Source organism: Aureobasidium namibiae (assembly GCF_000721765.1).
Source record: "Aureobasidium namibiae CBS 147.97 unplaced genomic scaffold scaffold_20, whole genome shotgun sequence".
In the NCBI taxonomy this organism is placed as follows: domain Eukaryota; kingdom Fungi; phylum Ascomycota; class Dothideomycetes; order Dothideales; family Saccotheciaceae; genus Aureobasidium; species Aureobasidium namibiae.
Genome location: NW_013581189.1, coordinates 5,230 through 137,340, shown reverse-complemented (window position 1 = coordinate 137,340; position 132,111 = coordinate 5,230). Strand labels below are relative to the sequence as shown.

Here is a 132,111-nt window from a genome sequence, read left to right as displayed (position 1 = left end):
TGTGTCTCGAAGGAGCAGCTCAGTAAATAGTGCGTTGTCGAGGTGCAGTGCGATGAAAGCTTCCCAGGTATATCGCCAATCAAGTCGAAATGATCGCAGTCTCTGGAAGCTCATGTATATACAATCAAGGGTTTGACTGTTCAAGATACTGCTTCCTCGCAGCGATGATGTTCTAACCAGGCGAGGCGCATAACATCGTAGAGGAAGAGGAACTGAGCTTCACTCTGGACCATCATCATGCGCTGCTTCCTCATGGCGTTTACGGTGTCAAGGATGGGATCAACATCATCAGGGACAGAGTCGAGATTGCCACGTTCCAGGTGGGCGAGTAGGAAGTCCAAGGCAATGAAAGTGCCTGATCTACCAACACCGGCGGAGCAGTGAACGATGCGCGGACTTGGTGTGTTTGTCGTAGGTGATGCTGAGGACGAGTCCAGGGGGAAGGATGAGGCAGCGGATATGGCGGATGGTGAGTTCAAAGTGGCAGACTTTTTGATGAGGTTGAGCATGGCATTGCGATTTTCGCCCTCGGGAACCGAGAAGTCTGGCCAGCCGACAAACAGCAAGTGCTTGATTTCCTTTTCGTGCCACTGGCCATCTTCTTCTTGTTGGGCTGATGAGTGTCTGTAGCGCAGACGCAAGTGGCGGACAGTACAGCGGCATGTGGGGTCTTCTTCGGACGATATAAGTTCAACTGTGCCCTCGAATCCTGGGACCGGAAGTTAGCAAAGTTCAAGCAAGAAAGATATGCATCAGGCTTACCATCGTCAAGATCAGGGTCCGGGAGGAGTCCCAGAGGAGTATCTTGGCTGTCAGGAAAGTACTTGAAGCACTTTTCGCGACCGGCCTCATGGGTCTGAGTGAGCATGACGACGACGGTAGCAGAGTCATTGGTAGACTCTTGAGCCAGCATACGATAGAACTGAGAAGTCGAAGTATTCTTGGGGCCCTGTGTAGCAATGTAGCGGCGAGGGCCTAGTGCGATAGGGGAAGCATTGATGTAGTCGTTGAAATGCTCGGCGACATTCAGTTTGATGCGGTTGTTCGCAAAGGGCTCGACATTAACGTAGCGGTTGCGATATGCGATGTGGTCGCCTGTCAAACGCGCCCATTCCGACTCTGTTTCAGGATTCTCGTACTGCTCGGTCAGGCGTTGGCGCTGCAGATTCTCGAGGTAATTGAAGCTGTGGACGAGGGTCGGACGATCTTGTCGCAGGAATCGAGGCAGGTCGGAAGGAAGATCAGACAGTGACTGGTGGGAGGCAGAGCGATTGGCCATGGCTCGTCTGATTCCAGCGGATCGTCGTTCGAGAAACTTTTGTTGCTTGTCGAGTAGGCGAATGCGCCGGGGCGATGTGTGGTGAGCCAACGTGGCTAGGGATGGCGTGATGTATATGGTTGTGTTCGCGGGTGCAAGCTGAACGGAAGCAGCTAGAAGCGAGGTTGGATGTGAAAGTGTAGGCGTTAGTATGAGTGAAAGTGTAACGAGATTGTTCAGGTCTTGTGGCAGGAGAGATTCGAGGCTGTTCGGCCGAAACATGACATGGCCATGACAAAGTCCGACTGCCCCTCGATCGGCTCTTCCTTCCGACGAGACAGTGTTCGATTTTGAGATTCCATTGGTCGGAGGTTGAGAAGCTGTTTGGATACAACGAGGTCTACCTAAGGCTGAAGAGGAGAGAAGGACGTCGCAGTCACGGTTTTGCAACTTCCCAAGACAGCTCGTGTTGCTACAGTCGGCAGTGGGCAGCTGCATGCTACGAAACACGCGCTTGTTCTTTCCCTGGAAAGTCTTTCTTAAACTCCGGCATACCTCCGTAGTCGTTCGTCATTCACCATCGCACCTTCTTCCTTTAACGACAATCCTCCATACAACCACTTCTGCTTATTCTCAACGAGTGCTCGCTGTGTATTTGATGACATCACCAAGATGAAGCCATGGTTAGCAGTCCTCGAGGCAAGTCCGTCCGTTGTATACCCTTGTGTATCGCCACTCGTCGCTAACTGCAATGCAGGCAATGATGGTCAAGAAAGTATGTGCATCACCATACTCAACGACGACACCACACTGACGCTACTCTACTCAGCTACTCGAAAGCCACACCTTCCATCAAGGCGTCCGGAAAGCCCACAAGAGCTGGTATCGCCTACGAAATGGTCCTCTGCAAGGAGATGAAGGCGGAACCAACCTTGAAAGTGCGTCGCCTTTGATACCACGCCCATACTATTCGCTACATGCTAAGAAAGACCAGGACAAGGCCCGGGCTTTGGATCGCATCTCTGGGACGAGATCCAGACACAACTCGGTCGCAACAAGAAGGAAGACAATCCGCTGCAAAAGTCGGATCCGACACATACAACACAATCACACAAGCCCACCTCGACTCAACCCGACCAGGACAGAACCACTCGTTCCAACACCAACCCTGAACCCCAGCCAGCAAACGAAAGCTTTTTGTCACATTTTATGGACGAATTACGCTCGCAATCCCGTGGCCGCGACAAGCGCCCTTGAGACAGCTTTATTCTATTCATCTCCACCTTGATCCCCTGCAAGATCTTGGTACATATTTTCCGAGTCACCGCTCCATCGGCTCGACTCGATCCAGGCCTGTTGATGCAATCAGCACTCGTTACAGCACGCTGCACCAAAGCACTCACTCAATACCTGGGATACAATTGTTCGAGCACTCACGCCATCACGACGCCACGCCTCTCTCCTCTCATATCGATTCCTGATCATCTGCACCTGATTTCCAGTCACTAATTAGACACACCAACAATACACCAGTAGCAAGTCGGCTGAGCTTGCCGCAGTTTGTCAACATCCAAAACTTCTCGAATGCCTCGACTGAACATTCATCCGACGACTCTTGTTCAAATACCCGTCCTGACGAAGACGAGAACGACTCTTGTGGTACTTGACAGGGGTATATAAGCAATCTGAAGCATTCGTATCTTTCACCCCACTCTAAACTTGCGTCATGCTTACAACATGCTCGTCATGCTATGTGATATAACTCTCCCATATTCACACATCAATCTTCACATTCAGGATCCCACACCATATCACGAACCGCAAAAAGTCAACACTCATTATGCCAAACGCCATTGTTACTGGAGCTACTGGTGAGCCCTGGTCACCCATGTGCATACCGTGTAGGCCCAAGGATTGACTTTGGTATAGGTATTCTCGGCCGCGAGATCGTCTCTGAGCTGGGCAAGGATCCAAAAACATGGCCAAATGTTTATGCTCTTTCCCGCAGCAAGAAAGAAGACTACCCCTTCAACGTCAAACACACCCACCTCGACCTCCAAGGAGACCCCAAGCAAATGGCAAAGGAACTCGAACATGTCGACGCCGAATATGTCTTCTTCACGGCATACCTCGCTCAAGACGACGAAGACGACGCGACAAAAGTCAACGGCGACATGCTACAAAACTTCATCACAGCACTCAAACTCACTGGTGCAGCAAAGAAGATCAAACGCTTCATTCTGACCACTGGTGGCAAACAATACGGTGTCCACTTTGGGCGTCCCAAGAACCCTATGCACGAATCCGACCACTGGCTCACAAATCCCTCTTACCCATCAAACTTCTACTATCGCCAACAGGAGATTCTGAAGAAAGAAGCAGAAGAAGTCGGATTCGAATGGGCAGTGACTTACCCCAACGATGTCATCGGTGTCGCCAAAGGAAACTTTATGAACCTCGTTTCTGCAATTGGAATCTATGCCACCGTCTGCAAAGAGCTAAATCAACCTTTGATCTGGCCAGGCTCCCCCCATTTCTACACAATGTTCGACTCCTTTACTGACTCTACTTTGCACGCGCAATTCAACACTTGGGCTGCATTCGAACCTAAAGCGGCAAACAATGCATTCAATGTCGTCAACGGCGACATCGAGTCCTGGCAAAACCTTTGGCCCAAAGTAGCTGCGAAATTCGGCTTGAACGTCCCTGACAAAATGTTCAATGACAAGGATCTCGCCAACGAGTTCGGAGACGACGGCCTCATTATGCCTCTCCAAGAAATCCCGCCTATTTCTGAATTCGCCAAAGAAGCCGGCCTAGTAGGCTCACCTGTAAATCGACAATCTTATGTTCACGGCAAACTTGATCTCAGCAAATGGGCTCAACGCAACGAAGTCAAGGTAGCCTGGAAGAAGATCGCCGAACGTGAAGGCTTGGACAGAGAAGCGCTGGAACATGCGACATGGGGATTCTTGAACTTTGTGCTGGGCAGAGATTTCGATTTGGTCATTTCCATGAGTAAAGCTAGGAAAGCTGGATGGACTGGGTATAGGGATAGTTGGGAGAGTATCGAGGGGGCTTTGGAGAGGTTGGTTGGGGAGAAGGTTGTTCCTGCGTTCAAGTAGATAGACGCTTCGTCTGATATCCATACTTTTAATTCTTGTAGCAATGGTCTCAGTATGCTTATTCACAAACATAAGATGTCCAATCATCCACGTCGCCCTGCACATACATCGCCATCATCGGCCAAGCACACAACTTCCTACTCCTCACCTGTCCATCGCTCGGGTCCGTCGTCAATACCTCCTCTGGCTTTTCTCCCCTCTCCACCCATTGCATCAACGCAGGCACAGTATGATACGTCGCCGGCACCTGCGGATAAAAACTCGCAGCACCGCAATGACCACCCCCTGGAATCATAAACACATTGTAGAAATCCGAAATGTCTGATCCGTCGAAGAAGGAAGTGACGTCCTCATAGTGTTGCAAAGGCCAAGTTTGCGCATTGAAAGGATCGGCCCAGCCTTGGTAGACCAGTAGTTTCCCACCGCGGTCGCGGAACGCGGTCAGATTTGTGCTGATGGCGTCGATTTTTGCGCCGGCGTTTGCGTCGAGGGTGGAGATTTCGGAGGATGTGAAGGTGAAGGAAGAAGTGTTGTAGGAGAGATTGTTGTAGACCAAGTTCTGCAGGATAGGGATGGAGAAGGCGTCGGCGAGGACTCCTTCTTGCAGTATCCATTGGATTTCTGAGCCGTGGGCAAAGCCGGGGTATAGTTGTTTCCACGTGTCAGGGGTTTTGGGACCCGAGTAGATTGCTTTTGCAGCTGTGATTTGGGCAGGAGTGAGGCAGGATATGCTGCCGTTGCTACTGGAAGCGGCGGCGTTCTTGTTGCAAGCTAGAGAATCGATGGAGAAATTGCATGCCAAAGGGTTTCCGATGACTCCATCTTTGACGCCATCATTTGCATCACAGGTTTCCATCACTGCATTAGCCGTGAAGTTTAGCACTGCCTGTGAAAGGTAGGAAGATGTGTTTGGCGTAGCATGTTGCGCGTTCCACAGGAATGAGAGAGCGAGATGAGAGTACCAGTTTCCAGGACACCCGGCGATGATGCCATCGAAAAGATCTGGATGGTATTGCGCCAATGCGAAGCCTTGGGCTCCTCCTGTCGAACAACCAGAGTAATAGCTATATGTTGCTGGCTTGTTGTAATACGCTTTTATGATGTCCTTTGCGGATGGCATAAATAGAGCAATGGCATCGTGTATCCAAGCTTGCACCTCGTCTGCGTTGTGCAAATAAGGCAGATAAGTGTCAGGAGCACCTGAACCTGCGTTGTTGAGACTGGCAAGGTGCCCGGCGTCGCCAGCTGCAGAGGCAAAGCCAGAGTTTAGTTGTTGCATCAGTGCTACCGTGTCTAGTGTCCCTGCCATGCCCCCGTTTCCCACGGCCATGAAACGGCCATTGTAGGATAGGGCGTCTGGGAGGTAGATGGAAAAGTGCAGGGATGAGTTTTTGCCGTAGGAGATAGTGCCGTCGACTTCGCAGAAGGCGTGTTTGTTGTAGATGTTCTGCGTTCCACTGGTCACATTGACGGTGTGAGGTGCGTGATGGGTTGCATTGGTGATTGTAGTGTTTTCTGGTAGCGAGAGGTTTGAAACAAAAGTCTTGCAGTCATTGTTCTTGATCGTGAGTAGGGCGTTGGATATAGAGAGGGACCCAAGGATCAAGTCGATAGGACTGAGCCTCATGTTGGATGTTAAGATTGCAAAGACTTAGCTGCTCTTCGAAGGGGTATATCTTTGTTCTTATACGACAGACGATCGCTGAGGGCGTTGCTGGACGACCGGCATCGCACAGTCCCCACTTGCGCACCTTCTTGCTCTGGAAGACTGCTTGCCGAGACTACTGGAGGGCATGATCGGCAACAAGCCCACGACGTGGTCTAGCTTGTGGTGGAAGAATGTCACCTCGTTCACTCCGCGCTCAAGTCCCCGCCATGCGTCGTCAGCGGCTGAATTGCTGAAGGCTTTCGGCGCCGACGCCCGACGCCCAACGCCCGACTACCACCTACAACCTCCACTCCTTCGGCCCTCTACCGATGATCCCTCAACCATGTGTGTGACTATGGTGTTATCGTGCACGGTAGGTAGGCGGTCGGATTCAATCGTATTCGGATCAGGATGCCGTTGATCCAGGAGCTGGCCTTGTAAATATGCGAACTCATCTCTTCCGGTCATCAACATCAAGCAAAACAGTTCAAGCCAGAAGGAAATCATGCCCGCAGAGAGAAATTTACGCATTGGCAATTGCAGTGGTGCAACAGGAGATGCCCCTCATGCGATGGCTCGCATGGTGCGAGAAGCAGACGTCGACGTTATCACTGGTGACTGGTCAGTCCATAACCTAAAATGCATCTTCCCTGGCTAACACGCTCGAAAGGCTGTCTGAGATGAACATAGCCTGGGAATCAATCAGGAAAGCCGAAGACCCAGAACTTGGCTACGACGTGGGATTTCTCAGACAACTCACCGAATGCATCGATGACATTGCGGAGAAGAAGATCAAAATTGTCACTAATGCCGGAGCGATGAATGCTCCAGTACTAGCCCGCAAAGTTGACGAGCTGTGTAAAACTCGTGGTCATGATTTAGTTGTTGCTACCATACTCGGAGACGACGTCAGTCATCTTCTGAAGAAAAGAAAACATGGTCATCGAGTGCTTGGATTCCCCCATCTGGATCATGAAGAACAGCTCTTGGAGGACTGGGACTCAGACCTTGAGCCTACGTGTGCTGCTGCATATATAGGTGCTTGGGGTATCGTTGCAGCACTCAAAGAGGGCGCCGATATCGTCATCTGCGGTCGTGTCACAGATGCGTCTCCAGTCATTGGCGCTGCTGCTTGGTGGTACGGCTGGTCCGAGCAAGCCTATGACCAACTTGCCGGGGCTCTGATAGCAGGTCATCTCATCGAATGCGGACCATATGCGACAGGAGCGAATTTTTCTGGCTTCAAGGAATTTCTGCCAGAGCTTGTAGATCTGGCATTCCCAGTCGCTGAGATCATGCCCTCTGGAGCTTGCTATATCACCAAACCAGAATCCATGAATGGAGTGATCAACAAATTCAACATAACCTCTCAACTGCTGTATGAGCTCCAAGGACAGAATTATCTCAACCCCGATGTCGTTGCAGACATCGCCAGCATTCACATCGAGGACGCCAATCGTGAAAATTGTGTCTTGGTATCAGGTTGCAAAGGCTCTCCCCCACCTCCGACCACAAAAGTGATGATTGCAGCACCCGGAGGCTGGCAAGCAGAAACAACATACTACATCAACGGTCTCGACGTCTACGCAAAAGCACAAATGATGCAACAGCAACTCGAAAATATCTTCAGCGGCAGCAAGTTCTCAAAGTTTTCTGCAGAATTGTACGGTACTCAAGTCGACAATCCATCTTCGCAACAAGCTGGTACAGTCATGTTGCGAGTGTTTGCTCAGGCGCGAAACAAGGAAGATATTGCAGCGGAGAAGTTCAAGATACCGCTGTATTCGCTACGCATGCAGAGTTATCCCGGCTATCACATGAATCTGGACTTCCGCACCATGGACCCAAAACAGTTCTATGAGATTTTCCCAGCAACGATCCCACAAGCAGCTATCAATCACGAAGCTGTGGTAGATAAGAAGAGAATCTCCATCGCCCCACCGAGAAAGACACAGCACTATCCCGTGCAGAGGCCTTCTGCGGAAACGTCACATCCCGTCGATCTAGCCACCTTTGGACCCACTGAGCGTAGACCACTGGGCAGTATCGTACACGCGCGCTCCGGCGACAAGGCAAACAATTCCAATGTCGGCTTCTTCGTCCGTCATGCCGATGAGTACCCTTGGCTACAATCCTTGCTCACTGCAGAGAAGTTGAAGGAACTGCTACAGGATGATTATGCTGGACACGAGATTGAGCGGTGCGAGTTTCCGAATATTCTTGCAGTACACTTGTGAGTTCATTAAATTTGAAGATATGATGAAGTGATTGCTAACGATTTTGATAGCCGCATCATGGACTTCCTCGATGGAGGTATTGCGTCGAGTGCTCGTATAGATGGGTTGGGTAAAGGAGTGGGTGAGTATTTGCGTTGCAAGCATGTGGATGTTCCAACTATGTTCTTGCAGAGAGGTACGATATGAGTTCGATAAATATCTTTTGGAGAGTTATCAGGCTTTCTGGCCACTTTTTCTATATGAAAAGGTATTTCAATAGCCTGACATGTGATAAGATGGCTCAGGAAACTCGCTGCCATTCCCCAAGTAACCGAGCCAGTCTTGACTCAATTCCATAATCGGATCTTCAATCTGCTGCATGTTGTACAGCTGCTGCAAATCATCGAAACAATGTAAGAATTCGGTGTCCACGGCCAAGGGCGAGAAAGTGGTCGCGTCCCGCGGTGTCATCAGACTACCGCTGCCAAAGTTGGCATTGTTGATACTGACAGGTTGCTGTATCATAGTTTGAGCCATGTGTTGTGCTTGAGCTGTCTGTAGCTTAATCGCATCACTCAACACCGCATCTGACAGTCTGTCAAACACTTCATGACAGTTTCTGAGTGCGTTCCAGCGTTCGGAAACGGCTACCAATACGTTCGAGCAAGCTCTGGTGTCGTTGACTACTTCGATGGTCGTTGGATCTTTCTGTAATGATGGTTCGGTAGGGTTTCGCCAGCGCGAGCGGAAGTGACGGCCACATGCATACACATATGACAGGCCAGCGAGAAACACGGATTGCAGAGTGATCCAGCTGTAGTTTATCTTTCGAGACTTGTGAAGGCTGGCATAAATTGTGATGCTTTGTTTTGCAGAGTCAAAGATGTGCTGTAGAGAGTTCGCGTCGTGAGAGATGTCGGGTAAGAGTGGTGAAGGCCGCCAGAGTATGAGCATAGCATTGGAATACAACAGATTGTACCATTCTGTGGACAAGTGACAGGATGAGGAGATCTGCGAACTGTGCTCCAGATGGAGCTGTTCTACATCGTGCTTCCAGCTCTCAAGATCTGCACAGAGTTCTTGCCTGATTCGAAGGACGTGCTGTTCTGTGGTGTCCGGAGCTTTCTTCCGATGCAGAGCAGACACGATGCGTCCGCAGAGTAATCGATAAGACACAATATGTCTGAACACAAAATGCGCGGCTGGCGTATCGGTACTCGAGGTTGGACAAACAGTGGGATCTTCAGTCGGACAGACGTGGTCAAAATCGTCGTCTCGTATAGCGCAAGGTCTTCCGAGTATGAGCGAAGTTATTCTGTCCATACACAACACACTCCAGAAAGATCTTCTTTTCGACTCTTGTAGCAGATAGGGTTTCGCTGTAGTGTCGTCGTCTCCAGGTCCACTCAGCTGGTAGGCTGACTCTTTGTGCAATCCCATCTCGAAGCACATCCGAGCAGCTATACCGACTAGTAGCCACATCGATCCTGAGTTGTCCTGTATAGAACTACCAGTCCTGTACTGGCAAAGCAAGAGGATGGCATGTAAGGATTGCAAACCACCTAGTCGCAGCACGTCACCAATGGTAGACATGGCTCGAGCATGATGGCTCTCGGCACTAGGTAGCTGTCTCCAGTCGTATTTAGAGACCTGTGCTGTACTGATAGCAAAAAGCATATCAACTACGAACAGCTCGTAGCATGATAAGCTGGCCAGACCAGAACTATATAGACAGTCCAGAATCCTAAAGATCTCTGATGGTATGAGGAAAGGGTAGCAAAGGAAGTCATGATCAAGATAGGCTTGAACCAATTTCCGTGCTAGATTCTTCGAAGGTAGCTCCCGTGGTATCTCTGGTCGGATATATTCGGGAGCGTCTGGAGAGTCTTCGGTATGTGTTGTAGTCGGTGGTGATGGATGCCTCGAATGAGGAACGTCGACACTGGCTCTCACGAGATCCGCGAAAAGCACACCGCTGGTAGAGCCCAAGTATTGCCGTTCGCCGGCAGCACTAGTCGACAGTATAGAGATCTGAGCCGCAACATCACTTCTTCTACTCGTGTTGCTGACTGGCTCTGCTTGTTGGGACATGCTACCTGAGGTCTCATCGTTAACGTTCTGTGACCTGGCCAATCTGATCCTGGATAGCTCGGCGGCCAGAGATCTGTTTCGGTTCTCCGCTTGAGCGAGACGCTTCTCGAGTTGGTCCACGACATCCGGTCGGACCGTCCTTTCTTTGCTCCGGTCCGTATAGTGGCACTGTGCCCCGCCTTTGCTACAGGAGGTGCAGGGCTGGAGTCGGTCACACTTGCTCTTTCGGCGATAACACCGATCGCAGTTGGTGGTCTGCATGATGAATGGAGGAAGTAGCGGTGGACGGGGCCGACGAGAGAGATATGGGGAAGGCCAAATATCGGCTGTGGAGGCCGAAGGATTGGTTATGTGGAGACTGCGGGGGTTGCAGCAGCGCTTAATCTGGTCTGATCTGCATCTCGCAGGAGCGGTAGTTGGGGCCGGCGACCGAATACACGTCTCGCTGTTTTTCTCTGCATCCCTCAACATCTTCTCTGGATCACACGGCATTGATACTCGCCGGGTCCGAGCCTTGACAATATATATCTGAGTGTGTTCCCCAGATATACCCCAGATGATCAATCTCATCCCCAGCAAGATGACCAATATGACCGAAAAGGATATCGGGCCAGAGTTCGTCAACGATGTCGAGTCCGACAACTCACGACGAGCCTATACTCGAGGAGGCACCGCCGAGGACAAAACCCTTGTCCGGAAACAAGACTTGAGGATCCTACCCATCTCATGCGGCATATACCTTCTTTGCTATCTTGACCGGTCCAACATTGGCAATGCCAAGGTCTTGAATGCTTCGACCCATAACGACTTGCTCTCAGAGACCCATATGACGGCTTATCAATACACGATCGCCCTAATGGTCTTCCTTATCGCATACATGGTCTTCGAGGTGCCATCGAACTACTTCTTGAAACGCCTCAGTCCATCAAAGTGGATTGCATTCCTGATGCTGTCATGGTCAGTCATGACCATGGGCCTAGGCGGCGTCCACAACTTTGCAGGAGTGACAGCTCTACGCTTCATGCTGGGCGTGTTCGAAGCTGGCCTGTTTCCTGGACTTGTATACTACCTTAGTAAGTGTCTTGCAAACTCTTCAAGAGATACAAAGATTGACCATCATCATCAGCATTCTGGTACCGTACAGACGAGCGCAGCATTAGAGTCGCATTTATTCTTGCTAGTGCAACATTAGCCGGAGCTTTTGGCGGAGCAATAGCCTATGGCGTGGGCCACATGAACGGTACCGGTGGTCTGTCAGCATTCCGCTGGCTCTTCATCCTCGAAGGGTTACCGTCTCTACTCTCTGCACCTCTGGTGTGGTTCTTCTTGCCCGACTATCCCGAGACGGTAAAATGGCTCTCGCCCGAGGAGAAAGCTCTTGCAGCAGAGAGACTCAAGTTCGAAGGCTCGCACGGAAACAGCAAGAGTATGACATGGCAAGATGCCAAAGTCACTCTGATAGACTGGAGACTATACGCCCACTATGCCATTTACTTTGGTATCTCGACACCATTCTCGAGTTTGTCTTTGTTCACTCCCACCATCACTGCTGGCTTGGGCTTCAAGGACCTTACTGCACAACTCATGACCGTGCCACCGTATGCAGTTGCGTATGTTGTTACGCTTTTGGTTTCGTGGTCTGCTGACCACTTCGACGCGTAAGTTCGACGTGTATCTCCCAGTGAAGGGTGCCCAAGAGATGCTAACACCAAGCAGACGAGCCTTGCATTCGGCCATCTTCGCCACAGTCGGAGCTATTGGTTTCCTGGCCTCAGCTGTACTTCCTCCTGACGCATACAACGCCCGCTATGGCTGTTTGATTGTCGCTGCTGCCGGTTCCTTCTCGTGCATTCCTCCTCTGTTGGGATGGCTGTCTTCCAATCTGCATAGCACCGCAGCGGCTGGATTGGCCATCGCATTGAACATCTCCTTTGGCGCCCCTGGCCAGATCACCGGAGTTTGGATCTACAAGGCGGAGGAGAAGAAAAAGGGATATCCGACAGGTCATTGGGTAAATGCTGGGCTGTTGTTTTTTGTGGCTGTTGGTTGCATTTCGTTATTGTTCTTCTATAAGTTTAAGAACAGACAGTTGAGAAGAGAAGGAGCAGAAAGGTTGTTCAGGTATTGAGCAACTATCGAGGCTATGAACGACTTGTTTAGCAGGACATAACCAAGTCTGACAGATTCCCATAATTTACCTTGTTTGTTTGATGCATCTCGCCCACCACATATCCCAGCATCAGCAGCTTAAGCGCTCGCACCAGTACGCATGAACAAATTCGGCGGCAACTTGCGATCCTGGAACTCGGGATCCACATGGTAGACCACTTCCTCCACCGGCTTGAAGCCCAGCTTCTGATAAACAAATCTACCCATAGCAGACCCCTCAGTCGTCGACTCCAACCCTCCCCTCTTTCTAGCTTCTTCCAACCCCCACTCCACCAACTTATTCGCAATACCTCTTCTCTGGAACTCAGGATCCACAACACAGAGATCCAAACTAAATGTTGCGGGTGATGAAGTCGTTGCTTTTTCTTCTAGCGTTTTGACGCGTTGACTGACGAACGATGCAAAGCATTGGCGAAGAAATCTTTGCTCTGCTTCATTGCCTGGGTATAGTTCTTCCAGATCTGCTGCAGTGTTGATGTCAGTAGATGGTTTGTCGCCCATGCCATCGATCATGGAGTGTTGTGCCCAGATGGCTATGCCCGCTATAATGCGTTGGCCTGGATTCTGCGGATCAGGTACAGTGGCTTTGAGATGCACTGTATTCGGTTCTCCAGATTTGTTGCTGGAGACTGATTGCCATCGCTTGACCATGCGAGAGGTTCCTGCGGCTGCTCCTTTAGAAGTGTTCCAGCCTGGGTTCATGGCTTGCCAGAAGGCATCGTTGGTTTGGTGGCCGAAGCATTTTGAGATTATGGCAAAGGCTGTTGTGAAATCTTGTTCGTTGTCGATGATTTCGACGAGCACATCTGGAGCTTTTCGTGAGGTTTTAGTTGCCATTTCTCAAGGATATGTTGAGTGTTGTGATGTGTAGGGAAGGGTGTGAGTGTTGGCAGAGGCGGGGCTGTGCTGTGCGTGGGATGTTGCCAGATTTCACGCCAGTCTTGGAACTTGGCATCTCTCATCACAATCACAACGACTGTAGATATGGCATTACCTGTATACCCAAGAAGCGCTGATGGGCCTACCAAGTTCCTAGGATGAGTACGAGGTAAGTAGTTCACAACGTGTCGCGATAAGCGAAGGACATGCAGTTCGATCCGTCGTTCGCAAATTCTTCATCTTCACGCACGCCTTGAAGGTCGACTTGGCACGATGGCTCATAAACAATGACTTGAAAGATCTTTTTCCATGGGATTTAGTTTATATCCTGCCTTTCCTTGGCTTGTTCTCAGTTCCCTACCCTAATCCTCAAAACACCAGTACTCCGTCCCTCACACAAAACAAGGCTCAGAAGTAGTCTTCGTCGCCATCACAAGAAACACTATCTTCTCCAAAAGGTAAATCTAAGAAGTACCACGGAGCTTGCCAACAACAAACTGGGTACCCAGGTTCTGCACGCTGGAGTCCCTTGGGTAAGACAGGTGAGCCGCGTTGATGCCCTGGCCGTGGGTGGTGTCGCAAACGCCATCGCCGTAAGCGCAAACATCAAGAGTTCTCGAGATCCAACCAGAGGGGATGCTGTTGGCGCCATAGTATTGTGAAATACCGTTGACATTTCTGGTGGTAGTTCCGCCGTTGCTGTCAACGTTGCAGGTCAAGCCGCTCTTGTGCAGAGGGTCGCCGATGAGGAAAACACCCTTGACAGCAGTGTTGGCGGTGCCAGTCAACTTGGGCAGAGCATTGACAGTGGCAGCAGCACCTTGGGAGTATCCCTCGAGGATGAAACATTCGTTGGGGCTTGTGCGGAGGGTGGTGGTGATCTTGTTGACAATGTCTGAGGTGCCTGCTGCAGAGTTTTGGCTGTAGTCGGCTGCGTAGACGGTGTTGTAGATCTTGCCGCCCGAGACTTGAGAGCGGATGTTGCTGTTCATGGTGGTGAAGCCGGAGGATTGGCCTTGGGGCTCGCCGGTGCCGCGGGTGTTGATGATGGTGTATGAAGAGCAGGCTGACTGGCGACCCTCGAGGTCGACAGGGCTGGCAGTGGCCAGACCGAGGACGGAAGCTCCGGCGATGATGCTGTTGGTGAAGTGCATGTTTGTGATAGGATTGATGAGTTGGGTATGAACGAAAGTGTTGCAGATATGAGATGAGTTGATGACGGTTCATCCTTCCTGGAGACACCAAGGTGTTTATATATTCTTCAGGCCGAGTGTCCATCAATGCCTATAAGTCATTGGTGCTTCCTATTGGCACTAAATCTCTTGGTAAACAAGCCATTCAAGCATAACCTGCATCATGGAGAACAAGGTTATTGTTTCACCTTTCCACGCCACCAACCCATGTCGCATCACACTGGTCTCGAATGCTGTTCTATGCTCAAAGAAGCATACAGCGGCAGCGATATCGCCATCACCTTCCATGCCGTGCAGATCCCCCATGGAAGATGCCTCATCTTGGCGAGAACGTGCTTGGATGTCAAGCATCGGGAACCAATCAATCGCAGCGGATGATGTTTAACCTTGTTTCAACCTACGCTTGTTGATGGGGCACGCCACATGTACGCACGTATTGGTCGCAAAAGCGTTCTGTCAGTGTTCACCTACTCGCTAACGATTTCTGGTAGACAGATGTCCACGACTCAGTAAACTTGCCGTTTTGCTGTCTGGTGCATTTTGCTGCAAGGGCAAGGGAAAGCTTATAGGCGAATCGAACTCGAGTTGGACGATCAGCAGTCACTGGCTGGATCAGGCAAACCTCCTCACGTCCTTGGTATATCGCCGAGTCAGCGACACAATGATCTGAACTGCCGAGACCCCTCTGGCCGAGGTTTGTCAAGACTTCTGACAGAATCTCATCCTGTGACTGTGGCGAGTCGATCACTCAACTCCATACCAGACGACGTTCATCGCTGGAAAGGCCTGCATGCGACAGAAGCCCTAGGTGAAATATTTGGGAGGACCTGAAACATACTTCCAACGGCCACGCAGAAGTACCGAGGCTGGGTCCTTCTCCATCTGGCCTTGGCAGGGATCTAGTCCTCTTCAAATCATCCACCCATCGTTCTCGCTTCCGCGACTCAGCGAAGAGTGTATCCTCGCACAGTAGCATTGATACCGACGCCGATGCACATAACTCCAATAAAAGTTTGGTTAAACTCATATGACGATACAGGCATCTCGGAGCATGCAGATTTGCCAGCCCGGCAATCCGTCAGGTAATTGAATACATGGCTCTTCTCTACAGTCAAGCCATCACTATCCATGTAACACGAGGCTGGAAAAGAGAAACAATGCTTCTTGTACCGAGGATCTTGTGACCTGCAGACACCATGATGAGTAGATCATGCAACTACCCCTCTACCCAACAAGATGCCTAAAGTACTTGAACAGTCTTCGCGACCTTGGCGATGCATGTCGCCTACATGTCGGCTAAATCCATGTAACTCTAAGTCCCAGGCATTCATTGATCTAGATGGAATGATTACTAGACTAAGGTATCGCGATGCTAAATAAGGCATGTGCATGAGTTCAGCAATCATTCAACTCGGCCAGGCAAAGTCCTGCGCCATCTGTCTCAACTACATCTCCCATCGTAAACAGACTAGAGATCCTGTGGCTTTCGTGTGAAGGCAGAATATGCGGGTGAAGCAGTGGGACTGAGACTCTGCTGGTTGTTTTCACTGAGCTCGATGAGATGTCCAATCCCTCTACTACGAACACACATGACCAAGACAAACATCAAGCATACACCTCTTCCTTCAACCACGCACAAGCCCTCTCATAAGCCAAAGCCGTAACCCTCTTTCTCTCCTTCTCAGCCTCTGGCTCCTTCTTCGTCACATAGTTGAACCCATGCTGCGCATCCAATACCTCCTCCCACCAGACATTTCCCCTCCTCCAACTCTGCACTCCCTGCTTTTTATCTTCCGAGACATCTCCGTGCTCTTGCTCTCCCTTCTCATGCTCAGAGTACAGTTTCGCCGTCTCATGCGCTTCATTGCATAAGACATCGTATTCGGCACCCACGAAACGCAGCTTTTCAGGCAGCAGAGTGCGGTCGGCGTAGATGGGAGAGAGACGCGGATCGCAGAGATCAACGCCATGAGGGAGATAACCATAGGTAAACAGTTCTCCGCTCTTGGCAAGCACATCAGGAGTTCCATCCGGCGCATCTCTCATCTCGCCTCTATACTTTGCCGAAAAGTCCGTCGAAGGGTACCAAAGCAACAATGCCTTGATTCTACCCTGTAAACTTTTTTCTTGCGCAACCGACAGAGATAGATTGCCTCCTGCGGAAAAGCCTCCCATGGCGATCTTGGTCTTGTCCACAGGTAATGAAGAGTCGGACATAATGGCAGTGACCACTTCAGTCAGATCTTCAGTTTGCGTGGGAAAAGCATAGGAGGGAGATTTTCTGTAGTCGCAGCTAATCACCACAATACCCCTCTGTCTCAAAAACTCGCACCAAGTCTCGTCGTGGAAGGGGTCACCGATTGCAAATCCTCCGCCGTGGATATCGATGTACAAAGGCAATTTGTCGCTTGACGCAACATTGTCAGGCATCCAGATATCGTGGGTTAGACCAGCAGATCCAATGGCTTTGCGATAGGTGGGTTGAAGAGAACCCATGCCTTTGTAGCGGAAGAAGCGTAGGGTGCCCAGTAAGCTGCGGATGGTGAGTTTGAACATCCAGAGACGCAGCCAGAGGCGTATGCGTGCGGAAAGCGGTTTTGGGGTCATGGGTGCTGGAGCATTGGCTTCTGCTTTGGCGGCCACAGTGGTTGGATCCATGGTTGTTGACATTGGTGTCGATCGTGGGCAGAGCCTGAAATGGTCTTCGTCAGGGATATGTCGATATGATTGACTAGGTATTTGTGAGGATCCTCCGGTTTCCAATTAGAGCCAGCACCGAGATTGAAGCTTTAGAGGACTATGAGGAGAGCAAAAGACCGAGGATCGATACGAAGAAGGAGAGGAAGAGAAAGACTGAATATGTTTCACTATGGATTAAACCGCGTGCTCTGCCTTGTTCTAAAGTGGACGAAAGGGTGTAAACTATCGATGTGGGGGAGATTAGGTTTCAATTCTTCAACGCCGAGATCCTCGGCAGTTGCATTCTCTCATGGTTTCTTGAGAGACCCTGAGCACAAATTCCTCCAGATATATACATGACAGTTGGTGGATCTGGCGAGTATTGCATTTGTGTATTTACCTCTACCTGTAAGTCTACTCTATTTCTATACCTGAGTCTCACCACCAATCTCCTCGATAGCCTTGACCAATCCCTCCAGCGTACCCTTCCTCGTAGCAGGATTGACCACAACGCGGAAGAACTTGCCAACTTCGCCCGGCGCATAATCCACCATGAAGCCTCTCGGGATTAACTTCTTCGCAATCGTCTCTGTAGTCTTCGAATTCTTCTCCTTGTCTGCCTGCTTGTTGTAGTAAAAGCACACCTGCCAACACGGCGGCGGGTTCTCTGATACCAGCGTAAACGCAGCGTTCGAAGAGACCAAGTCTGCGAGCGTAGCAGCAGCGGAAAATGCAGAGTCGATGGAGGCCTCGAAGCCAGAGGAACCATGATAGATCCATGAGAGGGCGAGTTTGAGCGCATCACCGCGACGACCGCATTGAGGCGTTAGGTCCGCCAGATCCCAGATTTCTGCTTCGGGGCGCTCGACATCGGGAGGAGAGGTTGCGTTGGTGTTTGCAGAGGAAGCGTCTTCGTCTTCGTTGCTGTGGAAGAGATAACCAGCGGGTAATGTCATTGCTCTCTGGAACTGTCTCATATCTTTTCCGAGCAAGAACGAGCAAGTCATGGGTACCGAAAGCATTTTATGCGGTGTGACGCCAATCGAGTCTGCTCTTTCGATGCCCTGCAATTTGTGCTTGTGAGCAGCAGAGAAGATCACAGGACCACCCCAGGAGCCATCGATGTGAAGCCAGACTTTGTGTTTCTCGCAGACGTCGGCGATGGCAGCGATGGGGTCGTAGGAGCCCAGTACAGTGGTTCCAGCAGTGGCGTTGACGTAGAAAGGGACTTCGCCTTTATCTTTTGAAGCTTGAATTGCCTCGTCGAGAGCAGAAGGGAGCATGCGGCCTTGCTCGTCGACAGCGACGCCAATGACAGCAGAAGAGCCAAATCCAAACATCTGTGCTGCTTTCTCTAAAGAATAATGGCCGTGCGCAGAGGTGAACAGAGTGAACCGTCTTCCGTTGATACCATCGGTTTTGGTTTCCGGATGCAGCGTGTTTCTTGCAATAGCAATACTTGTCGCATTGCTCGCCGAGCCACCAGGTTGAGAGATACCACCGCCATGTGCGCCGCCAAAGCCATAGAGTTTTGCCAATGCCTTACTCGTCGTCTTTTCCACAATCGTCAAAGCAGGAGAAACCTGATAGACATGCAGATTCGTGTTCAACACCGCAAGCAGCAATTCAGACACCACACCCACCGCGTTGGTGGAGGCATACAGTTTATCCATGAAGCCCTGATCCCAAGTATTGACACTGTACTTGAGCAGCTTTTCCACGACGTCGAGTAATCCACTCTTGCCAGCAGCAGCCTCGGGAAGCTGCACATCGAAGAGCGACTTTAGCTTGTTCGGGGGATGGTATTCGACGAGGGCGGTTCGGGGTCCTTGGCCTTGGATGGCGAGGCCGTGGCCCGTGTGCTTTGTTGCTGCATCTTCGTCTGCGGAGCGGATGAATGGGATGATCAGGTCTTGGATCGAGTTGAGAAGCTGTGTTCGTTGGTCAATTGCGATCTCTCTACTGCGTTCGGGGCTACTCTCACATCATTGACTTCGTCTGCTCTCTGCAAAGGCTTCTCCTCGGCCGGTCTGGTGGGCAAAGATGTCATAGCGAGTGATAAGAATGCTCAATGGATATACAAGCAAGAGGGTAAGGGGCACACTGGAAGTATTTTATATTCTGTATCCCTTCGAGAATGACACCACAAAAAATGTAGCTGACGACATTAGCCTTAACACCGAATATCGCCGAGTGCTCATCGGCGTTCGACGCGCTTGAAGATCGGCGACATTCATACCACAGTCGTTCTCTTCTAACGATATTCACTAAGCTTAGACTTGACCTGTAGGATGCGGTTAGTTGTGCACAATCTTGAGATAGAAATGGAGAGATGGCGAAGCAAAGCGCTGGGAGTGCTGCAAGTTGGGCTAAGGCTACGTTGTAGTATCTTAAGCGTACTAGGAACCTATTGGCCGATTACGGTGTAGATGGCTATTTCCCGCAGAGTATTGCGAAGCTCGAGACGATGATCTAGATGGGGATGTGCCCTGTTGGGCAGTTCGGTAATTCACTTCGCTGCTCGTAGATAGTAGGTAGAACACTTCCGAACATAGTTGTCTTTATCGTCACAAAATCACACCATCATTTGGAACCAAGAGCCCGTGAGCGATCTTGCACATCAGAACGAACCAGCTTGAAAGGGTCTCCATGATCCTCATCTCGACAGCTAATCTTCTAAACAATGGAACTCCTTTTTACCCTTAACTCCTTTCAAGATCCCAGATCGACAAAGACTCTACAACTCTTGCTCAAGCTTTTGTGCTGCTAATGGCATTCGCACCCGAAGCATGTTTACTCGAGTTCGAGCTGCCGCCACTAGGTCTACTTCCACCAGCAACATGTTTTTCCCTCGCTTGCTGCGTCTTTGCTTTATTAGCCGCATGTCTTTCTCTAGCCAATTGAATAGCACTTTTCTTTTCTCCTCCTTGAGCGGCACCATTCGTGGCAGCTTGTTGTTGCTGTTGAGCATGATACGTTTTCTTGTCCGCATGATTGTTGCCACCATTCGCAGCCTTCAGATTCGCATCCACCTCTGAGAAACTCTGGAATCCGTCGTTGGATGCCTTGTTCTTGGACTGCTTGACCCACTCGCCTCGTCTGCGCTTGTACAAGTCCATTTTCCAGTTCTTCCATACGGCGCGTCCGCAGGGGTTGTCTCTGAGCTGGGCTTCATTTTCATTGAGTTCTTCAGCGATGCGTTCACGGATGAAGGCCAGACCATGCGTGCCTTCCCAGATGGCGTCAACCACGCGGGAGGCTTTGGAATCCAAGGCCATTTCACCAATGTGCCCGAAGAATTGCTGGATTAGTTTTCGGCGGGAGATGATAGAGGCGTTGTGGGATGTCATTGCTGCTTGAAGGGTACGGCAGATGATGGTATCGGAGGCCATTTTCTTCAATGTGGTGGGTGGGAGGGAAGCCAGGCTTTCGAGAACTAGGGCGCTGAGGGCGCCAGGGACAAGAATCATGCATTGGGCTAGCAGCGAGCCTTGAAGTTTGATGGTGTGTGGGTTTGCGCGCTCTTCGGCGATGTGAGCGGGCATGCCTTCTGGCGGTGGTGCGGTGTTGCCGTTGGTAGCTGTGTTGTCAGTGTCGGACTTGAGCATTTTTTCAATGTCGAAGCCTTCGGGGCCGTTATAGGCTTCGTTGAGTTGGAGGGCGATGGCCTGGCAGTCAATGTCTCTGACTGCACATCTAGCGATCAGAGTCTTGATGACTGCGAAGCGGTTGCGCTCCAGCAGACTGGGGATCTGCGGGCAGATTTGCTCGTGTGCTTCCAGGAGATCGTCCTTGCTCAATCTCTCGAGGACTTTGCAGGCAACGTAGCAAGCAATCTCGTTGCGAGCTAGTGATGCCATACGGTCCTTCAACAGACCTCTGTACAGACTCTTGAACATCTTTCCGGGGGCGTGTTCGACAATGCACTCGATAAGATGAGAACCGATGGGATCGAAGAGGAGGCCATTGATGAAAGAAGCGCTATCGCACTCTGGCGTGATTGGGTCGTCGGGGAGGAGAGTGCGGAAGATGGAGTTCTCGTCCTTTGCTTTGGACTTGCCGAATTGGGTGAGCTCGAGTCTGATGAGAAGTTGCAGAGCAGGGTTTCCAAGTTGATGTGTGGCGAGTGCGCGAAGGCTGGTTGTGTCGAGTCCAGAAACACTGGCCGTCATGAGTTTCTCGAGGGCTTCTGTGAAGGACTTGGGGACGGGACGTTTGTCTTCTTTGTCTTTGGAAGTAGCATCCTCCTTGTCGTTGGTACTGCCGTTGACGGTGACGTGCTCCTTCTTCTTGCTTTGCATCAAGGACTTGTTGGTTGAGTCCGAGAGAGGTTCGCCGGCCAATACAAGGAGCAGGACGCGGAGGGTGTGCGAGGCGAAGCGATCGGTCATGAGGAAGCCGACGTTGCCTTCCATCTCTCCGAGGGTGAAGAGGAAGAGGTTCTCCATGCTGACGTAGACATCGCCGTCGTCGGTTGTCTGATCTTGGTGCTTGGAAGGGTGGAGGAGTTCGTCAGTGACGGCGGGGGCGGCTTGAATGAAGAGCTTCTCGCAACAGTGCGAGGCGAAGCGATGTTGGAACAGGTGCATGAAGCTGCGGTATGGTCAGTCCCGTGATGCATTTAGTATATGATGGAAGTTACTCACTTGCCGCTGAACTTTTGAAACAGCGTCTTGAGTTGGGCCGGTGTCGACAATTGGATCAGCCTCTCCATCAGTCTCGAGCACGACTGGCTATTGGCAATCTTGAGCTCCTTGCCATTGGCTTCGCGGTAGACGTTGGCCAGGAACAGCGATCTCTCTTCAGCATCGGCAAAGTTGTTCATCTCGAGCATCTCGTCGGCACGCTTGAAGTATTCCTGCTCTTCCTCGTCCAGCATACCAAAGAAGACCTGCTCAACAGGCGGGCCCTGACCCTCGCCGTTCTGGTAGTCGCCATTGGGGTATGCGCCGTCTTGGGCAAGGGCAACAAAGTCCTGCTGGTCGGCTGCTTCGTCGCCACCGTCTTCGGTCCTCTGTCGCTTCGGTTGCGCAAATTCTTGGTCGACTGCCTCCTCTTCCTCTTCCAGCTTTCTCTTCTTCTCCTCGCCTCTGCGGCCTCTCTTTTTCATTTCGCGAGGCATCTTGGCAGCACGGTGATGGTCGACGGTGATGCAAGATGATCGTGTGCGTTATTCGTCCAGATCAACTGAGAGAGTCGAAGGTGGATGGACGGACGGGGCAAACAGAGAGTGACGGTGATGTTCGGTATACGATGACGCCCACAGAGAACTACCAAGACAAAACTCAAGTCTGGTACAATTTTTGGAATCTTTCTTTTCCCGAGAGAAAATTCCCCGATCGATTGCTCGTTTTTGCGGGGACCGATCCAGACGAAGTGCACTGGCCACAACAAACTGCCGGATTTAAAAATGACGAGTATAAGAAATGCTAATTATTTCCAATTGTGTTTGGACGTCAGTTGCTGCCATGTAAAAAGACGACCCTGCAGCATTTATAGCCCAAGCGAAACGACAGAGGCTGTTCTGTTGAACGTCCAAAACAGATGCTGTCGTCGGAATCCTGCAAGCCCTGCCATCGCCCATCTCACTGATCCGCCCTGCCATCATGCAAGATCCAGAGATCGAGCACCTGCCAGATCTCGCTTGATTCCCGGCTGGCCACGACCTTCGTATCTGCGCAGATCCTATCAGATGTCTGCACCAAACCATCAACTTCAGTACTGCCATCACTCCACCTTCTGACGCTTATCCAAATGACATCTCAAGTCTAATGTCGTTGAGGTGAAAGCCTTTGGGCACGCCGTTGGCGGCAAGCGTGCTTGTCGCATGTCCCACTCATCGGCTCTGCAATGCACAAAGCTACCGCAGGACGTGTCAACTGCAGCACTCCAATCAAATCTCCCTGCATACCATGCATGCAACACACACGAAACGTCACTGATGATCTGATCTCGCTTTCAACATTTCCGACTGCTGTGCTCACCACCGCAACCATGGCTGCTTGCATGTCACGCTATTGTCTCGCGCCACGTCTGTATCTTGTCGCGTGTACCTCTGTCGTACCTATCTCGGTTGATCTGTCCACCACATCTGACATCTGATCGTGCTTTGTGCAACCACTGATCTTTACATCTTCCGGTCAACTTGTCTCGGTTGGCGAGATCGAAGCTATTGTCCCAGAGCTTTGGGTATCACATGTGAAGCCGCTCTGTCGACAGACTCTTCATCTCCCTCCGGAGAGCATAGACTGCCGCCCTGACAAATGCCGAAACTTCATGTATCTTGTCGTGTCAACGTTAACGCTTTTGCTCGCTACATATGTACAATATATCCAATTATATGCCATGCTGATAATTCATTTCGTAAAAGGCGTTCATGCTTTGTCTCCGTTTCCATTCGGCTCGCTTTGAGGTATGGCGTCAAGCGCTGTCTGGAAGACCTTTCTGAGGGTCTCCGTGTCCTCGAGCCCGACACTGAAACGAATCAGGTTTGCTTCGACACCAAAGGTCGCGGCCCAAGGCAGCTCCGTGTAGTGTGCCAATAACGCATAGGGTGAACTGTTGATGGGTCAGTAACATGGAAGGCAATACATGGGGGAGCACAACTTACGTCAAGGTGAAGTTCGTTCCCAATGAGGGACCTTTCGCTGTGTCAATATTGTCATAGAAGACAATTGCGTCGTCCATAGAGTAGAAAGTTGCAGAGAGCAGACCACCGTAGCCGCCGTTGGGCAACCTGCAGGCATCGTAATACTTCCTGGTCGGTGAATGTTTTGGGTAATTTACTTGCTTGATACGAGGGTGCTCAATCAACATGTCACAGATGAATTCGGCGTTGGTGTTGATTCGAGCAATACGGGAGACAAAGTCTCTGCTGTTGCGCTCCAGGAACATGGCGTCTTCTTCGAAGAAGTTGTCTTCGTAATCTTGAGCCATAAACTTCTTCAGAGTATCGTAGTAGCGGCTTGCGGGGTTGAGAATGGCCGATCCTCCCATGACATTGCTGTCACCGGAAAAGACCTTGGTCAAACTGCTCACCACCACGTCGGCGTAAGGCAACACGTGAACATTCAAGAAGTTTCCGATTGTCTCGTCGACCACAACGGCAAAGTCGTACTTGTCGGCCAATTGACGGACGCGTTGCAGATTGGGACACTTCAGCAAAGGGTTGCCAGGAAATTCGCAGAAGAAGCCGACAAAGCGCTCTCCAGCCTCGAGACGTTTCTCCAAGTCATCCAGATCTTCTTGGTCGCCGTTTCCGTAGAATAGAGCTCCAGGGCCCCACTTTTCCAGGATCTTCAAGGTGTCGACATAGGGGAAACCGTAGCTGATGCTCTTGTTCTTGCGGCGGATTGCCAGCATAGTGCGGTGGGTGTTGAAGATAGCACTCATACCGGTAGGATAGAGGAAGACGTCGTCTACCGAGAAACCTTCGGCACTTCTCGTACGTTCGACATCTTCAGGGTGCTTCAGGGCTTCCTTTAGGTCAGCGTCTGAAGTCAAGGAACCGGCAATGCGACGACGAATGGCGAGCTTTGCTTGCTGGGCGAATTGGACGTTCAAGTTGCGACCGAAACGCTCTTCGACGAAGGCGAAGGGATCTGTGCTGTCCTTATCATCCTTTTCCGAGGTGGGAGATTGGTGAGGAGTGTCGATTGACATCTGTCGCTGGTATCTGCGAGGGCCCTTGCGTGGTTTATCGTAGATGGAGGCCTTGTCGACCATGGTACCGTCGAGAAGGTGCTTCTCGGCAAACTCGGCTCTTCTGCTGGAGACACCGTCTCCACTGTGTTGCCAGACTTGTTTTGCGACAGGCCAAAGCTCGGCGGGGTATAAGACAGCGGACAAGCGGGGCAGGACGTGTTGTGATTCGTCGTGTGACTCGGTCTTGGGGTTCGGTACGAAGTCGATGATGCGAGCGGTGCCTTGGGATTCGGGGGCCATGCGGTGCATGAACTCGAGCAAGCGGTTCGCGGCTTTGTGAGTAGGGAATAGCATGGCCTTTTGGCAAGGGTTGCCATGGCGGTTGACGACTTCAGTGGCAAGGCGTTCGATGCTCTTGTGAATAAAGAAGCGTGGGTAGCCACACTTCATCTTGTCCATGACCCACTTCTGGCCCTCTTCGTAGCCTACATTGGCGGCCCATGTTGGTAGCGACACACTGACGGCCTGTGTGGAGAGTTAGCCTATGCCAGGAAGCTCAGAGTCGGTGATTGGTTACGTGAGGCGTGTCTGCGGGAATTGTCTCGCCGACATTGTCGTTGAATGCCAGAGGGACGGGCATGATTGGTAAATGATGTTGCGAGGGAAAGTTGTTGGAGAAAGGTCAGCAAACACATGGCGAGAGTGGCATTGTGCTGGTGGACAAATGACTCGATCTTGACGCCCCACGCCGCTGTCGGCATGTCGAATGCACTTGCCCTTTGAACGTCTCACCTTATCGCCGCGCCTGCTTTATCTAAACTCCGCCAAGCATGAGCTCTCTCGAAAAAAAGTCCAACGCCAAGCGAGACTTTGCGCCGCCGAAGGAAGTTGCGACGGTCAAAGCAGTACCTTCTTTCCAACCACCAACACACAACATGGCAGTTCCGTCAAGCAAGAGGAGAAAGCTCAGCCACTCGCCATCTCTTGTCGAGGACGACGACGTCTCGATCGCCTCCGGTGGCCCGGTCGAGAACATCGACCAGGACGACGATATAAACGACGCAAACCTTAGCGCCGACGACATGGACGATGGTGAGGAAGAGAGCGAAGAAGGAGACGAGATACAAGAGAAAGTCACCAAGACCAAGGACAACAAGACAAAGGCCAAGAGCAACAAGTCGCAGGCTTCTTCGCTCGAGGCAAGCAGCGCCGCATACACCGGAGGCACATTCAAGAGCAACATGTTCAAGCTGCAGGTCGACCAGATGCTGTCCAACCTTCGCCCGAGACAAGGAAAGAGAGAGGCTACGGCCGCCGACGCCCTGCACAAGATCAAGAAGCAAATCGACGCCATCCCCAACAGAGAAGCTCTTCCTCTGCTCCAAGCCGAACGCGACATGATCAAGAAGTCAAAGGTCGCCATTCCCTTCCCCGAGCCTCGCCCCGCCCATGACGCCAAGTACAAGCTGGCCTACGAGAAGCCTCAGAACGTGAACGTTGTCGGCAGCTTCCCCCTCAAGCTGTCTCTTCGCGACCGTCAGGCCCCTCTGTCCATCGATATGCTCGTCACAATGCCCAAGTCGCTGTTCCAGGAGAAGGACTACCTCAACCACCGCTACTTCTACAAGCGTGCTTTCTATCTCGCCTGCATTGCTGCTGGTCTTCAGTCATCGCTCAAGGCCTTCACCTTCCACTTCGTCAACTTCCGCAACAACCCTCTCCACCCCGTTCTGCTGGTTCAGTCCAGAGAGGCGACCTCCGAAAACAACTGGCGCATCAACATCATCCCCGGCCTTCCTGAGGGCACATTTGCCGACAACAAATTGCTGCCAACCAAGAACTGCGTGCGACCTGCACAGTCTGCTGACGATGAGCAAACCCAGGACTTGGCCGCTACACCCTTCTACAACGCTGCTATCCAGGCCGATACCCATATCACCTCCTACTTAAAGTTGCTGCACGCCTCTTCGACCGCCTGTGAAGGATACACGGATGCGTGCATGTTGGGTCGTGTTTGGCTGAGACAGCGTGGCCTTGGTTCCGACACCAACAAGGGCGGATTCGGTAACTTTGAGTGGGCTGCGACCATGGCAAATCTGCTCAGAACCGGTGCCGGTTCAGGCAAGCCTGTCCTGTCGAGCGGCTACAGCAGCTACCAACTGTTCAAGGCCACGCTCCAATACATTGCTGTCAAGGATCTCGCAAAGGAACCTGCTCTGCTCGATGCTGCTGGTCTCATCCTCGGTTCGGAAGACGGTCAGCCCGTTTTCTACGACGGTCCTCGTGGACAGAACATTCTCTACAAGATGACTTCCTGGTCCTACCAGCACCTCCGTGCCGAGGCACGTACCACTCTCAAGATGCTCGGTGACAACCTCTTTGACCAGTTCGACGCTGCCTTCATTCTCCGCTCCGACAACGTCCTCAAGAGATACGATTTGGCTGTCCGTGTTCCTTGCTCTGCCCTCACTTCCGACGTCGCCGAGGACCGCCAGATCACACAGAGATACGCCAAGATCCACAACGTCTTCAGTCAAGGTCTGGGTGATCGTGCCACTCAAGTCATCATTCAATCTCCTGATCACGAGCCTTGGGGACTCGGATCTGCTAGACCCAACACGGAGCGCAAGGGTGAGCTGCTGGTAGCTGTCAACCTTGACTCTGCCAACGCTTCTCGTGCTGTTGACCATGGCCCGGCTGCCGAACAGAAGAAGGAGGCCGCTGCCTTCCGCAAGTTCTGGGGTGAGAAGGCCGAATTGCGTAGATTCAGAGATGGAAGCATCTTGGAGAGTTTGGTATGGGCTACCAACAGCGGAATGTCCATCATTCAGCAGATTTTGACATTCTTGCTATACCGTCACTTTGGACAAGATGCAGCCGCAAGTGCTGTCTTCTCTGGCGATGAGTGTGCTAAACTTATCAAGCAGAGCAATGGTCTCTCCGCTTTCCAACCTTTGATGGAGGCCTTCAAGACCTTGGAGAGTGATATTCGTGGCATGGACGACTTGCCTCTTACTATCCGTTCCATTCTGGCTGCCGACTCTCAACTCCGCTACTCTTCAGTGGAGCCTCCCATGTCATCTCACCAACAGATGAAGCGTCCTGCCGATGTTGTTCTCCAATTCGAAGGTTCTGGTCGTTGGCCAGATGATCTTGTCGCAATTCAACGCACCAAGATTGCCTTCTTGCTCAAGATCGGTGAACTGTTCGAGTCGACACAGGAAGGCGTCACTTCCCGCATTGGTCTCGAGAACGAGGGTGAGGATATCCTGAACCAAGCTTTCCTCGACATCATCTACCCCACTGGCTTCTCTTTCCGTGTCCGCATTCACCATGACAGAGAGCAAACATTGGTAGAGCGTATACTCAAATCACGGTCGGCAGCACCCAGCGAGAAGGAGAGCGCAGCTATCGCTCTCGCCACATACAAGCGTGTGTTCATCAAGTCGCCGTCACACACCCAGGCTTTGCAGAAACTCTGCACCAGATACCCTGTTCTGTCGCCGACTGTACGCTTGTTGAAGAAATGGTTCTCGGAGCATCTTTTGAGCAATCACTTCTCTGAAGAAGTCATCGAACTGTTCGCTATTCACACCTTCACTCGCCCATGGCCGTACAATACTCCCTCATCAACACAAGCTGCATTCTTCCGCACTCTTTCTTTCCTCTCACGCTTCGACTGGCGTGCCGACCCCTTGATCGTGGATCTCGGCGGTGATCTCAACACCGACAACGTAGCAACAGCAACAACACGCTTCGAAGCCTGGCGCAAGTTGGACCCAGCACTCAACCGTGTCGTCCTCTTCGCCGCCAGCAGCGACGATCTTGAAGGTACGACGTGGACAGACGGCAATCCCGCAAAAGTCGTATGTGGTCGCATGACCGCACTAGCCAAGGCCGCAACCGCAGAGATCGAGTCCAAGTCACTTTCATTGGATGTTGAGACTCTCTTCGCCTCGCCCCTTGGCGACTACGACTTTGTCGTTCACCTCAACCCTGCTTATACCACCAACAAGTCGAAGGCCGCGAGCGGCAAGTACAAGAACCTTGCCATCGCAGAGGAGACCAATGCAGAGCTTGTCGACTATGCACCCACTGACGCCTTCTTCCACGAACTACAAAACGTCTACGGTCAATCACTAGCGCTGTTCTATGGCGGGGCTGGTAGCACTACTATTGCTGGTCTTTGGAGTCCTGTCACTGCTGCCAGAGCTTGGAAGGTCAATCTCGCCTACTCGACTGTGCCGGTCAAGAAGGGCGAGGAGGTTATCGCTGAGATCAACAAAACTGCTGTTCTTGCTGAGATGGCAAGGTTGGGTGGAGAGTTGGTCAAGAAGGTCGAGGCAAACAGGTAGATGATAATCTGTTTGAAGGTATTGCATCTTCTGCAAAAGATCTTTTGTTAAGCGTTTCGTATATACTCAAGCGAATCATGATTTCTTCATAATCTGTCCGAATCACACTGTCCATACCCAACCCCACTTCGGTTCGCCCTGATGAGCTTGCCAAAAGGTTCTTGTTTGAGCCTTTGAAGCCAAGTCACAAACTACTACCTAATCACCTCCTACGAGCCTAAATGAAAGTTCGTAATCAAATATGGCAAACTAACAAGACAGCACTGGGGTCTTTTGGACATTATTCCTTGATTACACTCCTTTCTGATTAATAAGACATTGACTACATTCCTGCATCCTTCATACTCGCTAACCACCAGCATGTTACAGCATCAACATGGCTCCAGCGACAACAGCGAGCAAGCCCTCACTAACAACAACAGCATTTGCAGCACCAGTCTGCGCAGCCGAAGACGAAGCAGCAACAGACGACGAACCAGTCTGGCTCGCACTGCTAGACTTTGCCGAGCTGCTTGACTGTCTGGCAGAGCTGCTGGAGCCAGAAGAAGAAGCTCTGCTGCTGCTGGCACCGGAAGTTGCAGCGCTGGCCGCCAAAGAACCACTGCTCGATGCACTTCCACTGGACGAGACTGCAGCGGTAGCTTGTGCTGCGCTGCCAGTGATGGCACCAGGACCTTGGTTGCCAGTGGCGGTGTAGTACAGACTCACAGCGCTCTGGCTAGGATACTGATCACTGAGTGTCGTAGCAGCACCAGTGGCAGTCTGCGGGCTTGAATCGCTGACAGCAGAAAAGTAACTCGCGAACTTTGCCGTGGGCGTGGCAGTCGAGCAGAATTGCGAAGATGCAGAAGAAAGGATTGCGTAGTTGGCTTCGGCGACGGCTTCACTGCGTGTACCGTGGACGTATTGGCAGTTCAGACAGCCGCGCCAGTTGCTAAAGTAGCTGCCGCCGTTGCACATGCATTGTTGGTGGGCTGAGTAGTCGAGAGGTTCGGTGCCGTTGGGTTGACACGCGGACTCGATGTTGATGATTTCTTGACAGGGAGGCACTGGCGATGTGGTGTTTGGGAAACAGACTTCGCGGATGTATTGGTCGGTGTTGTCGGTCTGGCGAGCGACGAGGAGAGGGCTGTCAGAGGCAGTAGCGGCGGCGCCCAAGGCAGCGAGAGCGAGTGCGTATTTCATGATTATGGTGTTTTCTTGTATTGTTTTGTGGAACAATCGGTGTAGACGGGAGTGATTGCAGCGAAGGGAAAATGGCAGAAACGAAATAGCAAGACACACGCGACTCACCGTCGTACTTGTACTCTTCCACCAACTCGCCACATTTAATTTCCCGAGACCAGGTGGAAGCCTCTTCATCCTTCAAGGCACCATCCAAACGATATCAGGCACGCGCACCAATGACAATTGCATACCACAATATAGAGATTGCTTAAAGAGGACAAGCATGTGGAGAAGTTGAGATTGGCATGCGCCGTTGGAAAGGAACCCTGGCGTCGCTGCATATAGCAAAGTCTTTTTTCCAGATTCGGAAGGACAGGAAATGAAGACGGTGAGTATAGCCGTGGCTGATGTCAGGCACGCCTGCCTCTGCTTCCAAAGGTAGAACTTGATCTTCGGATGGAAAACGCCGATGACGGATTTGTCTCTGATGATCAGGACCGACCTTGATGGCGAAGGGAAAAAGTTGCTGGCAGGAGAATGAGGAAGGGAAGATGGAGGCGTTCTGCTGGGTCGAGGCTGCGCTATCAAGCGGAGAGGCGCCGGGCCAGAATCAACAACCACATAACGCATTTGCTCTCCACTTACGTGCGTACGAACTGCCATCGTGCTATCATGCGAAATGTCTGAGCGGCGATCTTTGTAGGGGTAATGCGGCCGATGGGTCGTCTCTCTGGTTCTCGACACAGCGCTTGTGCAAGAGTATCGATGGATGGGAGCTTGTTGAACAGAGCGATAGCGAAAGCCCCGCGTATCGACGCCATTACTGTATAGTATATGCTACGACGAAAAGCACCAGCGCGTGTCGAAAGTGGGAGGAAAATACTTGCTTCTTCTGTAATCATGACGCTTATGGTATCCGTGATACGTCATTTTTCATTGATCCAGGTTCGAGCAGAAAAGTCGTGGTATAGATGTATACATGGAGTCGTCCTTTGGACAAAGCTTGAAACAATATCGCGAATCGAGGATAACTTCACGTGTTATAGGAGTAAGCACTTGATACTTCGAAGGTAGATGATTTGCTACTCTAAGAATAGTCAAGAAGTATATGAGCCCACACAGTCGAGATATTGACCTCGTCGTTGCGGCCTGAAGTTTTAGAGTCTCGAAAATTGTTGTGTCAGGTACCACCCTGTCAGACATGTGGCCTCGGCTGACGGCCAAGCCCTGATGTCATGCCCGAGCACCGCGTGCTTTCGACACGTCTTCCGTCTTTCACCTCCTTATCTTGCGACGTCAACTGACACTGTTCAATTTTGGCACCAGTAACGATCCCGATGACCACCGGTCACCTAGATTCACTCGCGAGAGAACCAGCTTGCGCGGACTGTTCTCAAGATTGTGCTCTCGTGAACTCAGCTGGGGCTGAGCAAGACGCTCAACAGCGAAAGCAATCAAACATGCACGCAAGATCCCAGCAAAGATCCGCGCATCGAAGACGATAATGTTGGACAGGAGAAACCGAACATTGAGGCATAATCTACGTACGAACACCGTGTTTCTTACGTGTGATTGTATACTCTAACCAAACTTCTCCAAATCATTAGACTCCATCAATCTAGCCTCTAGCACATAACTCCCAGAAGAAAAGCCACAGTCCCCTCTAACTGTAGAAAGAAACACGACTCAAGCCTACGGATCAACGACGCGTATTCAAGGGCGATTCGAGCTCATATACCCTCATGCTAGTCGGCAATTCTTTGCTTTCTGCATGGTTCGGCAACTCTTCCACTTCATGATCAGTTGGCATTTCGAGAAATGTGTAGCCCTCACTTGTCGATTGTTGTTTTCGAAAGCCTCTTTCCGGACCGATTTCGGTGTCTTCCAATCCTTCATCTGATGATTGTTGGAGTGTGCTTTGTTTTGATTTCTTCCTGACCAGACAGAAGATGATTGCGGCGATAATTGCAATGCCCGCGACAACACCAACCACCGCTCCTCCAATTGCACCGCCAGAAATGCCGGGTTGGTGTTCGTTTGTTGTGGTCGTCGATGTTGGGTCTGCAGGGGCTGAAGAGGTTGAGTTGGAGGCCTCGGTAGCTTTTGTTGCCGTCCAATGGCCCGCCCAGGAGTCCGCGAACAGAGTCTTGTCACTATAGACCTCAAGCGTTGTCGCGCTGTTGGCGATGTCCTGAGGTTCCAGTCCAAGTCCTTCATTCGCGACTCCCGGTCCGGGAGCTTGAGCGAGCCACATTGTGTTTGTGTGGGTGTTGTATCCTAAGAAAGCAGCTTGCAGGAAAGCGCGACCGAGACGCCATTGATCCGCAGGCGTGCGATCGAATGGAATACACGGGAAATATTGCACTGGACGAGTCACGACCGGAGACGTGAGGGTGAGATTGAGAAGCTTGAACGGGACCTTTATCGTGACGTTGGCCTCATCGCCAGGAGCCGGAGTGAATTGGAAACCTAGGTATGCCGGAGAATTGATGATCTGCTCATAAGACGGATCAGAAGTATTCCAAAGGTAATAGTTGGTCGTTGAATCATAGTAGACTGGCAGCTTCTGAGCTAAATTTGAACATGTTTGAGCAGGGAGATGGAGACCTGGCGGCATCGGATCCGGTTTCACGCTCAGCGAACTTGGCTGTCCGAGGACATTGGTGAGAAGCTTCGATGCGTTGCCAAAGGAGAAGGGGCTCGGGCCGGTCTCGACATCCATTGTGATATCCAGCAATGTGGTCATATACCCGGCACAACTCGTGTAAGGTCCGATGATCCGTCCTTTGTCATAGCCGCCGAGAACGAGCGAGCCGCTATAATTCAAAGCTGCGGATCCGATCTGCAAGCCATAGGAGTACGAGGGTATGATGAACTGGTTGTAGAGAGAGCCAGCGACGATCCATGGATCTTCAGACCCTTTAGCATCGCTCAGAGCTCGGATCTCCTTGTCCATGCCGCTGTTGAGTGCAAAGAAACCAAGCTCGGGAGCAGCTGTGACTTCGTTCGGATACTTGACAGAGAAGGTATCGATACTAGCAAGATCGACATCGTAGACGGTCTGTTGCTTTCCTGCAGTGCCAATGGTAACGGCACCTGGGTAGACTGTACCGGTGATGTTGATGAAAGAAGGTGCATCCCAGATATTTGGCGGAGGTTGTTTGATGGGGATTGTGTCTGGATCCCACACTCCTCCGTTACCGCATTGGGGACCGTAGGCTCGACAAGCCGAACTCGATGGTATGTATGATGCGTAATAGCTGCCCACCAGAAGGTCTATTGAGACCTGTTCCGATTCGATATCAGTGCTGTTTTGATTTCCGCCCACATTGATGGTTATCGCATTCCATGGTCCATCCGGTCCATAAGTGTTCGAGCTCCAATTGACCGCAAGATTTTGTTGTGCCGTGGTGACGCGTATCGCACACAGTATCGCGGTGGCCATGGCTGTACGAGGGCGTGAATGGACGAGCGCAGACATCTCAATGGATTCAAAATGTACAGAGATGGAAAAGAGGAAAAGATAGAATAGACAGGAAAAATCCAGACCTACATGGTCAAGCAAAAATAGCTAGATGCGGCCTTATGCCCGGTTTTCCATAGAATTCAAGTCGGCGACCTCGAGAGTGTAGTAGCTAGCCTATCGCGAACTGATATTAATAGTATAGTGCACTGCATATTGAGGCTGGGGGGCCTTGCTCCGCCATGGCAATATGGCTATACAGCGGCATTAATCTCAGCCTTCCGAATCCCACATCGAGTTTGGCTCGGATTTCATGCCGCAATCACCAACAGAGCTTCTCTGCGCGGGATTGCTCCTCTTTGGAAGAAGGGTGATCTGTTATTAGATATACGACTGAGCTTGTGCCAAAGAGGGGATACAGGTGGGGTCGTCAATGGCGTAGTTGACCGAAAGGTAGATTGACGAGAAGAGAAGACGCTAAATAACTCTGAGGGGCGTGCTTCGATCCTTCGCAGTCGCGAGCTTCGACTGTGCCTTAGAAATCCATGTTACAGAGATTATGACCGGCAGGCATGACCAGGGAGATAATGGCGAGTGCTCTGAATGTTTGCGTCGACGGAGCGTGGGTTGTCGACAGGCTGGGGAAGAAGCATACCTAACGAACAGGGAGGGGATCCACAATGTGTGGGGGCCTGTGTGACCAGACTCCGACGCGCCGGTATCGAGACCCCCACCTCCATGACGCCTTTGCGCGCGAAAGCGGCGCGTCTTTGCCAGCCAAACCAAAAGATAAGAACACAAATACCACGTGCGATGGACTACAGAGAAAGCAACCAGCATACTCCTTGGAAGACGAAAAGTATGGCATGGAGATGATGAAGGAAACGCTCGCTCTCAAGGTTTGACGAGACGCTCGTGGTGCTGCAGTGTACGCCAAAGTCACGGAATGAGCACAAGCGACAGCTCACATTTGCATTGGTGTTACACGCGCATTGGAACAACATTGTGTGATTATTGTTATGCTACGCTAAACCTTCAAATCTACTCTCCTGGTCTCAATGAACTCATCGAGGAGTCTGGAAATTGAAAATGCATCCAGAACCGAATCCGACGCCAGCGCCACCAACAAGATTCACTTTACTGTGTATATCTTGCCTCGAGATAGCTCACAATCTTCTGCATAATGTCGATATCGATGACACCAGCGCTCGTGAGGGAAGGAGAATGACGTTGAGCAGAGTCTGTTGCGAACTTCAATGATTCGCGAGGCTTGTCGTTATCGTACTTGTTTGCAAAGAAGTCGACAAGCTTTACCGAAGGATTCTGAGATGGGTCGGGATTGGATGACCGAAGACGTCGGATCCACTCACGCTGGCTGACTGCTTCGAAAGGAAGACCGGCCTGGGAGAGAAGAGGTAGCAAGTCCCTTGTCCAGTGGAAAGAGTTGTGGTTGACAATGTTCATGACACCACTGTCTGCGTTGCTGAGTGCGATTTCAGTGCAAGCATTCGCGACAATGTCAACAGGAAGCCATGCTGGGTTCTCGTCGAGTGCAGGCAATGCACCGGTCGACTTTGCAGACTGGAAGATTAGCGGAATCGCCTCTGTCTCGTTCCAGACACCATGACAAGTGTCGCCAATGATTTGACCAACGCGCAGGACGCGGCACTTCATGGTGGTCTGCTTGGCAGCACGATCACACAAGTTCTCGGCGACCAGTTTTGACTGCGCATAGCCCATCTCTTGTGCATACTCAAAGGACTTAGGAAGGGCCTCGGGAACGATTCCGCCGGGTGTACGGGCCGTTGCACTGACCGAAGAGCAAAAGTTGAAAGCCGCAGGCTGAGGTCTTTTGGCTCGCAAACACAGTGTCGTGAGATTGCGAACACCCCGGATGCAGTCTGCCTCGAAGCTCTCAATGCTCTTGTTGAAGTTGACAGACCATGCCAAATGGATTAGGTGCGTGATATCTTGCGAGATTGCTTCATATCGCTCGGAACCAAGGCCGAGGTGTTCGTCAGCAAAGTCGGAAGGATAGGCGACGATCTTGGACAAAGCAGCTTCAGAAAGATTGTCGAGGACACAGCGCTCGCGCAAAGAATGGCGAATTCTTGCATCAGCGTCTTCGGTATCCTTGGCCCTGACAAGACAGTAAACCTTCTTCGTGGTTGGCTGTGCTGCCAAGATGGCGACAGCATGTGCGCCCAGGGAGCCTGTAGCACCCGTAATAGCCTTCGAGGTGTTAGCTGGAGCTGGTCACGAGAGTATGAGATGTACCTACGATATATGCGCCATCAGCTGGCTTGTCGACTGGCTTATGCTGCTCAAATACGGCATACTTCTCGACCATAGCGGCCATGCGCGCTTCAACGCTGAGCTTCACTCGTTTGGGTGCACCATGTTGAAGTCGCAGGATCTCATTAGCCATCTCGTCCAGCGTGGGAAAGTCGAAGACGAAGTTTCTGCCGATGTCCTTCGCCTGGACTTTGAGCGTCTTGATGATGTTACTCCTTGCTTGAATAGCTTGAAGAGAATCGACACCAAGGCTGAAAAGATCTGTGTTATTGTCGAAGCTCTCGCCTTGCTTGAGCTGGACTCTCTGAGAGAACTCCTTGCGAAGGAACTCGAGCAGATCGTCTTTGGGAAGTACAAGAGTTCCTGACTGCTCATCGGCGTATGCGGCTTCGATCTGGCTTGAGAAGTCCCGGTAGAAAGCGGCGCGAATGACAGTACCCTTGTCAGTCTTACGGAACTCAACGTCGCGAGGCAAGACTTTAATCATCTCCCGCGATAGATAGGCGAATGAAGGTGCAACTTGGTTGGCTTCGTTGACATAAGACATGACTGCATCCAACAAAGCCCCGTCCGAGAGTCGTGTTGTAGCAGAGGGGACTACGAATGCACCAAGTCGAGGTTTGTTGGCACCAAAGACTATGGCCTCAGCTACATGCTCGCTTTGTCGGATGACCCCTTCAGCGATTAGAGGGTTTGCCTTCTCGCCGTTCTCAAGTACCAATGTATCGTCCAGACGAGCATAGTAGCGCCATGCATTTGGGATAGTAGGGTGAGGCTCGAAGAGATCCTTGGTTGCGTATGAACCGTCGTCGCAATTGGTCGCCACTTTGGAAGGCCAGCCTTCCATGACGCACAGCTCGAAGAGATTGGGACCCCGGGCCTCCATCTTGAGATATGGCTCCAAGTTGGGACCCACACGCAGCCAATCCCAACCTTTGTCTTCCTTGTGATTACGGAACGAAGTCATGAGCTGACCGAGCTCCGTGGCACCATAGTGTCCCACAAGATTGACACCAGAGTCAACAAGTCTGTCACCGATAGGCTTAGGGCATGCAGATCCGCCGAACATGACGATGTCGAGGTCGCTGAGCAGTTTCAGACCTTCCTCGGTCTCGCTGAGAAGCTTCAGGGCGTATGGAACAGCGTACAGGATCTTGATATCCGGATGCTCTTTTAGCGTCGCAAGCAAGTGCTGAGATGTGAGAGGCAGCTTAGCATTGTAGATGTAGATCTTCTTGCCAGCCCAGATCGCTCGGAAAAGACAACAGATGCCGTGGTTGTGGTAGAGCGGCAGAGTGATATGGCCAACGCGGTTGAAGTGTTGTGAATAGGCATACAGCGAAGCCTTGTGTGTTTGGAAAATTGGCTTTGGAAGACCTGTCGAACCACTCGAATGAATTATGAAGGAGATATTCTGAGATTCTCTCGATGCGTCCAGGTTCGCAGGCTTGAGGTTGTTGCTCGTGGTAGGCAAAGATGTGGTGTCACAAATCTGCATGATCTTCAAACCGGGCTTTTGGCTCATCAATGCAGAAGCGGTGGCCTCGAAAGCCTCATTATAGATGAGTGCAGTGGCTTTTGTTGTCGACAGGAGAGACTCATGAGCTTCATCGGTTATCCTGGTTGAAAGCAGCAGAACTGAGTGTCCTAGTCGCGAGATTGCTAGGAAAGCTACCAGATAGCTAAAGTCTGAGGGACCCAAGAGTCCAATGACCTGCACTGGATCATCTGATGTCCATCTTTGCGCAATGGCGGTTGCGTAGAACGATGCTGCCCTTTCAACAAATCTGTCCAGCTGGCTAGGTGTGTAATCGTTGTAGGATGTGCCTTGCTCAGGATAAGCGATGATAGGGGCGTCTTTGCCTTCTTGCGAAGCTCTCAACCTAACAAGTTCGTCGACGGTGGAAGGTGTCTGTGTATTCGCAGGGAGAACTTTCTGCTTTCTTGTTTCCAGTACTTTTATGCTTGAATACTTGCTGTCAAGCATGCCGGATCTGCTTGAAAGGGAGAGTACGTCGGCCATTGTGAGGTAAGTGATTGAGTGGTTGAGAGTATGAATGTGCAAGATTTCAGTCCTGACAGTGTTCAAGGCATATATACAAACGCATCTTTGCGACGTGGAACCGGCACGACCAGACTCCGGCTACGTACCGATCAACGTTACTTCCGGGGGGTACAAGCGGAGAGCGGAAGTTGAAAACAGTGGCGTTGTCAGCTGAGCAGTCTGCTTCCGCAAACGTTTTACTTGCGGAAGTTGTGCGGAAGATACAAGACAACGCCGACCTTGAGTCGAGTGCAACGTCAATTTTGACTCTGGTGCTTCCTATTGGTGCGGATGTGAGCTCAGCCCCCAAGCCCTATCTTCGACATCCCACACAGAGTGGCTCCAGATTTTCTCATCCCCAGTGGGGACCCCATGCGGGGTTGCTGGGCACGGCAGGTATCCGGTATTGACCGAGTAGTGTCTGAAAGTGGACAATCGAGTCCAGGGCGCCTCCATCTGCCAGATATATCTCTGCTGCCCCAGACACCAATATCGCTATTATCATCTCACAGGAGTTCGCTTCTTCCTTATCAATTCATTGAAACCTCATCGAGGCATTGTTTTTTCCTTCAGCAAACATGTCCAAACATCTAAGCACCCAGCATGACGGAGGATCGTCAACCTCGATCTCCAAGGATCTCGAGAAAGTTAACGTCTATGAACACAACAAGTATGCTGGCATGGGCCTCACCCATGAAGAGACCGACTTCTACGAGAATTTCCCCGAGGATCAGAGAAAGGCCATGATCAGGAAAGTCGACTTGAGACTTGTCCCTGTTCTTGCTGTACTCTACCTGTTCTCTCACATTGACAGAGCCAACATCGGCAATGCCAAGATTGAGGGCATGATGGAGGATCTTGGCATGTCTGGCATTCAGTACAACATCGTGTATGTTCATCGAATCGACCTGATGATCGTAAGCTGATCTTCAACACAGTCTGTCCATCTTCTTCATTCCATACATTCTGCTGGAGGTACCCTCCAATGTCCTGCTCAAGAAGTTCAAGCGCCCTTCTCACTACATCGGCATGCTCGTCGTCAGTTGGGGTACCATCATGACCCTCACTGGTCTTGTCAAGAACTTTGCCGGTCTTATGGTCTGCAGAGTGCTTTTAGGCATTGCGGAAGCAGGCTTCTTCCCAGGCGCCGTGTACCTGATCACTCATTGGTATGCACAGAGACAAGTCCAAACTCGTCTTGCGCTTTTCTACTGTGCTTCCGCTCTTTCTGGTGCCTGTTCAGGTCTTTTGGCTTTCGCTATCTCAAAGATGGACGGTCTCGGTGGCAGACCTGGTGTTCAAATACAAGCTGTAGATGATGGGCCACGCCGAACTTTGTACATATGATTAGGGGTGAAAGGCCCCAATCTCACGCGAAGGGATATGATGTTTTACGAGTATTTTGTTCTATAGTACAACCTATTATTTCTATCAAGCTGTTTTGTCACTCTATCGTGTATCACATTACCTGTGAACGAACAATCCGCCTCATAATGCTCTGATTCTACAGTCTGCATTTGACTGTGAGTGCAAAGTGATGTCGGATCCCCATTGTAGTATCGACTCTCGAACTTTCCAGTACTGTGCTGTAAGTATGATGTTTAACTTTACAGAAGCTATAGTAATAACTATTCTAGTTGTTAAGTCGATAAACTTAGCTTTTACGTCCAGGTCAAGACCTCCATGGAGCACATCTGAATCTGGACAACGTGTTCCAACATATCTCCTTCGGCTAGCTCCTACTCAACCCAATCTACCAGCCAGCACTACTGTCGTTGCAACGAAGAACTACTCAACCATAACAAAGGCCATACCAGTCAATCATACTGCAGTGCTATCGTTATCGACTCGAAATTGCTTGTACAGGGTATCCTACTGCTCGCCAACCGCCATGGAACGATTCAATCCGCCGCTGCCAGAAGGCGCTAAGGGTCCAAGACATCTCGACTGTTAAAGAAGGTCATAGAATTTGGAAGAGATGTGTTTTTTTTTGAGATTGGGTCTATTGGAGATTTCATGCATTTTTTATGTGTTCTCAGGTATTGTTCTACACCACAAACTTTGTCTTGTTCTCCTCCCCAGCTTCTTGTGCGATCTTCTTCACTGCCTCATCGCCCTTCTCACCGAAGATATCGTATCCCCATCGGGCTGGGAAGTTGAAACGCTTGTGTCTCTCCAGCGCGTTGAGCTTGTCGAAAGCTCCGGTGGGCAGCTCCTTGACCTTTAGGTTTGAAGCAATTCTGTGAGGGGTGACACTCTTTGGCAGAACAACTGTGCCTCTTTGTACGCCCCAGCTTCCAAGCACAACTCCAGGGTCCATATCAAGCTCTTTTCCGACCTCATGTACTTTGGCGTCGTCGACTGTGCGTGGCTCCCCGGTCTGGTTGTTTCCGAGAGGCGAGTAGGCTTCGACGAGAATGCCTTTGTCTTGGCAGAACTTGAGAAGGTCGGGTTGCTGAAGGTAGGGGTGTGCTTCGATCTGGTTGGTAGCAGGGACCACCGATGTCTTGCTCAAGAGGTCTTGGAGTTTCTCGATGGTGAAATTTGACACTCCAATGGCCTTGACCTTGCCGGTCTTGAGAAGCTTCTCCATGCCTTTGTAGGTATCTGCTGGGTCGATGTTGTCAAGCTTGAAAACGCCTTGATCGTCTAGAGGGAAGAACTTGTCGCCGGGAGCAAATGCACACGGCCAATGCATAAGGTAGAGGTCAAGGTAACCGGTGTCGAGATCCTTGAGGGACTTGTCGAGGGCAGCCTCGATGTCTCCGGGTCTGTGCTTTGTGTTCCATAGTTTTCCAGTGATGAAGATGTCTTCACGCTTGACTCCCGACTTCTTGATACCAGCTCCGACTTCGTTCTCGTTTCGGTAGATTGCAGCACAGTCGATGTGGCGGTATCCTTGCTTCAAAGCCTCCTCGACAGCGCGTTCGACCTCGTTGGGAGCGGCTTGCCAGGTGCCAAAGCCCACGGCGGGAATCTTTGCACCGGTGTTGAGCGTGAAGTGTTCTTGAAGCATATTTGTAGGTAGGTAGATAGGTAGTGAGATGGTGCGGCAGATCGTCTGGAGAGAGGCTCTCGACTACTTATGTACTGGATTACTTTCCAGAGATCCTAACTACATCTTCTCTTCGGTACCTTGATGGCCTACGGAAGGAGTTCCACCTCCACCTCCACCTCCGCCAGATGTCCGGAAGATGCGGACGCTGCGGGACATGCGGACACAGATGTTCCGTCGAGTGTGCTGCCCCACTCTCGCCTAGTCCCGCACGTGCAAGCTTCAACCGATCACTACCCCACTTGAGATTTGCATCTTCCGCAACATCTTTCCACCATGGCTCTCACTCCGTCAACGCATCCCGACTCACGCGTCACTGCTGCAAGGCGACGTCGCGAGAGTCATGATGCAGCTTCAGATGCCGGCGATGGAAAGAGACGCAAGGTTCAGCGCGCATGTGATAGTTGCAAGTCACGCAAGCGGAAGTGCTCGGGCGAGCAGCCATGTCCGTTATGCGTCTCGCAAGGCTTGATTTGTACTTACATCACCCCTCATGGAAGGCACCAAACGGCTCAACCTACCAATCATCTTGCCATTGGTGCATCAAGTTATAGTCTTGGCTCAGATACCCAATCTCAATGGCCAGGACGAACTGTATCTGTGACGAGGCCGGGAGACGCGTTCAACACTAACGACACTTCTCGAGCTGCCTCGCCAGATGGGGAAGGCATCACGCCTGCAGGCTATCAGGGACCAACCAGCACTTTTTCAGTGAGTCCCCATGCCTCAGACATCCACCAAAAGGTCACTGACATTGCTTGACAAGTTTCTCCGGAGGGCCTGGCGGAGGTTTGGTATGGCAGAGCTGTCTGACCCGAACCAGGAGTCGAGAGAGGAAGTCTCGATATTTGCATACGGTGACAGGAGGGCTCCAGCTCTATCCAACACCAACGAACTTCAGCTTCCAAATCGAGATGTCACGAGTGCTATGACCAGCCGATACTTCGATTTCGCGGCTCCAACATACCGCTACCTACATCGACCGACTTTCGAGTCATGGCTACTCCGCTACCACGAGCAACAGGATTCGCATCAGGAGGGTCCACAGCCTATACGCCAAGCTATCGTACTCATGGTACTTGCCACTGCATGTCTGTATAACGTTGAGATCAGTGAGATAGACACACCCCCTTCGACTCCAGCCGAGTCACGTAAAGCCGAGAGAAACGACAGTCACCTGCGTATGGGCGAGACGTTATATCAAGCGGCTCAACAAAAGATAACAAGCGAGGCTGGCAGACCATGTCTAGAATCTGTTCAGGCGCGGCTGGCCACTTCTCTTTACCAACTCAATACCTCGCGGTTGAACCAAGCATGGTACACCCTAGGCAGCACATACCAGCTCGCTCTGTCCATAGGCATCCATCGAGCAAGAGCTCCGACCTCCGGGGAGCCCAGTAAGATTGTCCGAGAATGCCAAAGACGCAGTTTCTGGGCTGTCCACATGCTCGACACATACCTCAGCGTCATGCTTGGAAGACCTCCTTACATCAATGATACATATGTCGACCAACGCTATCCCGAGATCGTCGATGACAGCGACCTTCTCTCAGCTGGCACGATAACTCGCTCGATTCCAAAGGACTGCATACAAGCCGCTCCGGTCATGCATGCGAAGCTCACACGCATAGTCAAGGAAGCCTTGAAAGAGCAGGCTTTGGCTCACCCTGCTCGCGATCAACACATGATCGCAACAGCCCAACGATTGGGCCTCGAAGTCGAGCAATGGCAGAAGCAGCTACCACTTTTCCTCTCGGGCGGGATTCATCCCTCGAGTCTGGTCCCGATCTTTCGTAGACAACTCACGGTATTACAGATAGGCTGCGCGCACGCCATCATGATCATTACCAGGCCGCTACTTTCGGGCCAACAAACAGAGCCAGCTCTGATGCAGCCGCATATCGAGAAATGCTTGTCTGCCGCCAAATTCGTCCTCGATCTAGTACTTGATCTCGCAGTAGACAATAACCTCATCCCGGCATTCTGGAACACGCAGTACGTCACCTTCAACGCCTTGACCGTCGTCTATGTCTGGATCATGCAGCGCAAACAAGGTCGCCTTTCCATTGTCTCCACCCAGTACGATGAGACGAGCATGTTCGAGTTGGCCAAATCAGTACAAGCTCATCTGGCCAGAGCTACCCATACGAATGCACCCAACTTACGCTATAGTATCATTCTTGAAGAGCTGCAGCAAGAACTACAATGCATACTGAACAGACCAGAGGTCGACTATACACGAGCTGCAGTCGAGGGATTTGCAGATGATCATTGCCAACCGGAAGGCGCAGGCTTGGCGCTTGAGGCAAGGCAATGGGACGGGTTGGAAATGGACTTCCCTCTGGACCCTGAATTGTGGTTGCAACTCGACACTTTACTCTTCAGTACCGTCGAATCGGAAGTACTCCGAGATTGATCTTGAGCATAGAACAATCCGCCAAAGACAATCGGGCTTTGTCTTTGTTCCAAGCGGGGGTCAGCGACATGGAACAAAGTCTCCGTTACGATCTGCTTGCTTGTGTGTGGTTCTGCAAGAACGCTAAGCCTTTTGGTCCGGGAAGCTTATTTGAGCTTGATGCTGGTGTTGTGAAAATTTGATTGACACATGAGGTCTGCGGCAATGATGTGCTGAAAATACTCGTCTATCCAAGCAACCAACACCTCCAACGTACGATTGAACAATAACTCTCCGATATGTCGTTATTCTCAATCAAAAATCCTCAGGTTCCACCGGGCAGACACCTTCTTGATCCGGTTAGCAGCAGGCTTGACTTAGGCAAACCGACCGACCGTGCTTTGGAAATGTTTAATTACCCGAGGTTAAAGCACGCCATCTATCGAATCACGCCCTACCAGCAAAGTTGCAAGCTCTGAATTGTCGATCAAGGTCCTTTGTCCGGACCCTCTTTCTTATCACGTCCATCAACGCCCTATCACGAAGCACAAATCCTCGCTTCCAATGTCTGGTCACCCTATACGTTATCCTGAGGCACAATGGCGAATACGGCAAGCAAGTTCCGCGATCATGAGATGTTGAGAGACACACCGTAGGGAGAGGGATAAAGGCTTCTCATAGCCTTCGGTCTCCTCGTAACTCTTATCTCTTCAAGCCCGGCAATTTGAGTTCACGAGTTGCACCATGACGAAAAGTGTCAACCAGGTCTCGATAGAGCCTATTGATGGTCCTCAAGCGTCGGGAGCTGACTATGAACTCGCACCTTATCAAGATGCGACCCCGACCTACAGTGAGGCGACTGGGAAGAAAGGGGCACTGGAACCAGAGATCACCGCTGTGCCAACTACTCCAGACAGCGCCAGCGACAACTTCGACAAGGCCGACGATCCAGATCATACCATCGTCACCGGAGCCGATGCAGCAGTCCACCTTCTACCACTGCGCGACGACGGTGACCCTTCTGTGACCTTTCGTGGTATCTTCCTGGCGTCATGTCTCTCAGCTTTTCAAGCTGTCATGAACCAAATCTACACAGTCAGTAACTACTTCGAATGCTCGACGTGAGCGAATGCTGATGAACCTCAGTTCAAACCTACACTAGTCACTATCCAAGGCACCTTCATCGTCCTCATAGCTTATTTCGTCGGCAATGCTTGGGCTCGATTCCTCCCACGCGGCGATCGCCACTTGGCTAAATGGAGAGCAAACAATGGCGACAGTAAGCCACCGTTCTGGATATCGGCACTCGTCTTCCTCAACCCAGGACCTTGGGGTCTGAAAGAGCATGCTATCTGCTCCATCACCGCTACCTCCGCGTCGAACGCTGCCGCCGTCTCGATGGTCTTTGCGGCACAAAATCTGTTCTACGATCTGCCCATCAGTGCCACAACAGTCGTTTTAACCATGATCTCGATTGGATTGTTTGGCTATGGCCTCTGCGGTCTGTTGCGCCCTGTCGCCGTTTGGCACGTCGACGCCGTGTACTGGAGTAGTTTGCCCACAGTCAAAACTCTGCAAGGCTTGCATTGGCAAGAAGTAAAAAACTCGAAACCGCTGCGATACTTCTGGTATGCTTTCATCAGCATGTTCATCTACGAATTCTTCCCCGCATACATTTTCCCATGGCTAAACTCGGTCTCTGTACCTTGTCTGGCTTCAATGAAGGCCACTGGTGAGAAGGCCGCCGTACTAACCAACCTCTTCGGTGGTGCTACCAATAACGAAGGTCTGGGATTGTTCAACCTGTCATTTGACTGGCAATACGTAAGACTTACTTCACCGCTCAGGAAGAGTATCACTAACCTCCAGACTTACAGATCACTTCCTTCAACACTTCTCTTCCATTGGTTCTCCAAACGCATGTTGCGATCGGCGTCTTCGTGTGTATGATGGCCATGTTGGGCATCTACTACACGGACACCTGGGGATCAAAGTCACAGCCTTTCATGTCTACACAGCTTAGATCTCAGGAGGGAAAGAAGTATCCTATCTCGAAAGTCTTCGTGGGCGGTGTTCTGGATGAAGCTGCCTTGCAAAAGTATGGCATTCCACAATTGACTGGAAGTTTCGCTTACGCCTTGTTCATGGCAAACGCTGCAGTGAGTTACCAGCACGCCGAATTCTTCTGCTCCAGTGCTTGAATTAATCCTGTTGTCAGATCGGAGCCCTCATTGCTCACACTGTCTTGTTCTGGGGCGGTGACATCAAGCGTACATACAAGAGCGCCAAAGCTGGCAGGTACGATGACAGACATCATGTTCACATGGCAAAGAACTATAAGGAAGTTCCCTGGTGGTGGTACATGGGTGTTCTTGTCTTCGCTTTCGTCCTTGGCCTTGTTGTTGCGATCACACAGAACATCACAATGCCGGTATGGGCTTATATTGTCTCTCTGATCGTCGGTATCATTGTTGCACCATTTGTAAGTGCATTCGATCAGGTCGTGCTTTCTAGTAATGTTTAGCTAACGATGTCCACGCAGAGTGTCTTGATCTACTCACGCTTCGGTAATGGTATTGCCACCAACAACCTATCCAAGATGATCGCAGGTCTGGTACTACCCGGCCGTCCCGTTGGCAACATGTATTTCGCTGCCTGGTCCCACAACGTCATCACCAACACTGTCAACCTTTCCAACGACCTGAAGATGGGAGAGTATCGTAAGTACTGTCCACTTAAGCCGTCCTAAGCATGATCTGACCCAGTGTACAGTCAAGATCCCTCCTCGTGTCATGTTCATCACCCAGATCTACGGTACAATCCTGGGCGGCTTCCTCAATTACGCTGTCATGATCTCAATTGTCAGCGATAATGTCGAGCTTCTAGCAAACGGCAATGGTAACTCTTCATGGAGTGGTGCAACCATCCAGTCTTACAACACCAACGCAAGTTCATGGGCTCTTGCCAAGTATCTCTACAAGGCCGGCAAGACCTATGCAGTTGTACCCTACGGTGTTGCCATTGGTGCCGCGTTTGTCGTCGTCCATCGCATCTTCGCTCACGTACGTATCAACTACTTCGATCTGTCTAGTATGCTCTCTGGCTTACATGTTTATCACTGCAGTTCGTTCCCAGAATTCGCAGGTTCTCCACCTACGACCTCAACATGCCTCAATTGCTTGCATACGCCGGTTATATCCCTTACAACCAATCGCAGACTTGTGTTCTTCTGAGTCAGATAATCGCTGGCTTTTTCACCCAGTTCTACCTGCGCAACTACCGCCCTCGAATCTTCAAGGATTACTCGTATCTCATCACTGGTGCCTGGGATGGTGCTAGTCTTTTGGCTCTGTTCATCTTGTCGTTTGCAGTATTTGGCGCTGCTGGAAGTGCTAAGCCTTTCCCGTGAGTAATCCTGCCTCTGGTGTATTCTATCTTAGCTGATTCACGATACAGATCTTGGTGGGGCAACAATGTCAATGGAAACTATGATCTTTGTCCAGTACCTGAGTGATCAACGACAGAGACTTACGCGGGATGGAAGATTGGGGACAAACAAGAAGATTGTTAACATATTTGAAGATCCAATTCACTAGGAGAAGTTGATGGAGTAACTGCTATTCATCTGTCCCAAGCACTGTGTCTTTATGATGTCATCTCGCTGCTGCTGCCTGGCGCTTGTGACTCTTGACCCTTTGCACATATATTACGACATCATTCCGCGCAACTGTGCAGAAGAAAACCTCATATCTGCGAGAATGTCTGAGTCTCGATCGTCCCCGTATCTCCTGCTGACTTCAAAACCTCCGAATCGCCAGGAGACAACCTCAAACCCGGCTGCGACCTTGGCGTGGATTCAAACTCGTTTGACTAGCATCTATGAAATCGCGAGAGCAGACCAACAAGAGGACAAGCTTTCAACTCTCGACCGTGCTAGTTACTTGGACATTTATACAGCGATCCACGATTTCTGCATTGCTACCATGTCCGGGCAAAAAGGCCTCAACCCGGGAGACTTCTATCGCATATTGGATCGTATAATCAGGGAGCACTGTATTGAGATCCGAACACGCATTTTGGAATCGAAAGACGGTGGTGCAACTCTGGAGCAATTGACTACAACGTATCTGACTCGGCGAAACGGATTTACGCGACTGGTTGGTTTTGTTACCCATCTGACACAGCCGCTGGAGCGAGTTTGGATTCGACGACAGATTGACGAAGGTCGAAAAGATGTTCGTCTCAATCGTGATCTTCACGAGATGATCTGGCAGCAGGAAGTTCTTGGGACTGATGCGAAGGCGACAGGATTGGAGGAGATGGCGAATGCTGCCGAAGCACTTCATATCCAGGACGGGAGCGAATCAAACAGCGACGAAGAGCCCACCAAAACCTTCTTAAATCCATAAGACACGGTGTAGTGACTCGAAACGTGTTCTTCCGATTGAGATCTGCATAGCTTTTGAATACTCTATTCGAACTCGATAGAGTAACTGCCGTTTCTCAACACCACATACTGCCCATCCTTCTCTGGTGTCATAGTCTCGCCACTCCGCGACAACTTGATCGAGGTGCTGGAGCTATGGGGAATTCTGACTGAAGCCCGCGTTCCGACCGGAACAGTCACTCCCAAAGCCACCTTCTCAGCAGTCTGACTGAACTTGACCTCGATCCTGCCGTAGGGACAATCAACATGCCCCTCCACATTCTTGAACTCGGAACCATACGGCGGCTCAATGCTAAAAGTCTTATATGCGTTCCCCTTTGGTTTTATACCAAGCACTCCAGCATAGAACCACTCATGAATCGTACAGAATAAATCATGACTTTTAGATCTACACTCGTCCTGCCAGAACTCAAGGAATGTGGTTTCGCCCTGACGCAGGAAACGCATGTAACTGGGATGTTCTTCCTGTCTGGCCATCGCTAACACGATGTCTGGGCGTTGTAGGTCGATGAGGGTTTCGAAGATGCATTTGAGGCCGAGTTCGCCGGAGCGGATGCGGTTGTCGCTGACGCTGGCGAGGAAGGCGTTTTGGACTGAGGATATGTGTTCGGTGGGCACCATGTCGAATTGTAGCGCATAGGCTTGAGCGACGGCTTGACAATCTCTTTGCCCGATGTTGTCGCGAGAGGTGTAGTAGGCGTAAGGTGAAGACTCGTCGTCTGTGATGAGAAGTTCCTTGTTGTAGACGCCGAGTACACGGGCTGCCCAGCTCTCGTATTTGGCAGTTTCTTCGGACAGTCCCAGATGTCTGGCCATCATTGCAGTGTTCTGGAGACATTTGTAGTAGTACGCAGTTTCAATGTTGGCTTGCAGGTTACCCCAAGCGATATCTCGACCCCAGTCACCTAGACCGTGTTCGATAAGACCTCCGAGACGTTCCTTCGTTTTGATGTAATCCATGTATCGCACAGCGGCAGGGTAGACTTGCGGTATCACCCATGTAGAGCCATAGTACTTGAAAAGCAGTTCAGGCAGCAAGCACAATGCTCCACCCCAACTGATTGTGTCGTGGAGAGGGCCGCACATGTATCTGATCTCGGGCGCCATGGTAGGAACCAAACCGCTTGGCTCTTGAGCATCGATCATATCGTAGATGATCTTTGTGTAGAGTGCTTCCATGTCGAACACGTATTGTGAGGCAGGAGCAAGGAGATGTGTTACTTCGAGCCATCCGAATTTCTCGATCTGAGGACAGTCGGTGTGGTAACTGTAGATGTTGCTCGATAACGACCAATGTGAAGCTTTGATCAAGGCGTTGACGTCGTCTTTGTCTGTCTTCATCGAGCCCACACGCTGAGAGGCGGATGAAATGTGTCTACCAAAGAGAGAACGAACGACGGGTAGTCCATTCCCTTCTTCTGTTGCAACACCTTCGATCTGGATGTATCGAGCAGCGGTGAACGAGAAGTCGGGCCGCCAATCTTCAGGCGCACCTGTGCCAGCCAAGTAGATCTTCGAGAACACCTTTGTTTCGAAGTCCTTGAACAAAGGGTCAGGCATCAGCACAGTACCATCTGCATTTGCTGTTTCGGAATAGCGAATCATGATCTTTGAGCCGGCTGGTCCTTCGACGGAGAGATGGAGCATAATCGAAGCATTTTGTCCAAGGTCAAAGCAGACAACGCCCGGACGTGGGCTCGTGGTGGAAACTGGCTCAAGCTTGTCATGCAGTACAACAGGCGGCTGACTCTGGTAACGAAGCAACCCTCGAGGTCCAGTCAAAGGCTTCGCAGGACTCCAGTCGGCCTCATTGAACCCTGGAGAAGTCCAGCCACAAGGTAACAGGCGCTTGTCGTGAGTCTCGGAAGCATAGATGTTTGCAAGTGTAGTTGCACTCTTGCGGACTTTCCACGAAGGATCGGTGTGGATGATATCATGAGTGCCATCTTCGTAGAACAAGTGGAGTTCGGCGAAGAAGCAGAGCTCATTGCCATACCGTACATATGTATTGTCTTCATACATTGGCCAGAAGAAGCGATCTTCCTCAGTACCGCTACCAGCGTAGAATCCGTTACCTAGATGTGCTGCGAGGACGTTCTTCCCGGCATCAAGGTGTGTTGTCAGATCGTAGCCGACATATTGGACGGTGCGGTGGTAGTTAGACCCTGTAAGCATGGTGAGCACAACGTAGTGAATTGGAGCGGCTTCTTACTTACAACCAGGATCGATTACATGGTCAGATGCAGGTTCGCCGTTCACATGAAGGTCGAAGTGACCCAGACCAGACGCAAGAGCTATGGCCTTGAATGGCTTGCGGGCCAAATTGAAGCCTTTACGGATGTACAATGGCTTGTCACCACCATCTCCGATCCAGACAGCCTTCCACTTGTTTTCAATGTCTTCAAACCACGTGCGAAAGATGAGACTGGAGTGTGGCATATACTTCTGGTTCATGGAGTACGGTGGCAGCAGCTGAGACCGTGGGTAGGCAGTAAAGAAGGTCTGAACTTCAGAATGAGTAGCGACACCATCTCCATCCCACACTGTCACCCGCCAGTAGTAGTTGCATGTTGATCGAAACCCGCCGCCTGGCTTACAGAGAATGTTCCGCTGTTCGTCCGTTGAGATCCTGCCAGTATCGAAGGCAAAATCGATGTTGGAAGCCGGTTCAGCAGCTACATCTTCTTCGGATGTTGAGACAACAACACGATATGCGGCTTGCACAGCATACTTGTCAGCCTCTAGTGTCCAGAAGACTCGAACCTCATCGACATCAAGACCGAGAGTTTCGTGGAAACCGTGAATGCCGCAGTTCAAGACTCGCATTGTGGCCGACATTGATTGCCGAACTTCAAGAAAACTGCCGTGGAAGGATAACAAAAATGTGGCGAATGGGAAGGTGTCTTTCTTTACTGTACTCCATGCTCCAGATGTTAAGGTCTAGCGAGGAAGTCTGGAGTCGGCTGATCCGGGCCAAAGACATACCGACAGTGGCACTTGCGGGCCTCATCTCGCTCGAGATATAGCGAATTGAAGGTTAGTCTCAAACTTCGCATGAGATGGACCGACGCCATTACCATTTTCGGATGTGCTTTTAGGGCACCCCGCCTCTCTCAAAACTTTGAATTCAACAACGCGTCCAGACTTGTCTCGTTTTAGCTATGTACGACTAGGGCAAAGACTTCGAGCCGCGAGTTACAATTCATCAGCGCGTAAATCGTCCGAAAATCTGGGTGCCCCATGATCAACATCTGCCCTGGAAGTCTTGGTGGTCTCTCAACGCTCTCCCCGCCTAGTCGCAAAGATCCCCACGGCACATACTCCAGATTATCGTGTGGGGAACAGGGAGCGATAGGCCATGCAGGGTGTATATAAGACCGTGTAGATCCTTCCTCAGGTCTAGAAGATCAGTCAGTTCCCTCGCATTTGCCTAGCCCTACCAGCAACCATGGGAAAAGCAACAGTCATCTTGTCGAGTGCCTTCCTCGCTATCGGAGGCTTCTTGTTTGGTTATGATTCTGGTATCATCGGAGGAGTAATCTCCTTCCCTCAGTTTATCGAGTACTTCGACAACCCCAACAGCACAGTCACCGGTGGTATCGTCTCGACCTTCCAAGGTGGAGCTGTTTTGGGTACGATCATCAACATGGTCATCGCCGACCGCCTCGGTCGCAAGAGGACTATCGCTGCAGGTTCGATCGTGTCCTTGATTGGCTGTGTTCTGCAGGCTGCGGCCGTTAATATGGCTATGCTGATGGTTGGAAGGTGAATTACTCCATAACAGCAAGGCTGGCTTGATACTGATCAATGACAGATTCATCGCAGGCGCTGCTGTTGGTATGCTCACCTCGACTATCCCCATGTATGCCGCCGAGATTTCCGAGTCTAGGTACAGAGGTGCTCTCTCGGGTGCCCTCCAGTGGTTCTTGTCTTGGGGCTTCTTCGCTGCTCAATGGATTGGCTATGGATGCCAGCATGTCAAAGGACCCTTCTCTTGTAAGCGACAGTCGATGATGAGTCTACAAACCAGTCTGACATTCAAAACAGGGCGCTTTCCTCTAGCATTCCAGTGCATTCCCGCTGTCATCTTGGTCTGCGGTATCTGGTTCCTGCAAGAAAGTCCCCGATGGCTTTGCGAGAAAGATCGCTGGGACGAAGCCAGAACTGTTCTTCAGAAGCTACACCACGATGGAACTGCTGAGACCGACCAACGCATCGAGCTTGAGTTCCGCGAGATCAGGGATGTCATCGAAGCCGACCGCCTCAACAACTCGACCTCCATCAGCAAGATCTTTACCAAACCCAGCTGGCGTAAGCGTCTCCTGCTTGGATGTGGTGTACAAGCCTTCGGTCCTCTCAGTGGAATCAACGTCATCAACTACTATGGTATGTTCATCTGAGGTTCTGCACTTAAGATAGTTCACTGATGCTTCTCAGGTCCTGAGATTTATAAGATCCTCGGAATCGATAACTCAACCTCGCTCATGATCATTGGTATCAGCGGATCGCTCTCCATCGTCTACTGCACCATCGGCCTTTGGGCACTCGAACGCTTCGGCCGTGTCAAGCCCCTCATTATCTCGGCCGCCGGCCTTGGAGCCGCTCTCGTCTGCAACGCCGCTATGTCCCAGACCCTCGACCCCAGCAACGGAAACATGCTTCGCGCCATGGTCGCCATGAACTTTGTCTTCTCACTGTTCTACACTCCCCTTGGCATCATCTCTTGGGTATATCCTGCTGAAATCTTCCCCGTTGAGGTTCGCGCTTTCGGCAATGCGACTACGACGTTCACGAACTGGGTACTCAACCTCATCTTCGCTCAGTTCAGTCCCCAGGCACTGAAGTCGATTGGATTTCGCTACTTCTATGTCTTCTTTGTGTTTAACATGATTGCTATGCTTTGCTACATCTTCTTCTACCCTGGTACGTTGTATGGCCATCCAGGAAGTGAGAGACACTTGCTAACTGAGCTTCTGCAGAAACCAAGGGCAAGACCCTGGAGCAGATGGACGAGCTGTTTGGTGATCAATTGGTACCTCATGCTCTCGAGGATCCTAAGGGAGCTGCCATCGCTATGGAGAAGAACAACATCTCGATGCATGAGGAAGTTTTCAGGGTGTAGGCTTCCAGCTGTCAGACGTACAACACCAGCTTTTCTTGTGATCTGCTATACTTGACTCTCGATTCAGTTTCGCAAGGATAGATAGTCAATGTACCCACAAGCCAATCTAACATTGTTTGCTATCATCTCTGTGGATGTCTTTTGGATTATCTAACTCAATTGTACAACTTTCAAACAACAAGCCCCTTGACCCTCTCCACCAAGCTTTCCTTTTGTTGATACAAAGCTGGATGATCCGCTTTGATCATATCTGCTCCCTTCTCAGCAACCATATAGACGGGATTTTGGATGCGTGCATCAGGTATGATCGGGAAGACACTGGCGTCGATTACCCTCAAGTTGCGTACACCGTGGACTTGCAAGCGACCATTGACAACACCTTCGTCGATGGTTGAACCCATTCTGCAGGAACCGCAGGGATCTGTGAGATGGTTAGTGAAGAGCCATCGAGGAGTAGAGGTTGGGCAAAAAGGTAAGGAGTAGTGAATTAGATGAAGGAAAGAGGGAAAACTTACGATATCCACTGGTCACGCGTCCCTTCAACCACTCAGCCATGCCCTCGTCGCTTTCGCGTACTTTATCCAAACCCAACATATGCTTGGGGTCACCCTCGACGCTCTTGTCTTCATCTCTTTGACCTTTCTTTGCGCCATAGACGCCATCACTGGTTCCCTCTGCTTTGGACTCGCCTTTGACAACTCCACCGTGGCCTTCGGGATACTCACCAGTTATGATGTCCTTCAAGCCATCACCCCTAAGCACAATTTCGTCCACGAAACGGACGCCTTCGCGTAGAGCAACTGCATCTAGAGGATGATCGAGGTAATTCATGTTGATCATTGGGAAGTCGAGAGCATCTGCTGATCTGAGCGTTAACCAGCCGCGAGAAAGAGGGCGAAGCAGAGACACGACAATAGTCATGTAACTTCCCTCAATTGGTTCAGGAACATGAGGGAAAAAAGGCGAAGCAAAGCACGGCTGTCTCGAAGATTAGCTCTTGCGACAGTACAACAGGTCATGTGAAAAACAAACCAAAAAGTCAAACTCGAAATGCGGTTGTCCTTGAGGACCTAGGGGATCATGACCTCTCTGTTCCTCTTCTTCTCTCCACTCTTTGCATTTCTTGAATTTGTCGTCGACTCTGGCGAACCCGCTCATTTCTAACAGACTCGATGCCAAAGGACCTTTTTTGGCGACTTTGTACTCAGCTTTTGCTTCGAGGTTCTTGACACCTGGTCGGAGCACCTCATCAAGACTATGGCCATCCTTAAGCTTGAAGGCGTGAGGTGCGACGGGGTGATCCTGGATGTTTTGCCCAACATGCGGAGAGTTAATACTGTGACCGATGCCAGAAGAAATCGCGGTCAAGTCTGTCATGGAGTCGGCACCAGATGGACCAATACCGCTCAGCATAAGCAGTTTAGGACTCTCAAAGACACCGCCGCAGACGATGACTTCGTGGCGTGCATAGTAGGATTGCTTTTTGTTCGTTGCGTGGGTTTGAACGCCCACGCAGGTTTCGCCGCTGAACAATAGACGGTGCACCATTGTGCGAGGCTTGACGGTGATGTTCTTGTGGCCGTCGAGGAAGACCGTCGAGGGCACGCGATGCCCGGAGTCGATAGTGTGGCACACGTGGGCGAGACCATCGACAGTACCGTTGTATATGTCGTCGTTGAGCCGATGGCCTTGAGACTTCCACGCTTCTTGCAGTTTCTCGGCAAGCGGAATGGGAACGGCAGGGTTTATCGTAAGGGGTCCATCCGCAGCGACATGAGCAGGGTCATGATCCAAGATTTGATTCTTGTCGTGCATAGTGCCAGGCTATTCATGTCAGCACGATCGTGCGTACAACAAGTCCCAAAACACACCTTTTGGAAGTAGGGAAAGCACTTATCCCAGCTCCACTCGTTACCTCCATACTTGACCCACTCATCATAAGTTGGGCGACTACCACGTAACCAGGTATAGTAATTCAAACAACTGCTCCCACCCAAGACTTTGCCTCTTGTATTCTTGGCTTCATGTCTCTTTTCTCCACCTCTGTCCCAGAAAGTGATGGGGTACTGCCAGTCGTATTCGCTTTCGACAAGTTGGAATGCAAGAGCTGGAGTCGAGATCTTCTCTTCCTTGAGAGGATTGCTACAGCACTTAGTAATTGAGGGTGTAGTGTGCGGGATGAAGAACAAACTCGGTGCCAGCCTCAACGACGAGGATAGAGAGATTAGGGTTTTCTGCCAGACGACCTGCGACACAGTTTCCTGCCGTTCCACCTGTGTGTTTCTCAGCGTATGCCTTTCCACTAGGTATTGCATTGTACGAACCTCCGACGACAATAAAGTCATACACTTTTTCTTCTTCAAAATAACCAAGAACCATATTTGCAAGGCGTGAAAATGGATAGGAACCAAGGAACGTGAAAAGCTTGACACAAGAAGGAAAGTGTTGCTCTTGTACTCAGCCTTGACACTCGGGTGTGATTTACCGACACCGTCCATCATTGTTGTCATGGTTGCAGATCTTCAATGTAGAAATGTCATGACGTTCAGAGCTCGTCAGCCTGTATAGTGTTGCAAGGATGAAGTGTGGAGAAGGCTTGTCATCAAGGTGGTGTATAAAGCCGTGAGAATTCGGTATATCGACTACAAAGGTGACAAAGTGCTCAATTCACAGACCCACATGTTATTAGAAGTTCGATACGATAGCACAGCGCCCAGAGATATACATGGCACGAAGTCTCTCTTGTGAGCGTAAAAAGAAGACGAGGACCTCTAGCGCCGGAAAATCGACCGCGGCTCAGCCTTGGCACGCCGAAGCGTTATCGTTACTTCTCAAGGAAGGTCAATACATCTATTGAATGCCTCTATCTCTATCACTTCAATGAGCGCGTGACTTGGGATACATTTTGCTATTTAATGCACTGATCGAAAGTCCCTTTTCCATACCCTTCGGAGTTCTTATCAACGATGGTCATCCTGATGACCTCTCAGATGACTTGGGACTTCAGAGAGCACACGTGCCCAAACCTGGCGAAGATCTTCAACTTTTCGAGCAAAGGCAAGACATCCGACAAGAGTGTTGGCACGTTATTGATGCTGCCGCAGTTGGAGACCGGCAAAATGGCGTGGTTGAGTTGAGTGGTGGCTTTCACGATGTGTTCGAACTAAGGCCGAGTGTCACCGGGGAAACTTCGTTTTATAGATCGCCAAGGGGTCCCACGGAGCAAGTCTCAGTAGTTGATGGTGTCCCCTGCAAGACAATCTCGGCGGTAGCTGGGATTCAAAAGTCGTCAAGTCTCGCACTTGAGCACATCAAGAGCAATGTAGTGAACGCTTCGATGTGACCAGCTTCGAGGATGCCATCCAAATAAACATACTCACAGCCTTGATGAAGGCAGGTGAGATCTCCCTTCTTCCACAGTCTTCTATCGGATAACATGACGTCAGATCGGCCGACGGCTGTCGTGTATTTGTCGGCCGAAAGCATATCACAGTCAGGTCAACGACCACTATGACTCAACCAAGGCCAAATCTTGCAAACGTGATTGAATTGTTATACTCGGTCCAAATGCCTCTTTACAAGTATAACGGGCCGATCTCCTGCGACGTCGATTTCGACAGGTCCGGATTGCAAGGCAAGACTGCAATCGTCACTGGTGGTATGTTGAGCAACCATGAGACATTCACACTACTCTGACAGAGAGCTTCTCAAGGTGCAAACGGTATCGGGGAGCGGTATGTGCGCGCGCTTGTCAGATCGAGGTATGCGTATCGTCTTTAAATCCATCTTGGCTCGACAGAACTTAACACATACTATAGAGTCAGTGCGTGCATCGCCAATCTAGACACTAAAGGGGGTTGCAAACTAGAGAAAGAATTGACAAGGCGAGCGATCTGCCTATATGCGAATTGATCTATATAGGAACTAATAACTAACCCTTGTCGTAGAGTAAAATTCGTCGAATGCGATACCACTTCCTAGAAAGACTAGGTCAAGCTCTTTGAAACAGCTAAAGACTTCTCACCTACGGGTAAGATACATTATATGGTTACAAATACGGGAATGATAAGTCAAGACTAGGTCTTCTCCTACGACGCTTCCGGACCTCGGGAGCCAGATCTCAAAGTAGTGGACGTAAATCTCAAGGGCGTGCTGTACACGTCGAAGCTCGCCACGCACTATTTTATCAGTCAGAATGGTAAGACTGAGACAAAGCAGCAAGAAGACACTTGTCTGATCCTCATCGGCAGTGGTGCTGCGTTCTTGGACTGTCCACGCTCGCCGCAGTATCAGGCGACAAAGTATGGAATGAGAGGGATCTTGCACTCGTTGCGAAGGACTACTCACCATTATGGCCGTCGTGTCAATGTCATAGCGCCTTAGTAAGTGTGTCTCGTTCGGTCTGCAAACCCTTTGCATCACAGTGTACTAAGATCAAAATAGGTATGTGGGGACCAAGATTCTTTCCAAGGAAGCATTTGATCACGTCAAGAGCTTTGGGAGTTGAATTTGCGACGTTGGAGGATACTGGAGAGTGTCTGCTGAGGGTTGTTGCAGATAAGAGTGTCAATGGACATACCCTTTTCTTGTCGTCCAGAAAATGGGCGGCGAGAGGATTTATCGATCTGGGCTTGGAGGATTACAAAGACAATCTTTTGCAGGAGATCACGAATGAACAGTTGAAGGGCTCTAAATTCGAGGACAAGCTGTTCTTGCATTAATAATGTATCAGAAAACCATTTATCGAGTCTGTCACCGTTCTTGTTGAGAAGCCGGCTAAATCTGGTCAGGAGCGGTCCATATGCCTGACAAAGTGCTCGAGACATAGAATCCATCACACATTCATGTTTTGAGCATCACAGCCTGTCAGCAGCTATCCTGCATGTCCTGTTTCTGCGATGACAGCAAGACAAACCGTAGTCTAAGGATAGATAGAAAGGCGCAAGACAACCTGCCACAAGCACTCGATTTGTTGTCTTGATCTCGGAAGTGATATGCCATCATTGTTTTCCTCCGACGAAGACGCCTGAGATAAGGGAATCCTGGCGATAACTCATAGTCTGGTGAGCAACAAGTTGTCTCGATCTGTTAGGCTTTACGTGCAACTTCAGTCCATATGCGTCATGTCTGACGATGCGATCCCGACGCCTAAGTGTTCTAACCATCTCGCATACCAATACCAGCCCTAAGTTCAAGTCTTGATCATTAGTTACCACGGACATGACTATTGCATACTCATCATTGTCATTGCGCAGAACCCTCCAGACCTTCCTCTAGAGCTTGATCCCGAGAGCTTGCTTCTGATTTTTCCTGGGCCTCACTTTCATCGCTGTTCTGGATGCCCCAAGCACCCTCACCAATAGATTTGCCTCTGAACTTGATTAGTAAGCCAACGACCATCGGGCCGATGACTGTATTGAGTAAGATGGCCCAAACAGCAGTGTAAAAGCCGGCATCGCTCACATAGGGAGTAGAGTTGTACCCAATCTCGACGATGAGCAGACCAATCTCGCCACGAGCAACCATTGCGAAGCCGAGCAGACCGGCGGATGGAAGTGACTGCGACAGCGATGGCTTCGATGGGTGACCCTTGGAGGGCCCGGTAGCAATATCCCACACAGGGACCCATATGCCGACTACCACCTACAAGTCAACTCAGCAATTGCAAACACACAGCGACTTTGAACGGAATTACCTTTGCAAGAAGCATCAAGAGTGTATACACGACTCCATGCCAGATGGCTGAGCCAGTCCAAAGGTCGACGAAGGGGATAGCAAAGCCAATACTGGCAAAGAACAGAGGCTCCATGAGATACTTTTGCACATCCGAAAAGTACTTTTCAAATGTGTGAACAAAAGTAGGGCTCTTGTCTTCGTTCTGCTCGCCGTGTTCTCGCGAGTAAACCACGAAAGGACCTTCGGGGTGTTTTGAAGGCAGATACGTGAGAAAAGAGCCAGCTAGAAAAGCCCCGAACAGCACGCTTGTGCCCGCGAAAGCGGCTATCGAGATGAAAGCGCAGAGAACCAACACCATGAGGACGACATTGGACAAGTGATCGAATCGTGCGAAATGATGTTCGATGTATCGCCGGAACAAGGGCGCAAAGCAGTACTTGCAGAGTAGAGGCGTCAATGCAGCCATCAAGACAGACGCGAGTATCGGTCTGCCGATGAGCCACCCCAAGTTGACGTCTGCGCCCCCAGATATAGATCCGAGATCATGTATGACGCTTGACATGACCAGACCGGATACATCATCGATGACTGCTGCACTGACCAGAACAGTACCTACTCTGGTCTGCGACAGATCGATGTCTTTGCTTGCGCCACCTATGACTGCGAAAGTGGTTCCGAGGCTAGTAGTCGACAGGGCAGCACCAATGATGAATGTTTCGACAGCGCCATAGCCGAATCCAAGAAAGAGAAGCAGGTACGACAAGCCAATAGGAACGAGGACACCAGTGGTTGCAGCAAGCATACTCAGTACAAAGTTTTGTTTGAGCAGATCCATACGCGAGGTGAGACCGCCCTCAAAGATGATGAGGATCAGACCTATGTACCCAATGGCCAGAAATGTCTCTTGCCAGACTTCGAGGAGTATGTCGGCCAGAGGCATGCCGTAACTTATTCCCACGATTATAGGTCCAATGATGCCGGCCCTAAAAATTATCGACGACAACCATTCTGCAAGAGACAGGAAGAAGAAGAAGGATATCAGGACCAGGATCAGGACGACTGTTGAGCGGATCAGCGATCATGGCATGTGATGTTGCGAATGAGATACTTGCTAGAAGGCTCTTCGTAGGCGAGGAACGATCCAGCCATGTTGTTTGAGTGGGGAGGCGTGAGACGTATGACCTTTCAAAGACTGAGGATCAGTAAATAACAATGAGGACGTTGTGATGTAATATAGGTCCAACGATTCACAGCGGAAAAGCCCAAGCACTGCCAAGACTACCAAGACTATTCTTGGTTTCGAAATTCATTAGAATTCGCCACCCGAAGTTTTGAATCAATTGAAAGTCGCAAAACTTCATAAAATTCGACGTTCTTCATGGTTTTGCGCAACAACTAGTGGCTTATATAATTATATAGTAGATAGGCTCATAGCTAACGATATATGCTGTTAGACTATATGGAGATAGTTATTTGTAAATCTATATATGCTGCGCAATAATAGCGTCTAGATATTGAAAACAAAATGCGTTTTGTCGAAAGATTTGCCATTTATTTATCCTGTAAAAAAAGATTAAATCAAAAATCAAAGCTTAAATCTTGCGAAGTACAAAACAGCTAATAACTTCTATGATAACTATCTATATAAGATGCTGCTCATATGGAACAATAGAACTAGCTGCCTGTTATTAGTATCTAAAGTTATAGGCTTATACAATAAGTGGTTGTTAAACAGTGGCTAGTATAATGTATAAATTTCTAGTATCGAAATTTTAGCTATTAAACCTATGATTACAGCCTATACATTATGTTTATACTATATATAACTAGTTAGGTTAGTACATGTAGATGGATTATGTTAGTGCGCAAATTTATAGCTAAGTATAACAGGCGGTTGTGGTGTTATTCGTATGAATCTTTCAGAACACGATGAAATCCACGTTCATTGACTTCGAAGACACAGTGGCAAATTCTAATGAATTTTGAAACCGAGAATACCAAGGATGGAAGCGGATCTTCGCCACGCGCAGAACGACCAAGTCGACGAGGGCAGTGACATCGCCGCGCGTCGAACAAACTTGGCAAGACACAAAATCTTTCCTGCCCCTGCTTAAGTCCGAATTGAGATAGCTTTGGAGCGGCACGGAAGAAAGATGAAAACCAGGGCAAGAACCACACTGATGATTGACGTCTTTGCCCAGCTCCATTTGTCGCCGTAGTGCCTACATTGCGTCCAAGTGATCAAGCCGAGCAAAATAAGCACGTTTGGCTGTACTTGGATGGCGATATTGAGGTTGTTGACGATATAGTAGACACCGAGGGGTAAACCGGCGATGGCCCATGGAAGGAAGAAGGTAGCAGAGAGTGACTTCGGTTGAATGACGACGGAAGTTCTTTCAGATCTGAGAAATCAACTGTAACATCTATGTTAGAACAGGCGTAGAAGGTGGCTAAGGGAAGAGATAGCTTACTTGAAGTGACCAGAGTACGGCACCAAGAATGCCAAAAGTGGTTGCGATTGCGTGGTCACCCCTGTCAGTCTCTTTGCTATAAAGTTTAAGGTCATAGTGCTTGCAAAGAGGGCCAGGTAGAGGAGCACAACTTAGATGTCAGGCTGTGAGCTTGGCGGAGTGATATAGAACTTGTATCGCGTATGGTGTCATTGTAAAGATCTTCCAATCTACATATAGAGGACTCCATCTCCAGAGCGTGTAGACTTTACTCTCACTGAATACTACACGAATCCCATCGGACCATGTTCGCATTTCTCTCAAGCAGGTTGAGGTGCTTATGCATGCCCACCGAGTCCGCCTGTTGGTCTCGTTATGTATCTTACGGCAGGGGCGGTATGGGCAATAAGGTATGCCAAGCGAAACACATGTCTTGCTGATCCTGTGGAAGCCACCATGTATCCAGTGCAAACCTGCTCCGAATCCAAAACTTTCTCTTCAACATCATCACAACTTCCTACAACAAACGAACAACGACAAAATATGATTCTCGTCGAAATAATGTGACTGATTGCAAGCAGATCGAAAGCTCGATGCAAGCTCAACGCCTAGTATGATGCGCATCCTGAGACGAGGGCCCGGGCGGATAGAGGTTTGCTTCGAACTGCTTTAGCCATGTCGTACTGGATACGCGTGGAGAGCTGGGAACCTGATTGGACCGCGAAGGCGAGACAAACGCCTGGAGTCTTGACAGAGAAGGGGAAATGAAGCTTGAGGATGCAGACTTTGATCATTACCGGCGGCCTCAAGCATAGGTATCTGAGTGACTGAATCAGAAGCGGAACGCGAGGCGGCAAGTTGACATGGTTCCTTGCCTTGCCGACTATCGCGTGCGCATGTATGCAATTTGACGGAACTCATTATTGCTTGGCCATGTATGCCACCATAGCTAATCCAATGATGGTGTCGAAGATGCACCGTAGACCGCATCTGCTTGTACATCTACAGGTTGCTCAAGCTCGGAGGAGCTACTCACAAAGTCCCATTAATCGATGCTATAGGTGGTTGTAGTACTAGAAGGCTCTAAAGTCTCTTCATTTGACTCGTAAGTACCCAGCAGGGTCCAATCATCCTCTTCGGGGGTTGGCAGCAGACCCTTAGCGATGAGGATCTGATTGAAGGCTTCATACCCTCGTGAAGAGAAGCCATGACTCTGCAGATCAGATTGAGCCGGACCATGGTGTTCTGAGTCACGAACAAGGGAAGGCAATGCACCTAGCAGGCTATGGGCATCTCGATCAATTGGTGAAGACTGGTGCGTAAGAGCGACCTTGGTGTCGATGCAAGCAAGTTCCTTAGATGTCGTGTTCGCATATTTCTTGGATGTCATATTCCTCGTTTGTCTCGAGGGGTTATGGAACTAGATGTCTCTTGCTCTGACGCAACCAGGGTAGAACGAGCAAGAACATACGATTTTTGCAAAAGCGTTATCCAGCCATGGCCCACGCGGTGCACTTGGCGCAACGAGCGCTAGCGCTGATAGTATCGACGGGCACGACTGGCTGCTCAATAGCAGAGTCTGGAATGACCACGGTCTTGACAGAGTGCGCGCACATCTGTGCGTCTGCATATTCAAGAATAGTAGCGAATCCACGGTGTTACCAAGCTCGAAAGAGGCAGTTTGAAAGCCTCACACTATCCACCGGATGCGTCTCTATCCTGTACTCCGTCCGTATTCTTGAGTTCCAGCGAATAGTGGGTCTTGCCAATGGTCACAGGCATCAGCGCTCTATCCTGTTGCTCAAATGACAGGTTGAGCATCCCTGTCGGGTCGGCAGTAACATCATGATCTCAGATATTGTGCTGGCGGTGGCAAATGCAGGTGGTCATTGTCGGCAAAGAAGAACTCTTGAGTCGGCACAGAGAGCCTATCTTTCCTTTAGCGAACGCTTGCTGCATCCAGTGAGGATGCTTGTCGAACCGCGCCTGTCTCCGTTATCACTATAACGGACTCTTAATATTGGCCACTCGCGCCCCCTCTTGGACGCATGTACCTCTCCGGTATTTAAGCGAGCAATCTCAAGCCTCCACGATCATATGACTTCACACTATCAACATCGTCTCCGAGTTGCGATACCTTTTCCCATCGAGCGTCTTTGTCGCAGGTCTGAGATATCCAAGCATCCAGATCTGACGGTAAGATACTCCCAAAAGTCTTTCGCCAAGCGTCCAACATTTCCCGGGCCTCAATTCTCGAGATACCATCACTCAGACCATTGTGAAAACGCCTTGCAATTTCGTTGCTGTCCATGTATCCAGCTAGATCATTCGCGCCTTGCTGGCGTAGTTCTTTTGCAAGCTTCTTATCGAGATCGGTAACACCGGCATCGCGCGAGTGGAGCCGGTCCATGTTGGCAGTCAGGTAGGAAGGACCGAATGCTTCGATGGCAGGGACGAAACGCGCGAACTGCCAGTCTCTGATTCGTGAGATCTTGCCGTCCTCATCGACCAGCAAATGGTCACCTTTGTCGTCGACGTGCTTTAGGAAGAAGTTCTGCACGGTGTTCGGATGGGTAAAAGTATGAATTTTGGCGCGAGCCAACGAGTAGAATGCAAATGCTTCTACAGGGTATTCAGCGTGCACCTGTCCATCGGCGATGAGATCGAGATATCGCTCAGACACAGCAGTGAAGTAGTCGGAGGCACAGGAGAAGGGTCCTAACAGGTCGAGATGAATGAAACGGTTGCTAGCCATCATTGCGACATGGCTGTGCCCATCGTTGGTTGTCAGCGATCCTGCCAATGAGACGGGATGTTTTGAAATCTCGACAAAGATCTCCGCAATCTGTGCAAGAATACTTCGACGCTGTTGTGTATCGACTCCGAGAAGCTCGTTGTCAAGGAAAGGTTTACCACATGAGTAGGTAGCTCACGCCGATGACGTTGTCCTTATCGGAGGCAAGCCCATAACCAAAGACTTTAGGGGCTGGCACATTGGTGGGCTCCAAGAACTTGAGGGTTGCGTACTCGCTTGCAATGAAGTACTCGGTCATGTTATCTGGAATGTCGCAGAGCTTTGTGATTGGTGTACGCAGAAGCCATCGATCTCCGTCGTCGAAGGTCAACCAGGCGTGGTAAATGGCATTTCCCATCATCCTGTCTTGGAGACTGCTCTGCTTGAAGGAACACGCGATGTTTCCCTTGAGCGCAGAAGCTCGCTTCTCTAACTCTGGGACGTTGATTCGGTTGACAGTCTGCGACATTTCGTTCTCGACCCTGCTCACCCACTCTTGATCACTAAGCTGCTACATGGTCAGCAGGAAGCTGCAAGCTCTTGCTCATCATCACAGTAGAAGATACCTCCGCGATTGCCGAACACTTGTGGAAAGTCGCCCGTGAATGCCGAACGCAAAGATGCTGCTGGCAAGTCGAACAACTCATGCCTCGCACACCAGGAGCTCCACAATCAAGTATTGAGCAAGTCGAGAATCTAACGACAGGCTGATCCATTGTCATTATGGGTTGCGTCTGTTACGGGAGGTATGACTGTGACTTGAACCAAAGGCTGCAATGCAAAGAGCTGTTCAAAGTATGGAAGTGAACCTGCCATGCTCGGAGATTGCACAAATCGCCACAGAAACCCCCGCTCCCGAGCTGGAGGTAAGCCTGTGTATCACTCAAAGGCTTGCAGACCGCTCAGTCTGAGCTTGATAACACCATACAGGGTGTTTTCACACCCGGTGGACAGCGCCGTGGCTTGCAGATGGCTTGCAGATATCACACGCTCAGCCTTCTAACCACCTCTGCGCTTTATAGCTAAACGAGCTCAAAACTGACATATTATATACTAGCTGTTACGTATCACAAATTTAAGAGGTTAGTCACTTATTTAGCGCGTATACTAATGGTATCCATTCGCGAAGTAGTTCATGGGAACACACAACTAGCCCTCGTCTTAGAGTGAGGTTCGTCGAATGCGAAACCACTTCCTGGAAAGACTAGGCCAAGCTCTTTGTAACAGCTTAAAGTTTCTCACTTACGGGCAGAATACATCAAGTGGTTGCGAATGCGGGAATGATTATCTAGGACCAGGTCTTCTCCTGCAACCCTCCCAGACCTCGAGAGCCACCACGAAGCGAACGAAGCGAACGTACCACTTGCTAGACGACACCGCTGGCCGGAAACGTGATACCCAGCGATCAATCCTTCAATGCGTTTTCCGAGCTATCGAAAGACCCGGGACACTCCTCCGCCCGCTTGTTCTCTTGCCTTCGCCATCTTCCGTCTTCGCGACGTATTCGTGTATACAAGTACGAGTGATACCAAATCCCACACCTCTGCAAGGACCAAGAAACTCATGCTACGGTGACCCGAGATTGAACAGACTATGAATGAGCAAAGGTCAGGTATGGAAGGAACGTCCGACTTAGGCACCACTATATGTACTGCAGGGGACGCCATATAATGTTCAGAAATGCAAGAGTACCACCAATGACGATCGGTTCGAATCTCATTCCATCACTAACCACCGCCTGGGAATGCAACTCATTGCAGAATCAACTCCCAATGGCAAGAAAGTTCAGGTCATTCTTGAAGAGCTAAAAGCGGTATACGGACTACAATTTCACCACGGCCCTCATCGACATTGACACCGATCAACAAAAGCAAGACTTGGTTCCTACGACTGGATCTGAATGGTCGTATACCAGTCATAATCGACAACAATGAATGGCCACCTCATACTGTCATTGGAACCAACTGCAGAGCTGCTATATCTTGTTGACAGATACGACAAAGAAAAAAGTCTCATCTCGTTTGCAAATCCTGTTGGGCAAAGCGAACTCCTACAGTGGTTGCTCTTCTGGCAGGCCTCGGGCCAGCGTTATCAGAGCCAGACGTTAGATTGTTTCGTTCTTGTAAGCCGGCACGAGACAAAGTCTTGATTGTGAGTTATAGGGTCTCCATGGTAGCACATCTTGACCGCCTTGCTTGACGTTTAGCCGGGGACCGATATGCTGTCTAGACCATATACAGTAGTGCCTGAATCATACTTCAAGGCTCATATACACGAGAGCAGGGCTTCGTCTTTTGGAAGAAAAAGACATGGCGGAAAACAATCGACCTGGCTGTCTTATATACTACCTGGTGCTCTTGTCGCTAACGAACCATCAAGAGAGGGTAACATTCATCCACATGGCTCGCACTATCTCATTACATAACGTATCTTCTAACCTCCTTCCGCAGTCTCTCTGCCCCGGTCAGACTTGCTTGCGGTCCGTAATCTAGCAGAACAGGTTGAGGCCAAGGGTGCCGGCAGGAGTGTAAGCACAGATGGCCTTGCCAAGAGTATCGTCCAAATCACTCTTCTGCGAGGTGGCCTTGTCGGCGCAGACGGGAACAGAGTCGATGATGCCAAAAGCAAGAGTCTGTCAACAGCTGGTCAGTATCAAGATTGATCATCGTGGGATTTCGCATGGATACTTACGTCGACAACGCCCTCGAGAGAGCGGAGGACAGCGGCAACGGGGTCGAGGAAGACACCCTGCAGAAGACCAGACTTGCCAATGACAACCTGGAGCAGGTTCTGGTGAACGACAACAAACTGCAACATGTTAGAGCGAGCAATGTTCACTCGTCGTGTGTAAAATAGAAACTCACGTTGGCAAAAGCATCGCAGACCTTCTGCTCTTCGGTGGCGTCGGTGTAGGCTGCGGTACCGTCCATGTTGGTGATAGCGGTCGTGCCAGTCTGGATGATACCCTGGAAGCCAGTAATGACGTCGTTGAAGCTGGTGCTACCACTGCCGGCGCCGGGGCCGAGCAGAGGAACGCCGTTCATGGGGTTGATCTTGTTGGCGACGGTGGTGAGGGCCTTTGACTGCTGAGTGATTTTGTTGATGGTTGTGACCATCTGGTCTGCGGTGACTGCACGCTTCTCGATAGGGCTGGCCGAGACAGTGGTGGCGAGGAGGGCCACGATGGGGGTGAAGAGTGAGGAGAAGTGCATCTCGAAGGACTGATTGTGAGAGTGGTTTGGAAGAAGATTGGAAGAGTCGGTAGGGTGAAGAAGCTGGTTTGAGGAGTTGATGATGAGGGAACAAGCAGCTTCCTGACCTTCCTTTTATATCTTCATCTCGCGGTGAGCAAGAGTTCCAGTGCCATCGTTGGAGTAGATCTTCCATAGCACAAGACACACGATGGTCATCGTGAAGCTCATAGAGCGACAAGTCCCAGCGGTCACATTGGGATGTCCAGTCGTTGTTTCCCAGAACAGTCAGTGGATGTGCGGTATCGTTGGCCTAGAGGGTGCATGGAGGATTTGCAAAGACACCATGCACGCACCTTCCGCTCGTGTCCATGTTCACAGATCTCACAGCTCGAACGGTCATAAGAGCTAGCCGTACTGGGTCAATGCATGAATGAGATCTGCGAGTGTCAAAGGAGTCTAAGTGGCTAACAAGAGGATCGCCGTATTGTTAACCTGGAAGAAGGGCCCGACGTTGCGAATGACGATCTTCGCGTCGGCCCGGTGCGAAGCCACTCCCACGCTTGACTGCAGATCACACCTCGGTCAACTGTAGCGTTGCGTAACGGCGTGCAGGAACGGGATGCGGCGCACATGGCAGAAAACCATTGGAGAGGCGCAAGGCCGTCTCGTGTCCGAGCTTGAAAGATGCGAAACAATGATCTACGTCGCTCATTGCGATGCGGAATGCTCTGTGCGGAGGGGTGAAAACGTGGATGCAGAGCCCAAATCAGGCAAGGTCGGATTTGATTGATGTGCGATCATAGGCGATCAGACCCTGCTTGGGCGAGTTGTTAAAGCCATGGACAATCAGACCCTGTTTGGGAGGTATTGAACATCTTGCGAAGTGCTGTACGGCCGCAACATCGATTCAACCGTCTTTGTCAGGTTCAATATGATGCAACAGGCAAGAACCAAGCGCTTCCAGCAGATATCGTCTACGAATAGTGATTTGTTCCAGCCCGCATTGTTCGAGACAGAGTCGTGCGAGATCAGTGATCTCAGTGACTTGGTCAAGCTTGTTGAGTTCGAGCAAAACTTGTTCAGAGACTACCATGGTCGATGTTGACACAGCATCAAAGTGTTGCTTGACAACGCATGACTCATTCAGCAGCTGGCAGCAGAGAGATTCGAAGAGACCGCACCGCATGACAAATGTCAGCAGATCAGCCATGGACAGATCTGCCAGTTCAAGTGCCAGCCAAGCATTGTGGTCCTCCCGCAAGGCTGCTTCCACAAGCTGGAGGAAGCAGATCTCGTCGATCAGGGTAGCTGTTTCCAGATGAACGTCATGTGTGAGTAAAGGCCGCTCGTACCCAATTTGAGTCTTGTACATCCAAGTGCTGTAAAGGAATGCCAGACCACAAACGAGAAGAACGGGGTATGGCCACCAATGAGTAGGGGTGACCATTGAAAGTGCACCAGAAACAAGACAAACGACAGCCGTCAGTATCGCATGCTCCTGGACCCCCCTTCCCCGACGCAGAAGAAGGTCTTTTGGAACGCCATCCTGCAGGTGTATATATACTGCACTGACTTGTTTGTGTGCGCGAATCCAGACATTGATGGACCACCCGATATTGCAGAGACCGTAGACAGCAGGCAGGGCATTTCCAATATAGCCCGACAGCAGATTACTTGCAACAAAAACCTTGGGGTTCGCGCCCCCAATGGCCATATAAGTACCAATGGCGATGAGAAAGGCTCCAATACCCATAGCAATGTCGACACCCGCGCGATCAAAAATCTCCGTCCCCAGGTCTCGATGGTTAAGTTCCAGCTCTGCAGCCCTGTCGCTGTCCATTGCTTTTAGCAGCGTCCTTTCTTTCCTGAGAAGTTTGACGTTTTTCAAGCTGGTCTTCAGATCTGAGAAAGCCAAGAAAGACATGCCGAGAGCAACAGTGGCTCCGATGGCCATGAGTACGACGGCATAGATTGGGACCGGGACGTGGTTGAAGACATTGGCAGCAAAGTCGCCTGAGTTGGCTATGTCAAGGAAGCCAATACCCAGCGGTGGGATGCCACGGATGCGCGATCGCCGGCAAAGAGTGTATCTGCTATTCTTGTTACGAGTGAATGTCAGATTGGTGGACGGGCGGTTGTGTTGTTGTAGATGTACATTTTCGGGCAAGACTTCTTTTCCTAGGTCCAGGGCGGAGTCGATATTGCTTGCAGGGGTTTGGTCCTCAAACATGATAGTCTTGATCCAAAGCAGCTTTGTAGTGATGTCAAGCCAGGATTATGCCCAGTGAGGGCGATGTGGCGCCCCGGGGACGGTCGCTCTCCAGTCGCCTCTTGATTTCTTCCTCCACTTCCGACACCTCCAAGAATCAGGAGGTACTCTGTGGCGTACAGCGACGAGATCTCACGAAAAGGAACATGATCGTTGTCGGAAGTCACAGACATTGAAGGGGGTTGTGATGGAAATGGCAGGTGTCATGTTTGCCAAGAGAACCCGGAGGGATGGATTGCGCGTCCAGGGTCCACCGCTTTCAATACGAGGCACAATTCGGGTCATTGGCTATGAGTATAATTATGCAAGCCGAAGGGCGACCGATGGTGACTTGGTACTACGGCTGCCGTGACCGAGATGCTGACATAGAATCGATACGAAGAATTCAATCACACTGTAAAACAGACTATACTATTCAGCGTCTCTCTTTTTGCAATACGCCATCGACCTAACGGAACTGGGACGCCGTCATCGAATTGATGTTTTGCGCATGCACCATGTCCATCCAGATCAAACAATCATCTCTCAACTCGTCCCAACTCTTCTGGATTGTCGAGACATCATCATCGGTCAAAGCAATCACCTGCCACAGGGTCAAGTCATCGTATACGCGTTGGACAGATGTGGTCATATCCTCGACAGTGCCAGTGATGGCGCCAACACCCTTGACGATGTTTTTGGAGAACGGCTGCACCTTTATGAGGTCGTCGACAGAGTCCTGAAGTTTGGCCTTGGTGGTATGCGCTTCCACAATCTTCCGTCGGCTCGCACACCAACGGGACCTTGTTCGGTAGCTGTAAGCTCTGTGATGGGTTCTGGAATCTTCGTTTGATCTCCAGCAATTTACGAATGGGCGGCCCAGTCGGGAGTCAGGTTCCAGAAATCCTGAGAATTATAGAGACCCACGATCTGGTTGTTCCAGTATGCACCAGAAGTCCAAGCCGGTTGATCGTTCGAGATTTTGGCGCCGGATCTGAGCACTATCTTGATGGTCACATGAGATACATCTACAGCCGAGATGGCATAACTGATTGAAGACATGTTGCTTTGTTGTTTTGGCTTAGTGATGGTAGTGGATGTCAGCAGAGTACGATCAACATCACGCGGCAGCCAGAGATCTTGCCGTGGGGCGTCTGAAGAGACATGTTGATGCGGCCGCAAAGAAGAAATTCGACAATATCTTGGAGGATCATCCCGACGCCCTGGACAATCCGTCTCAGTCTGCTCGTATAACAATCAGTCAGGCCACTAAGCGGAGCCTGAAGCTGGAAGCACTCGTCGCATTGGGGAGCCTCACAAAGGCCACCATCGATGATATTATGCAGCGGAAACAACACATGCAGGCTCTTTCTGCTAGACAGGTTGGTTAAATGGTTGTTGGGGTTTAACAACGAGAGGCGACTCGAATGATTGACAGTCTGGAATAGAATCTCGCCCCGGACTCTCGTTCTTTTAGCGAACATGCATGCATGCACAGTTCCAACACCGGCTCCTTATACACTCATTTTAATTATGGAAGAGCATCTTCCCGAACAGACTCCAGACCGCGCCGAGAATCATACTTCAAAGCCCATCGCAAGAAGAAAATAGACCCATGTCAGCGCAAACCACATCTTCCATCAGCTTGGACTCTTTACCTCCCGATGTACTCGACGACCGCTGATAAGATTCTGGCCACGGATATGAAGTAGTGAACTGGAAGTCTTTATCATGTAGTAAGTGTCCTAATTCACGGCAAGGATCGTCAGGATAGGACAAGCTAGCGACCCAGCCTGTCCCAGCGTCCAGAACCCGTTCCCGCACCCGCTGGGACCGTCAACACCACTTGGTGTGCTACCATCGTAGCTAATACTGCTACCGTTCTCCGTGCACGAGACAGGACAAGTACCGTCTGCTGGATTGACGCTGATGGTGCATGTCAGTGGTGTGAAGCCATTCTCGCTGATAGTCGACGGTGGATTGATAAAAACATAGGCAGGATTAGGAGTGGTGGCTGTGTCCGCGATGTTGCCAACCTGACCTCCACTTTGGTCGACAAGATTGCCGTTCGCAGCGATAGAGAACAGCTCTCCGTTGGCTTGTGTGGCAGAGAATACGACGTTGTTGCCGACGTAGTTTGAAGAGGTATATGTGTTTGTTGCGTAGGCGCCACTGACTGTTGGATCGCCTGTAGCAACGAGCTGGAAAGTCCCAGTGACTGCGGTGGAGGTTACTGTGGCTACGGTAGGAAAGAGCACATTGTCAGCTTGTTGACTCGTCCGCTAACCTTGCTTTGCACACCTTGTACCAAGACTGTAGTGCCGACTGTGAGAGTTGTAGTAGCCAACACCACATCGGTGGTCGTTGTGGTGGCTGTCGTGGTCGTGATTGTCGTTCCAAGGATCTAGTGAATGTTAGCGAGAGCTACTTTGAGGCAGGAAAGCAACTCACGCTCGCGGTTATGGTAACCGTGGCTGTTGAAGTCGTCGAAAGGACAACCGTCGTGGTCGAAGTAGGCACGGACAAACAGCTACATGCCGAAGAAAGGACTGCGCCGATACTATAAGAGCCCAGACACGCGGGCTTTTGCTTCACGGCAACAGTACGCTTCTGAACCGTGCTAGCTGAGTACGGATTCTTGCATGCCGCTGCATCGTGGGTGACCAAAACTGTGGTCGTTCCAGTCGGAATTGTTGCAGTTGTAGTAACCGTACTGATACTTGGTCAGTCATCTTGTCTACCAGTAAAGCAACGAAAGCTCACTTAGTGATACTGCTTGTGGAAGATACAGCCACAGTCGCTGCTACGGTAACAGTTATCTTTGGACTCATGGGTTAATGATCATCTACAAAGTCAACAAAACACAAAGACCCATACCGTCGTAACGCGGGTTGTCACCGCGGTCGTAGCAGTGCTGGTTCCGGTGCGTGTAGAAGTCGTTTCGGTGGTGACCACAGGGATGGATAGGTACGAGGAGCAGAAGGCGCTCGCGCTTGATTGTTCGTTGACTGCGGTCACGACAGCATTGACTGCTTTACAGAAGGAAGATGCTGAGATTACAGCGCGCTGGACAAGGTCGTTATCGACTGGTGCAGCTGCTGCCACAGAGAGCAGAAAGACCAGCGAGATAAATCCTTGGACCAACATGTCGCTGAGACTACTGTGCGAGGAAGATCTATGGGGCCAGGCGAGGTCCCATGAAGGGAGGGAGAATATCATTATATAGACTTGAGAGCGACATGAGCAGACCAGAGCGGCATTTGATTTGCCTGATGGCTCGTGGCCAGCACAAAGACATGCGAATGGCTTCAATTCCAGAGCTGAATGAGCGAGTTCGATATGGAGCAACCCATGCCGCTTCGCGAAGGTAAAGAATGGCTCGGCAGGGTCGTCGGGCGATACAACCCACCGACCAGGTCAACGAGACCACTTGAGCTGGAAGAATGTCACCAAATCTGCTAAGATCTTACTGTATTCTCCCACAGTGGAGAAGTCGGAAGTGATATGCAGGGATTCTCACCATACAGGCGGCGCGTTCACAACCAACCTGATAGTGCCCGCAACGCACCGCACCCAGCGCAGCAGCGCGCGAACGTACATGGCGACGCAGTGGAGAACCTGCTTGTAACTTTCACGTTTTGCGAAACGTGTGGGACGACGGTGCAGAAGACCGGGGATGGGCGGTGGCGGTTCGAGGATTGTTGTGGTAGTACAGGCAGGAACAGTTGACAGGGAAGGAGCATTAGAAGAGGCGAGCCCAGACGCGGACTTGTGGGTGCAGAGCGAGCAGGATGGCTCAACAATGTGCGGGGGGGCGGAGCAGGAACCAGAGTTCGTGTGAGGGAGGAGAAAGTACGATATGAGAAGCGGCGGTCCTTTGACTTTACCTCTTACAAGTCTGCTGTGTGCTGAAGGGTGCGGATCCTCTGAGACTCGAAGAAGATAGCCTGGCTAGGTACCACTGGAATATCAAGTCGTCCATCCCTGGATTTGGGCGAGCTTCCGGCAAAGTAACGTCTGTGGCTTTTAGAACACCCGAGCTTGTTCGCTTAGAGAACCTTGCAAGTCGTGGTTTGCAGATGGGTCTAGATCTAAGTTCACCTTGGTACATAAAACGTGCTGGGTGTGCCTTGGTTCGACTGTAGCAGCTGCCAAGGGCAAGGCCGCTCCGTGTTGGCGAAGATTGCAGAGACACTCAGAGAATATTGTACATCAAGTTGTCATTTCGTCTATGAGTCGTGCCATAGTGCCGGGATATCTATTCGCTTCTTCTTCCAAAAATGTGTCCAAATCCATATCTACATTGATCTCTAAGCCTTGATCAACAAGCTGGAACCGGTCATCTCCTCGGGCTGGGGGAGACCCATGACAGCGAGAACGGTAGGAGCAACGTCACCGAGAACACCATCAGTCTTCTTGAGGCTATAGCCCTTGGGGGCGTTGGCCATGACGAAGGGAACCTTGTTGAGGGTGTGCGAGGTCTTGGGGGTGTTCTTCTCGTTGAGCATCTCCTCGGCATTGCCGTGGTCGGCGGTGATGAAAAGGGTGTAGCCGCTCTCCTTGCACTGCTCGTAGACCTTGCCGATGGCAGCGTCGGTCTCGGTACAGGCGATGACGGCGGCGTCGTAGACACCGGTATGGCCGACCATGTCCGGGGGAGCAAAGTTGTTCATGAGGAACTCGAACTTGCCCTCCTTGATGCGCTCGCACAGCTTGTCGGCGACGGCCATGGCGCTCATCTTGGGCTCCTTGTCGTAGGTGGGGACGCGGGGCGAGGGGACCATGTCTCTGTGCTCGTTGTCGAACTGGACCTCGACGCCGCCGTTGAAGAAGAAGGTGACGTGGGCGTACTTTTCCGTCTCGGCGACGTGGCACTGGTGGACCTTTTGCTTGGCGAGCCACTCGGCGAGGACGTTGTCCATGGTTTGAGGAGCGAAGGCGAGGGGGAAGGTGTAGTCGGTCTTGTAGCGGGTCATGGTGGTGACGTGCATGTTGGAGGGGTAGGGGAAGTCGGGCTTGGGGCTGCGGTCCTGGTCGCCGATGAGCTGGGTGATCTCGCGGACGCGGTCGGAGCGGTAGTTGAAGAAGAAGAGAGTGTCGTTGTCTGGGGACTCATGTCAGTCAAGGTCGTGGTGGGAGGAGGAAAGAAGCAGACATACCCTGGACTCTGCCGTCCTTGCCGTTGACAATGATAGGCTTGAGGAACTCGTCGGTCTCGCCAGCCTCGTAGCGCTCCTTGATGGTCTTGACGGGGTCAGAGGACTCGTCGCCCTCGCCCTTGAAGATGCCGTTCATGGCCTGCTCGACGCGGTCCCAACGCTTGTCGCGGTCCATGGCCCAGTAGCGACCGACAACAGTAGCGATCTTGCCGAGGCCGATCTTGTTGGTGTGGTCGAGGACGGTCTGCATGTGGCCAGCTCCCGACTTGGGGTCGGTGTCACGGCCGTCGCCGAAGAAGTGGATGTAGACCTCGGGCACACCGACCTCCTTGGCGACGTCGAGCAGGCGGAGCAGGTGGTTGATGTGCGAGTGGACACCGCCGTCAGAGACGAGACCGAGCAGGTGCAGGCGGCCGTTGCCCTCCTTTGCGTGTTTGAAGCTCTTGACGATGTTGTCGACCTTGTTGAGCTCGCCCTTCTTGATGGTCTGGTCGATGCGCACAACGTCCTGCCAGACGACACGGCCGGCGCCAATGTTCAAGTGACCGACCTCGCTGTTGCCCATGAGGCCCTCGGGAAGACCGACGGCGAGCGACGAGGCCTCGAGCTCGGTGTAGCCCTGGGTAATGTTGCTGCCCTCTTTGGCGAACTCGTCCATCCAGGGCGTGTCGGCGTTGAGGATGGCGTTGCCCTTGTCGGGCGAGTTTGCGCCGGCGACACCCCATCCGTCAATGCAGATGAGGACTGCTTTCTGTGCGACCTGGGCCATGTTGTGTGTGGTTGATGGGTTGTTGAAGGTGATGCACATGGTGTCGTTGAGCCCGCCCAACTGCTGAGGGGCTTTGGTTTTCGGACGAGCTTGGACCATCTGACTTCACTCCGTCTTTCGGCCCGCTGCTTTTGTTGACCGCATCGCGATAAGCTGATAAGGAATCTCGACATGTCCCCCATAACTCCATCTCCGTCAAGCAATGCCCAGCCTCTTGCATCGGCCGTCAGGATCATCGACGGTCATTGTGATAAAGCTTCTGCCATCAAGCATCTGTCTTGTGCCAAGCTGTGGTATACGTACAAAGCTTACGACTCCACCTGCATACGATTCCCCTGCCAAGAAGAGTGCCACGCGGTGGTTCAACGCCTCATGGCCTACAAGACAAGGGCATCTGCAGCCGGATCGATTCTCAACTTTCTGGGATAATCAATCATGTATCAGGAATCGATTGCTGCTCGGAAAGATGCATCAGAACAAAGATGCTTGCTTGACTCATTGTGGCTATCGTAAAGTGTCTCCAATGACTTGCTTGTTCGTAGTCAGTAGTAAACTAAAGAGGAGAAGCATCCGCTCAAACCAAAGCCAGAGACGACACGTCACTGTCCTCATCCACCTGCTCATACCCCAGCCACTTTGCCTGTATCCAGCTCTTGACGTGGCGAAAGCTCTCATATCCAATGACAAACAAAGCCAGCGCTGCAACAGAAATGATTGCCAACTGCAGCTCGCTGTGCCCACGAAGTTCCAAGCCATCAAACACGCCATTGGCTCCGACCTCCCATCCAATGTCCAGAGTCCGACTGACACCAAGCACCTCACCATCCGCATCGAGTCCAACAACTCGTAGGAATCGCATATCGCAGTCTTCGACGTCGAGTTTGGTCTCAAAGCCCTTCTTCTGCGTGGTCGAAACATCTTCCCAGTCATCATCTGCACATGCACTCTCACTCGCTTGCTGCAACTTCCACGTCTTGACCTCAGTTGCTCCGTTCCAACTCACAAACACAGAAGACTGTTGCTTGCCTTGTCCAAATGCGACTGCCGGCGGCCAGCTCGGTTCGCCTTTCCAAGGAGCTTTGAGTACACGATAAGACTGCACGTCTCCGTTGCCCCACGACGACATTGCAGAGAATCTGTTGTCGCAGAGTACTTCTCCATCGGCCGAGAACTCGGTCCAAACACCTACATAGCCATATCCTAGTAGCACTCGTGGGTCAGAGGTGTCATTTGAGGCTATGATTTGCATGCTGCCTTGACTCGACGAGACAAACTGGGCAGGATGAACGTATTCTTGGATCAGCCTGGCCATGTAAGTGGTTCCTTTTGGCCAAGTTCTCGTGGTGGTAGGATACGTGACTTCGATCAAGACGCCTCTGGAAGGCCTCTCGCCTGTCCCTCCGTTGTCTGCGCCATTGTCAAAGACAGAGACCAGCATCTTCGTCATGCCATCCACATCTTTTGCCGGATGCAAAGCAATTTCATCTGCCAGCAGCACCGGAAACTCTGTCAAGTCGTGGAAGCGTGCAAAGTGCTGGTAAGCAATATTCACAGCTTTGCTTTTGCCAGTACTCAGATCCGCGAATTCGTTCCGCTTACCGCCTAGAATCCAGATGATGTTGCCAGTGTTTCCATCAATGTAGGTGATTGTATGCGTGTACCTCGCCGAAACCAGATAGTTGCCAAGCTCGTCTTTCTGTATGCTGTTCATATGATACCAGTCCCACGGTTGGTTGGGCGTTCGTCCCTCATCATGGATGTTCCGAAATGTTTCGTTCAAGTGGTGGTGTTCGGATGCACGCCACTGGAAGACCAGCTCGTTGCTCGCAATGTCGATTTCTTGAAAGAGGCAGTCCCAGATCCAGAGTACGTCTGTGTCATCTACAAAGCCAGGGACTGTGACGGGATAGATCTCGTAGACTGTTATGATAGCAGTGCCTTGAGGTGTGATGGTCATCTCGTGCAGGTCGGCATGCAGTCCCTTCACAGCCGAGATCTTTGCAATCTGCTCGTATCTGGAATTGTACTGTGCCTCTATTAGCAACTGTACAACTTGTGAAGCAAATCGTTCAGCTAACCATATAATAGTCACCCTCGCCATGTCCACCGACTGCATCATTGCCTTCCCAGAACGTGAGAACCTGCTCGCCCTGATACTCCTGGACCTTGAGATTATAGCCCTGACCCTCAACGTAGTGCTGCCACACCATCTCACCAGCGTTATCCATGATCGCAACCGCCGGATGTGGAACCTGATTTCCTCGAGGCGCCAGGAAGATGTAGTTGTCATCATCACATTGCACTGTTTCGGAAGGTCGTCGTAATATCGGAGATATCAGGTCCGAAGATACGAAAGTCTTGTAGGGGAAAGAACCGAAGTCATGCTCGAAAGCTTGTAAATCCTTGGTATCGAAGCTTGTGCCGACATCTTCGGCCACTGTTCGATGAATGTGCGACAAAGCAAGAAGCCCGGCTAGAAGCAACAATCTAGGCATGAACGCAAATAATTGTAGAAGAGAAAGCAGATGTCCATCATGTTATCGAAGTAGAGTCGGCCTCGTCTGGCAGTACGTGTGGGTCTGACGACGACGTGGCAGTGACATTTCCTATACCGCAGATACCTACTTGCACTTGCGGTCCACAGGCATGTGGAACGAGCCAAGACATCATGATGTGTCGGCTTCATGAGTATCCGGGAGTACTGTTTCGGGAGATCGATTTGGATGTTTGCGAATTCACCCATTAGCTGAAAAAGAACTTGCTTCTCATCTGGTCGTATGGCTGTGCAAAGATTGGCATGATATGATGGTTCTGACTCGTGTCGAGCGAAACGGACAGCATTACGAAAGCGGCGCAGTCTGGATCTAAAGCTCGTTTCGGACGTCGCGAATGATATCTGTGTCAACATAAGGATATAACGGCGTGGAGGCTCATCGACAGACAGTCGTCATCTCTGCGGTGCATCTTCCGGAGGACATTTCGGTACTCGAGTAGCGCTGTCAGGAGAAGCTTTTTCGCTCTTCTGCCAAGCCGAACACCATGCGGACATCAACGAGAGTATGGGGAAGCGGTATGTGGTTCCGCAATTTGAGCTGCGGCATCATATGAGGTTGTGCATCATTGCGATTGACTTTTGAACCCACAGACGATGTCTCAAAGTCAGATGGACGATTGTATCATGAAGCGACAGGCGGTATGTACATCGCGTCAACTGGACGGAAAGGACTTCCAGGCAGCACGGATTTGTCTTTCGGTTCGCGAATTCGTGAGTCTACATGATCGACTTGCAATTACTTGCCTCGTGATTGACGGCCGTAGCACTTTGTGAATTCTGTTGAGAAGCAGTCTCTGTCAGCGTTCACACCAGATCTCTGGCAAGATAAAATAACCTCCTGTTACTCGCGAGATTCGATGGAAAACTCCTGCCAGGGTGTCCTGCGCAGTCAGACCATGGTATATGATTGGCTCGTTCGTTTAGGCGGAGATTGACGGCCAGAGAGCTCCCGCCTATCTTTTCCCAGCCCTAATCGCATTCATACAGGCGCAGAAGGCCACGCGGTCCTGACTCGAAAAAGTGGTGAGAAGAAAGAAGCGGTATCGGAAGCAGCCATCTCGGATGAGAGGTCAGAGTTTAGTATAGGCAGTGAAGATATTGCGAGCTAAAGGAGAGCATTACGATGAATGCGAAAGGCATGGAAAGACACGCGAATGCAGGTGCAAGCGACACGAAAGGTCGGAATAAGCATCGTGCTCGTATTCTGCTCGCTCTGATCCGGTGTAGATAATCAGATCCGGATTGAAGGTGATTCGCAGAATCGATTCTATCGTCCCCACGCGTTCGATATCAGACTTCTCCACCACAACAACAGAGGCGCAGCAAAACACGGGCTTGTCCTTTTCTCGCCGAACGCTTATTCCGTCGCTTTCGTGAACAGCGCAACTCGAGACGCGACGCAATTGCTCTTTCAGGATGTTAGGGCATCTCGTGGCTGGTTTTGCGGCGTCGACATCACAGTCATTTTCGAGACAACCGAAGACGAGAGGCGGGCCAGCCCCGGCGTTGACGTACGTATGCTTCTCAAAAGAGATTGATCTTGCGATGATGCATAGCGAATTCAGCGAGCCCCCAAGGGCAAGTGAAGTAAGGGAGCAGTAGATCGGTCAACTGTTGGTGCATGGGCCGATCATCTCGGTCGTTTGGTTTGCTGAAGCAAAATCGATCTCCCGGGCGTCACAGCCGGTGTAGGATAGCCCTATCGTCAATCGCTCGCCGTGCTGAGCGTACAAAATGCGTTCGCCTTCCCGTCGATTTTCCCGAACACGAGGTTTCGTGATCGGTTCGGGAATTAGAACATACGAGACACAATATATACGCACGAACTCCTTTGTACCATGACCGAGCCTGATCAAGTTTCGCCATTCGATATCTCTCCGTCTTCAACCACGACCATCGAAGAGAAGACCGAAGCAGTGACAGCAGCTCGCCGCCATGGAAATTTGGAGACCATACGCAAACAGCCAGGCTGGGAAAACTTCCCGTCCTGTATTCCCATCCCAATGCGAACTACTAAAAGCGGCAAAGTGACAGAATTTGGAAACACGAAATTGCGCATTATCGAGCGAGTCGCAGTATCGACAGACTTTGACACAGCTTTGAGATTTCTCAAAGAGCTGACAGAGGGTGGAGAGAGGCTACTAAGTCTCAAGGACCTCGAACAATGTGCAACACGCTTCGACAAGGCAAGGAAAGGACAATCCAGGGAAAGAGGAGGATCCAGTTCTGCCCCAGCGAGCACAGTGGTCAGTCAGGCAGACGAGAGTGAACCATCTTATCCGTCCACGGCACAACCTCTGGACGATTGGAACAACTTCACACTGGATCAAAGTCTGTTACCTTTGCAGATCGGAACTTCAATGCAAGCGCTCAAGCGACCGAGTCCAGAGGCGTTTCAGAGCATGTCGGTATCTCCAGTGGAACCAAAGCGACCTCGAATGGACACCTTCTTCGAGGGTCAGCATACTGACTTCCGCTTCGACACGTCAGAGCATGAGTTGAGTCATACGACGAATCTAGCCGTGCCTCAAGGATATCATCAGCAGAGCAACATGAACATGCGAGCCTCGCCAAGCAGCGTCTCACCACGATCGCCATCATCTCAGAGTCCTGCGAGGGCACTTTTGAGTATACACCCGCATGCCGGCAGCATCTTGTCGAACCTCAACACCGCATTCGACGACCTGCTGGCTCGGATTGAAGACCAGCAGCAACTTGTTCGAACTGCTCTCGATCAATACCGCATGGCCAAGAACGGTCTTAGCGTCGCGTCCGGCGCTATCAACACGACCGGAGATCGCGACCTGGAGGCGGGACTGAGAACAGCACAGAGAAACGAGGCACGCGCCCAGCACGACCTAGAGCAGGCGAAGTCAGCAAGAGACGTGATAGACATACAGTATGGTCACATCGGCACATCGCTTTCTCGGGCGCTGGTCGACACGGTGCGTGCCGAGTACACAAGAGCAGGGGTAGCCATGACACGAGCTCAAGCAGATGTTGAGGCTGCACGTCAGAGACTGAGAAACGCAAACAACCGAGAGCAAGTCTTGCGACGTACGAAGGAGGTGGCAGAGATCGGCATTGATGAGCTGCAGCGGCAGACGAGGTTCTGGTTGAAAAGGCTGGCCGAGGCAGGAGTCAAATTGACAGATCAACTGGGCACTTTGCAGGGTAGTGATGACAGCCAAACATCATCGCAGATGTGATGACAGTACATGAGACATGAGAAAATGCTGGTGGATGTAGTGTTCGAAGGCTGTAAAATTGAAGCGGTAATCATGTAGGGCAGCGAGTCGCGAACGAGAAGATAGACTCAGTAATCAGACAAAAGAAGAATGATGATGGCTCATCTCACCAGCAACTGCACGTTCCTTCGCACTTCATCAGCTTCATCAAACACCAGCCACATTTTGGGATCCAGTTCCTTGAAGGCTGCCTCAAATCGCTTCTTCGAGTTTCGGTCAGGATTCAGAGCGCCTTGGATTCCATTTTCATCAGGAACACGGCGGATGTAGATAGCCTTGATCCAGCCAGGATGGCGTCTCGCAATATCACCGTACGACTCTGGATCTTTCTGTGTACTGTCGCCAATACAGATGAACTGACGATCAGGAAACCAGGTACGCATCTTTTCAAGTCTGTCGACTTTGTACTCTTGGACGTTGATGGACAGACTGCTGATCAGACCGCCCAGATTCTGCCAGGAAGCATCACGGAGAATCATGGTGCCATCAGGGAAGTGCTCTTTGCGGAAGCTACGCAAGAAAGGATACAAATTGTACGGAGATCCGGACAGATAGAAGAAGATGGGATCGGCGAGGTACTTGACCAGGTCGGTATACAGCTCAGGCATGCCTGATACTGGCGTTGGTGTCTCGAGGAAAGTTGACTTGAGGACGGCGATGGGAGAAAGGGTGCCGGTGATCTTGATCGTGTCGTCGATGTCCGAGATGACGCCCCAGCCTGTAGGCTCAGCCAAGACGGTACGACCAGGTGTGACGAAGCAAGACGATGGGTCTGTGTTCGCCGTCGTCGTGACTTGTGTTCCAGTGGGCGCATCAAAGTGCAGGCGGAGCAGATCAGAAGATATGCCTGACGATGTCGAGGGGCCAAGTGTTTGGGTCTCGGTATCGGCAATGTTGACGCGGATGGTATGACGAGGTAGAATGGGATTCAGGAAGGGCTCGAGGCGCTTCTTGATGGGTGTGATGTCAAGCTTGTCCTTGATCTCGCCCAAGCACTCCTCTTCGCTTGCTGTTCCCCTGACCAGACCAACCAGGCGAGCAATGTCGGCAATAACGTGCGATGCGTCACGGCAAGTCTCGCGGGAGAAGTAGGCGGCCACATACTCAACCTCCCAGTACGGTCGAGGCAGTGGTTCGTTCGGAGCGGCGGTGAGTTGCGGGTCGGCCTTGTGCTTGTCGACCTTCTTGTCTTGACTCCTGGCATCAGTCAATGGGAGATGTGGATAGCTGATGGATGGAGCGTACGGTTGGACGCGATAGGCAGTGTTGTCCAGAATCCAGACGCTGTGCTGCGAAGTGTCGACGGCTCTAGGCTTGGTCCATGGGAAGGTCAGAAGAAGACGTCCCGAGAGGTCAGGCATGAATTCCAGAAGCTCTTTGGGAATGTCTGGAGAGAAGGGCGCGTCTTTGCGAAGTTGGAGACTGTCGACAACGGTGACCAGAGCGTCCTGGGCAGTTTGCAGCGCGGGGCGCAGATAAGACTCTAGAGGGCTCATGATGGAATTTTGTAGTCGGAATCCGGTCGTGACGATAGGACGAAGGTAAGACTGGTGTTAGGCAGAGGGGAAAGATGTGCTCGCATGTCGCAGTGTTTGAGAAGGAGGGAAACAGCAGGCAGCGATGAGCCAAGAGGATATGAATCGCTGATGAGGCAGGAGCGGTGATGCGGCAGCCATGTGGCTGGAACAGGAAGTCATATCGATACTGTACCTGGAATAGTGTGCATAGCAGAGCTGAGGCTAGACCACCTACGGGCTACTTTCTGGCACTCGTGATGCAGCGAGTGATGGTCCGCAAACAGCTGTGCAGGAGCTGGCCAAGGACTTAGCCTTGATTCTGTCAAGCAGAACATCAGAGGCGACAAGTCATGTGCTTGCGACAGATACAAATCAAGGACAGGACGATTTGCAGAAGGAGCTGCAGGTTGGCAAGAACAAAAGGAAAGAGACAGCGAGTGGCGGGGCACAAAACAGGGTCGTGTTTCTGGCAGGAGCGACCCCCGCGGGTTCGGAGAAGCCAAGCAAAGCGGGACGCCCGTCAAGCAAAGAGCAAGCGCCGACCTTTCGAGCCGTGTCAATCGTTCCTTCCACTTTCATGAACAGACGTCTTGTTTGCCGGACAAGCCTCTGAATTCAGCAGACCAAGGCTCGATAGCTCGACAGCAATCTCAGCTCCTTCATCCACACGCGCATATCTGTCCAAGTGAAACACGACTTTCTGGCCCGCTTTTGTCTCCTGATCTCGACTCCACTCCGCCGAGTGCTATAGAAAGAGCGTCTCACCCACGTGCTTACGTCTCAGTCCAACGACCATGTCACAAGCACAAATCCAACCGTGTCGCTACAAGACGGGCAAGACACTCGGCGCTGGATCATACTCGGTCGTCAAGGAGTGCGTGCACATCGACACTGGCCGCTACTATGCCGCCAAGGTCATCAACAAGCGCCTGATGGCCGGTCGCGAACACATGGTGCGCAACGAGATTGCCGTTCTCAAGCGCGTGTCCATGGGCCACCAGAACATCCTCACCCTGGTCGACTACTTTGAGACGATGAACAATCTGTACCTCGTGACCGACCTGGCGTTGGGTGGTGAGCTGTTCGACCGCATCTGTCGCAAGGGCTCATACTACGAGAGCGATGCCGCAGATCTCATCCGTGCCACTCTGTCAGCCGTCGCATACCTCCACGACCACGGCATTGTCCATCGCGATCTCAAACCCGAGAACCTGCTCTTCCGTACCCCCGAAGACAATGCCGATCTCATGATTGCTGACTTTGGTCTATCGCGCATCATGGACGAGGAGCAATTCCACGTTCTGACCACGACCTGCGGGACCCCTGGCTACATGGCCCCCGAGATCTTCAACAAGAGCGGCCACGGCAAGCCTGTGTAAGCATAGCCGACCATGCCATGTCACTCTCCAGCTGCTAAACTCTGCCAGCGACGTTTGGGCCATCGGTGTCATTACCTACTTCCTTCTCTGCGGCTACACGCCCTTCGACCGCGACAGCAACCTCGAAGAGATGCAAGCGATCCTCGTTGCCGACTACTCGTTTACACCCCTCGAATACTGGCGCGGCGTCTCGCTGTCTGCCAGGGCCTTCATCAAGCGCTGCTTGACCATAGATCCTACAAAACGCATGACATCGCACGAAGCTCTCAGCCACGACTGGATCGCTGGCCCCGCCCACGACAGAGGCACCGAGGATTTGCTGCCCACGGTCAAGAAGAACTTCAACGCCAGAAGAACCCTACACAAAGCCATCGACACTGTTCGCGCTATCAACCAACTCAGAGCAGGTGGCGGTATGGGCATCATGGACGGCGCCCAGTCACACCGCCCCGAGCGTGTCGACACGGCCGCGCCCAGAGACAAGGACGGCGATGTGAATATGGACTCGAAAGCAAAGAGCCAACCTGCGACTGCTGCTTAGTCTTGACTCAAGTCTCTGCTGTGCCCTAAAATTCTCACCTTACTCAATCCGGTCCCAACAGGCCAACAGAACGTGGATCCTTTCTGTATACCCCTCCACGTCTGCAGACAGCGTGCTTTTCATTCGTCTTAATCTTCTTTTTCTGCCATGTTCTTGCATGTCTCATGGTTGTGGAAGTTTTTTCCCTGTATATCACGGCCGAGTCTCATCTAACAACAAATATATTTTTCTTGGCGTCAGCCTGTCAGCCTGGCTTCATCCATCTGTAGTCGAAGAGCGACTGCCGCCTGATTATCAAGCAAGTCGATTGGACCCCTGCCCCACTTGCAGCTGTTGAATCTATGTTATCGTGATGGTTCGCATGTGGAATGCTGACACCTTTTCTTCCTTGTCCCCTGCACGACCTGCCCATAAGAAATCATGGCTACAAAAAGAACCTGTCTAATCATCGGTGCCACAACCGGCATCGGCAAAGAAACAGCTGAGCATCTTGCGAAGAAGGGCTGGTTCGTTTGTCCTCGACACCCATGGCCGCCTCGATGCAGCTGTCAACAATGCTGGCATGTCAAGCACTTTCATGCCATTCCATGTCACCCCCCTCGCCGATATGGACTTCATGTACAACGTCAACCAGAAAGGCACTTTCCTGTGCATGCAAGAGCAGATCAGGCTCATGTTGAATCAGGACAAACAAGGCGACGCGGGCAAAAGAGGCATTATCGTCAACATGGCTAGCATGTCTGGTCTCATCGGTGTGCCATATGCCGCTCCCTACTCGTCCACGAAGCATGCTGTCAGTCCCTACCTACATCTCGTTCACTTGAATTGCCACTGACAGCTACTTAGATCGTTGGTTTAACCAAGTCAACAGCCCTCGAATACGCCAGTGAGGGTATTTACATATCTGCTGTCGCGCCTGGTGTAATTGACTCGGGTATGCCTGTTCTCGAGGAGAGCTACAATGGTGGTGCATACTCCAGAGAACAAGCTGCTGCTATGCATCCGCTGAACAGGATAGGGACCTGCGCTGATGTCGCAAAGGCTGTGGACTTCTTGCTGGAGAACGATTTTATCACGGGCGGTGTGATCAGTGTTGACGGTGGCATTACCGCGAGATAGGAAACTCTTCATGAAGCTTGACACTGGCAACCACTGCGGTACAGTTCTCTCTGACCAGTCCACGACCGAAAATGATTGTTTGATGTCGCGAACATGGACGCGTTGCTCCTAAGCTTTGAATAGGATGTCACTGAGCGAGTATACGACTTTTGGCCAGCTTGGAGCAGCCGATGACTTCACTGTTGAAGAGCAGCGACCTCGCGGCTTGTGTCTGATTTATTCCCTCCAACAACTGGACTCGTAATTCTTGGAAAGGCGCACCGATGGCCAATGCAGCTTTGATAGCATACAGTGTGGCAAGCTTCATTTGCGGCCTCTTCGTCCTCGAATTCGGCGCCGACAAGTTCATCGATCATACCGCTATCGTCGCCGAACGCACAGGCATACCGGAATCTGTCGTCGGACTCCTCACCGCAGGCGCGGAATGGGAGGAACTGGCTGTAGTGGTCGTGTGCATCCTCCGCAACCGCACTTCGCTTGCCGTGGGCAATATCATCGGTTCGGCGATCTCGAATATCCTGGGCGCATTCTCACTTGGTCTGGTTTTTCGCCGCGATGAGGAGATTATGGTTTTTGATGCCAGTGCTAGAGCGTACACTCTGGCTATGCTTCTGGTGACTGGGCTGGTTGTTGCCCTGCAAGCGTTTAACCCATCACGTCTGTCGACAGTCTTCGGCGGCATACTGATTGCGATCTTTGTACTCTACGTTGGCTCTGTCGCGTACTTGATTTTCAAGGGGCATCTGACTGCACCCGAGTCAGTCAGTGACAGTGATAGCGACAGTGAGAGCGACGAGGAAAGCATCCATGAGAACTTCGAGAGCAGTCAAGTCAACTCGACAACACCTCTTTTAGCAACCGATGGAGCTCTCCCTGCCTCGAGACACAAGCACAGCATACCGTACCATGTAGCGATCCTACTTCTAGGCTTTCTGGCAATTCTCCTCAGCAGCTTCGTCTTATCTAATGCTTCCTCGTACATCGCCGAAGAAAGCGGCATCTCAGAAGTCCTCTTTGGCGTCGTATTCCTCTCCATCGCGACGACTTTGCCAGAAAAGTTCATCGCCGTCATGAGCGGAAGTCGCAATCGAACTGGTATCTTGGTCGCAAATACTGTTGGTAGCAATATCTTTTTGCTCACTTTGTGCTTGGGTATACTTTGGGTCAGTACAGCTGGAGACTATAATGGGGATACGGTCAATGTTGTCGAGGTGGGTGTGCTATTGGGCTCGTCGCTCTTCATGACATTGGTTGTTTGGTTTGGAGCAAGGTTTAGCCGTCTTGCGGGTGTGGTGATGCTTGCCGGATATGTTGCATTCTTGGTCCTAGAGTTTACTACCATCGGACATTCCTAACGTGCGTGAGGTGTCCAATACGTCCATTCGTTCTTCTTACCGTTCAGATCTGGCGCTTGACTACGACTATATCAAGTTGCTTGTCTGCCTGCAGGGACAAACATTTTGTCCAGGTTTCGAGCGCTCTTTGGGAGTTTTTCTGAAACTTATGAGCTGCAGCAACATCACCGCCTCGACTGCCTAGCATCTGCCCAGTGGCCAAGATAGCGTACACATAGTGCAATATCACCTGTCAACACAGACGAAGTGGTGAAATGCAATCACAAGCGATCAGAAATGTCTCGTAGGTGCTGTCGCGGGTCGCGACACGCGTGATCTTGGGCCAAAAAACTCATCCGGTCCCATCCGGCTGCCGAGGTTCTTGTGAAAGTTCCACGTCGAGCGTACCCAGCTCGGATCTCTACGATGTGACTTCCGTCGGTTCTCTTGCATCATCTAGATGCGAAAGTTCAGAATTGACCAACAGCCAAGATTGGGTCTCGGAATTTGGAGTTCAGACTGTGCTGGTGAACGCATGGTGTTCGAAGAAGCCCAGAGGTGCCCAGCATTCCAGTCTTTGACCGTTTCTGCAACTCAAAAGCTTAATCCTCGTGATTGCCGCCGTCAAAACCAGAGGTGATCCCTTATCAATTGAACTTTCCAATGTGACCCGATCTGATGTTTTTTCGCGCGACCCTCCCAGGTCTTCGGGACCTCTACAAAGATGGGCTTCTTGAGCAGTAAGTCTTGGTGCTCGGCGCATCGATTCGACCGATCTTGACATCGAGAAACAGGGGACCCATCCCGTCCTCAGCGGACCGAAGATGAGAAGAAGCTTGTGAGAAAACTTGGTTTGTATTCCATGACATATGCGATCGATGACCCTTTCTGATCCCTCTCCAGACACTTTTCTTATGGTAAGAAAGACAATCGGCCACCTTCGCATGTGAACAGCTCCTGATCTGGGTCCAGTTCTATTGCTGTGCCAGCTACTTTTTCAACACCCTGGATCGTCAATCGTTCGCCAACGCTTATGTCTCGGGTCTCCGTGAGGACTTGGGCCTTGTCGCAAACGAGTACAGTGTTCTGCTGTCCATGTACACAGCAGGCGGTGTTGTAGCTCAGATTCCCCACGCTTTGATTATCCAAAAAGTCGCTCCCCGGATCTGGCTTCCCTTGATGTTGATCTTGTGGTCGGGCGTCACGATGTGCCTCGCCGCGTGCAAAAGCTTTGAAGCATTGTGTGCCGCCCGCTTCTTCCATGGATTTCTCGCAGCAAGTGTCTATGGAGGCAGTATGTATGTATTTGGCTCGTGGTATATCCCATCCGAACTTTCCAAGCGAGCCGCGATCTTCACTGCAGTCGGACAAGTTGGCAGTCTATCTTCTGGCTTGATGATGACTGCCATGAACAAGTCTCTCCACGGTACCGCTGGACTTGCAGGATATCAGTGGGCTTTCATCATAAATGGCTTGATGGGCGTCCCATTTTGTATCTTTGGGTTTCTTTTCTTCCCCAATATTCCCGAAACCACCACAGCTTCTTACTTCACCAAGGAAGAGCTACAAGTCGCTCGCGGCAGACGTGGACCCAGGAAAACAAACAGCCATAGTATCCACTGGAGAACCTTGGTTGGCAGAGTTCTCAAGACCCCGTACATCTATACTTTTGCGTCCTTGGCTGTCATCTCAGGCATGCTCGAGGCGTTTGCTGTCCAAGGCATGTTGCTGCTCTGGATGAAATACAACAAGAGGAGATTCAGCCAGACTGCCATCACTACTTACCCTCTTGGCATTCAATCGGTCGCGATTGTGTCTCAGATCGGTGCTGGTATATTCATCGACAAGACTGGCCAGAGAATTCCGATGATGGTCTTGGCTGCCGCATTTCAACTGGTCACAGCCACACTTCTCCTGCATCCTCGTCTTCCTGATGGCGGAGTCTTTGCCGCACATTACCTCGGTGGTACCTCATTTATCGCGCATCCCGTCATGTACGGCTGGGCCAATTCAATTCTCCAAAGGACAGGCGATGATGCTGCTCGGTCGGTCATTCTGTACACCATGCCCATGAGTGGTCAGCTTCTGTACACTTGGTGGGGCATTGTCATGTATCCTGCCACTGATGTTCCTTACTGGAAAAAGGGCTCGATTGCCATGATTGTCGTGTGTTTTGTTTATATCGCGGTTGGCTATGGTGTCAAAAAGGTATGTCCTTCGCTACTAACCAGATGAGTTCTGCTGATGTCACTCCAGCTCGATGACCGAACGAAACCAGTCACTCCAGATACCAGTGACGACGAGCTTGCCCAGGCGATTGTGGTAGACCACCTGACAACGAAAGTTGATTGAGAGCCGTGATCTGGGATCAAGTTTTACGACCGATGACATTTGATTGAGGCGATTGAGCTTGAAATCCTCGAGAGCGACAACAGAAGTGTGGACTGATATCATGTGGGTGTACGCCGCGAGAAGGACGTCCAAATTCATCGAAATCAGCCCAACCACGAAATAGATCAAGAACTCAGCGCGACTTTGGAGTCGGAGCTCTGAGCATCAAAGCAATCCTGAACTCAGTCGTAGTGGTTATGACTGATAGAGTCGAGGAGTACGGCAAAGGACGGAAGCGCGAACAGCGCCTAAGAGTGTCATGTTCTTGGCCAAGAGGACTTGGCTGCAGGATGCCGAGAGGATCTAACAATACACGAAAGGAGGGGTGAGAATCATGACGTGTGATGTCGCGAAGTGCAAAACTATAGGTGCGCTGCCATGCGCCTGTTTTCTTATCATGTATATTACTTACCTCTATATAAGCACAACTTAGAGTTGTGACCATGATGTTCTGGAGTCTTTATATCATTACAACGCTGCTTAATTTGGCCTCCGCACAATCGTCGTGTCGACTGTCGCCTTCAGGAAACGTCAAGCCCTCGGTGGCGTCTGGATACAAATGGCAGGTGGTCGCAACCGGACTTGCTCGCCCGCGAGGACTAGCCTTCGATGATAGAGGCAGACTGCTTGTCATCGAGTCTGGCTCAGGTGATCTGTCGGCGCATACTCTGAACGAAGATGGCGGCGGCTGCGTAACAATCAACTCGTCGAAGACCGTGGTAGAAGGCATGAGCGTGAGTTTTGCGATGATAGAAGATATGACAAGTCACTAATTTAGGTAAGTTGAATCATGGCATTGGTTTCGACAGTAAACAGGGTATGCTCTATGCATCCAACACCAATGAAACATACGGTTGGCAATACGACTCCGCTGCCATCTCAATCTCGGATCAGCAGACCGTAGTGAGCAATATGTCAGGAACAGACCACAGTACACGTACCCTCCTACTGGCACAGCGTGCTCCAGGCATGATGGTTGTCAGTTTTGGTAGCTTGAGCAATCTCGATTTATCTGCGACAAACGTGGACTCTGGCACTGCTTCAGTAAAAGCCTTCAACTTGACCAACCTTACCAGCACATACACATACCAGACTGACGGGATGCTTCTGGGTTGGGGTCTGCGAAACGAAGTCGGCCTGGCCGAGCATCCTGTCACCGGCGGTATCTGGGGCGTCGAGAATTCTGCCGATCAAGTGGTTCGCTACAATGTAGACGTACACGCAGACAATCCTGGTGAAGAGCTTAACTTTCTCGGCTACCTGAATGGGACCAATTCCAGTAACACGGGTTCAAACTTCGGCTACCCTTGGTGCCTCTCAGCGTGGGATCCTGAGGCACTTCCACAGAATGAGAACATCCAAGTCGGCACGCAGTTCGCTATTGACTCAACATCTGCACTTGGCAATCAGAACAGGACAGATGCGTTTTGCGCAGATCAGACACAGAGTAGACTGGTCTTCGACTCACACATGGCTCCCCTGGACATCAAATTCAATGATACAGGCAGACAAGCTTGGATCACGTTCCATGGTAGCTGGAATAGTCCTAACCCAGTTGGCTATAAGTTGTCCCTGGTCAACTTTACAGATGCTGGCGAGCCAGTTGACCAACGTACTAGCAAGACAGCAGCTGTCGACATATTTGGAAACGAAGACGACTCAGCCTGTCCTGGTAATTGTTTTCGTCCTGTTGCGATGGCCATCGATACCCATGGCCGAATCTTCCTCTCATCCGATGCTACAGGCGAGATCTACCTTGTTACAAGAGACAGTGCTGCCACTGGCACACCGACCAGTCCGGACAACGGCTCTAGCACCTCAACCTCGTCGAGTGCATCTACTACATCAACCTCTGCCGGTACCAAAAATGCGTCCAGTTGGTTTTTCACTGTCGTTATAGGCAGTCTCTTTGCAATGATGTCATGTATAGTCTAGCTTTTTTCCAATGAAGAGCTTTGCAGGCTGTGTGCCAAACAAAAATAGACACCACGCCGAGCTGGTCGTTAGGGTTAGAACACATATGCTTATTACTTAAAGTACGCCTCTGACTCTCAAGGTCGCTGACGCAAAGGCTTCACTCGATCGGCAGGATGTGCCATTGAGATGTCCTAGCACCGAAACAATGCGGAATGCATCATTCCACCTGTTCTCTCAACGTCCAGCTGTGGTGAGACTATCCCGCGACGCAGCCCTAAATTCGACTCACACCTCGGGGCCGTTGCTTCGAGCTGTAAGAACGTTGAGTTGTTTCATTAGCGTCAACGTTTATCCTCGACTTCTTTAGTCAATGGCCTAATTCATCAGAACATTGGCGCCGAAACCCTGGTTGCCATTTGATCCGCATTGCTGACCGTCCGAAAACACGGACGTTATCTTGACGGTCAGCACCCTCAACTTCGCGACAACAGCAGCTGAAAAATGGCTCCCTCGTTCAACTCCGTAGATCTGAGATGCTCGCAGTATGCCGCTTGAGTTTCGATGGCATACCAAGATGAATTTTATTGTAGGAAGAGCCCTACGTCTAAGTCAACGTGGTCCACCTTTCGTGAATGTCTGGGAGCCACTGCACTTTTTCTGCTTGAATTTCGATATACGAATATGGGTGCAACACTCTCTTCACCACAACTGGACGGTGGTATGTTGGCCGCACCAGGTCCTGAGGCACCAGGCCTTGAGGCACCAGGCCCTTTCAGTTCTGCTTTCAGTATTGCTGCTGCCGACACCAATTCTCTGGGATTCACTGCGAGCTTGCTCTTTGGCAATAATATTCTGGCTCAATACACTGATACTGTCAGTCATGTACAGACGGTCACGTGCTCTGCATCATATGACTACGTCGATTTCGAAGCGGGTTTCTGGGCCGCCCCCATCAGCAAGTCTCTTGTGTCCGATTGCGAACACGCAGATTGGCGCTGGACATTTGTTCTTCTCCATCGTTCCCCTCCTCGATGGCCCGCTGTCTACATCTGCCATTGACTTTAGTCCAACGACTGCCACAGTCCATGAGGAAGTGAGTACAATGACTGTCGTAGTCCCCGGTCAGACTACGCACTGCATGAGTCTGCCCATCTCATCGCTGACAACATTATCGAGGTCGACGAAGATTTCTGCCCATTCAACTAGCACGTCGAAGAGTTTCCTTGTGTCTACGAGGGTCTCAGCATCATCCTCGTCGTCATCACGCTTGCCTTCCTCCTTGATTTCCGGTTCATCAGCATCAAAACCAACACGAACTTCATCATCGAATGTGTCGAAGTTATCCTCGTCCACCAGAAAGACTAGCTCATCATCCTTCGCAACTAGCAGAAGCTCCACCGAAGCGAGTGCTTCTTCCAAGGCCGTTACCTCGACTCGCAAGACAAGCTCGGCCTCTCGTCCTCATCATCATTCAAATCACCAACGCCAATCGAAATCTCATCGTCATCTGCAGAATCCCGCAGTGCTAACGTCAAGTCTAGCACTTCTAAAGCATCCTCGAAATCAACAGGCCCCGGAACGATATCGAGAGCATCGAGCTCTACAAGTGCAGCATATTCGTCTACGTTGAGGAAGACGACACCTGCACCAGTCTGCAGTAATGGCTCTGATCTGAAGGCCTTGTCAGACTATCCTGGTGTTGCGAGTCGTCTTCGTCAGGAGATCTCAAGAACCAAACAGACATTCCCAAGCTCGATTTCGGTCGTACCCGCATCACGATCGTCCAGTGCTTGTTCCTGCTTCATTAAAGCTTCGAAAACTAAGCGCAGCACGCCGACGAAGATTCCGCTGGTAAGAGATCATCTCAGGCGACTGCTAGCTTAGTAGCGCTCTCGGTGACAAACTCTTCTAGCCTAAGCCTGGTTAATCCTACATCCAGCCCCTCGTCCTCTACCTCTGGGTTTCCGACGTCTATATTTGGATACGGACCACCAACTATATACTCCGTTCCCACTATCACTTTGTACGCTCACACGCAATATACAAACAGGTACGTACCCTCTGGTTTTATGGCGTTTGGAAATTCTGACATCAAACAGGATTGCCGATCTCGTGATCCTGCCGACGACTACCATCACGGTCAGTAGTAGTATCACTACTGTCACGAGCAATTCGACCGAGACGATTGACCGTCGCATATTGCCTATAACCTGTGTATCTGGCCCCGACCTGGCCGGGGCTTCTCTTTTGGCACGATCGTCGACTTGCACAGATCTCAAACTCCACACTGTGTTGCTCTGGATCATGGTGAAAAGCCCTTTTGACTTTTGCGCTTGTCACCTGACCGCCAATCGCAACACATCACCATTGATAGAGATGAGCGCTAGTGTCTTGAAGCAGACTTGCAAGTGTCTCGTCACTCATAGATCTATCCTCAGAACGAAGTCCGACAAATGGAGGGTCTCAGTGTGATAGTGAAGCTGTACCGGATGATCAGCCTGTAGTTCGCAAGCTAGATCAAGCCTCGCGTTGGACCCCGTGTGCCGCTTCGCCAGCACTTTCGGCTTTGCAGCACCCACATCAGTTCGGCATTCATGTCGAAATCCAGAAAACCGTTAATTGTAATGTGTTATGTGGAGAGAAACGGGTATCATGGCTGATCTCGGGCCCGGGTCCTCCACTTTGATCAACACCACACTAGATATATCGCGCAAGGTTTCCGTCCTCTCTAATCAAACACCTCAAACTATCTTCAGGACTGCCCCGGGAAACACCGTCAAAGAAACGACTATGTCTGATCTCACTCAGTACGAATAGGACTTTCGCCGGCTCTCATGGCTATGGGCGTATTGCTACGATCAAAAGGTCCAACAAGAACACACCACACTCCATTGGTATGATAGATGTAATTGACTGTCAGCACTAACAGGACTTTGTAAAGCTCGAATCTATATGTTCTTCTGTGGACTTCAAGATGTACTACGGAGATCTTGACCCTCGACTTGGCGGCGACAAAATTGTCCCTGTACAAGACTACGTGGCTGAGATGTCGTCGCAAACGGCTCTGGGAGATTCTCATCGTGAGTCGAACACGATATCCACAGATTGGACACACGTCATTTGTTGAAACTTTACGCTTTGTGCAGTCAAGACACAGCACTTTCTTGGCTCAGTCATGTTCGAGCAGGAGGATGAGGATACGGTGGTAGGGAATTGGCAAGTGCAAGGTCTTCACCAGCGAACTTTGGCTGATGGGACAGTGGCTTTGTGGAACGCTTACAACTATGTGAAGCATTACTATCGCCGTGATGCGGAGGGTATATGGAAACTCGATGGACTCAAACCAAGTAGACCTTTGTTCATGGACGGAAGGCCGCAGGACGTCATTGGACATTTTTAAGCTTGGATGATACATTTCCTCCCTGATCGGTAGGGATCGAGCTGTGATGATTAATCATTACATAATGCTTGTATACTGATATTGTCCCCACTCTGATTCCAGAAGCCCATGCGACCTGCACATGCCGCGAAGTTGAGGGTGTTGGTAGGGTACACTTCTCTTTCCACATCTCTTCCTTCGCTATCATCGAGATCCACAGATACTTTTGCATCTCCGCCCACCTTGCTAAACCATCCTCCTGTGTAGATTCCTAGCCACTGAGGAAGCCATCACTGACCACGAAGCTGGTGTCATAGTTGTAATTACCAGTAGCATCGAAGAACTGAACACCACCCTCGGTTGCAATGTAACCAACGTCTGCATAGTGGCGGAAGAAACGGGTAGGGTAACTCCAAGAGCGAATCGAGTTTGTGTTCTGTCCTTGGAGACCAGTCAAGGAGCAGAAAGTAGCATCCTCAAAGAACTGCTTCTCGTTTCCACTCTCAAGGTATAGCTCGAAGCCGTAGTGGCGAATGAAATTGCCTGGTTGATCGACAGATTCGAAGCTGTAGCACCCGCTGAAGCCCAGACCGTCGCGAACAACCCACTCAGCGGTCTGCTGTTCAGCAGTCGAGTTGGCAGTCGTGGTCACTTCGGTGACAATCTTGGTGCCATTGTGAGAAAAGTAGCGAGTGTCATAGCCTGGGGTGGTCGCGCGAATGGTGATGGTCGAGCCGACTGTCAAAGGTGCGGTGTTGAGGTCCACTGATGCATAGCCCGCAGCCACAATGTTGGCCTGCACTTGGTTCTCGGTATCATCAGAGGGATATCCACTGGTCATGACACCCTCATAGAAAGTACCCTGAGCTCCGTTACTGTTGTCGCCACCGATTCCAAGGACAATGGCACCTTCCTTGGACATGGGATTGTAGCCGTTTGGATCGAACGCACCGTTCCAGTACGTGGTCAGACCTCCAGATTGAGCGTTACCGCCACGGATGGCCCATTGATCCGTCATTCCCTTAACCATACCGGTGACGAAAGGCTCGGTTTGTGTAGGGTTGTCCGTATTTTCGGCAAGATATTGCTCGGAGAAGAGACCATTTTCGAGCTAATATGGGACAAGGTCAGTGTTTGGTGGAATCAGACCAAATTGTAGGAACTTACGTCGCCCATGAACCAAGGACCTTCGCCAGTACCGGTACCCCAAATGCTACAGTTGCCGAGATAGACAGCTTCCATGTGGCCGTTACCAGTGTTAGTATTGCTGGTCTCGGCATTGCCGTAGTCGAAGCAGCAGTTGTCGTTGAAGTGGTTCGCATCCATGATTGCATAGATACCTTGAGGATCACCACCTGTTGGGATATTGGTTGTCTGGTCGTTGCGATAACCAGTTCCAGGTGAAGAGAAGATGCCGTAAGCCTTTTGACCATTCAGAGTCACTGGTGCTCCGATAGCACTCGCCAGGTCATCGTAACCATTAGTATAAGGACCATCGAAAGCTCCAGGAGGGGCTCGAGAGAGGACGTTGTTGTTGCCAGATTGGTCATAGAGGAGACTGATGACGCAGGTCGTGCTGGCGCAGAAGTCGTCCTGTGAAGCAGCATTTGCGACACCTCCAGCCTCTAGAGGATAGATATCCATGGTTGAGCCATCCGAGTTACGTGTGACTTGGTAGAGAGCGCCATCGTAATTGTCATAGAGAGCACGAGTGAGAGCGTGAGCAGCGACACAAGGGGTACCGCCAGAAGCGTAGATGTCGCAAGGGGCAGCTGCAACCAGGGAGACAGAGGCCGCAACCCCAAGAATCAAGGTCGTTCTAGAAGGCATAGTTACTCGAGGGTGAGGACTTTGAAAAGGGTCAGATAAGTTGTGGAGTGTGATTGATGAGAAGACACGAGGTCGTCGCCTCTTCTTATATCATGTGTCATCGTCTGCAAATTCACCATGATTCCCTTGACATGAACAAGTTCTTGATGTCGAAAGCTAACCTGCAGGTCGATGGAAGCAGAAGGTTTCTTTTCTGCCGGAACGGTGCTCATAATGTACACCCGAGGTGCTTGTCATGTGCCGAGATCAATATCTTCCGGAGCCGGCAGGCAGGAATTGTAATGAGGCCAGGAGATCATTTGAGCAATGCTCGGCTGAAAGACGTGTGTGCTCGCTGTGATAAATGTGCTGTTAACCTAAACCATACCAACAAATGTCCCGTGACCTGTTAGAAGGCTCGTATTTATGTAGATCTGCTCTGCTTGAACCCGGAACGGAAATAACGAGACGCGGGGTGGAAGCCTATAACCTTCTAACATTATTCCCCACAAGTTACGCGCGTACGTGAGCATAACAGTCACAGGGAATAAGTGTTCGTCTTGGAAGAAGTGTCTGCCTTAGGAGGAATAATCAGCGACTGATCAGTCATCAATTCCCCTGTCTCACCAATGCCTACTTCGAGAAATTTCTGCCTGACGTCCTTGGCAAAATCCTGCCTCTGATCTTTGTCGGCCCCACCGAGGGCGAAACGCATGCGCAGCCGTGAATATGCAGCTTGCATGCATCCAGCGTGCGGCTCGCGTCGCGCCATCCTTCGTGGCCTAAATCTGACCAGAGATGCCCAACGCCTAAGCATGGCACAAGGGGACTCCCAAAATATCGCCATGATTGCTCGAACCGTTCGAAAGTTATTCGCATCTCGACGATTTGTGACGCTCGCCGCTGCTCCTCTGAGGCTTATTCCTTCATGGTGCCCTTGATCGACGACACATTCTGCAAGCCGCCTGATGGCTATGCAGCCTCATGCAAGTCGCCCAACTCTCATGACGAGATCAGTCTTCGTCCCATACACCTGGCTGTGTTTCAGGCCCTATCTGCAAGCTAAGAATATAGTAGCCATGTCTCGTCCGCGAGCTGTCATTTCTCGATGTGCCGCTACTGTCGATAAAAACGCTGTCAAATTCCCCTCACAGTGGTAGTGCCACACTCCGAAGGTCTCCCTCGATCATGCGTGTCAATGACAGATCGAGGAATGCTTCTCCCCAGCCGCTTGGGTTATGGATAGTAGGCCTTGGCTCACAGTATCCACGCCATCTGCTCGGACCCGAAAAGCTGGATTCTTTCGTGAAACGTTTGTACGATGTCGAAATACCAGGGTCCGACATCTGCTCCTTCTCGCTGAATAGCAACTGACATGGTGTCTAGGATCAAGAGACTGTTGAGGATCAATCACACTACCGGTATTGAGACACGATCAGCAATCATGGATTATGAATCGGGTTGGGGCACAGAAAAGAAGCCTCCATCGATTGAAGAGATGGATGCCCTGTTCCGTACAGCTGGCGTTGCCTTGACCGTACAAGCCTGCGAAAAGGCAATCAATGAGTGGAATGGGGATCCCAGGGATATTACTCATACAGTCGCCGTTACTTGCACGAATCGAGGAAACCCGGGATTCGATCTTCTTGTCAACAAGCAGCTGGGACTGTCACCTTCTGTGGATCGTACTCTTCTCCACGGTGTCGGATGCGCCGGAGGTCTTGCTATCATGCGCACTGCTGCTCAACTTGCATGCGGAGCCACCTTGCGAGGTCGGCCTGCCAGAATACTCTGCTTTGCGTGTGAGCTTAGCACACCTAATGTCCGTTACGAAGTCGATGCCGCCGCGAGATGTCTCGATGCATCACAAGTCTGTATCGCAGGTGCCCTTTTCTCTGATGCTGCAGCTGCGTTCGTTCTCTGCAATGACTTGGGTCTGCAAAAGACCGTCAAGCCAGTTTATGAGCTGTTGAACTGGAATAACACGCTTATCCCCGATACAAGCAACGATCTAGAATTCTTTGTAGAGGCAACTGGTACGGGATGGAAGGCAGACCTGACTCGAGAGCATCCAATACTGACCTGCCACAGGATATCGTACTACGCTTAGCAGAAGTCTTCCCAAACATGCCGTTGGTGCAGTCGACAAGATGGTCCGGAGTCTACTTCCCTCGATCTGCGCTCAGGCTTTCTCCGATGATTTTGGTGCTGCAGACTGCGACTGGGCTTTACATCCTGGCGGTCAAGCGATCATCGACGGAGTCCAACGAGTGATGGGTCTTGCCGATGAGCGACTGCGCGCAACGCGCGAGATCTACAGGACACGGAGCAACTCTTCGAGCCCGACTGTACTAGGGGTCCTCGATAGACTGCGATCCATGGACATGCGCAAAGAATTTGTCGTTGCGACTGCGTTCGGGCCAGGCTTGTCCGTGGAGATGAGCTTCCTGCGATCATGTTCGGTTTCACCAACTCGTCACTGAATTCAACCTCGGAAGCTGTCTCATCGATGTGGATCGAAGGGTCATTCGGACAGCTAGTATAAAGAACAGAAGTAGCTTCATCAGATGATCGAAAGGTTATCTGAAGCATGTTTTCAATATGAATGTCATCATTCGGACATGCCCATCGCATCTCGAGACAGGACATCCCACAGTCAAATATCGAGAGCCGGAACAGCAAGGATATCAATTTATCACGAGCTGACTGTAGAAAGTCTTGCGTGCTCGTAGCAGGTTCAGCAAGCCTACTCGGTGTTGTCTCGACCGCCGAAGCGCGCAGCAGCAACCCTAAGAACCCTACAAACCCTAGGAGTACTTCACATCCATGAACCTCAACAAGCGTTGTCTGCTGTGGTCGTCGTGCTCACTCGTGGAACCTGAGGAATATTCAGCGCAGATACAAGAAACTTGTCGAGGCTAAACAAGATGTCGAAGTGTAGCGAAAAAAGTCGAGACGGACGGAGTATAACAAGCTGTCCACGCCCGGAAGACGCGGGATGCGAGCTTTGTTGGGATGGCTGGAGCTTGGACCACCTACAGAAAGGCGAAGGATGCGACAAGAGACAAGCGCTTCCTGCAACATCGCTTCTTACCCTGACCGGGCAGTACTCATGGAGTTTTTCAAGGCAAACGATGGCTGCCAGATCGCCTATCAAGACGCCGGCGACAAAAGCCAACCATTTTTGGTCCTCGTAAGTGTTCCATCGTACGATCGCCACATTGAGGAATCTTGACAAACGACACGTAGCTGCATGGTTTCACTGGCTCATCCGAGGTCTTTCAACGCAACATTCCCACTCTATCGAAGCATTTTCGTATCATAGCACCCGACCTGAGAGGTCATGGTGCTTCTGACAAGCCTACTCATGGCTTCCACGTCTTTCGTCTGGCAATGGATCTGCACAACCTTCTCGATCACCTGAACATCTCTCAACCCCACACCGTAAGATGTATTGCCGGAAGCCTCGGCTGCTCGATCTTGTGGTCTTATACGGAGCTGTTCGGTAACCAAGTCTTCTCACATATGATATGGGTAGACCAAGCGCCGATGCAGAATTACGCGAGCGACGGAAGCTGGGGAAGTGCAGAAGGCAACCGCGGCATGAATTCTGTGGCTGCTGTCGCGAATTTGAAGGCGACGTTGAAGTACGATCCCGACAGTGTGTATAAGGGCACGATCGCTGGATGTTTGGGCTACAGAAGCCATCCTGTCGAGGGTGAGTCCATCAGCGACCAAGTCAGAGACGCCGATGAGGAATTCTTTCTGGCTATTGCAAGGCAGGGCAATGCAGAATGGTATGGCAACTTGATGGCCGATCACACTGCTCTCGACTGGCGACAAAGTATCGTGGAGAACTTTGGAGGGAGGGCAGAGAACAAGACTGATGTGCTTGTGGTAGCCACAAATAGAAGTGGATGCTTCCCTGCAAGTGGGCCAATGGCGGCGGTCTCTTTTGCAAACCTGAAAGCGAAAACCCCTCGCGCTCAGGGTACTGTCATTGAATGGGGAGGTCACTGGTGTTACTGGGAAGATCCGGAGAAGTTCAATCGACTGGTGCTAGACTTTTTGCTGTAAAGCAAACGATTGCGCAAATTCCATGCACCTACTAGCAATCATCTTCGTCGACGTTCGCGACTTCCAAGGAGAAGCCCATCAATCTGAAGACGATATAAAGGATGCGCCTGACGATCTGGTCGCCTTCTCACTCTACCCCTACACATTCGCCATGAAATCCTCTGTGTGGCAGGATTGTTCTCAAGAATAGCGATGAACTTGATCGTGACCATACAACTAGGTTTGATGAGAGATTTCAAGTGAGAGATACCTCCATCACATCTGATACAGTCCTCGTTCCCCATGACACTAATTTTGGTCCGTCAACTTGTGCGAAAGTCAAGACCAAATAGCTCCAGCGAGAGATGGGTACTCAAATATTGCCATACACAAGAAGCTCACAGAGAAGAACGTTCCATTCAAGTCTCCGATCCGAAGGCAGGGAATTCAGGTGCGGAAGAGCCATCGCAAGAATACCGGACGAGGAATTTCGAGTCAGGAGTGGTGCTGTCCAGGATCACGGTACCATCCGGAGCTGTAAGGGAAAGGTAGAAGCTGATTTCTCCCTGGGCCTGACCAAAAACAATACGGAATGGCAGGTAATCTCCTTGAACGAGGTTGACAGTAGCGGAAGCCGAAGGACTGCCGAAAATTACAGCGGTCGCATCGGCATTACCACGAGTCCATCCCGAGTATGCCTTTGACCCGAGCCATAATAGAGCGATATCGTCAGGTTCACTCAAGGTGAAGGTGTACGTGCCACTGGATTGTGCGAAAATGTATCCAACATGGTTCAAGGTGAAGTAGTCAGATTGGAAGGTTCGGGTGCTTCCGTAGATGGAGACCTGGCCGACGGCGCCTTGATTTAGTCCGCCACACACAGAAGCTGTAGCTTGATACCACGGAGGTGTCGATTTGATCACGGCTGGGTCATAGTCGCTGTAGAAGCTGTTATAGTAAACGTCGTTATACACTTCGTTTGGATAGATCGCCTGGTTTAGTATTAGCAGATGTGATGTATAGGGAAGTTATAGATGCAATACTGACCCATCGAATACCCCCGTTGTTGCAGCTTGAGGGGACAGGAACTACAGTAGTAGTTGTAGCCACTTCGTAGATCTGCGTTACAGTGTTGTCTATAGTTGTTATCCTTTCAGTGATCGTGGCAGTCTCGGTCGTCTGCAGAGTGACAGCCGATGGCACAATTGTCACATTGTTGCTAACGACCGGAGTGATCGTGGATGTGCTGAGGACAGTCTGGACGTTGGTGGTCAAGATTGTGGGTACAGGTTGTAAGCAGGAGCATATAAAGGCAACGTCTGAAGATGGACGTGCTAGGATGCTGGAGAAAACACTGGCTTGAACCGACGGCAGCGCTTGTCTCCTCGCAAAGGTTATGCTCTCTGGCTGAGCTGTTTCAGTAATCGTACTGTAAGTCTGATTAGCTCGCCTGTATATGCCTGCAGTCGTTACGCAAAACTTACTAAGTAACAGTTTGAACAATCGTAAGCTCACTCGGCACGACGACTGTAGTGGTGGTAGACTCCTCAAATGTTTGGATGATTGTCTGAGTAGACATGGTCACATTCATGATGACAGTCGAAGCTGGAGCTGTAGCTGTGGCGACATCCGTGATCGTGGCATCGAATACACTTGTGAAGGCAGTGACTGGGTAGACAGAGGAGCAGTACGAGCTAGCTGGGCCGTAGTCCAACAAATCGTTTGCGACCTCACAGTTGGTCATAGGATCGACGATCGTGCTACTTGGAGCAGCGATAGACGATGAGTTGGTAATTAATCTTGTCGTGTTTGAGATGGAACTGCTGCTCGTTATCGGGGTATTGAACGTGACTGACGAGTTGGTCATGGGTGTGATCGTGCTCGAAATGGAGCTGCTACTCGTGGTCAAGGTGATGAATGTGACTGACGAATTTGACACTGATGACTGCGTGCTCGTGGCGAAACTCGAGCTGTTCAGGGAGAGGATAGCACTGGGAGTTGAGATCGGACCGACAGATGTGGTGTCCAAGGAGGGAACAGTGCTTGAAGTTGAAACCGCAACCAGAGATGAGCTCGTCACAGGCAGTGTCACACTTGATGTTCGACGGGAAGTCGAGGTTGCCGAAATGACTGAAGAGTTCGAGATAGGGTAAGGGACGCTACTGGAGCGAGACCTGCTACTAGATGTTGAGGTAGAGCTGACGCCGGCACCAGTAGTGCTTGCTGAGCTTGAACTGGTAGGTGCCTCCGACACGAATGATATCGAAGCGCTAGCCGATGATGAGAGACCTGATAGATTTGAAGTGCTTGCTGATACGGGAAGCCTTGTCGAGGGCCTTGTCGAGAGGCCTGTTGAGGGAATTGTCAAAGAACTCGTTGAGGGGCTTCTCGCGGGGCTTGTAGAGGGTGCTGATACGGAAAGGCTAGTCGAGGGGCTTGTGGGCCTATAGACAACAGTCGCAAAGATATTTCCAGGCGCGATCTCTCGGCTTGGAACATCAAATTGAGTCAAGATGCTGCACACAGAAGTGGTATCGTCAAACGATAGAGCTACACAGTCTTCTCGACTGGAACATTGTGATAGGCATGAGTAGAGGGCCTCAGATATGCCAGGTAAGTTGAAAGCTTGACGTTTACGTAGACTGTTGCCGGTGACTCCGGTATATGAGGTGTCACATTCTAACATAAAGACAACATCGTTGACGGTTGCCATTCTTGAAGGACAGATCGAGCTTGTGGGCGCGGCTGTGATCGTAGTGAGATCTGTCTGTGTCGCTGTCGCTGTCGCCGTTTGTATCTCTGTCTGAACAGTTGTAAGAGTGCTGGTGGCCGTTCGCGTGATTGTCGTCGGGGCCTGATCAACGATATACTCGATGATGTAGACATAGATAATCTTCACAATATATTTGGTTGAGAGTGAAGGTACCAGAGCAGTTGGAAGAGGTCCGTAGCCGGTCGCAGTCAGTTCAAGGACAGTTGACTGCACCGTACACGGGCAATTTGTGAGAACGATTCTACCACCAGTGACTGTAGTGACATCCTTCTGGCATGTAACGACTTGACCTTCATCGGCAGTGAAGGACGAAGGGTAAACGACATTGGTGACGGTTGCCGCGGCGGCGTATGTGTGGCCACTGTCAGTGACCGAGCCAGGCAGTAGCAGCAGATCGCTGACGGTCTTCTCAACAATCAGGATAGTCGGCTGAGCAAGAGTGGTTTCCGTGCCAGATATGGTGACGACCTGTCCAGCTTGGAAGTTTGACAATGTCTCGTAGACAACGTCAGCATTGATGGCGACTGCGGCAGGTGCAGCGGTGCACTGAGCATTGCACAGAGTTATAGTGGTAGTAGGGCATGAGAGGGACGAGAGCAACGTCGACCAAGACGTGTGGGTTACAGTGACGGTGACAGCATCCACGGTGCCGTTCCGACAATATGCCAATGCGTTCGTAATCCCTAGAATCGAGGCTGTGGCCAGTATGTAAGAAGCACGCATGATCCCAAGCGTTGTATAAGGGTATACCAAAGGGGAAAGAAGCGAGAGCGATGGTGGGTAAAGAAATGCTTTACGAGGTGGAAGTCATCAAGTAGTTATAGCGGTCACGTCTCGAGAACAAAATCTCATAGAAGGATCATATACTACCGTTATGCTCATGTTCAGCTGAGAGAGGTCACTGCTGTCTTGGTTCTGCTAACTCCTACCAAAGCTGTCGACAATTTACCCCTTGGGGTGTACCGTTCAGGAAAGTTGTCTCGTAAGTCGGGTTCACCGAGACTAGCACGAGATCTCGCATGCATGGCGGATCCAAAGAGAGATGAGATTCAAAATGACCGCGCTTGGGTTGCATCCTTCGATAACAGCCGCTTATATTCCGCTTCAGCCAGACTACAGGCGTTCGGATGGTTTTGTGCTGCTTCTCTACCTCGAGATCAATCTCTCTCTGAAGGCGGTGGTGTAACTTTGTAACGCGCTACAGGGGTTGTCAGAGCCGACGGTAGTAGCTTCTCCAAATTGAACGATGATACACACAACACCAATGATATGGAAAAGTCAGGCGCGGTCATGTGCGGAGGAGACGGAGTTGCTAGTTCTTGGCCTGCAGCGGGAGTCAATTTGTTTCCAAACTTCAGCTCAACGGCTGTCAGCCTCTAACGCCTATTCAGCTAAACGTTAGATTATCAACGCAAAACTTCGAACTGGCAATCCTTCAGGATCCTACGATTCCATGGATCCGATGCTAATCTCAGTTGCAGGAAGGGACTTGAGTCATGACAGGGCTATTGCCGTTAGAATAACGTAGGACCCTGATCTTAGCCTTCGACGCTACAGGATGTCGCCTCGATCTGTTGGCTCGAAACTTACACGCGATAGTAAGCAGATAATTTCAGATAGAGATGCATATAATCTTGTCCAAGATCCCAAGACCCTGAATATCGCAAGGCGCAGCGTTATTAGGCTGTAGTCGCTTAAGGAGACGATTCGAAACCTCGCCAGAGTTCGCCAAGCAGTTTTGGACTGTGTCTCCAAACGAGAGACAAAGTCAGGACAGGCTGCAGAGAGGCCGAGAAACCTGACGAAATCGAAGCTATATTCTTCCATATACTGATATAACCCCTTTCCCCTAATAATGTCTCGAATTATTTTGAATGCTCGTCTGATCTTGAATCTGTGACAATCATCTTCACAGCCGATCAAGCCGGAGGCAATGATTTTGGCCACGGCACAAAGGTATCCTGAGCGAAGCTCAGTGAGGGTGTATCCTAGGTCAACACTTTCCAATCCCAGCAGGATGATGATCCCATAGATCTGGACCTAACATTCAACTCTTTCATGATATGGCTAACGATACTTGAGTTCTGAGCAATAGCGTTTTTTTACAAGCCCTCGACAGCTGTGGGCACCGACAACGATGGAGCAATCATTTGTATCAAGGGTGAAGTAGCACCTCGTGGGCTACAGGGTCTGTACGCGTGATCATGAGAGTCAAACAGATCTGTACTGGAGAGTACAGATAGGCCAGATATCGGCGTCTAAGGTGGTTGTTAAACAGAACTCACATGCGTGAGAAAAGTCAAGAGAGATGAAGTACTTGGAAAAAGGCGCCCTTGCTTATTGATGACTAGCTAACAAGGTATGACTAAGGCTTGGTCCCCAAGACTCTGAAATACCTAGACCTCTGTTTGAGGCAGGCAAGCGATTTCAAGGCCCTATCGTCCAAAGTCTGCACGCACCAACCGGATTCTATCTGACACCAATGACCTCGTAGCTCTAGATGTTGAAGCCTGCATTATCGCAATCAGTGTCCGAAGTTCGGATTCTCGCAGTACCACCACAATCGACTTGAGGATGAAGACGAATGCCAAAATTCTAAGCATGCCAACTGTAAGACTTAGCACCGCCCTTGCTAACAGGCTGGCAATTTTTTGCGCTCGAGCTTCCTCCGGTCTCAATGCTTGTGCCGCAGGTCAAGTCCGAAAAGAACCCGACATCCCAGTGATACGGATTTGTAGCAGGTGCGGCAGCGCCAAGAGCAGCAAGGTGACTGATGAGGAGTAGAAGTGTCATTCTTAAGTCTCTTAGCAAGAGGGAACCTTCGTTCGTAGGTATTGGGGACAAGGAAGCTGAAGTTGAATGCTGGAGTGATCTAGGCTAGAAGTCTTGTTGGTACCTGTTCATCGACCATTTCAAGAGATGCGTTGTACCTTAGAGATGGGAGTTTGAGCTACTTGACTTGTTCTGGACGCGCGTGCCTTTAGATTGACCGACTTGCGAGGCATATATATGTCTCTCTAGGCTTCAATATCCTGCCTCTTCGCTCTAGCAGTCCCTCGCTCCAGCAGTCCTTCGCTCCGACTTTATAATCAAATAAGGAGTCTACTATGATAGTCATCCCTCTTTCACAAACGGTGTTCTAGCGGTGGGGCGAGAGCCAACGAAGGTTATTGTGATAAGATACAGTGGGGCGAAGGACGGGGCCGACGGACCGTAGATACGAACGATTTTGCTAAATAGAGGTATCATTTGGCAGATAACGCACCGGGCATTGACTTCTGGTAATGCGGGAGCATGTACGTGACGTCATTCCCAGCCCGAACCTGTCCATGTCTCAAGCGGCAAACATATAGTCTGAGGTGTGGTCCTTATCTTCTTTTTGTGTTCTTCCTAATCACAAAGACTTCGCAAGATATCTCGCATTCTCTTTAACACACACTGAAAGCAACATGACAGACACTCGAAACCCATCCGAAGCGAGAATCCTTGAGTATAACGATGTGCGCCTCATTGCGACTTAATAAAAATGGATTGACCTCGAAAGCTAACTGAAGGATCCCCGATGATTAGACACCCGTGAGAGAGATTAGGGTCCCATTCTCTCGAGAGCAATTCAACATGTCTAAGCCTCTGTTGAGAGTGCTTGTCGACCACGGAGTAATTGTGTTTTATGCATGGTACCTTGAGCCTCCAGAGCTCATCCTCCATGTCGCCAAGCCGGTTGAACTCGACGCCTCGGCTCCATAGTGCTCTTCGAGTGGCTCATATGGGCTTGATTGACAGATTATAATGCTACTCATCGCGTTTGACGCTGATGATTGCAATGATTTCTTTTTGAGGTTGTGACTCAGGGCACGGTATGAAGGGAAACGTGTCGATAGAGGAGTTAGATGCACTACAGATATTGAACACTTTACTTGCGGATGTTGCTAGTCCATGTAATGCCTTGGCTCTTATGTAATTAATCAACAAATGTCCACCCTCGGTGGCGGTTCGCCACCATCGCCCAATGATTGTTGATTCCGTCCTCGTCAACCGACAAACAGCTGCCACTTTTGCTGGACATAAAAAAATGTTGCGTAATCCTCTGGCTTCTCTCATTTCGCCACTGTATCTCAAGATCTGAACCGTCAATGAATCCTTAGTCCTTTCTCAGCGCTCGAGGCTGTAGAACTTTGGTGCTTCGCATCTGCCAGCCGCGATAGGTCCATCTTTTTGCACACGTGTGCGATCTCTGTCGAATGGATTTTAAGAGGACCTCAAGAAGCTTTGGGTTTCGCGACTGGTACAGCTGAGTACTCCGGATCCCCCCAGACAGTGTCCTGCCTCTCTTGGAGCAGCGTCGCGCTCAGCCTAGAGCCAGACCAGTCTCCCTCTCGCCTGACAACTTTTCCAGCCTCCAACCGCTTTAGCTCACGCCACAACTCCGAACAGCGCCCTGCTGTGCCCATTCGTGGCCACGACTATCGACGCGCTCCACTATCTATTTCGCAATTTCACTCAGAACCCCTACGGGAGCCCCTTCATTCAGCCTTCCCTCGATTGCAAGATGGATATGCCATCAAGTACGATGGTATCAACAGGGATGAGATCTACGGACGGGCCACTAAAATGGACCCTGTCACTCAAAGTGTTGTGAAGAAGTCATCTATCACTAATGGATTATTCTCCAGCATTTGCCAATTCTGTACAGGCAAGAGGAGCATGAGCTAGTTGATATCCCTGCATCAGAATCAATAGTGTTTGACCATCTACATCTATCAGGAAGTATTGGGGTCGCCTGGTATGATTACTCATTGTATCGTCGTCCTGCAAACTCCAGGTCCGAAGGTCGTGCTTGGAGTACAACCCTGCCTTGATCAAGGACAACTACTCTGTCGAAGCGGTGAAGCAGTTCTTGCCTGTGAACCACTGCTATTATTGTGTCAGATTTGAATTCCTTCCACATGATATCGTGCATTTTCTCGTCTGTTATAGAATCGACGCTTTGATTTGTCAGCAAGGTCTCGCGTGCTAGAGGTAGTCAAGAATTCCAAGCTCCGCGAGGAGAGCGAGTAGGGGCTAAGACTTACTTGCTGCTCACCTCATCGAGCAACACAATCCCTCTCGGGTGGAGGATCGCTCTGGCGAGAGAGAGAAGTTGGCATTCACCAGACGAAAACATTTCAGCTAAACACTCTTGGTCCAGTCCACCAAGATCAAGGATCTTCTGCTCCAAACCCACTTCGCGGAGCACTTCATGGAGCTTCTCCTCTGTGATGGCACTCCCGCGGCTCAGATTAGCCTTAAAGGAGCCTTGATAGAAGTAGGGTTCCTGTGGAATCGTATTGAACTTGGTCCGGTGGGCGCAGAGGTCAGTGTGGGTCGTGTGTTCCCCTCGAACGATCAGACTTCCATTGGTAACGTCCAGCATTCTAAGCAATACTGAAAGTAAGGTTGACTTGCCACTAAAGCGAGATGAGCGCTATGACATGTGTTCCAAAATACTGAATTGAGAGCCTTACCTGCCGCTTCGACCACACACGGCCACCTTCTCACCAGTCCGGATTTGGAGCGACACATCATCGAGCACCTTTCTGTTGCTAGACCTATGCAAAAAGCGCGTCAGATAAGAGCTGTACTCGAAAGGGACGTACCTACCCGTAGCTTGCTGAGACGTTCCTGAATTCGACAACATTTTGGCTAGCCAGCGGGTGCATCTCGATTGACTGTCTGTCCATGAGGTTGGATGCGTTGATATCTTCCAGAATCCTATCCTCTTGTGGCGTTGTCTCAACGAAGGTTTTGATCCTTGCAACAGACCCGATCGAGGTCTCAAGTTGCGTGTACTCGGTAACTACGGTTTCAAGTGTCGCTCCAAGGGTGATGAGGCTGACCATCGACGTAGCGAAAGCCGATGCGTTCGATGTGTTCCGATACGCGACTGCCAAGCCCACGACGGTAACGGCAAGTCCGGCGACCATAAGCTCCAGAACACATGTCAACCATCCTATAACACGACAGTTGCGTTAGTAGCACTCCAAAGCTAGCTTATTGCCTTGATACTCACGCTGAATGCAGTACATCAGGTAATAAGGTCGTTGTGAGACATCGAGCAGAATTTCGTTCTCCGTCTGGAGCTTATCCATCCATTGGAAGCTACGGATAGTTGCCAAACCGCCGAGTGCATCAGTAAATTGTGAGTAGAGGGGAGCTTTGGCCTGTAGATCGAAGAGCCTCATGCTCTTCGACGTACGGAGATAGAATTTCTGGATCAAGTAGATGGCAGTCAGAAGGATAGGGGCTGTAGCCAACAGCAACACAGAAGCCGCCGCAATCAAGGCATATCCAACAATAGCCGTCACGAGATAAAGACCAAAGTTCAGGAAGGACAATGGTAGCCTTATGTCGATGAGCAGCAGGTCCTGTGAAAACCGGTTCGTAATGGAGCCAACATCCGTTTTGCTGAGAAACGCATATGACGCTCCCAAGGTTACTTTCAACACTTCCGCTAGATCAGAGTCACTATAAGAGGAGCAACAGTGGGGTGGCAGAAGCTCTGGTGGGAAACACTTACAATGTAAACGTTTACCTGATGTTGGAATAACGTACATGAAAAGATGCCTCCTTGGAATCAGTGATGTGACAAAATCAGGGAGATGACCCGGAATAGCTAGTGGAGCTTCACTTACCATACCGCCCAGCAGATTGTGACTAAAGCAAGAAGTTGGAGCATAGTGAAAATGCCCCAGTAATAGTCGTTATTTGGGGATGTATTACCATTCTTATTAGCTTCGCCCCAGAGCTCTGCCCAATAGGCTATCAGGGAGTAAATTGTTAGCAATGTATGATCTTTGAGGAGACTTCTGAATCAACGTATTGACTGGTACATATGTACCACGCACAATAGGTCAGGATGGAGGCAAGCCAGACGACTACTCACTCGGGAAGCGTTGCAGAAAGCCAGCTACCGCCACTCCGATGATCAACAAGACAAAATGTTGTAGAGATACAGCTCGCATGTAGTGAGTGAATACCTGGCGATCTGAAAGAGCTATGGTCGTGTCTCCGGCCGGTACTGCTCTGCGTGGAGGCTCAGGCTCGGAAGATCCTTGCTGGTTATGAGGTGTACCCGTATTATCGAGAGTAGGAGTGGGGTTGCGGTTACTGACTGTTTCATGACCCAAAGACCCAGCCAATTGAGCCATGAATAGGCTCGAGGGTCCCTCCTTACACCCCTCTCCGGTTGCATTCAGCGCAATGATGTGATCGCCTAACTTGAGATGTCTCTCTGTACAAAACTTAGACGAGTTGAGCCTCTACTCAAGCGGAGAATCTTACCTGCATGAGTGACAAGGACAACTGTGCTTCTATCAGTCTTTCTCAGAAGACCTTGTACACCAAAGAGGCTGTCCAAAATGCGGTCTTCTGTGCGTCTGTCCAGCCCACTGAAGATATCGTCCAGCAGGAGAACGGGAGCTCTGGAGTATACGGCTCGTGCAAGTGTCTACCATCTTCAGTCTTTGTTCCATACGTCTTGTCGAGGCAAGAATCATGGGACCCATGAATCTCAAGCAGCGTCACTCACCAATCTCTGCTTTTGTCCTCCACTTAAAGCCGTGCCTGCACTTCCAACAACAGTCTTGTCACCTTCCGGCAGATTCTTGATGTCTTCGTCAAGGTCGCAGGCTGCTAACACAGTCTCATACCATGTATCATTTGCCTCCGAAGATCCAATGATAGTCGAGCGGATTGTTGTGTTTGTCAACCAAGGATGCTGAGCACAAAATGCGATTTCAGAAGTCAAGTGCCTTACCTCTCCCTTTACCTGAGTTATCTCACCAAGTAAAGCTTGCAATAAGGTCGACTTTCCGCTGCCGACAGGCCCAATCAGTATTGTCAATCTTCCGGACGGGACAGAACAATTGATGCCCCTCAAGACAGGAAGAGCATCGAGCTTCCACGCAAATGAGGCATCCGTGACTGTGAATGTGGGGATCATCACATGCCCCGCTGTCACGTTTGTCTTTGACGCTTCTACTGCCACGTTGGGGGTACTCTGCTGTCTTACTCTCGGATCTCTCACATCTTGTAGCCGGAGATATGTCTGTATGCGATGGAAACATTTGAAAGCCGAGTGGACGCTTGGGAGAGCTTGGAAAAGGAGGGCGAGGGGTGCTGTGACTAGCGATAGGATCGCTATAGATCCAAATAACCGAGTGGATTCCAGCGCTGTGCCATTAGTCCGATGTGTGAAGATGAAAATCCCAAACACGACGGGGGGGCTCAGAAGCTGAGGTGTGAAGCCTGAGGGCCCACAGTCAATTTGGTTCAAAGAATGAATCATCTTTCTTACCAATTGCTACAGCACTGCATTCAGCAATCCACTGGAGGACATGAATTAGCACGATGGGAAAGGGGTTGTCGACATGAGACGCGCTGCCCGCGCGCACACTGCCTTCTCATAGCATTGATAAGGGTCGCGACTTACCCAGTGCATGCCCTTACCCAACTCAGTCGCTCTCAGCTTGCTGATGGTCTCAAAAACCATTGACTCGAGTCCCAGCATCTTGATACTCTTACTAGACTTTAGGAACCTTGTAGTCTCATGCAATCTTTGCTCCATTGCTACTAGCCAGACTTTTTGTCGAGATGCAGCGACATCGGCGGTATACAAAGCAAGAGCTGCACAGACTAATCAAGGTCAGTCGGGGTCAGATATTGAAGTCAGATTGCTTACTTATAACGATAACAGCTGCTGCGAGGAACGATAAGCCAATCTGTTGCTCCAAGAGCCAAAGACCCACAATAGCCTCTATTGTGTTTGCCCAGATTTCATGTAAGTATTGGAATCCGACAGCGATCTGTTCGATATCTGCACTCATGAGAGTAGTCGCTTGGGATCCAGAGACTAAAGAAGCATCGACAGAAAGAGTTTTCCGGTAAATTATCGTCACTAATGCTCCTCTCACCATGGTGATGAAGCGATATTGGAAGTGCCAGTAAAATCCTTTACTAATCTTCCAGCAACGTCAGTGAACGTCAATCAGGTCTCGATGCCCAAAACTCACAGCGAGTCCAATGTAGACCAGACCATAAGCTCCTATCAGACCAAAGCCAATGTCATCATCATTGACTGCATTGTTATTACTGACATACTCTGTCACCCGTTGAACGAGAAAAGGTTGAGAGAATTTGAAGGCGATAAGGATAAGTCGTGGAGTGATAGGGATCAGCAATGGCCACATCAAGCATCTGAACAATGATAAAGCCAGATCATACCGACCGTCGTGATCTGAAAAGTCAGCTTGAGGAGAAAGATTGTGTGCAGCGTCAGATATAAGGTACTTACTACCACTACTCCACGATGTCCAAAGGCTTTTGGAGAGCACATGGGAACTCAAGGCGCCATCTACAGGATATAGGTCATCAAAGATGAGGCGTCCTTTGCAACCTTTGAGAAAGAGAGCATTTAGCCAAGCGAAGACTCCTCGATTCAGTATACCTGCTCTTTCCTCAGCGCATCGTTCTTGATCTTTCATGGCCAGCAGCTCGGTTTTGTCCCAGGATTCGGAGACGAGCATGAGTAGCTTGAGGGCAAAAGCAGCTGTATAGCATGCTGCATAGCCTCTCCAATCCTCTGTGAGAAGCCAATAGGTGCGCACTTGTGCAATGTTAAGAAGGAGTGTCAAGAGAATGAAGGCGGACAGTAGTCCTGAAGGTCGAAAGCTCTTGACATGCTCAAGGTGCGAAAGTGGCAACATGCATGCGGCAACGAGTAGATCTAGGGCAGTGGCAGTCACTGTTGCAGGTGTCTTCGGTATGGAGGAGGAGCTCATCAGTATGAGCAGTATCAGGTTCGCGAGGACATAGGTAAACAATAAGGACTGGAATAAAAGGATTAGCACTACATAGGTTTGATATCCTCGCTGGCGAGTATAGCCTACCAGTTTTGTCCAATGGAGCACTCCGTATCGCGCCAGTCTCGGCTTACCGAATAGCTGAAAAATCCGCAAGACACAGACAAGCAGGAATAAAGTATTGGGAACAATGGTGAAGAAGATTTGCTCGAAGAACAAGGTGAAGTCGAAGCGCCGGCATTGAGCTACCACACGAGGTCCGAAATGCCAGTCTGCACCACTCGGGCAGTGAAGAGTCATGGCTGTTTGCTCAGACAAGGTCTTTACTTGCGACTCTGTACGTTGAGCTTGAGACAATCAAAAGAATCTATATTCCTAGGTCTTATTGTTAGAGAAAACAACAAGATGATTTGACTATTCCTCAGGGGAGGGAGGGTGAAGGTTTGGAGGCTTTAGAGCCTGCTGATAAGTGGGAATAATTTAAGGTTCAGCGAGTCGGAAGCCAGCGCTTAGCACCTCTATAGATATCCTGGGGCTCCAACTAGATCGTCTTAGGAAGGTACGGCTTTGACTGGTTATCTCGGGACATCCATCATTGTCCGTCAAATTACAGTTTTCACCAGTAGTATGAGCCTGTCGGCTAGCAGCACCGTTCACAGTCAAAAATCTGTACACATGTTTACTATCCTGATTGATGTGATCCTGTTCGGTGGCCCGACGGAATCCTGCTGTCCATAATCTCCGTCGTCATTCAGGCTTTTGACTAAAGCTCAGTACCAGACTAAGGTCTCTCGTAGAGTCTGCATTGATGAGATTTCAGATTTGCAAGTCGAGACTCGCTATCTATTTGGTATTCAGGCTTGGAATTCATCAATTCAACCTAGAGCACTGTGGTGTAAAGTCGGAATCACGATGTCAAAAACCTGAGGTGTGTCTTGTGCTCGTCTCTCATTCGCCATAGCTCGCATCACGGCATGCGGCCGAGGACAGAAAGGGTTGGCCCAAGTCAAGTAGGGCGTACGCCGTTAGCCGAGATGCGTGACGCAATGTCGGCAAGCTACCGGTGCCGACAACGCTCCGTCCAAACCTTAAAACGGACCGCGAAACATGTCAAGTAGGGCGTGATAGCGCGTCCTTGCGGCCTGCGGCTTCCCAGCCGAAAGACTGGGACGTGAAGAGATCTGCCAAGATGCTCCAGATCTGAAGAGGAGGATCTTACTCGAACACAATCAATAATCCTACCAGCTTCCGTTCAGAAACCAATGATTTCCAGGCTGACTCCGTCCCCAAGGCGTGTCTACTCTGACGCGAAAGCTGCAACATTAGCTAGACTGTCGTCGTCGGTTTGCCTTCGTCGACAAAGAATCGTTCACCAGTATCTTATTGCAAAGGTGGAAGATGCAGACCACATCTTTGCCACATAGCACGAGAATGAACCTGAACCCTAGGCAATCGACCGCACTCATATCACTGAGAGTTCGATCCAAGTTGTTAATGACGAGGGACGCCTTGGTCGAAAGTTATGGTATACAAGAAAGATACAAGATTGTTTGGGCCGGCGCTTCGATACGGACTGAATTGTTGATCATGATACCACAAGCGTAATCTAGAAAACGCCTGTAAGCACTCGCCAAACCATCTGTGTCCCCTAACATCGAATGCTCCAACACAAGCTCCACGCTCCTCACCAGGGGCAACGACACTCTGAGCCTCAAGTTCGTAATGTGTTGCGGTCAACAAGTCTACGTGAACGACGCTAGTGCTTTGAGATACACTGGACCTCACTCCGCAGCCGTTGGCGTCCAATCCTTCCGAACAGGCTTCGGTTCACAGAAGGAGTGCCATTTTGATCACCCTGCTTGCGTTCCTGATGGCTTACTTGCTTGCACAACGGACGCGAAAGCCTATCTTGATGTAGGACGCGAAAAATTTGCTAAACACCTGTAAAGACCTATCTCGTAACATATCCAAGGGCACCTCTAGTGCATGTTTCAGAGCAGCTGCATAAGCTCGAGTTCATGCTGCCAGATCTTCTGTGACATCATGCTTGAGATCTTCTGGAGCCTTCAGGAGGCACACAGAAGCTAGAGTCAAAGCATAGAGTAGAGTTACAAAGAATAAAGGTGCACCTATCCAGGCTCCGCCCCACTCCAGACCTAGGTTGAAAGTGACAGTTATCAATGGCCCAGCGATGACTGCTCCCAGGGCTGCACTGACGTTCATCGCGGATAGCAGGGTCCCGGCCATTTCATGCGGGCCGAAAGTCGTAAGCAGACTCTTACTCACAGTCGTAAACCCGTTGCCTAGTGCAAAGACGACGAAAGAGAACACTGCAACAGAAGATACCTCTGAGATGCCGAGAAGTAATGTTCCGATCATGAGAAGAGTGGCGCTGCCACGTACCAGAATGAGATCCTTCTGAGCATTTGACACGCTGCACGCCACTAGGAGGATCTTGCTGGATGTAGGAATGATTATCAAAAGCACAATGATTGTCACAAATGGCCGGATGGCCAAAAGAGAGCTCGCCTATACGGGGGTCAGTATCTCCGGACCAGAAAGAAGCTGATCATGGGACGTACGCGTGCGTAGCTCCAGCCATATCGCCTGTGAACGTATTGCAACTCGAATCCGGCGGCCACTGTGCCGACGGTAGTTGCGAAGAAGCCAAACAGCAAGAAGAGGACGTTTCTATCGGCGAAGATGGCGGCAAGACTCCGCGCAAGTATCGAGGTTGATCTGGCAATCAAGCCGCCACGAGTCTGACATTGTGTTGTGCAAGATCCAGAGTCGATGTCATGATGATACACAGCGTCAGACCTTGGTCGATGTTGAGAGGTCTCTGGCAGCAGAGTCAAAGTGATTAGTGCCCCGATTGAGAACAGTGCGGTCCCCAGAGTAATTGGTATCCATGGGTTTATTGGCATGAATGCGGAAGCGATCAGAGGAGATAAAAGCTCGCAAACCGTTGCCATGGACGCAACTCTAGTGAATACGATGGTTCTTGCAGGAGTCAGAATTGATGATGGCGATCAGACTTGTATCTCCTTACCTTTCTTCGTCCTCGTAGACATCTGCTAATGCCGCGAGTACCATTGTTGCAGCTACGGCATCCCCGCCCCCTATTATCCTAAACACAGGAGCCAGCCAGATCATCCGCAAGGGCATGTAGTCCGATTGCCATACTTACTTTGTCAGTAAAACAGTTATATGAATGGATTGGCGGAGGTCGAAACTTACTGACGATAAGCTTGAACGTGTCGCAAAGGACGAGGCCTATGATGGAGAGGCGAAGGACTCTCTTACGGCCAACACGGTCCGCTTTGGCGACATTGTATCAGCATGTCTCCAGTGTAGCATATTGGGTGGACGTACCCATGACTCCATAAGGAAGTGCGAGCAGGAAACCTATCGACCAACTCAGTAAGAATCTACCAAGTCTCTTCGGGGCCAGGGGAGCTTTGGAGAAGATTGGCACGAGTGCAGAGCGGACAATCTTGTCAAGAGCCAACTCGTTCTTCATGCACCACATCTTTGGCGGCGGGTCTCGTCAAAGTCGTTGTAGATTAGGAGCAGAGAGCGGGCAAAGATCTGCAATCTTGAGATAACGCAGTGAGCTGCGTTTGCGGCAGGGCCCCGAGATTACCCGGGCAGACTGCAGTCGAGGCGCAGGGGCGCGCCCTACCTGACATCTTACATGACCTACCTGACCCAGCCAGAGAAAGTGGACAGTAATCCATCATCTGCACTCTTAGCATCGATCCAGGACCATTAAACCTTGACGTGACATCACAAAACTTGGAAGAGATTTGGAAGTCGGCTACATGTATCTTGTCTTCGATTATCAATAAGCACTGAATTGTTGTGCAAGTTGTAGGTTGGCTAAAGTATCGCGACAAAACGCTGGGCATACCCGGTATAACCAGCGTGTTGTCTCTATCGGGACTAGTGTACCGAAGCGAAAAACCGTTATGACCAGAATGCATACAGCAGCGGATCGCATGAAAACTGGGATCAGCGGTTTGCGCCCTACTTGACATCTTCGTAACCTTGTTTCCAAGCGCCGACTCCGGTCTCAAAAGGATCCGAACATGCTCGGCCAGTCCTGCCTATTTAATTCGCGGTGAAACATCGATCCAGAGCCGTGAGACCATGTTAAACGTCAGACCGCCGATTGACCAAACTTCAGTGTCTAGGTACGCCTGTAACTGTGTCCGCCACCTCCAAGATTTTGGTCAGTAGGTCTGTCAAGTTGATGAACACAAGTGCTTTGTCGCGAGCTTGTCTGTGCACTTCGCAGTGCGTCATGGTGTGTTCCAGGAGCACGATAGGTGCTCTTAGTGTCTGTCTTCTCCGATCTCTCCCACCTACACTGTGCTGTCTCCTCAGTATTCGTTCTCTGCCATCATCTACCGGCGTCTGCTGTCCTTTGACGTCGGCTGTCATCACTTGTCTTCGCTTGTCGTCGTCTGTCATTAGGAACCGTTCAGAGCTCCTGAGAGACTTCCGCTGCCCCATATCAGGATGGGTCAGACCACATATCCAAATCAAAGGCTTACTGCGTGAACACCCTTTTTACTCAGCTACAAGCTACCAACAAGTCAGCACGATTGCACTTCAACGATGAACGACCTCATACCGAAGACCAAGGGGAGAATTGGCAAGATATATCACGAACCCTTGGTTGGAAGTGATGCAGGTTTTGTCAATGTACACTTCCATGTCATCCCGGTACCCGGCAGACTATTTCAGAAGCGTAAAAGATCTTTAGCGATACATGGAGTTCCTCCTAGTTGTATCCAGAAGCAACCTTTCTTGCGGGAGAAGATGGGAGCTTTACGACAGAAACCCGAATATGACGTGGGATCACGGGGGACTCCACAACATTCATTGAGCCGGCACGAATCATTTACAGCTGTAACTTCAGAGCGATCAGACACATCTGATGTCCTACTGGCTGAATTCCTCGCAACAACTGATGGCCCTATCAGTGCCATAGCCGGATCTTTCAGGAACGCAATATCGATTGGGAACCTCCGGCATATCTCACGCAACAGCAAGGGAGATCTTCGTCTTGATATCCCGCGCTTGTATCCTGCTGAGGAATGCTGGCTGGCTAGACCAAACGATCGAATACTTATTGGAGTAGCGATTGCGAATGTGGCTAAAGGGGAGATGAGACGGCGGGGAGAATCGTGTCTTGTGTCTGGCAACGCAGCCTACGAGCTGATCTCCGATATCTTCCGATGTCTTTCTGAGCCTGACCCTTCAAACACACCATACGCGTTCAACATTCCTTTCGCAGAAGCTGATATGTATGTCATGCGTGTCCCAGAAGAACTGAAGATGAGCCTAGGTAATACAATGGGTGAGTATGAGTCGATGACCGCCGTACTGACGCCCAAATTCTCATTTACAGATCTCCACATAGGTACTTAGTATTCGAGGCGCTACATCTCTTCAAGCTCTACACTAACTACCACATCGCTGTGTCCAGATTCTGACACTCATGTACTAAGCTCGACATTAGGACCATGTGTCAGATTATGGGCTTGCTACCCCCCCACTCCGTATAACCTCGACTTGATATACCGTTCCAAGGACAGCGAGCATAAGTTCATCGCACTGTCGAACTCCCTCGAGCGCGGATACTACATGGTTGCGAACCACAAGGAGATGGTGTACCTACCATCCGGATGGCTGCATGCCGTTTACACCTTGTCTGGCGGGGTACTTGTCGGCATCAATTGGGTGAGCGAAGTCGACGTTATGCTGACTGAACGATACTTCATTCATGAAACCCGAACATATGGCGTAGGGTTTTACTATAATAGTTCCTTTAGATTCGATATATTCGGCGAGTCTTTTACGACGTTTAGTGCTAGTGTCTTTAGGCATAGTAGAAAAGGTCCATTACTTACTAAGGTAGAAAGCTAGAGGTAGTAGCTAGTTATGTACGTTAGCGTCGGGATAACGCTAGTATAGAAGGGGATAGTATTATAATCCTACTAATAATGGGGTCGTATAGCCTACTCTATTATTCTCTATACCTTAGTATAATAGAGTACCTTATATAAAAAAAAACGCTATATACTCTACTCTACTCTACTACTCTACTCTATAGAGCACTATAGAGCATATAGAGCAACATATATATACTTATTCTCTATTAGGTATATAGGTAGGCAGGTCTTTACTAGGAAGTCCTACGTTAAACTTAATTAGTTATTCTAATAGTCCCTTTAGTATATACTACTATATATTATACTACTTACTTTACTACTTACTTAACACTCCTCTTTATAAGTCTAACCCTATAACTAGTTATTCTTTCTAAGAGAATAGTTAGCTATAATACCTATCTACCTTATTGACACGGAATCGACCTCGGACAGATTCGAACCGTGGTCCTTTGGTCCGTGTGCCAAGACTAGCGCACAGACCTCCCACGCGGCCATAATACCGAGTCGCACCTCGCGCTCCTCTCTTTCTATATCGTCTATTAGTTCTTGAATTCAATGCGCAGTTGATCCGTCTCACTCTAATAGACCAATCTCTGACCCCGTAGGTCGACCTGGTAGGTCATTGCAACAGCGCGCAGCAGTTGCCGGTACACTTGTAGTATCAACAAGCATGTCTGCTCCCATCGATCCTGGCCGCGCAGGCCTCCTCGCAAAGGCTGCCGCAGAGCGCCGCCTCCCTCAACAACAGAACAACCAAGATACAGGTAAGGCTCCTCGCATGAGCGCTGACAAGTCCATCACCGATCAGTCTGCCCTGGTTCGTACGACCAGATCCCGCTCGCAGTCGCACACCACGGAACATCGTCAACCGATGCCCACCGGTCTGCAGCCCGTCAGAGATCGACCTCGCATTCCTCGCCCCCCGCTGCACGACGACACTTAACAGACATACAACACCGCCTCTTCGCAATTGAACACGCAGTCGCGGACTGTCGCCACGGACTCACAGAACCGCCCGGCCCGTACCGTCCCTGAGCGCGACGAAGACGACCACCGCCCTCGCTTTAATGGCTCCGCCGATGCCCGTCCCCGTCTCCCTAGCACCTACGAGACCACCGAACTCGAAAACACAACCCACTCAAATGAAGACAACGACTTTGAGCTTGACCAAACCCTCCTCGACATCACCGCAGGCCACCAGCTGAACCTGAACGAGATCATTATGGACATCATGCAGTCCAAGACCGACAACACCCTCAACGCCGACCACCTTGACCTGACGGCCTTCGACGCTGGCGACTTTGCCCAGAAGGTCCAGGCTGAACCTGCCATGTGGCACGCCGCCATTGTCGCACTGCAAGAACGCCGCAAGAAGGACCTGGAGGCCCTAGACGACCTTACGGTCCTGGAAGAGCAAGTTGTGGAACTTGAGACTGCCCTGACTGAGAGTCGCGCTGCTGCTGATCACAACCGCACCGCCGCCGAACGCCGTGCTGCCCGACTCACCACTTAGGAACAAGAGATGCGCGACAACAAGAAGCAACTCCAGGAAGCCTAGAGCGATCTTGAAGAGCTCCGCCGCCAGCTCGAGGACGCGAACCAGGAGCTGAACGCCAGAGGCCGTACCCACCAGTCTCCTCGTTCTGAGAACAGGAGTGGTTACAGGTCCATCTCTCGACCACGTTCCGTCTCGCCCTACCCTCGACGCCAAATCCGTCGCACGTCTCCCCGTCGTCTTAACTCACCACTCCGTCGCTTAGGCGCCCGTGTCTCCGAAGCACCTTCGTCTCGTGCCCACTTCTCCGAAGCTCCCACTCACGCCTCCTCTTTCGCTCACCGCGCCATCAAGGTCCCCGAACCCCCGGAGTTCTCTAACGAGACTACTGGCAAGGTCAAGTTCGCCCACTAGCTCGTCAAGATGCGCATGAAGTTGGAATCAGGGGAGTTCGACGGCAAGTCCGAGGGCGTCAAACTCCGTTACATCTTGACACGTACCGACCAGTCAGTCTTCGAGAGACTGCAGGTTCGTATCCCTGGCACGGCCGTCACCAACAACGCCCTCGCCTTTAGAACCGCCGATGAATGCTTCGACCAACTCAGCGACTGGTACGGTGACCGCCACCGCGCCACACGCGCCTGGACTAAGCTCAACAACCTCAAGCAAGGTCCTAAGGAAAGCTTCGCCGACTTCTTTGCAAAGTACGAAGAAAAGATGGCATATGTCGACCTTCCGGAAGCAGCTTAGGTCCAACAGATTCTGGACAAGCTAAGCGCCCGCTATGGCTCAAAGCTGAACGATGGACATGACATCGACAGCGTCAAGGTCCTCATCAAACGCTGCTACGCCTTGGATGCTGGCTTCGCACGTGTCGACTCGTACACTAAGAGCGACAACCCTCGCCGCACTGATGCCAACCCCAACCTAGGCTCTGGCAACCGTGGCCGTGGCTCAGGCTCCGCCTCAGGCTCCGATAAGCCCCCTAAGCCTCGTGCCAACGACAACCGTCCAGAGTCCTTCCTCAAGCTCAGCGCCGCCGAACGCCAGAAGTTCCGAGACAAGGGACAGTGCTTCGAGTGCCGCAGCACTGAGCACACGTTCGCCCGCTGCCCTGAGCGCAAGAACAAGACTTCCAACCTTGCCGCCGCCGACACTTTAGAACCCCCCGCTAACAAACCTGTCGGCGCCGCTGCGGAGTCGGAAAACGAGTAGTCCTTAAGCAAAGACGCTCTTAAGGACTGAACGAGGATTAGGAAAACAAACACAGGCTAAACGAGCAGCAGAGTACGAGGAAGAAGGGATCATTAGGAAAGGAGCTTCACCTTTCAAGCATAGATGCGGACGAGAAGGACTTGACTAGCAAGCACTTCCTCATCCAGTGTAACATAGCCCCTGTCAATGACGATAATTCCCCTACTGTTACTCGAGCCCTCTACGACTGCGGAGCAGACGCCTGCTTCATCAACTAATCCACCGCGCAAAACCGAAACTATACTCTAATTGAACTTAAAAATCCACGCCGACTCCGACTGGCCACAGGAGTCGTCGCCCAAGTCATTACCCACGTCGCCCGCGTATTCCTTGACATCGGACATCACAAGGAGCAACTTATGTGCTATGTCACTAACCTGGGCAACCGCGACCTCATTCTCGGCCTTCCTTAGATCGAGAGGCATAACGCCTCGCTAGACTGGATACACCGCACGATCACGCTGAACTCCGACCACTGTCGAATCCACTGTCTCCAAGGAGGCCGCACCATGCTGGTCCCCTGTGCGAACACCCATGACCTTCGCCCTAAGAAAGACCGAGACTTGGATATCTCTAAAGCTACCGCTGAGGAGTTTGCACGACTCGTACACGCGGGATACGAAACTCACGCCCTCGTGTACGTCCCGATACAGGACGAAGAGCCGCCACTGCAAGCTTGCCATATCAGCGCTAAGGACCCAGACTACATCCACCGAGTCATCGCTAGTGCTTCTTGCGAAGCAAAAGGCGACCCCCAAGACCTGGTCAACCTCATGGCGATCAGTTAAGAAGACATGGACAAGTTCTTAAACAAAGCCTACTCGGACCCGCGAGAGAAACTCCCAAAGCAGTACATGGACTATGTGGACGTCTTTTCTCGGCAGTCGGCCGACCAGCTGCCCCCTCACCGGCCACAGGACCATGGTATCGACCTGCAACCTGGGAAGCAGCCCCCGTATTCCCGGGCTCGTGGCATGTCGCATGAAGAGCTGCTTGCCACTAAGAAATACCTCGACGAGAACCTAGACAAGGGTTTCATACGCCGGTCCAGTTCTCCCGCCGCAGCCCCTATGCTGCTAGTCCGCAAACCTGGAGGTGGCCTGCGATTCTGCGTAGACTACCGAGGACTCAATGACATGACGATAAAGAACCGCTACCCCATACCGTTGATTAGAGAGACGCTAGACAAGCTGTCTCGTGCGAAGTACTTCTCAAAACTGGACATCATCGCGGCCTTCAACAATATGCGTATTAAGGAAGGAGACGAATGGAAAACAGCCTTTAACACACGCTACGGCCAATACGAGTACCTTATCATGCCGTTCGGCCTATGCAACGCGCCGGGGACCTTCTAGTCCTATATCAACGCTTCGCTGCACGATTACCTAGATGACTTCTGCACTAGGTACCTTAATGACATCCTCATCTTTAGCGAAACCTTGACAGAGCACCGACTACACGTGCGTAAAGTCCTTTAACGGCTGCGGGAAGCAAAACTCTATGCCGACATCGACAAAAGCGAATTCGAAGCCACATCGGTCAAGTACCTCGGGTTGATTATTAGCACCGACGGTCTGTCTATGGACAAACAAAAGGTCGCCGCAGTACAGGAGTGGCCCACACTAAGAGTCCTAAAGGATGTCCAAGGGTTCTTAGGCTTCGCCAATTTCTATAGAAGGTTCATCGAGAAGTTCTCAAAGGTGGCGAAGCCCCTAACGGACTTGACAAAGACTGCGGGTAAGAAGGGAGTCCCATTCACCCTCACACCCTAAGCAAAGCTAGCCTTTGACGACCTTAAGCTCCGCTTCACACAGGCCCCGATCCTCGCCCACTTCGACTGGGCAAAAGACACTGTCGTCGAGACGGACGCTTCCGACTGGGTGGTTAGCGCCGTCATGTCGCAATGGCATGTCTTGCCTGATGGAACGAACGTCCTTAAACCTGTGGCATTTATGTCAAAAAAGATGATTCCGGCTAAGTGCCGATACGAGATACACGACAAAGAACTGCTTGCCGTCATCAAAGCCTTCGAGGAATGGGAACCCGAATTGACAGGCACTCCCCGACCCGTAACTGTCCTTTCCGATTATAAGGCACTCGAATACTTTACGACCAAATAGCGTTTAAACCGCAGGCAAGCTCGTTGGTCCGAATTCATGAGCGGGTTTAACTAGAAGCTCACTTACTAGCCTGGCGCCAAAGCTATCAAACCAGACGCTTTGTCGAGACGCTCGAGCGACTTCCCTTAGGATGACAATGACGAAAGGGAGTTAGATCGCCACGAAGTGTTAATCAAACCTGCTAACCTAGACGACAACCGCTTGCTTCCGGGCGGCCCTGCTCTGGCTTACCTCTCCCTCGAACACTCTGCGCCCCTATCTAGAACAGAGACATTGATGTTGTCTCTCTGCGGGCTAGATACCGCTCTCTATCCGGTGCAAACTAAGGACGCACCATTCGAAGATAGGCTGAGAGAAGCTTAAGTCAACGACCCCCTCGCATAAGCCATCCGACAAGCCCTTGCGGCAGGAGCACCGAAGCTGTACCCCTTCCTGCCGAATCACATGAAACAGGTCCACCTTGCTCTGTCGTTGTTAGACTGCACCGTGCAACAAGACACGCTCTGCATCGCCGACAAACTTTACGTACCGGAGCTACTCCGAACGGAAGCTATTAAACTATCCCACGATTCTCCACTCGCGGGACACCCAGGACGAACTGGCACGTATAACCTCCTCTCGAGAAAGTACGTTTGGCTAGGAATGATCGACGATGTCAAACGATTCGTTAGGAACTGCCACACCTGCGCCAGAACAAAATCACCACGCTTTTCCCACGGCAGGCAAAAGCCTTTGCACGTACCAAGTGGACCGGGCGTGTCCTGGTTAGTGGACTTCGTCGTCGCGCTGCCGGAGAGCAAGAGCCGAAATGGAACCAAGTACACCAATATCATGACTGCAACCGACAGGTTTACGAAGAGGAAACATTTCATACCCATGAACGCCATCTCGTCCCTGGACGCTGCCTTCGCTATGCTACAGGTAATCAAGCTCTACGGTGTCCCTTAAGAGCTTGTCACGGACAGAGGCACCTAATGGACGTCCTCATTCTTTAAGGAACTATGCCGGTTATTGGGCATCAACCAGGCCATGTCCACCGCATGGCACCCACAGACAAATGGGCAGGACGAGAACACCAACCAGCAGATGGAGCAGTACCTTCGTGCGTTCGTCAACTTCACCCAATCCGACTGGGTCAACTGGTTGCCTCTTGCCGAATTCGCCCTTAACAACAGGGACTCCGAAAGCACTGGTATGTCGCCCTTCTTCGCTGACTGTGGGAGAAACATGAGAACGGCCATCTCAACTGCTCCGGCTCCGGAGGCCGGTAACGTGCCAGCCCCGGCGCGGGTGGCTCGTGCGGAAGCAGATCAATTCGCAGAAGACATGCGCAGACTTCACTCTCAACTCAACGACGAACTCACCCTCATCCAGGCGCAACGAGCAGAGCGCGACAAGACTTAAGAAGCGCCGGCATTCAAAACTGGAGATCTCGTCTGGCTAGACAGCCGCCACCTAGTTAACCGCCTGCGGCCCGCGAAGAAACTCGACTCAAAGCGCCTCGGCCCTTTCAAGATCATCGACAGCCTCGCATCTTCCTTAAACCCTCGTTCGTACAAACTCGACCTGCCGCCGTCCTGGAAACTTGGCACTAACGTCTTCCATGTCTCGCTCCTGACGCCTGCCGCGAACGACCCTCTGCCCGGTCAGCAGCCGTCCGTGCCACCGCCAGTCGACATCAATCAAGAGGGGGAAGAAATTTGGGAAGTGAAAAAGGTCCACGCCTCGAGGTACAAGAAAGTTGGCAGAGGCAGACAACTCCAGTACCTCGTGGAGTACACCGGATACGAGCCTCAATGGGAACCATGGCAGAACCTTGTGGATGGAGCTGAGGGTGCAGTTGCGGATTACCACGAATCACAGGAGGCGTAGGGCCCTGGTCCGTGGCCTGGATTCAAGGCCCTAGCTGGAGACTCCTTACCGAGTGTGGAACTACAGAACACCGCCTCAGATCTGGCAGCTTCGTTAACCCCATCTGAGCGTCACGCATTGCATGCGGACTCTGTGAAGACTGTGGGCCACTGCACGCAACCTTGTCACACGCTGAGTGCGCTTCTACAGTCCCTCTAGGCTTTCCATGAAGACCACTGCGTTTCTCACGCGCCCTACGCCTGCCTTGGAGGACGAGCTGCTTAGCGCGGTTGTGGTAATCTGTGCGAGGGGAACGAAGGTCTCCCCTCTAGCCATGAGACGGCCAGGAGGTATGCAAACAAGGCAAACAAGCAAAAAGTTGATACTTTGGAGGAAACTGCAGATTTGGAGTTTTCAGAGCTCGCAGGAGCTTCGCTCGAAAAAGGGGGGGGTAATGACACGGGATCGACCTCGGACAGATTCGAACCGTGGTCCTTTGGTCCGTGTGCCAAGACTAGCGCACAGACCTCCCACGCGGCCATAATACCGAGTCGCACCTCGCGCTCCTCTCTTTCTATATCGTCTATTAGTTCTTAAATTCAATGCGTAGTTGATCCGTCTCACTTATTAAGAAGAGTAATAAGGTTAAGCGCTTACCTATATAAGTGGCTTACCTTTATAAGTCTATCTATATATATAGTGCTCTTAAGTACCTTACCTAAGTACGTTATTTCTCGCCTACTTCTTACCTATACTATACGTAGCCTAGTCTCTATTTTTCTTAATACTAACTTAGGATTCTTATTAATAGGAGACTACTAAGAATCGCTATAAGCTCTATTTTGCTAACTACTACGCTACGTATACTGCTAGCGCCCTAGATATAATTACTATACACTTTACTAGCTACGCCCCTATAGGTAGCGCCCCTCCTAGTAATAGTAATAACGACGATAATAATAACGACTCTAACTACCCCTCTAATACTAAGTGCTCTAATGTTAATAACTACTACTAGAACTCTAATAACGACCTCCTAGATAGTAATAATAATATAGATGCCCTACTTCCTACTAGTAGCGCTACTAGTACTTCTCTAGCTAGCGCCGGTCCTAGTAAGGGTAATAGCTCTAAGGATAGCTCTAATAGTTACTTATCTAATAATAAGGATAATAAGGAGAGTAAAGGTAGTAAGGACAATAAGGGTAAGGCTTAATCTCCTTTACTACTCTTTACACTTATTTTACCTATAAGTACCTTATAATACCCCTATAGCTAGTAGGCGCTAAGCCTAACTATACTAGTAATTTAGTCTTTTATTATTTTAGTGTCTTTATTTCCTAGCCTTTAGTAGGCGACCTCTTTATTTATAATAGCCTTACGTCTTATATACGTTTTATACCTCTACTATATTATCTATTTTTACTATAGGTACCTAGGAGTTAAACTTAGTTAGCTAGCCTATCTATTTAATAAAGAAGGCTTTCTTTTTACTAGTGCCCTTATAGTTAATAATTTCTTTAACCTCCTATTATTCTTTTCTTTCTACTAGTTCTAGTATAGTAAATATAGGAGTCTTATAACTATCTTACTAGTAGTACGGTTCTAGAAGAGAGATATAGAATATATTATAGAGGCGTTAGTAGTTCTCTAGAAGACCTAAGTAGTAGGCCTATAATCTAACTACTTCTATAATTATAAAAGGTCTAATAAATCTTAGAGATAGTCTTTAGCTTAGCTAGTATATATAAAGGTTCTTTACTAATAGTATTACTTTATCTCCTACTTTAAACGTATACTCTATATGCCGTTTATTATAGCTATAGGGTTACTATTTACTTACTTACTATAAGGTATCTATAAAGGAGTTACGTATCCTTTATAGTTCCTATACTTAGCTTAATATCGCTAGCACCTTCCCTTCTTAAGGCCCGTCCTAGGTCTCTATATATAATCTTAAACTATATCTATATAGCGTATAAAAAGGACTTATACATAACGTAGCGTTCTTACTATTATTACTTATAAACTCTACTAGTAGTAACTAAGATACCTAGTTATCTTATTTCTTACTATAGAAATAGCGTAAGTACTACTTAAGTGTCTAGATTTATCGCTCGGTTTATCTATCTATTTATAGGTAGAAGGCTATAAAGAGCCTACGTTTTACCTACGTTATGTAATATATATCTAACTAGAATTAGCTTATAAACACTAACCCTCTATTAGATACGATTCGCTTAGAGACTCTAAAGTAGTATATAATATTCTTAAGGAATAGGTTTATAAGCGTAGTAGCGTTATAACGCTTAGTAGTTAGAATGTACTTAGCTATTTTAGTAAATCGATCTACTACTATAAGGATAGAATCGAATACTTCGTTATAGAATTTACTTAGAAGTAAATCCGTTATAAAGTCTATTGCTAGTTCTTCCTAGGGGCCGTTTAGTATAGGTAACGTATACATTACGCTATAGAAAGCTAAGCAAGTAATAAAAACAAAAAAAGAAAACAAAGAAGAGAATAAAGAAGAGAATAAAGAAAAAAGAAAACAAGATGATAAAACAAGAAAGAATAACAAAAAAGAAAAGATGTAAAGGAAGGAAAAGCAACCAAAAGATAAGAAAACAAAAGAAAACAATGACTTGCTAGCATTACCCGGAAGGGAAGGTGAATGTTCTAGCTCAACTGCATACAAGCGGTCTCTTAAAGGATTTATCCGAGATGAGGCTAAACAACAAGGCGCGGGGTATTACAGAATACTGAAGCGATCCGCCAAATACTTAAGAAGCGCGTACCCTCCCACGATCGTGCTGGTTCCATCGAGGATCAGTTTGCAGTGCGACTTCCACCTAGCAAGCCAATCTAGACACCTGTCTCTTGCTGGCTCTACCAAGTCTGCTTTTAGCAGAAAGTTAGTCACATCATCTGCTGCCCCGATAATACTGTTTCGCGCCTTCAGTATGGCAACTCCGGTCGAAGGCAGCTTAGTAAGTGTCCACGATGTTTCGAAAGCAAACACAGTCGCTCACTGCAAGTAGGCTAGCTCCAATGCCCATCCACCTATGCGCATCGATCCAGATGGCGTCGTCCATCTTGGCCGTGATGGGGTTCTACGCTCGCTCAACGCTGATCATACTGTCGTGCTTGACTACCGTCGCCTGTCGCCTGAGGAGATAAGAGACTTTGCATCTCCGGCTGACCAGGCTACCCAGAATGCGCTTATCGGGGTCGATGGTCGTAACGTTAATGACGTCAAACAGTTGTGGGCTGTTCCGGATGTAATCATGCTTCCAAAGTCATCCAACGATCCGCCTGCTCAATGAGCGGAGTCACTTCTCAGAAGCGCCTCCCGAGGTGCTTGTGACTGCAGAGTAGCCAACGACTTTCCTTCTCGACAGTTGGGGAATCTTTTATGCAGTTCTGCGCTACGAAGTTCACCCTAGGGTTCTACCTGTTGTGCATATTGAGCGACATGACTTAAGCTTACTTGGGATAATTACTGTTGTGGTGGCTGATACGAGCTCTGCACTGTTACATTGACGTCTGCTTGCAATTGTGACGCTGTGTTAATGAGCACACGGCGGGACAAGTTTGTTGAGGGAGAAGTGATTGAGTCACATAAGACAGGGCAACTATATATCGTGCTTCAACACACTAGCATGTATCTCTTCCATCTGTAGTATGGCTGAATCTCGCACATTCGCAAAATTTCAAGTCGTCCACCCATGATTAATTGATTGATCAAGCTACTTGGCTCTACAGCAAACCTATGAGCCACCTCCCACTCAATCTACTTTTATCGTCCTCGTTGCTCCTGTTCCAATCTAGCTTCCCCTTCCTCGTCCGTCCTTGCTTGCGCAGTGAAGCTTCCAGTGTTGCAGAGGAAACAATGGACAAGTTCTGCGGCTAGGAGGTCCGCTTTCCACTTTTCCTTTGGTCCGTCTCCTGTTTTTCAGTTCTTAGGTTTTGCCATGGGTTTTAACCCCCCTGCCTAAGCTACAGTATCCCCATATATCACTACCTCCCTGATACATGCAGCATGTCATGGGTTAGAGTAAGACAGGTCATCGTGTCGGCACCATGAAATTTGCCTTCACGAGTTCTCAGCGCTCTCTCAAGGTTGCTGTGCCGCAAATGTCGCATGTATGGATCGATGGCGCACGGACCTCCCATCAGGAAGGCGAAGCGCTCTATTTCCTTCGTCCGTCTCGAACCAATCAGTGCATTCCCAGACGTAAAGCTGTGAGCGGTCGTTCCCATGGGTCGTAGCCCAAGCAGCTGATGAAGGGACACGCTCTTGACATGCGAAGTAGGGAGGAGCGAGCAGAGTGAGACAGAGACGTGGCAAGCTCATTCTACAAAGCGGGAAGACCGGCGGGTTGTGCAATGAGCTCGCGAACACGGGCAGGAAGTGCAGAATTGGCAGCAGGAGGCCGAAGCTCACCAGAACGATACCATAGTCGCGGCCTAAACCGTCCACAACCAGAGAAATCGTCATGGAAGCACGAGACTGTCGATCGGGAACCACAGAACAATGTACCATAGTACCGGATTGCAATAGTTGCAGGATCGCATCCGGTTGCTCACCGATACAGAATCGACATGCTCGCTATCTCATATAATTTGCAGGTGGGAAACGCAATGACGGTCGCAAGTGTTGTCAAAGTTGCAAGTAATGAAATCGGACGAAATGCCCAATGCACGGTACCTGCTTTGCGCACTTTTCCACATGGCTATACTTTGAACAGCCTGAACCTTGTGCTTGTGTGTAGCATTCCGAAGAGCATTCACGGCAGTCATAGCTGGTACTCGCCAAGACTGAAGCCAGTAGGCCTCGCGATAGCTCGTGTGGATGTGAAGCGTCATAGTATAGGCAGGGACGTAGTTCTTCATGGCTTGCCATTCATCGAGTCGAACTCGGCTAGTCTGTATAGCGGTAGTAAGGACTAGATCTGAAGAAGCATGATGAGTTAAATGTTTCCCACAATGCTTGCGTGTGGAGCCTTTTGAAATCAGCACTTGATTCAGGGTAACATTGTCACCTTCGCATGACTTCGTCATCTCCTGCAGTGTCTCTATGAATTCAACAAGCTCTTCAAGGACTTGTCAGTGACACTATTGGAGGATGGTGTCATCCATATGGTCTTGAGGTTGCTGGATATTCAGTATGATCGTTAGGCATTGGTGTCCACACTTGATCATGGTTAGCCAGCTGTTCCACCTTGTGGTATTGTTGGGCATAGCAGATATACCAGCGACTGCCTGGATATCACGACGACGACGACGAGCTGACATCATGCTTCGCATAGAAAATCGACGATGATAAACAATAGCTTCACGATCAGCGAGGGTAGACCCTTGCCCGAGCATGCTCGCCCCTAAGAGTAGTCACAGTGTCTTTTGAGCTTGCTGAAATAGATGCTTGAGCAAAGAAGTTGACACGACGTCTAAAGCAGCGATTTCCATCATGTATATGCTCCTGATCGATAGGCGCTCGCTGAGTGGAGCGGCAGGGTGGCGCATCAAGATGTCGTTACAGGTAGCGTCATCAGAAGTGATCAATCCGACTTTCCGCTTGTTTCCATGGTCGACAATGGTATTGAAGAAGAGAGGAGGACACTGAGTAGTAGCATGGCTAGATGATAGCTTGTGGAGAGCCAGTAGTGCCTTGCTCAACTTATCGTCTGATGCTACAGATTGAGCTGTGATACTGAGCAGCTCATGGTTACCATAGTTGAATATTCAAGCATTGCAGATGAAGTGATTGAATGATCACAATAGTTCGAGGAGAGCCTTTAGCTGCTCTCGATAGAAGTTGTGTTCTTTTCTGACGTGTGTAGCGACAGTAAAATGACTCCCATGGTAGTGCGGAGGTGCCAGGAAATACCTCGCCAGTCAAGATATAAAGCTTGCTATTACTAGCAGCACGAAAGGGAATGTAGCTTGAGGTACTATAGTCCAAAAGACGCTTATTCAGGCGAGCTTAGTTTATATCAGTTCCAGTACGAGTCGACTCAGAGCGTGCTGTTGCTGT

The 132,111-nt window shown here is 50.6% G+C and overlaps 53 protein-coding genes across 53 annotated transcripts; 25 read left to right on the top strand and 28 right to left on the bottom strand.

Moving 5' to 3' along the window:
- Nucleotides 1-140: 140 nt before the first annotated feature.
- On the bottom strand, nucleotides 141-1,279 carry M436DRAFT_85344 (uncharacterized protein; the record flags this gene model as incomplete). The annotated part of the gene is made up of 2 exons (XM_013568305.1): nucleotides 141-709; nucleotides 763-1,279. 2 exons carry the CDS (start codon nucleotides 1,277-1,279, stop codon nucleotides 141-143), a joined length of 1,086 nt encoding a protein of 361 aa, XP_013423759.1.
- A 742-nt stretch (nucleotides 1,280-2,021) lies between these two features.
- On the top strand, nucleotides 2,022-2,515 carry M436DRAFT_67127 (uncharacterized protein; the record flags this gene model as incomplete). The annotated part of the gene is made up of 3 exons (XM_013568261.1): nucleotides 2,022-2,033; nucleotides 2,088-2,196; nucleotides 2,253-2,515. 3 exons carry the CDS (start codon nucleotides 2,022-2,024, stop codon nucleotides 2,513-2,515), a joined length of 384 nt encoding a protein of 127 aa, XP_013423715.1.
- A 583-nt stretch (nucleotides 2,516-3,098) lies between these two features.
- On the top strand, nucleotides 3,099-4,383 carry M436DRAFT_56000 (NAD dependent epimerase/dehydratase family protein; the record flags this gene model as incomplete). Its single annotated transcript, XM_013568236.1, has 2 exons — nucleotides 3,099-3,129; nucleotides 3,188-4,383. The coding sequence occupies 2 exons, from the start codon at nucleotides 3,099-3,101 to the stop codon at nucleotides 4,381-4,383; spliced, it is 1,227 nt and encodes a 408-aa protein (XP_013423690.1).
- A 58-nt stretch (nucleotides 4,384-4,441) lies between these two features.
- Nucleotides 4,442-6,010, bottom strand: M436DRAFT_56035 (tannase and feruloyl esterase; the record flags this gene model as incomplete). The annotated part of the gene is made up of 1 exon (XM_013568243.1): nucleotides 4,442-6,010. One exon carries the CDS (start codon nucleotides 6,008-6,010, stop codon nucleotides 4,442-4,444), a length of 1,569 nt encoding a protein of 522 aa, XP_013423697.1.
- Nucleotides 6,011-6,536: 526 nt separating this feature from the next.
- Nucleotides 6,537-8,454, top strand: M436DRAFT_76000 (DUF1446-domain-containing protein; the record flags this gene model as incomplete). The annotated part of the gene is made up of 3 exons (XM_013568304.1): nucleotides 6,537-6,652; nucleotides 6,702-8,264; nucleotides 8,319-8,454. The coding sequence occupies 3 exons, from the start codon at nucleotides 6,537-6,539 to the stop codon at nucleotides 8,452-8,454; spliced, it is 1,815 nt and encodes a 604-aa protein (XP_013423758.1).
- A 114-nt stretch (nucleotides 8,455-8,568) lies between these two features.
- M436DRAFT_12002 (uncharacterized protein) lies at nucleotides 8,569-10,584 on the bottom strand (the record flags this gene model as incomplete). Its single annotated transcript, XM_013568142.1, has 1 exon — nucleotides 8,569-10,584. A coding segment is annotated over one exon (2,016 nt), but the record flags the coding sequence as incomplete, so codon positions are not given.
- A 334-nt stretch (nucleotides 10,585-10,918) lies between these two features.
- M436DRAFT_55796 (putative MFS transporter) lies at nucleotides 10,919-12,466 on the top strand (the record flags this gene model as incomplete). The annotated part of the gene is made up of 3 exons (XM_013568200.1): nucleotides 10,919-11,411; nucleotides 11,465-11,996; nucleotides 12,055-12,466. 3 exons carry the CDS (start codon nucleotides 10,919-10,921, stop codon nucleotides 12,464-12,466), a joined length of 1,437 nt encoding a protein of 478 aa, XP_013423654.1.
- Nucleotides 12,467-12,585: 119 nt separating this feature from the next.
- Nucleotides 12,586-13,344, bottom strand: M436DRAFT_55880 (uncharacterized protein; the record flags this gene model as incomplete). Its single annotated transcript, XM_013568217.1, has 1 exon — nucleotides 12,586-13,344. One exon carries the CDS (start codon nucleotides 13,342-13,344, stop codon nucleotides 12,586-12,588), a length of 759 nt encoding a protein of 252 aa, XP_013423671.1.
- A 506-nt stretch (nucleotides 13,345-13,850) lies between these two features.
- On the bottom strand, nucleotides 13,851-14,540 carry M436DRAFT_75996 (cutinase; the record flags this gene model as incomplete). The annotated part of the gene is made up of 1 exon (XM_013568303.1): nucleotides 13,851-14,540. The coding sequence occupies one exon, from the start codon at nucleotides 14,538-14,540 to the stop codon at nucleotides 13,851-13,853; it is 690 nt and encodes a 229-aa protein (XP_013423757.1).
- A 1,653-nt stretch (nucleotides 14,541-16,193) lies between these two features.
- On the bottom strand, nucleotides 16,194-17,213 carry M436DRAFT_19231 (alpha/beta-hydrolase; the record flags this gene model as incomplete). The annotated part of the gene is made up of 1 exon (XM_013568152.1): nucleotides 16,194-17,213. A coding segment is annotated over one exon (1,020 nt), but the record flags the coding sequence as incomplete, so codon positions are not given.
- Nucleotides 17,214-17,683: 470 nt separating this feature from the next.
- Nucleotides 17,684-22,380, bottom strand: M436DRAFT_56015 (PLP-dependent transferase; the record flags this gene model as incomplete). Its single annotated transcript, XM_013568239.1, has 4 exons — nucleotides 17,684-19,215; nucleotides 20,041-20,218; nucleotides 20,291-21,851; nucleotides 21,905-22,380. 4 exons carry the CDS (start codon nucleotides 22,378-22,380, stop codon nucleotides 17,684-17,686), a joined length of 3,747 nt encoding a protein of 1,248 aa, XP_013423693.1.
- Nucleotides 22,381-23,632: 1,252 nt separating this feature from the next.
- Nucleotides 23,633-25,542, bottom strand: M436DRAFT_85333 (PLP-dependent transferase; the record flags this gene model as incomplete). The annotated part of the gene is made up of 3 exons (XM_013568302.1): nucleotides 23,633-23,816; nucleotides 23,869-25,427; nucleotides 25,480-25,542. 3 exons carry the CDS (start codon nucleotides 25,540-25,542, stop codon nucleotides 23,633-23,635), a joined length of 1,806 nt encoding a protein of 601 aa, XP_013423756.1.
- A 442-nt stretch (nucleotides 25,543-25,984) lies between these two features.
- Nucleotides 25,985-29,257, top strand: M436DRAFT_56040 (Nrap protein; the record flags this gene model as incomplete). Its single annotated transcript, XM_013568244.1, has 1 exon — nucleotides 25,985-29,257. The coding sequence occupies one exon, from the start codon at nucleotides 25,985-25,987 to the stop codon at nucleotides 29,255-29,257; it is 3,273 nt and encodes a 1,090-aa protein (XP_013423698.1).
- A 363-nt stretch (nucleotides 29,258-29,620) lies between these two features.
- Nucleotides 29,621-30,442, bottom strand: M436DRAFT_55798 (uncharacterized protein; the record flags this gene model as incomplete). Its single annotated transcript, XM_013568201.1, has 1 exon — nucleotides 29,621-30,442. One exon carries the CDS (start codon nucleotides 30,440-30,442, stop codon nucleotides 29,621-29,623), a length of 822 nt encoding a protein of 273 aa, XP_013423655.1.
- Nucleotides 30,443-32,123: 1,681 nt separating this feature from the next.
- M436DRAFT_67114 (uncharacterized protein) lies at nucleotides 32,124-33,869 on the bottom strand (the record flags this gene model as incomplete). The annotated part of the gene is made up of 1 exon (XM_013568260.1): nucleotides 32,124-33,869. One exon carries the CDS (start codon nucleotides 33,867-33,869, stop codon nucleotides 32,124-32,126), a length of 1,746 nt encoding a protein of 581 aa, XP_013423714.1.
- A 1,155-nt stretch (nucleotides 33,870-35,024) lies between these two features.
- M436DRAFT_55586 (putative NRPS-like enzyme) lies at nucleotides 35,025-38,169 on the bottom strand (the record flags this gene model as incomplete). Its single annotated transcript, XM_013568165.1, has 2 exons — nucleotides 35,025-36,119; nucleotides 36,169-38,169. 2 exons carry the CDS (start codon nucleotides 38,167-38,169, stop codon nucleotides 35,025-35,027), a joined length of 3,096 nt encoding a protein of 1,031 aa, XP_013423619.1.
- Nucleotides 38,170-38,906: 737 nt separating this feature from the next.
- On the top strand, nucleotides 38,907-39,573 carry M436DRAFT_56094 (MFS general substrate transporter; the record flags this gene model as incomplete). Its single annotated transcript, XM_013568252.1, has 2 exons — nucleotides 38,907-39,115; nucleotides 39,165-39,573. 2 exons carry the CDS (start codon nucleotides 38,907-38,909, stop codon nucleotides 39,571-39,573), a joined length of 618 nt encoding a protein of 205 aa, XP_013423706.1.
- A 700-nt stretch (nucleotides 39,574-40,273) lies between these two features.
- M436DRAFT_67111 (aldo/keto reductase family protein) lies at nucleotides 40,274-41,242 on the bottom strand (the record flags this gene model as incomplete). Its single annotated transcript, XM_013568259.1, has 1 exon — nucleotides 40,274-41,242. The coding sequence occupies one exon, from the start codon at nucleotides 41,240-41,242 to the stop codon at nucleotides 40,274-40,276; it is 969 nt and encodes a 322-aa protein (XP_013423713.1).
- A 420-nt stretch (nucleotides 41,243-41,662) lies between these two features.
- On the top strand, nucleotides 41,663-43,481 carry M436DRAFT_20192 (uncharacterized protein; the record flags this gene model as incomplete). The annotated part of the gene is made up of 2 exons (XM_013568154.1): nucleotides 41,663-41,992; nucleotides 42,048-43,481. Coding segments are annotated over 2 exons (1,764 nt in total), but the record flags the coding sequence as incomplete, so codon positions are not given.
- Nucleotides 43,482-44,420: 939 nt separating this feature from the next.
- On the top strand, nucleotides 44,421-47,190 carry M436DRAFT_56002 (OPT superfamily oligopeptide transporter; the record flags this gene model as incomplete). The annotated part of the gene is made up of 8 exons (XM_013568237.1): nucleotides 44,421-44,771; nucleotides 44,823-45,500; nucleotides 45,554-45,835; nucleotides 45,895-46,158; nucleotides 46,219-46,396; nucleotides 46,449-46,738; nucleotides 46,801-47,081; nucleotides 47,133-47,190. 8 exons carry the CDS (start codon nucleotides 44,421-44,423, stop codon nucleotides 47,188-47,190), a joined length of 2,382 nt encoding a protein of 793 aa, XP_013423691.1.
- A 244-nt stretch (nucleotides 47,191-47,434) lies between these two features.
- On the top strand, nucleotides 47,435-48,085 carry M436DRAFT_56060 (uncharacterized protein; the record flags this gene model as incomplete). Its single annotated transcript, XM_013568247.1, has 1 exon — nucleotides 47,435-48,085. One exon carries the CDS (start codon nucleotides 47,435-47,437, stop codon nucleotides 48,083-48,085), a length of 651 nt encoding a protein of 216 aa, XP_013423701.1.
- Nucleotides 48,086-48,147: 62 nt separating this feature from the next.
- On the bottom strand, nucleotides 48,148-50,949 carry M436DRAFT_55817 (uncharacterized protein; the record flags this gene model as incomplete). The annotated part of the gene is made up of 2 exons (XM_013568206.1): nucleotides 48,148-50,288; nucleotides 50,340-50,949. The coding sequence occupies 2 exons, from the start codon at nucleotides 50,947-50,949 to the stop codon at nucleotides 48,148-48,150; spliced, it is 2,751 nt and encodes a 916-aa protein (XP_013423660.1).
- A 622-nt stretch (nucleotides 50,950-51,571) lies between these two features.
- On the top strand, nucleotides 51,572-53,245 carry M436DRAFT_55603 (general substrate transporter; the record flags this gene model as incomplete). Its single annotated transcript, XM_013568169.1, has 5 exons — nucleotides 51,572-51,888; nucleotides 51,938-52,119; nucleotides 52,171-52,509; nucleotides 52,561-53,046; nucleotides 53,103-53,245. 5 exons carry the CDS (start codon nucleotides 51,572-51,574, stop codon nucleotides 53,243-53,245), a joined length of 1,467 nt encoding a protein of 488 aa, XP_013423623.1.
- Nucleotides 53,246-53,415: 170 nt separating this feature from the next.
- On the bottom strand, nucleotides 53,416-55,624 carry M436DRAFT_55717 (oxidoreductase; the record flags this gene model as incomplete). Its single annotated transcript, XM_013568189.1, has 6 exons — nucleotides 53,416-53,666; nucleotides 53,761-53,820; nucleotides 53,950-54,223; nucleotides 54,278-55,069; nucleotides 55,117-55,387; nucleotides 55,437-55,624. 6 exons carry the CDS (start codon nucleotides 55,622-55,624, stop codon nucleotides 53,416-53,418), a joined length of 1,836 nt encoding a protein of 611 aa, XP_013423643.1.
- Nucleotides 55,625-56,755: 1,131 nt separating this feature from the next.
- Nucleotides 56,756-57,752, top strand: M436DRAFT_67105 (uncharacterized protein; the record flags this gene model as incomplete). The annotated part of the gene is made up of 7 exons (XM_013568258.1): nucleotides 56,756-56,903; nucleotides 56,949-57,006; nucleotides 57,064-57,068; nucleotide 57,193; nucleotides 57,227-57,275; nucleotides 57,326-57,546; nucleotides 57,689-57,752. The coding sequence occupies 7 exons, from the start codon at nucleotides 56,756-56,758 to the stop codon at nucleotides 57,750-57,752; spliced, it is 546 nt and encodes a 181-aa protein (XP_013423712.1).
- Nucleotides 57,753-58,489: 737 nt separating this feature from the next.
- Nucleotides 58,490-60,070, bottom strand: M436DRAFT_67104 (Sodium/hydrogen exchanger; the record flags this gene model as incomplete). Its single annotated transcript, XM_013568257.1, has 3 exons — nucleotides 58,490-58,888; nucleotides 58,941-59,904; nucleotides 60,030-60,070. 3 exons carry the CDS (start codon nucleotides 60,068-60,070, stop codon nucleotides 58,490-58,492), a joined length of 1,404 nt encoding a protein of 467 aa, XP_013423711.1.
- A 3,366-nt stretch (nucleotides 60,071-63,436) lies between these two features.
- On the bottom strand, nucleotides 63,437-64,887 carry M436DRAFT_75980 (uncharacterized protein; the record flags this gene model as incomplete). The annotated part of the gene is made up of 3 exons (XM_013568301.1): nucleotides 63,437-64,229; nucleotides 64,285-64,673; nucleotides 64,732-64,887. 3 exons carry the CDS (start codon nucleotides 64,885-64,887, stop codon nucleotides 63,437-63,439), a joined length of 1,338 nt encoding a protein of 445 aa, XP_013423755.1.
- Nucleotides 64,888-66,653: 1,766 nt separating this feature from the next.
- On the bottom strand, nucleotides 66,654-67,377 carry M436DRAFT_85319 (uncharacterized protein; the record flags this gene model as incomplete). The annotated part of the gene is made up of 3 exons (XM_013568300.1): nucleotides 66,654-66,797; nucleotides 66,857-66,973; nucleotides 67,030-67,377. 3 exons carry the CDS (start codon nucleotides 67,375-67,377, stop codon nucleotides 66,654-66,656), a joined length of 609 nt encoding a protein of 202 aa, XP_013423754.1.
- Nucleotides 67,378-68,773: 1,396 nt separating this feature from the next.
- Nucleotides 68,774-69,589, bottom strand: M436DRAFT_55676 (uncharacterized protein; the record flags this gene model as incomplete). Its single annotated transcript, XM_013568183.1, has 1 exon — nucleotides 68,774-69,589. A coding segment is annotated over one exon (816 nt), but the record flags the coding sequence as incomplete, so codon positions are not given.
- Nucleotides 69,590-70,076: 487 nt separating this feature from the next.
- Nucleotides 70,077-70,669, bottom strand: M436DRAFT_85317 (uncharacterized protein; the record flags this gene model as incomplete). Its single annotated transcript, XM_013568299.1, has 2 exons — nucleotides 70,077-70,410; nucleotides 70,476-70,669. 2 exons carry the CDS (start codon nucleotides 70,667-70,669, stop codon nucleotides 70,077-70,079), a joined length of 528 nt encoding a protein of 175 aa, XP_013423753.1.
- Nucleotides 70,670-71,352: 683 nt separating this feature from the next.
- Nucleotides 71,353-72,754, bottom strand: M436DRAFT_67099 (uncharacterized protein; the record flags this gene model as incomplete). Its single annotated transcript, XM_013568256.1, has 5 exons — nucleotides 71,353-71,846; nucleotides 71,909-72,011; nucleotides 72,059-72,320; nucleotides 72,371-72,426; nucleotides 72,485-72,754. The coding sequence occupies 5 exons, from the start codon at nucleotides 72,752-72,754 to the stop codon at nucleotides 71,353-71,355; spliced, it is 1,185 nt and encodes a 394-aa protein (XP_013423710.1).
- Nucleotides 72,755-73,917: 1,163 nt separating this feature from the next.
- Nucleotides 73,918-75,535, bottom strand: M436DRAFT_55856 (phosphoglycerate mutase, 2,3-bisphosphoglycerate-independent; the record flags this gene model as incomplete). Its single annotated transcript, XM_013568212.1, has 2 exons — nucleotides 73,918-74,711; nucleotides 74,767-75,535. 2 exons carry the CDS (start codon nucleotides 75,533-75,535, stop codon nucleotides 73,918-73,920), a joined length of 1,563 nt encoding a protein of 520 aa, XP_013423666.1.
- A 574-nt stretch (nucleotides 75,536-76,109) lies between these two features.
- Nucleotides 76,110-78,030, bottom strand: M436DRAFT_55654 (uncharacterized protein; the record flags this gene model as incomplete). The annotated part of the gene is made up of 2 exons (XM_013568178.1): nucleotides 76,110-77,561; nucleotides 77,614-78,030. The coding sequence occupies 2 exons, from the start codon at nucleotides 78,028-78,030 to the stop codon at nucleotides 76,110-76,112; spliced, it is 1,869 nt and encodes a 622-aa protein (XP_013423632.1).
- A 1,897-nt stretch (nucleotides 78,031-79,927) lies between these two features.
- Nucleotides 79,928-81,298, top strand: M436DRAFT_55554 (uncharacterized protein; the record flags this gene model as incomplete). Its single annotated transcript, XM_013568160.1, has 1 exon — nucleotides 79,928-81,298. The coding sequence occupies one exon, from the start codon at nucleotides 79,928-79,930 to the stop codon at nucleotides 81,296-81,298; it is 1,371 nt and encodes a 456-aa protein (XP_013423614.1).
- Nucleotides 81,299-81,447: 149 nt separating this feature from the next.
- Nucleotides 81,448-82,452, bottom strand: M436DRAFT_17890 (uncharacterized protein; the record flags this gene model as incomplete). Its single annotated transcript, XM_013568150.1, has 2 exons — nucleotides 81,448-82,320; nucleotides 82,360-82,452. Coding segments are annotated over 2 exons (966 nt in total), but the record flags the coding sequence as incomplete, so codon positions are not given.
- Nucleotides 82,453-83,648: 1,196 nt separating this feature from the next.
- M436DRAFT_55588 (Ca/Cm-dependent protein kinase B) lies at nucleotides 83,649-84,774 on the top strand (the record flags this gene model as incomplete). The annotated part of the gene is made up of 2 exons (XM_013568166.1): nucleotides 83,649-84,229; nucleotides 84,282-84,774. The coding sequence occupies 2 exons, from the start codon at nucleotides 83,649-83,651 to the stop codon at nucleotides 84,772-84,774; spliced, it is 1,074 nt and encodes a 357-aa protein (XP_013423620.1).
- Nucleotides 84,775-85,291: 517 nt separating this feature from the next.
- M436DRAFT_55786 (NAD(P)-binding protein) lies at nucleotides 85,292-85,893 on the top strand (the record flags this gene model as incomplete). Its single annotated transcript, XM_013568198.1, has 2 exons — nucleotides 85,292-85,567; nucleotides 85,621-85,893. Coding segments are annotated over 2 exons (549 nt in total), but the record flags the coding sequence as incomplete, so codon positions are not given.
- A 263-nt stretch (nucleotides 85,894-86,156) lies between these two features.
- M436DRAFT_56026 (uncharacterized protein) lies at nucleotides 86,157-87,248 on the top strand (the record flags this gene model as incomplete). Its single annotated transcript, XM_013568242.1, has 1 exon — nucleotides 86,157-87,248. One exon carries the CDS (start codon nucleotides 86,157-86,159, stop codon nucleotides 87,246-87,248), a length of 1,092 nt encoding a protein of 363 aa, XP_013423696.1.
- Nucleotides 87,249-87,951: 703 nt separating this feature from the next.
- M436DRAFT_85308 (pantothenate transporter-like protein) lies at nucleotides 87,952-89,579 on the top strand (the record flags this gene model as incomplete). Its single annotated transcript, XM_013568298.1, has 5 exons — nucleotides 87,952-87,967; nucleotides 88,022-88,078; nucleotides 88,131-88,144; nucleotides 88,200-89,435; nucleotides 89,484-89,579. 5 exons carry the CDS (start codon nucleotides 87,952-87,954, stop codon nucleotides 89,577-89,579), a joined length of 1,419 nt encoding a protein of 472 aa, XP_013423752.1.
- A 485-nt stretch (nucleotides 89,580-90,064) lies between these two features.
- M436DRAFT_75971 (soluble quino protein glucose dehydrogenase) lies at nucleotides 90,065-91,553 on the top strand (the record flags this gene model as incomplete). Its single annotated transcript, XM_013568297.1, has 2 exons — nucleotides 90,065-90,352; nucleotides 90,402-91,553. The coding sequence occupies 2 exons, from the start codon at nucleotides 90,065-90,067 to the stop codon at nucleotides 91,551-91,553; spliced, it is 1,440 nt and encodes a 479-aa protein (XP_013423751.1).
- Nucleotides 91,554-92,216: 663 nt separating this feature from the next.
- Nucleotides 92,217-92,594, top strand: M436DRAFT_85306 (uncharacterized protein; the record flags this gene model as incomplete). The annotated part of the gene is made up of 1 exon (XM_013568296.1): nucleotides 92,217-92,594. The coding sequence occupies one exon, from the start codon at nucleotides 92,217-92,219 to the stop codon at nucleotides 92,592-92,594; it is 378 nt and encodes a 125-aa protein (XP_013423750.1).
- Nucleotides 92,595-92,657: 63 nt separating this feature from the next.
- Nucleotides 92,658-93,340, bottom strand: M436DRAFT_85305 (uncharacterized protein; the record flags this gene model as incomplete). Its single annotated transcript, XM_013568295.1, has 3 exons — nucleotides 92,658-92,963; nucleotides 93,020-93,223; nucleotides 93,278-93,340. The coding sequence occupies 3 exons, from the start codon at nucleotides 93,338-93,340 to the stop codon at nucleotides 92,658-92,660; spliced, it is 573 nt and encodes a 190-aa protein (XP_013423749.1).
- A 1,012-nt stretch (nucleotides 93,341-94,352) lies between these two features.
- M436DRAFT_55705 (uncharacterized protein) lies at nucleotides 94,353-94,935 on the top strand (the record flags this gene model as incomplete). The annotated part of the gene is made up of 3 exons (XM_013568187.1): nucleotides 94,353-94,400; nucleotides 94,465-94,615; nucleotides 94,682-94,935. Coding segments are annotated over 3 exons (453 nt in total), but the record flags the coding sequence as incomplete, so codon positions are not given.
- Nucleotides 94,936-95,185: 250 nt separating this feature from the next.
- M436DRAFT_55814 (alpha arabinofuranosidase) lies at nucleotides 95,186-96,744 on the bottom strand (the record flags this gene model as incomplete). Its single annotated transcript, XM_013568204.1, has 2 exons — nucleotides 95,186-96,025; nucleotides 96,082-96,744. 2 exons carry the CDS (start codon nucleotides 96,742-96,744, stop codon nucleotides 95,186-95,188), a joined length of 1,503 nt encoding a protein of 500 aa, XP_013423658.1.
- Nucleotides 96,745-97,911: 1,167 nt separating this feature from the next.
- M436DRAFT_75968 (chalcone synthase B) lies at nucleotides 97,912-99,206 on the top strand (the record flags this gene model as incomplete). The annotated part of the gene is made up of 3 exons (XM_013568294.1): nucleotides 97,912-98,060; nucleotides 98,110-98,759; nucleotides 98,815-99,206. 3 exons carry the CDS (start codon nucleotides 97,912-97,914, stop codon nucleotides 99,204-99,206), a joined length of 1,191 nt encoding a protein of 396 aa, XP_013423748.1.
- A 629-nt stretch (nucleotides 99,207-99,835) lies between these two features.
- M436DRAFT_67088 (alpha/beta hydrolase-like protein) lies at nucleotides 99,836-100,800 on the top strand (the record flags this gene model as incomplete). The annotated part of the gene is made up of 2 exons (XM_013568255.1): nucleotides 99,836-99,916; nucleotides 99,973-100,800. The coding sequence occupies 2 exons, from the start codon at nucleotides 99,836-99,838 to the stop codon at nucleotides 100,798-100,800; spliced, it is 909 nt and encodes a 302-aa protein (XP_013423709.1).
- Nucleotides 100,801-101,198: 398 nt separating this feature from the next.
- Nucleotides 101,199-101,910, bottom strand: M436DRAFT_55739 (uncharacterized protein; the record flags this gene model as incomplete). Its single annotated transcript, XM_013568194.1, has 2 exons — nucleotides 101,199-101,771; nucleotides 101,827-101,910. Coding segments are annotated over 2 exons (657 nt in total), but the record flags the coding sequence as incomplete, so codon positions are not given.
- Nucleotides 101,911-108,341: 6,431 nt separating this feature from the next.
- On the bottom strand, nucleotides 108,342-113,691 carry M436DRAFT_55968 (P-loop containing nucleoside triphosphate hydrolase protein; the record flags this gene model as incomplete). Its single annotated transcript, XM_013568230.1, has 15 exons — nucleotides 108,342-108,537; nucleotides 108,625-108,999; nucleotides 109,057-109,140; nucleotides 109,193-109,541; nucleotides 109,602-110,042; nucleotides 110,109-110,155; nucleotides 110,224-110,350; nucleotides 110,475-110,822; nucleotides 110,873-111,038; nucleotides 111,120-111,878; nucleotides 112,023-112,216; nucleotides 112,272-112,551; nucleotides 112,603-112,826; nucleotides 112,884-113,418; nucleotides 113,479-113,691. The coding sequence occupies 15 exons, from the start codon at nucleotides 113,689-113,691 to the stop codon at nucleotides 108,342-108,344; spliced, it is 4,338 nt and encodes a 1,445-aa protein (XP_013423684.1).
- A 1,716-nt stretch (nucleotides 113,692-115,407) lies between these two features.
- Nucleotides 115,408-116,923, bottom strand: M436DRAFT_67085 (uncharacterized protein; the record flags this gene model as incomplete). The annotated part of the gene is made up of 5 exons (XM_013568254.1): nucleotides 115,408-115,920; nucleotides 115,974-116,211; nucleotides 116,444-116,576; nucleotides 116,632-116,712; nucleotides 116,767-116,923. The coding sequence occupies 5 exons, from the start codon at nucleotides 116,921-116,923 to the stop codon at nucleotides 115,408-115,410; spliced, it is 1,122 nt and encodes a 373-aa protein (XP_013423708.1).
- A 1,091-nt stretch (nucleotides 116,924-118,014) lies between these two features.
- M436DRAFT_67084 (uncharacterized protein) lies at nucleotides 118,015-120,867 on the top strand (the record flags this gene model as incomplete). Its single annotated transcript, XM_013568253.1, has 4 exons — nucleotides 118,015-118,759; nucleotides 118,922-119,142; nucleotides 119,986-120,171; nucleotides 120,301-120,867. The coding sequence occupies 4 exons, from the start codon at nucleotides 118,015-118,017 to the stop codon at nucleotides 120,865-120,867; spliced, it is 1,719 nt and encodes a 572-aa protein (XP_013423707.1).
- Nucleotides 120,868-121,272: 405 nt separating this feature from the next.
- On the top strand, nucleotides 121,273-122,321 carry M436DRAFT_85298 (uncharacterized protein; the record flags this gene model as incomplete). Its single annotated transcript, XM_013568293.1, has 3 exons — nucleotides 121,273-121,575; nucleotides 121,609-122,060; nucleotides 122,120-122,321. The coding sequence occupies 3 exons, from the start codon at nucleotides 121,273-121,275 to the stop codon at nucleotides 122,319-122,321; spliced, it is 957 nt and encodes a 318-aa protein (XP_013423747.1).
- Nucleotides 122,322-122,612: 291 nt separating this feature from the next.
- On the top strand, nucleotides 122,613-122,891 carry M436DRAFT_85297 (uncharacterized protein; the record flags this gene model as incomplete). Its single annotated transcript, XM_013568292.1, has 2 exons — nucleotides 122,613-122,740; nucleotides 122,792-122,891. 2 exons carry the CDS (start codon nucleotides 122,613-122,615, stop codon nucleotides 122,889-122,891), a joined length of 228 nt encoding a protein of 75 aa, XP_013423746.1.
- Nucleotides 122,892-129,037: 6,146 nt separating this feature from the next.
- M436DRAFT_85294 (uncharacterized protein) lies at nucleotides 129,038-129,400 on the top strand (the record flags this gene model as incomplete). The annotated part of the gene is made up of 2 exons (XM_013568291.1): nucleotides 129,038-129,064; nucleotides 129,116-129,400. 2 exons carry the CDS (start codon nucleotides 129,038-129,040, stop codon nucleotides 129,398-129,400), a joined length of 312 nt encoding a protein of 103 aa, XP_013423745.1.
- Between the last annotated feature and the right edge of the window lie 2,711 nt (nucleotides 129,401-132,111).